A 130,461-nucleotide genomic window follows, 5' to 3' on the forward strand; every position below is an offset into this window, starting at 1 on the left:
TTGGAATCCTTCATGTAAACCTGAAATAGAACCTGTAAAAATGAATATGTTAACTGCAACAGGTGAAAAGTCACCGTTTCATGGAAAAGTAAAGTTAAATATACAAATTGGTAAATGCTCATACGAACATGAGTTTTTATTAGCAGAAATAAAGGATAACGGAATATTAGGGATGGATTTTCTAACTAAGAATAAATGTGATTTGATGTTAGGTAAAGGTTATATGATGTTACATAAAGAAAGAATACCATGTTTTTCGAATTATAGAGATACACAGAATACGTGTTGTAGAATTAGTTTGAATGACAATGTGATTATTCCCCCCGAATCCGAGATGATTTTGTCGGGGAAAACAATAGACGGAATACCAATGAATTTGTCAGGAATTGTGGAACCTGATAAAAATTTTATAGAAAAGACTGGGATATTAATAGCGAAGGCAGCTGTTAATCTGAACAATGCTCTGATACCTATGAGGTTAATAAATGTTAGTGAAAAGCCTTACAAACTGTATGAAAATACCGTTATAGCAAACTTTGAAGTCATAGACAAGATTGAAATACCAAGTAGAAATGTTCGAACTTCAAAAACTCAAAAAGTATTGGAAGGTGTTGATCAACTACCGGAATTATTAAAGAATTTATACGACGAAAGTAGTAAAGAATTGTCAAATGAACAGCAAGTAAAGCTTCGAGACTTGTTGATAAAACATAACAATGTATTTTCCAAGACATCACAGGATTTAGGAAATACCAGCATTGTTGAACACACGATAGATACAGGAGACGCAAAGCCTATAAAGCTGAGGCCATACCGCATTCCTTTGTCAAAGAAGCTTGATGCGGAAGAAGAAATCCGAAAAATGGCTGAGATAGGGATAATTGAACCATCTAGTAGTGCTTGGTGTGCGCCAATAGTAATGGTTACCAAGAAGGATGGTAGTATTCGCTTCTGTTGCGACTTCAGGAAAATTAACCACGTGACAATTAAAGATTGTCAACCATTGCCAAGAATAGACGATTCGTTAGCAGCTCTGAGTGGTTGTCGATGGCTGAGTACCTGTGATTTAAAAAGTGGTTACTGGCAAGTGAGTGTTGCAAAAGAAGATAAACATAAGACCGCATTCGCAATAGAGGGTGGAGGTTTTTGGCAGTTTAAAGTGATGCCGTTTGGATTATGCAATAGTGGGGCTACGTTCGAGAGATTAATGGAGAAAGTATTGGCAGGGTTGTCTTGGAAGATATGTTTACTATATTTAGACGACATTATTATCTTTAGCAAGACATTTGATGAACATATGGACCATATTGACCAAGTATTTAACAGATTGGGAGAAGCAAACTTAAAGTTGAGTCCAAAGAAGTGTCATCTTCTCAGAAAAGAAGTAACTTTTCTAGGACATACAGTTAGCGAAAATGGAATCGCGACAGACGAAGAAAAGATAAAGGCAGTAAAAGACTGGCCTATTCCTAAAAACGTGAAGCAGGTTAGAAGTTTTGTAGGACTCTGTTCGTATTATAGGAAATTTGTACCTAAGTTTGCGTCTATAGCTAAACTGCTACATAAATTGACGGAATTAAATACGAAATATATATGGGATGAAATATGTCAAATGTCCTTTGATACTTTAAAACAAGCTTTAATCAGTTCTCCAGTTTTAGCTTTTCCCCGAGAGGAAGGACTTTTTATTATTGACGCTGACGCTAGTCAGTACGGAATGGGATATGTCCTATCACAAATACAAGATAGGGTTGAAAAAGTCATTTCTTATTTTAGTAAGACGTTTTCGAAACCGGAGAGACAATACTGTGTCACGAGAAAAGAGCTGTTTGCAATGGTAGGTTCAATTAAAAATTTTCACCATTATCTGTATGGTAGACATTTTCTAGTACGCACTGACCACGGAGCTCTTAGATTGCTCATGAACTTTAAGAATCCGGAAGGTCAAATGGCACGGTGGCTAGAGGTACTAGGCACCTACGATTTTGAGATACAGCATAGAGCAGGAAGAATACACTCAAATGCTGATGCATTAAGCAGACGTCCGTGTCTGGCAACTAGTTGTAAATATTGTAACAGAATAGAGAGTAAATCTAAGTCTGTAGATCTTACAAATACTGCGAAAGACCATGCAGTCAGAATTTTAAAGAAAGAATCTATAACAAAAGTATCTTTAGAAAAAGTTATGTCAAATCAAGCTGAAACAGAATTACAAGATTTGTCCTTTGACAACGGAGTAATTCAGCAGAACCGGGTAAAAGAAAAAGAATGGTCCTCGCTTAGCGAAGGAAAAGGAATATTTCAGGTTGTCTCCCTTGAGAAACCAATATATCAAGAAAATGTCGACCCATTTAACAATGGGTTAGCTACAGATGCATGTCCAATAAAACTAGTGGTCCGTAATAAAGATACAAGTAAATTAAAAATCAAACGTAACATGCACATTGACATTCCCGTGAATGTAATAACAAGAAACATGACTAAGAACAGGACAGAAGAATTGCCCGAAGAGCTCAAGGGTGAAATTACACCCGAAAAGCTGATACAATCACAAAATGAGGATTCAGATATCAAGGTCATCAGTGACTATAAAAATATCAACGTAAAACCAGGATGGCAAGACATTTCAAGACATGGAAATAAAGTAAAGTCATATTGGAAGCAATGGGATTCTTTAGAGTTCAGAAATGGTATTTTATGCAGAAAATATGAAAATATTCCAGGAGACGAGGTAACATGGCAAATAGTACTGCCAAGAGCGCTTAAAAAGGTTGTTATGGAACAGCTTCATAACAATATCACATGTGGTCATCTTGGGATAAAGAAAACACTAGCAAGAGTAACAAACAGATTTTATTGGTATGGGTTAAGGTCCGACGTGGAGCACTGGTGTAAGACTTGTGACATTTGCGCAAGTAAAAAGGCACCACAACGAAAGACCAAAGCTCCTATGAAACAATATAATGTAGGCGCACCACTAGAGAGGGTGGCTATTGACATAATGGGACCCTTACCGCAAACCAAGAAGGCCAACAAATACATAATGGTCATAGGCGATTACTTTACAAAGTGGACCCAGGCGATAGCAATTAAGAAAATAGATGCCATAACAGTCACGCGTAAACTTATTGATCACTTCATAAGTGTTGTAGGAGTACCATTACAAATACACTCAGACCAGGGCTCATGTTTTGAATCTAAAGTTTTTCAACAGATGTGTAAAATAATAGGTATTGAGAAGACGAGAACCACATCTATGCATCCATCGTCAAATGGTATGATAGAAAAGGCCAACAAAACAATACAAAATATGCTATCTGCATTTGTATCGTCACACCAGAAAGACTGGGACGAATATTTACAACCGCTTATGATGGCATATAGATCCGCAGAACATGCAACAACAGGGGTATCACCATGCAAGATGATGATTGGCAGGGAGGTTACAATGCCCCTGGACTTATTAATAGGTAGACCTAAAGAAGAGAACAATGATGGCATAAATTACTCTACTTACGCAAAAAGATTACAAGAAAAAGTAGAGAGCATACACAGCTTTGCTAGACGACGGATTTATAAATCAAGTGATTTAATGAAAAAATGTCATGACAGAAATGTCAATCACATTTCTTATGAGGTAGGTGACGCCGTGTGGTTGTATGAACCTAGACGCAAAGTAGGTTTTTGTCAAAAGTTATATAGACCATGGAATGGTCCGTTTATTATAACAAAGAAATTGAATGATGTAATATACAGGATTCAAAAAGGGCCAAAGAACAAGCCAAAAGTTATACACCATAATCGCTTAAAAAGGTATAACGGAAAGGAGAAACCAACATGGTTTAAAATTACATAAACGCTATATTTATGTTATTCCTAAAAGACAAACAAAATGTCTTTTTGTTAGCGCAAAACGCAGTTAGGTATCATATTTATGTTGTGGTTCACTATTGTACATAGTTATTATATATATATATAGATATATATATTTAGATTATTTTTTGTGTTAACGTATGATACAAATTATTCCTAATAGTTTTTAAATACGTGGTATGTGGAGTAGGTATAGAGATATATTTATAGTATGAAAATCGGGTAAATTCCGCAACATTGTAAGCACTGATTGTAAGTCGAGAAATTTTAAGATAAATTTCTAACAAAATTGTTTTACGATCTATTTATAGTAATACTCATATAGCCCAAAAATCAAAAGTTATTGGTGGTAATTTATTAAAAGTATAACAAAAACAGAAGGACGACAAACGTAAAATGCAAATCCGTATTTTTGGGATTATTTTGTACCCTTGTTGTGGCCTCAATTCCTCTTTCATCAATATCACTCATGATCAGCTACGTGACGAGGGCAAGTTCAAGGTAATTTACCGAGATGTGACGTCATACTTAGCGTGATCATAACGTCAAGTCAGTGCTGATTTGACGTCCATACTGTTAAGATGAGCGCCTCAAAAGAAAAACAAATGCTGGTCTGCAAGATTTGTGTTGACAGGGACTTTGCATTCTGTTGGCAGATAGAGAAACACATTATGGAGTTGCATAGCCCGTACGGGTTCAAATGTACGGTATGCAAGAAGATATTCGAGAAAAGAACACCAAAACATGGAGCTTGTGAGGCGGGTGATGCAAACCAGATTTTGATAAACAAGCAAACTGGAGAAACGGGATTGCAGATTAGAGACGAGTACAACAAATTCAAGGAAGAACACGTCCAACAGAACATTACAGTGGAAACCAGGCAAGGAAAGACTCCACCAAAAAGAAAGATCCGTCCATTTACGTTTGCAAGTAGGGGTCGCTCTCCTATTAGGAATACTGAGCGCAGAGGACATAGTAGATCCCCAATCAGAAGAAGGAGGGAGGAACCTGTCCATTCAGTAAAGTCGGTGGTAACAAGGTTAGTCAGTCCGGCCCATACAAATCAGACCAGTAACGACACCAGAATAGTACTCAGCAAGGCTTCCGGAGCCGATACTAATTCAGGACCGCCCGCAAAAGCTAGAGCTAGGACGGTTCCAGCTCGTCAAGCTCTTCATCAAGCAGCAGCTCGTCCGAGGACTCCGTAGTATCCATTCACGCTGAGGCAGGGGGCGTTTCCCCTCCAGCTAGTACAAGATCTGGCCCGTCAGACCAGATCTTGTCAGACATTGTAAAGGGAGCCGTAAAGAGAGTCCGACGATCACAGGAGAATAGGGTCATGTTGAATGTAGGCGGGACGAAATTCGAAACGTCTAAGGAGACCCTATCCGTCGTGTCAGGGTCGTTGTTTTGGGCCCTATGCCAGGAAACTCTCCCAGAGAGTCCGCTTTTCCTGGATAGGGACCCTACACATTTCAAAATGATTTGAACTATCCAAGAAACAAGGAGGAATTTTCCAGAAGTATCCTGCCCAAAGATAGAAGATATCTGGAAGAGATATTGTTAGAAGCCAGGTATTACCAATTAGAAGAGCTCAAAAAGCAGGTAGTCCAAAGGATCGAACAATTATAAAAAAGAAAACTTTAAATTTATATACAAACAATCATATTAGAGAAAATAAACATATGAATGTAGATAATTAATGCTATATAAATACATAAAAATTGTAAAGAAAAAGATTACTGAGTATTTGTCTTTTATATATTCAAACTAGAGTCTAAACCATAGTAAAAATAGAATTCCAATGAATCCCTCACCATGATAGTCGCATGTCACTTCAACTATGGTAAACTAACATATCTAATGTACGACCATTTGGGGCCAAATGCCAAAGGTTGACGGGGGTAATGTCACGGCCATGAACCATGTACCATACGCCGAATATCTATGAAAAATTATTGTTCGCACAAGAGCCTGTAGAGGTCTTAAAGAAAAACAAACAGCCAGGCTGTTTACAGTTTTTATATTTATTTTCCTTACACAAAGAGTCGTAATGCTCATAGTTGATAAAGAATATGTATTCTTATACATAAATATTGTTGTAGTTATAGAAATTCATAGTAACATCGGTTTTGTTACAAACGTTATAACGGTTAGAGATGTGTATTGTAATTTTATACACATCTATGACATTGTTATTCTTTGGAATGTGACGTAAACAAACACTGTCTAGAACAAGGTAGATAATCTGGATGCAATAATCGTCGTTCTCGGCGTACACAAGTCTTACCAGATTAAATGAATAATCCATAGAACACACATAATCCTAGGAATAACTTCATAACAATTTTAATAGAAGGTGACAGCTGAATATACAAATAGACGGTCTAGAGTTGATAACAAACTGACGTTGTTCCAATCGAAATCTAGACGGCACAATATTCATGGCTGTTTCATGCGGCTGATCACTTAGAAAACTCGTATCATAATAAACGAGACATGCTTAAATTCCTCTCCATGTCTAGAATATAATTATACAAATTTCCCGAATATGTTAATACGGAATAAAGAGATATTTACAAAAGTCTGTTCAGGTAGGAAACGGAAGTATGACGTTTCCCGTAGAAATCAGTTTCTAATTGGCTGATTGGTTGTTGAGGTAACCATAGGGGACCTCGTGAGAAGCACGAGGATATTGCACGTAAATATTATTATAAAACATCATGCACAGACTGTGTTAAGCAGTCTGGCTTCAAGACTCAAGGCGGAAGCTAAAAATAAAAAGAACTGCTAGGCGGAAGGCAAGAGCAGTTTTAATTATTTGTCTAAAAGAGAAACAAGGAAAGGTTTCTATAGACGGAATATTTCTGAAAGAGAAATTAATTTAATATACAAAGAGGGTGTCTTTTACTTACACTTAGTTACGTAATAAATTGTGAACGGTGTTCGTACATAACAATTCAGGTTCAGAAGTACAAAAGTTGAATTTAAATATAAATTCAGCTAAAAGCAAATAAAGTATTATTTAAGGAAAAATATATGTATATTTATTTCCTATAGAAAATTCCTGAATATAAAGGAATTTAGTTACTTGTCCGAATTAAGGCAACAGTATAAATTATTATCGTACAAATAAATAACGTATCGAGTTAGATACTTTATAAATTGTATAGAGTTATAATATAGAATATTACTACGTCATAGCAACCGTCAGTTAAAGAAAGAAGACTGTCCGTTATTTCCATATCTATATAAAGGTTCCGAGTATTTTTCCGCAGAAAAATACATTGTGCAAGAGGATCAGGCAGCTACCCAAAAATATAGTGACAATAATAAAACATTTTTTTTATTCATAATATATTATAAATATTTCATATACATAATTAATAAATTATATATTGTATATCCAACTTTCTCATTCATATTCACCAAAAGCCAGAGACTCAACGATCCCTTATAGATAATATAATGTTGTGGCTATATTAAAGGTTCTTCTTGTATTTAGTAGTCTTGTCTGGATAGTACAGTCCTTTCTTGTATATTGGTGCAACTTTGACCGGTAAAACTATAAACAGTCAAAGTCCCACTATTATACGAATCGTTTTATCACACGGTTTAAGGTACACAAGAAATAAGCATAGCCCTACGGCGTTACAATACGTTTGGTCATCAAGAGATTCTGGTTTCTCTTTTTGTGTGTCATAAACATTCAATTCGGATTTGAATTTAATTTACCGAAACATTTCCGTACATTAAATCTTAGGACGGTCAGAACATTTTAAGGACGCAACAGATCGAAGTACAATTTTAAGTAGTACATCTATGTGCAATAGTTCAGCTTCCTGTACATGTTCATGAAGTTCTAAATTTTGAATGTTGATTTCTTTAAAAAAAAACACCATTTTTTTACAATATAAATCTCAAAATGTCCGTTAACAATGAAAAAGTTTGACCAAGAAAAATCACATATCTTGTGATTTTACTTTTTACTATATCTAAGAAAAGCAGTCGTTTAATTGATTATAAGAAAGTTGCAGTATATCATGTCAAATTTCTTTAATTTGGGAGTTTTCCTATAGTTACAAATGTAGCTCCATGTCTGATGGTGAAATAAAAATGAATGTCCCAAAAAGTGGTGAATTAGTTTCCATAAATGACAGATGAATCGGTCCAAGCTTAGTAACTTACAGTAAACAGACTATTGTAACATTGACGCACTCGTCGAACTGTTTAAAAGATTTGTGTTTATGACCAAAAATTTATATACAACTTCATTTATAAATTAATCTGAATTTCATAGCGCGTCGTCACAATAATGAAAGTTATAAAAAAAAATCTATAACCAGCAGATCTATACTTCTATAAAGAAAGTATTCTTGTACAAAAGGGTATTTATTATAAAATGGTCCTAACTATAGAAGAGATAGTTTACCACAGAAATCTTAAACGAAAGTTTCGACAATTTTAAACAGAAGAGATTTAAAATAAATTTAACTTTAAATAAACACTGAAATAATTTTAATACCTCGAAGGTGTAAAGAATAAACCAACAATCTCAATCTTTAAAAGTGTCTTCATTGCACTAACCGACGAGTTCATGTTTACAGTAGAAACAGTGGATGTGACTCCAATAAATTCATTATCATTGTAGTCATGAATATTTATCGCTTATATTAAATTGACAAGCATTAGCCTTTCAAAAAGGGTTAGTCGACTCTTAGCTGATGAAAATGGAAAGTGCTCTCGCTTTGTAGATTTATTCATTTACTAGTAAGAATAGCCACGTGCATCAATCAACAAATTTTACCACACACGTGAGGTCCCACGTTATGAAGTAGTATATATTGTTTAACGTTGTTGTTTACGAAACTCCAGAACATTCGACTATTTATAGATAAAAGTTACCTGTGTACCAATATCATGAATATGTGTCATGAACAAAGACCTTTGTTCGATTGAATAATGATTTCCTCGTAACAAATGATAGAAATTTCGGAGATCCCGTATTTAATCCTTTACCGTTAAAATGAAAATGCCAATGGCAGAGGTTGATTATAAAAAATGTTTTACGGTGTTAAAAAAAAATTCGACTTAAACAATGAAAACTTACACGTTGCCAACTTGGACATGAAATATTTTGTCGATGAAGAAAATTAAATTATGTCACTTCTGAAATACGTTTGTCGATAACGTAACTTATTCTGACGGTAAAGAAACGCGAATTCGATCAATACTCTGTTACGGCTTTATCATCTCGCTCAAATAATTCGTGATGGTTACGTATTGGCTATAAAAAAAACCAATTAAAATCGACAATATACGTTTACTTTGTCATTGATATGGTTATATTTATAACTTACTGTTTACAAATTTTTGAATTGTTTGGAAATACTAAGGCTTTTCTTACTCAGGCATATATTACCTTAGCTGTATTTGGCTAAACTTTTAGGAATTTTGGTCCTCAATGCTCTTCAACTTCGTACTTTATTTGGCCTTTTTAACTTTTTTGTATTCGAGCGTCACTGATGAGTCTTTTGTAGAAGGATGTTTTGCAAAATTTTCAGAGAGCAAAAGGGGAATCGACGTGTTTCCTGACAGGACAACAGATTTTTCTAACATCCTTAGAAACATCTGCAAAGAAAGAAATGATGAATGGTCCGAAATCGTTTTGAGGAGGCTCAACATTGCACCATCAGATTTGCACGCGGCAGACGCAATATACCACCAAACATGTAGTGTTAATTTTAGAACTGGTAAGCAAATCCCCGTCTCGAAGCAAGCAAACAAAGAGGTCAAACGAACGACACCAGGACGACCAAAAGAAGATTCATCAGAGAAAGCTTTCCTGCAAATAGTTAGACAATTGGAAGAAACACAAGACGAACTTGCATCCGTGAGCGATCTTGTTCAGGCTATGGAAGACATTTGTGGAGATAAGGCGTATAGTGTGGTGCACATGAAAAAGAGACTGCAAACTTATTTTGGATCCGATATCATCATCACAGAAGTAAACGGAAAGCCGAATATAGTCACATTCAGGAGAACAGCATCATCTACACTGAACGATTTTTACAGAAGACCATCATCTAAGAGTCCAGAAGAGGAAAAACTATCGATGATAGAAACAGCAGCTAAGTTAATAAAGGCTGATATTATGAGTCTTAAAGATTCAAAAGCTGTGTATCCGTCTTCTGTTGATATAAACTCAGAGCAAAACATTACATTTGTCCCCGATTCGTTACAAACATTACTACGTGCATTATTTAGTCAACACGACTCTTCTGTTAAAGTTGCATCTGTTGGTCAAGCTTTTATTCAGGCTTCCCGACCAAGAACACTTATTGCACCGCTACAAATTGCCCTCAGTGTACAAATGCACCATCACTTTGGATCAAGATTTTTATTGGACACTTTGAACACTCTTGGTTTCGCTTCTTCCTACACAGAGGTTCAACGATTTGAACTTAATGCTGCTGCTGCTGCTCATGACAGAACCAACACACAGTTTGGGAATGGCACTTTCGTTCAGTACATAGCTGATAACGTAGACCATAATCTGAGAACTTTAGATGGTCATGGAACATTTCATGGTATGGGCATGATTGCAGTTGTCACTCCAGGATTCAGACTTGACAAAGCTGTCCCTAGGCTGTCTCCCACACTAAAGGACGTCTCTGACCTAGCAAAAATTAACATAGAATATTATAAAATGCAATCTAAACAATCATTACAGGCAGAGTTCGCAACCATGAATTATGAGCCAAATATGATCGATACAACGTGGAAGTTAGACCTTCTGTCAAAAGTATGCTGGCCTTTGACATGCAACCGACCCAGTTGGTCCGCAATTATGCACAAAGTGATGGACGGTGACTACCCAGGAAGATCATCTGTTGTTTTTTTTTGCCAATGATAGACATGAATCCTAGTGATCTCACATGTATAAATTCAACACTTAACTTCATAGGCAAGCACGCAAAGGCTCAACATTGTGTACCTATTTTGACATTTGATCAACCCCTCTATTGGAAGGCAATGAACATAATTAAAGATGAACCATTGAACAGTCCTTTAAAGTCAGTTATCTTGAAACTTGGAGGCTTTCATTTAGAAATGAGTTTTGTAGGCGGCATTGGTCACTTGATGGAAGGATCAGGAATCACTGAGCTACTTGAAACAGTGTATGCACCAAATGCAGTAACTCATATGACTAGTGGAAAGGCAATTGCACGAGCAGTAAGGGCACATTTTTTGATAGATACAGCTCTCACGTCAATAATCTTGTCACACATATACGGCATACCACTTCCAGATGAAATCGAAAATGAGACTGGTACCAATGATATTAATCCAGCAAATTACATAAATACCGACAGTACCGATATTAACGCTGATGATCTTTCGGATGAATTGCATGAAGCAGATGCGATGTTGGATGAACTACTGAAAGGAGACATATCTGTCGAAAAAGCTTGCGACAATGTTTTAATAGATCAAATTAAATCTAGGATAGATAACTTTTGGGAGTCACACAAAAGTTATCGTACTTCACAACTATGGTTCCAATATATGGATATGATAGATATTCTCCGTAGATTCATCAAAGCTGAAAGGACTGGTAACTGGGAACTACATTTACAAACAGTCAAGGACATGCTTCCGTATCTTGCAGCTTCGGGACACAATCTGTATGTCAAATCATCACGGGTATACTTACAACAAATGGAGAACTTGAAAACAACCCATCCCGAAGTATTAGCTTTTCTACAATCAGGCCATCATGTTATAAGGAGGAGTGATAAATTTGGGAAGGTCTTTCTGCTGATTTGGTCATAGAACAGGTTTTAATGAGAAGCTTAAAGACGACAGGCGGTATGACTCGAGGAAGAGGTATGTCAGAGGGTCAGCGAGCCCAATGGATTTTATCAATGCCAGACTGCGCGGAAATGAACAATGCTTTGCAAGAGTTTACTGGAGTCAATTATGGAACAAGTGACCAACATAAAGAAGGTGGGGAGTCAAGGAGATCTAGAGACTGTCAAGATTTGAAAACATTTTTATCGTTTCTTATTAGCAGAAGTCCTTTTGTAGAGGAAACGAGTTTGCGAAACATAGAAACAGGGGTCTCGGCGGACAAATTTGTCAATGTTGATAATTCGAAGGAATTAGGCATTAAAATACTGAAGTCCATGGACGGAAAAAAAATAGATGAATTTTCATTTAAAAGGAAAGAACAGGCTACTATCTTAAGTGCAAAATCTGCTATCAAAGTTGATGATGATGTCATTTTTGTTGATTCACAGCTTCTCTTCCAGCGCTTTCTTGCTGCATCAAATGGCATATATGAAGATCAGTCCGAAATATTCACCTATGAACTCTGTAGTCATCCCAGCTCAATGTTTGATCCAAATGGTCTCATGCGAACAGCGCAAAAGTCTAGTCTTGCAGATGCTATTTGGGGAAAGGGCGATTGTTGCGCATTTGAAATGAGCGAAAACGACGAAACTCAGTATGTTATTGATGGCGGCTCTCTTCTCCATCGTATACACTGGCAAAGCGGACTTTCTTTCGGTGAAATTTGTCAAAGGTACATTGACAGCGTAGAACGGAAATACAGTAAAGCTATAATAGTTGTATTTGATGGATATGCTTCGGGTCCAGATACTAAAGATGCCACTCATCAGCGGCGCACCAAAGGAATCATAGGCACAAAAGTTTCATTCACAGATAGAACTCCTTTCAAATCTAAAAAAGAAATATTCTTAGCAAACATTGAGAATAAGCAGAACTTTATTAATCTCTTGAGTGCAAAGATGGTAGAAAAGGGAATCAAAACTAAACACGCAGATGCCGATGCTTTGATTGCCCTTACTGCCATCGAATCAGCGAAAACAAAAGCAGCTGTTTTGCTTGGAGAGGACACTGATCTTTTGGTACTACTCCTTCATCATGCGGACGTTACATCAAATTCGCTGATATTCAAATCCGGCAATGTGTCAAAAGTTAACACACATATTAAAATATGGGATATTTTGAAGACCAAATTGCTGCTTGGTGAGGAACTATGTACATTTTTACCTTTGATTCATGCTATCAGTGGTTGTGACACAACTTCAAGAATGTTCGGTGTCAGTAAGGCAGCGACCCTAAAGAAATTTGGAGAACATGACTTTCTTAAGACTCAGGCACAGTTACTTTGCAATGCTAACGCAAATGATGATGTTATTTCTGCAGGTGAAAACATTATTTCCTCTTTATATAATGGTGCTCCATATGAAGGACTGAATGTTCTTCGCTACAGGAAGTTTGCTGCAAGAGTATTGACAAACAAAACATGCGTTCAAATTCATACTTTGCCGCCAACATCAAATGCGGCTTCATTTCATAGCCAGAGAGCTTATCTTCAAATGAAAATGTGGATGAACAAGGACAATCTAAATCCGTGTGAATGGGGTTGGAAAGTCGCTAAGCATAATTAAGGGGTTTCGGTAAAACAATTGCATGGTTTTGTTATCATATCAAGTAAATATTTTGGTTTTAAAAAAAAGTATAATACCGGTCAATCGTTTTTTATTGTTTTTATATGATCTCTTGATTTTACGAATTGATCATTATTTGATCAATCTAAACACTTCACATATATATAAAATTAATTTGAAGACTCGTGATATAATTTGATTTTTATTAAGAAAACATAAATTCCCAGTTTTTATCAAAAATACTAACATTTTTACCCAAAATTATCACTTCCTATACTTCGAAAATCATCATAGTTTATATTTCTTTATTATTGTTATAAGATCTATTGACTTGATTAAAAATTATGTACGTTGCTATTTTCGTTTTTTAGTCGCATCAAATTTTCAGTTTTCGGCGATTTTTCATCAAAATCAAAGGTTTTCACCCAAAATTTTCAATTTCCTGATCTTTGCAGTTCATCAACGTTTACATAAATCATAACTATAATAAGATCTAATGACTTTCTTAAAAATTGTGTCCGTTGCTATTTTTGTTTTTTTAGTCACGGCAAATTTCTAGTTTTCGGCGATTTTTCATCAAAATCCAAGGTTTTCACCCAAAATTTTCAATTTCCTGATATTTGCAGTTCATTAACGTTTAAATAAATTATTACTGTAATAAGATCTATTGACTTCATTAAAAATTATGCAAGTTGCTATTTTTGTTTTTGAGTCACGGCAAATTACCAGTTTTCAGCGATTATTCACAAAAAATCAAGGTTTTCACCCAAAATTAACAATTTCCCTTCATTCAAACATTCTCGATTTTTTTTATGTTCAACAGTACACCTAAACCAGCTTGGAAAACTAGAAGAACATTCTGTTGCAATTAGTTTGAGGTTTGGTCATATTTTGGCTAGAATGACTGGACTAATCGTGACACCAAATCGCCTGCACTGCAGCCGTCCCGCTAGACCACACGACCACCTGGGCTCTCAAAAAAAGAGCTTTCGCTGGCCGTGTGTTACCTTTCCACGTCAGTTTTAATCTAGCGGCTTACTGCAGTACATGATATATAAGGCATGAAGATGTTATATATATATATATATATATATAAGTCTGAAAATTACACCAAACAGTGTTAGAGTTAGATTTTATACTGACAAAATTTTTGTCCGTCCCTCAGCGGGATTCGAACTCACACCTTTGAAACACTACAGCACCAATCGCTTAGCCTCATGTCCAGCGCTCTAGACCACTCGACCACATCCGCTATATATATATATATTTAAATTATTGCTGTTTATTAATTTTCTTCTTGAAACTCTCAATCTGACCACTAAGCACTTTCATTTCCAATTTTCATTTTGTCTTGTCATATTTGCTGGGTTTTTACATTATTTGTTTCTTTTTACAACCTAAATAAAATAGTTGAAGTACTCAGCATTTATGTGAAAGATGCGCGAGAACTTTTAAGTATGAAACCTAGACACTTCGAAGTAAGTCTCAACTTCCTTTCTATCACTCACACCAATCCTAGCTACCTCCAAACCAATCTATCCTTCACTCACACCACACACATTCTCCTTATCAATTCCAACTTCCTCTCTTTCACTCACAACTCTCATTCTCATTCACCCTTACAACTACCGCACCGTTAAAAGCTTCGTCAGTCTCTACAGTGTTGCTAATAAAAGCTTCTGATGATGTCCTTAGAATATCTTATAGGACCAATCTAAGGACAGCTTCGATAAGCAGACCCCCACACCCCCAGTTCTCATAATGTTATTATGTAACAAATATTTTTATTTAAATGAATGTCTTAATTTTAAAAATAGGATTTATATTTTAGGTGCACACATTTTTCAGGATTTAAGGTTAAATCCTAGGATTTAAGACTAATGCTTAACATCATTTAGGCAATAGACTTACTGCCTAGGCCTTAGCTTTTTGCCTAGGATATAAGCTAAATGCCTAATTTCACTTAATGCCGCTTCGTCTAAACATCAACCCAACAATGTTAGATCTGTAAATTTGCTTTCGCAAATTTTTGGTTCTTCCCTCGCCGGGATTCGAACCCATGCTACTGTGATATCGTGACACCAAATCGCCTGCACTGCAGCCGTCCCGCTAGACCACACGACCACCTGGGCTCTCAAAAAAAGAGCTTTCGCTGGCCGTGTGTTACCTTTCCACGTCAGTTTTAATCTAGCGGCGTACTGCAGTACATGATATATAAGGCATGAAGACGTTATTGTTACAGATCAGCTAAATTATCTATAGTAAAGGATCCTACAAATTAATGTAAGATACAGTCACAGAAAATAATTATATTTATAAGTACGTCTGAGTCAGTGACATATATATATATATATATATATATATATTTAAATTATTGCTGTTTATTAATTTTCTTCTTGAAACTCTCAATCTGACCACTAAGCACTTTCATTTCCAATTTTCATTTTGTCTTGTCATATTTGCTGGGTTTTTTCATTATTTGTTTCTTCTTACAACCCTTTGTTTTTGTTAAGTAGCAAATTGTATTTTTTTCTTTTGCTTATATTCAAACGTATGTTAATTGCAGTAATAAAATAAAATAGTTGAAGTACTTAGCATTTATGTGAAAGATGCACGAGAACTTTTAAGTATGAAACCTAGACACTTCGAAGTCAGTCTCAACTTGCTTTTTATCACTCACACCACTCCTAGCTTTTCTCATCACTTAGCGTCCGTTTTCGTCGTTAACTTTTACAAAAAACTTCTCCTTTGAAACTACTGGACCAAATTTAACCAAACTTGGCCACAATCATCATTGGGGTATCTAGTTTTTTAAAAGTGTGCGGTGACCCGGCCAACCAACCAAGATGGCCGCCTTGGCTAAAAATAGAACAAAGGAGTAAAATGTAGATTTTGGCTTATAACTCTGAAACCAAAGCATTTACAGCAAATCTGACAGGGGAAAATGTTTATCAAGTCAAGATCTATCTGCCCTGAAATTTTCAGATGAATCAGACAAATTTTACCGATTTTGGTTATTATCTTGAATATTATTACAGATAGAAATAAACTGTAGACATCTAAGTGTTCAGCAAAGTAAGATCTACAAATAATTCCACATGACCAATATGGTCAGTTTAACCCTAAGGGAGTTATTGCACATTATAGTATAATTGAGGACCATGGTGTTGTCAGTTTACTCTTGACTTATGTTTGAATGACCCTCTGGTTTCTTTTCCCTCTCTTTAAATGAACATGGAAGACATGTCATTTTTTACATAATGTACATGACTAGTCTTTTACGTGTTTATATAAAAATTAATAACAGATTCTAAACAGACTATTTTCACTTCTGTTTTTTCTCGTCTAACTATTTAATAACAGATTCTAAACAGACTATTTTCACTTCTGTTTTTTCCCCGTCTAACAATGATGGTCTTAAATCTTTTTTCTCCGATGTATTAAATGATTTTGATTTTAATGATTCCATAAATTCTGACAATGATAAACAAACTGTGTAAAATGTATAGAATATATTATGATAATGACAAAATAAAAAATGTGAATTCAAATATTTACTTATCTGAATCAATTTTTTAAATACTTTATTGAAGAAAAAAGTTAAGGTTGAATTTATTTGTTATTTATATATTATTCTATAAGAACAACAATTAATTTACAAGTTGTGAACTTGAATTGTCTATACATATATCTTCATAGACGATTCAAGTAGTCTTTTATTTTTTTGTATACTATAAATGGGATTCGAATTTTATCAGAGACGATAATGACTTTTGTTGTGTCGAGACAGTCTTTTATATTAAATATAATTTCTCATCTGACTCCCGTCTTTTTCATTAAATAATTTTTATAGTGAAAATTAAAAATTTTATACTTTGACTTTGAGTCGATGATGATTTATTGATGGCCAGTTGACTTTATAAGCAGTCTGAGTTGTCTTTTTTGTATACAGCCCAATTTGTCTAGCATTTGTCTATTTTTGTCCCCCATTTTTTATGTACCTTGCAACCCAGTCGTCTATTGGACTTATCTGAAATCATTAGATGACTGAAAAAACTATTTATCATCAATACTATTACGATCTACTAATTTTCTGAATACTGTAAAATTGCTGTGGTGAAAAGATTGCTGTATTTTCTATGAGTCGGAAAACCGAAAGTGAAGAAATCATTAACAGATAACTGCAGTTTGCATTTTTACCATAGTCATTGAGGCCTTATCATAGAAATTGAATGGAAAATACCTTTGTTATTTATAGATCATTACCTCATTCTTGAAACAAAGTCATCTGAGTGTTTGAAACAAACGTGAGGTATGAGTACACAAGCGTCCTTTTGAAGCTGTGAACTGGGTACGTGTTTGAAATGTGGTAACTAATGAGCAGTGATTTGTTTCCCCTTTGCAAACATTGCTTCTATAGAAGCTTAGTATCAGAAAAGTTTATTATATTCCTTCAAAACAAATAAGTTTATTTGGATTTTTTCAAAGCTAATAAATTTTCGGACATGGCAGTCAACGATGCTGATACTCGAAGAACTGTAACAGAAGTCTATCGCATTAGTCTGCATTCTTATTTACTATATATATATATATTATGCTTGTACATAATAAAGGCAACACAAGTCAACCGCTGTCCCAAAAGTCTTAAAATCGATTAAAAGAAAACAAATCGGGGTTAAAAACCAAGATTGAGGGAAACGTGTCATTATTAGATGAAAATAAAAGAACCCCAGAAACAACAAAAACGTTCTAGTCGTGGGATAGTGCATATATGTTTCATGAAGGATTGTAGCCTTCATAATTGATTAGGCTTGAAGATTTTATATGAAAATGACAAAAACAAGTTACTGGCCCAGAGGTTGAAGTAAACTTTAATTTCATATTTCATATCCTGAATCGCTTATGAAATAGCGCTTAATTCAATAAATTCTTTAAATTAGCATTTTTACAGTTTATGAAACATGGCTTGATTACTATAATACATCAATCATCCACTAAATGCGTCACGATAAATTACATCTGCAATTATTTCTGTTGATTTATCAGAAGTATTGCAATTGTAACTGTGAGGTAATTAACTTTTTATTCATGTTGATCTTAATAAAATGATGATTTAATCTTTGGAAATTTTCCAATTAAACCAAATTAGTATTTTGAACATTCAAATAGTTATGAAATGCAAATTCAAATACAAAAGAATTGAGAGCTTTTCATCCTCAGTTTAATACATATGGAGCTGCACTTCTAAGACAAGGAGACAATAAAGAATACACACACATGTATATTCAACAGATAGTTAAATATTATATATAGTTTGTTCAACACGTACATCTATTAGATGTTAGTATTATAATAAACAAATAAACTCATCATAGATACCAGGCTTGAAATTTAACATGTGCGCCAGACTACAAAAGACTCATCAGTGACGCTCAAATAAAAAAAAATTAAAAAGGCCAAATAAATTTCGAAGTTGAAGAGCATTAAAGACTAAAAATTCCTAAAAATATTTAAATTCAAAAGAGATGCGAAAGATACCAGAGGAACAGTCAAACTCATAAATCGGCGATAAACTGACAACGCCATGGCTTAAAATAACTAAGACAAACAAAAGTACAAAAGAAACAACATAGAAAACTAAACATGCTGAAGACTGAGCAACACTAACCTCACCAAATACTGGGGGTTATCTAATTCTGAGGTAGAAAAGCCTTAGTATTTTAAAAATAACCGGAAGTCTTGTGTAGGACTTAAAAGTCGGTATGATGAAGGAAACAATATCCGGACGTCTTTTTTTCGTGTTTCTCCCAAAATAACCCAAACTGAATAATCATAAGAATGGATGAAAAATGCGACTATGCATGGTATCTATAAAACACAGAGGCATGATGATTAATTTATTGCGGAAGGAAGAGGGGCGACACACAAAATAAGGTCTCCTCGATTAATAGTATAGATAACAAATTCTAAAAGAAATCTAGATGTCAGGATTCTATTTACTTATTCTAAAACCATTTGTTGGCATGATACAGTTATTTTCTCCAGTAGTCAGCACTTCTGTGTTGACATAAATTACTGATATGGTTATACTTATACGGGTGTAAAGCAGTTGTCTAAAGCATATAATTATAAAATATATTAAAAGTAAAATCACAAATTACTGACCTCCGAGGAAAATGCAATCGGAAAGTCCCTAATCAAATGGCAAAACACATTTAACGAATGGACAACTGTCATATTCCTGACTTGGTACAGGCATTTTCAAATGTAGAAAATGATGGATTGAACCTGGTTTTTATAGCGCTAAAAGAGGGACGAAAGATACCCGAGGGACAGTCAAACTCATAAATCGAAAATAAACTGACAACGCCATGGCTGAAAATGAAAAGGACAGACAAACAATAGTACACATGACACAACATAGAACCTCTCACTTGTATGACAGTCGCATCGCATAAATAATAATAAAACATCTGCACGGCTTGAGACATCCGTGACAAGTTAACTCTATGACTATACCCCATCTTCTTTTTTATATTTAAACACAAAAGACTGAGCAAGAAGACCCAACCTAAAACTTGGTGATCATGTCCTTTATAGTTGTATACAAAACCTAACTATTGTTATGAGTGTTATTTTTTTCGAGTCTAGAATATGCATACATAAAGGCAACAGTAGTATACTGGTGTTTAATAGTCATACAATATATATAAAAAAGAAGATGTGGATCGAATGATTGCCAATGAGACCAAAATGACACTGAAATTAACAACCATAGGTCACCGTACGGCCTTTAACAATGAGCAAAGCGTTTACCGCATAGTCAGCTATAAAAGGTCCAGAAATGACAATGTAAAACAATTTAAGGTAGATAATAAGTATATATTTTTTGAGACAGAATTTTCTAATAATTTGCCAAAATGAAAATTTTACTATGCTTTTTTCAAAAATTTAATTGATTGATTGATTGTTGGTTGCTTAACGTCCAGTGGCAAATATTTCATGCATATTCAGGACGAGAACAAGTTCACAATAAATACAATAGGTAGGTTGATACAATAGAGGCCATCTGGGATGATGGTCGGGGAAATTTGGATTGCCACTGGAAAATGAGGGGATATTGGATAGGGACAGTAATTTTGCCTTGCAACAGGCCACCTACGGACCCCTCAAAGAGTTGTTGCAAGGGTTCTTAACGTGCAAAGAGCGTGGCACTCTCTTTACACGAGGCGTCGGATTTAACGTCCCCTTTCTGACCGGACGTGACTGCGAACTTGATACATCCAAACAGCCAAACGGACGCCCCACTTCGGCAAGCGTTTTACTGCCGGTCGGGAGAAGACCAAGTGACCATATTTCTATACCCCAGTCACCCTTGGGGTGTTCAAAAATTTAATAAAAATTGTTGGTCACCGTGCTATTTTTCAAGCTATGAGTCGTTGAAAATTGCCAAAATGTGGTTAGTTTGTTCATGAAATAACAAATTAGTGTGCATAAAAAAATATCCACTAGATAGAATTTTGAAATAAATTGTGAGAAGCTGTTTCATAATAAGTTTTAACAAAATAAAAAGGAAACATGGTGTCACCGAACTTGTTTTCTTGCTACAAGTAAAAATAAAAAAAATCCCTATTAGCCCAGTATAAATTTTGTACTAAAAGAGTTATCTCCCCTTATATGGCTCATTTGAAAAATAATGATGATTTTAAAACCAAAAAATAATGATATTTGTTAAAATATTTTGTATCATACAATTTATGAAAAAGTTTTCTTTATTTAAGAAACAGTCTAATCCTTGAATTGCAAATCTGTCTCCTAATTATCAGATTTATGCAAATAACGACCGATTTTGTACTGTGATTGTACAATCCAAGATGGCGGTAAACCATGAATCTACCTTAAACGAGAAAACTAACGGCCTTATTTAAGTATAAAAATGAACGTCACAGTCAGTTGAAAAAAGCTTAACTCATCAGATGGACAAAAATACAAGTCGACGTGGCCGGGTACTTGTACATCACGATAACAAAATGACACTAAGTATAGATCTGAAAGTACTCGCAGTCAACTGACCGCTATTTCAAAGCCACTAACAACTTATAAAAAATCATGCATCTCAGACTAATTATATCCATTGAGAGGAAACAAATCTGGGTTACAAAACACCTTGAGGAAAACACATGAACTGTAAGAGGAAACAAAAGAAAACAGGAACACAGAAGTGCAACAAAAACAAATAAAAAGAAATATTAACGAAACAACAATCTATAAATATAACTAAGCAAACCAAGAGAAAATTAAAAAAGTTCCATTTTAGTGTATTAGTAATATTAATAAAATCTCTAGTCGATAACAAAAATCTAAACTGTATGACAGGTAGTCGTGTAAAAAATATGCATGCTTTATATTAAATAAAGTATTGTCTAGTCACTAGTAAAATACAAGTAAGATGATTTTCTGGCCCAATAAACTGTCTTTTAACCCATGGAAATAGTAAACGGTATTTGTCTCGAAATAGAAAATTAAATTATTTTGAAACGGCAATGTAACAGTTAGGATTGGCAGAATAATAGTCTGACAATTGGTATTTAAAAAGGATATTGCACTTTAGAAATAAGACCAAATTGATCAGGTTATCTTTTATAGGAATGTGCTGAAGGACTTCTGATGCATTCTAAATAAAACAATTGTGCAGTTAAATGTATAAGGGACCGGGATTAGAGGAAACAAAAATATATCTGCCCCAATGAAGATAGATATAATTGATACAAGACGGAAGCACTTCAAGAGAAGTGAAATCAAACCATGTACTAAGAACTATAACCCAGACAGTAATTTTGAACATATTGAAAATAACATGAACAAATTGTTTTCTGGCACTGACTCTCCCATTATACAAATTCCTTAACTTCCGGTGAATCAAAGGCTGAAACTACAGCTGTATATAAACTCATGATAGATACCAGGACTAAATTTTGTATATACGCCAGACGCAATATTGAACCGCTGTTCTATCTTTTACATTGCGTAGATGATTAAATAGATTTACTAGCATTAACAATAAACATTTCAAATATCACTACAAAAGTTGAATAAACATATAGGGTCATCAAATACATCTAATGATGCAAGGCTTGGGTATAGGAGGGACAGAGTAGCAGGTTCCTCCATGTGCAATTCAGTTTAGCATTTTTGTTTACAGAAACATCAATATGAGGTCAAGACAGCACAACTTTAATTAACTATAGCAAGCACATAAGTTTTGTATTGGAAAGTATGGACTATAATTCAAAGTCATGATAGCCTGCCTCCCTTGATGATATTATTATGTAGCTTGTTTTTTGGAGAGGAATTCAAAAAATCGCATCAAAATTTTAAAACTACATGAAATTAAGAATGGAAATGGGGAATGTGCCAAAGAGAGCCCCGACCGACAAAAAAAACACAAATCAGCCGATGACCACCAGTGGGTCTTTATCAGGGCTCAGCTGACCCCTCAGCAAAAACTGATGCCGCACTAAACTCTTGAAAAAATGAACCAAAATAAAAAAGAAAATAATCTATTAAAGTGATATAATTGTCTTGTGCTGAGGGAATCACCATCCGAGTATGCTCAAATACAACAGATAGGAGAGGAGAGGATTTGTAAATAACAACGATGTGATTTTTTTAATTCAAATAAAAAGTCACTTCTTATATCGGGCAGGTACATTATAGTACTAGTGTAGTTATGCAAATTGTAGAAGATGATTGATACATTGTGTATAGAGTCGCTTTGAAATCATACCGCCTATGGGTCAATAAAGTATTTGCACTATTTCTCCTTTTTTTTTTTCACTTTTCAAATAATGAATATGTCATTCTCTATCGATTATTTGTATTATATCGATTTGGACTAGTGGAATAAAATAAAAATGACCCGCCATCGAAACGAGACGCTTGTTAAAAAAAACCACAATTTATTTAAAAACTTGTCAACATACTACAATACATATAGACATATTTACTGAATATTTCAATAAGATGCAAGCTAAACACAGAAAGAATTTTTTTTTTATATTAGAATAAATAATAGGTGTGAACTGAACTTATAAATATATTAGTCAATTTTGAAAATGTGTCTACAAATTTTTAGAGCAAGTATGTAGCCGTCTGCTTCCTCTTTTTAATTTTTTTCAAGTCATGTGACTGTGTTGTGACACGTTTTTACTTTTAAGCGGGAATCACTTTTTAAAAAACAAAAATCTTCCATTATATAATTTTTAATGTTTTATCGCTTGATTTTCATCCGAAGAATGAAGTATACAGTGATACATGTTTTATTGTCAACATTGTTTTTATTTTTCAAAACATATTAAAATTTATTATATCCCTTTCATAAAATTGAACAATTACATATTAAATTTGAATAAAAATATAGATTACAATTTAAATGAGTTTATTTTTCATTTTTTAATTTCAGAAATTTACTAAAGAGCACAGAAAATATTCACCAACACAATTCAATAATGCATATCAGCTAGTTTAAGAACAAGGCATTCCTATCCGGACAGCGGCTGTGTATGCAAACTTACTGGCCTACTCAAGAACTAAGGAACTGTTGTTTCAAAGTGTTTGTCAATTGGAGTAAGTGTACACTCGAAAATTGTGGTCATTAGGTACATCTGAAATATGGTTGTGACAAAACAGTGCTTAGGAGGCATTTCACTTTTATATGTCTCTGACACAGTATCTCAACAGAGAACAAGTGAACCTATAGTTATAACATTCTATTTAAATCAATAAAACGAAAACAATATATAATCAATAATGCTAAATTCACGTTGCATTTGTTTTACTATTAATAAAGTGAATCAAATGTTCATAAAACTGTTACCTTTAAAGAAATAAAGGCAGCAGTAAAACCGCTGATTATCAAAAGTAATAAAACGATTGAGGGAAACAACAGAACTTAGTGAATTTATCATTTCTGACTTGTTACAGACATTTTCCAATGTAGAAAATGGTGGATAGAACCTGTAAGTGGTTTTTGCTGGCTTGCTTACAGTGTGTTATTACTGGTACCCATCATTAGTTGACAGTCCATTCGTTATGTTAGCAAACATGCTTTTTTGGCTGTTTCCGATTCAAATATTAACTGTTTGATGATTTTTGCTCAAAATATGTTTTGCTTTAGAATTGCCAGTTTTTCTTTTATACAAAGAAAAACAATCACAAATCAAGGCAACTCTAGTTTACCGCTTACAAAAAGTCAATCGATTTTCTACTGAAAACAAATTCAGGTTACAAACTAGATCTGGGGAAACACATCAACTAAAAGTGGAAAACAACGGAACAACGGAAACAAGAAAAAACGTCAAAATACACAGAAACAGACTTTTTGATACGATCTGCCATTTTCCTCTCTTGAAAATATTGTAAATTTGGTCGGACCCTGGTTTTTCGGGTCACCAAACCTCCTGCATATATGTCGATGTTAAAAGCTATAGCTTAATGACAACACTACGTAACACGAATACAGAACAAACAAACGTAAGAGCAATCAGCACAGAGAAATGCATAGATACGTAATATAACACTCCATTATAACATGTAAACCGTAGAATAACAACGGACATCTTCCATTAACAATAGCACACGACACCACGCACTTATTAACGCCAAAAAAAAAAAAAAACAACCAAAAATACTGCAATCCGGGGGAAATTCACAATGGAAAGTCCATAATCAAATGTCAAAATCAAAAGCTCTCATTTCGCATCAAACGAATGAATAGTTGTCCTACTCCTGGTTTTCGTATAGGCAGTTTCTAATTTAGAAAATGCTAGATGAAACCTAGTTTTATAGCTAGCTTAACCTCTCACTTATATGACCGTGGCATACAATTTTATTATTTTGTTGATATGATAGTAAACTCATCATAGATACCAGGAATAAAATTTAATATTTACGCCAGACGCGCGTTTCGTCTGAAAAAGACTCATCAGTGACGAATCAAAAATGTTATAAAAGACAAAATAAAGTACGAAGTTGAAGAGCATAGAGGACCAAAAATTCATAAAAGTTTTGCCAAATACAGCTTAGGTAATCTATTCCTGAGGTAGAGAAGCCTTTTTTATTTCAAAAATTCAAAGTTTTGTTAACAGTGAATTTATAAATATGAACATATCAATGATAACTCCAGTCAACACAGTGTTGACTCCTGGGCTGGTGATACCCTCGGGGAAATAAATCTCCACCAGCAGTGGTATCGACCCAGTGGTTGCAAATAAACTCATCATAGGTAAAAATGTCAAAGATACACATGTAGGTGTTCAGCAGTCAACAGTGTGTTATAATCTTAATAACTGGAAAAGAAAAACACAATTACGTCAACAAAGAAACACAAAAAGCATATAGATAAAGCACATTAGCATAAATGAAAGACGAGAATACAAAATTAACTATAACACAATGACTGGATGTATAAGTACTGTGCAACGTCAAATGGATATCACCTAAAATAGAGTAAACAGTAAAAGTAATGCCTTATTAAGACGATACGCACACACCTAGAATCAATACTTCAACCCCATCGTATATTAAATTCTTTTATTGAATTTCGAGATGTTGGGATATAAATTTATATAAATCCTGGACCTCCCCCTTTCCTTTTCCCGTATGCACACCATAACAAAATCAACCATACCTCTACAGTGATAAAAGTACATGACCACACGTAACAAATATTTAGATGGCCATTGAATTCCCGATCTCAGGTAGTTCAAGATATGGCGAAAATGTGTCGGACTTCGGTCCAGGAAGTACATAGGTCTCCCGTACCCTTTCTAGAGGCCCTTTAGCAAAGCCATCTCCGCCAGCATATAGCTTGGTTCCATCCCGAGTAAAGTCTTGCTTGCCACAAATCTAGTGCCACCTTTATTTAACACAACTCTACCAGCTTGCACATCTTTCTAAGCTGCAACTTCACATCAGTCACTCTAGCTAGTCAGGCGATGCATACCAGACCACACGGCGGACAGGTTCAGTAGCCTTTGCTCAACCATGTGTTGTCCTGTAGATAGCATATATTAGCTGTGGTGCTGGTTCCTCAACCCTAATGAGACGCAGAGGAGTACTGGCTTTGTCAAGTGTCTCTTACGGGGGCCAAATCATATGTTGAGTTGGTCTCAAACCTCTAATTCATCAACATCAGATGCCAAGATGGATTTATTGATGGTACACGATATACACTGTTCGCTGGATCTTCTAGCTGCCTCTTTTAGTGTGGGTGAGGGCTCAATGTAGTGTCGATAACAGACATACAAAAACTCAACCGTTCAAGTCTACCATTTGATAACATGTAGATTTTATTTCCGCCGACGTCATTGATGTATTGACGTAAAATAAACAATCATATAATTATTAGGGAACTTAGTTTGCGCTTTTACGAAATTCTCCGGGCGCAGAAAATAAAATAAATATAATTAAATAGAAAGTTCATTCCAAGCTACCAAATAATTACTTTAAATCAAATATTTCTAATATTATTCATGGTTAGTTACTATAGAAAGTGAAATTTACTTTAAATTAAAACTGATTACTCAATATTATATTTATTGAATTTTACTTTAACTTTCACAAGTTATTGTCTAACGTATCACTTGGTAATATAGTTATCAAAGATACCAGGATTATAATAGTAATTTTTTCATTCGCTCGCACTGATGCTTCTCGTTTTGATAAAGTACGAGATATGTACTCGTCAGATTTAACGTGATCGATTTTTTCGTTAGTTCGTTCAAAAATAGGTTTTTTCATTCATTCTTACTACGGCAGATCTGAAGCGTCAATCGTTTTACGGTCACCAGTTGTTCGACGATAGCTTTTCCATTTCCTTCTTGGTAGCATGTCTTCATAAATATGTACGTTATCATCAGTGTTGTTTCCTGTAGTCCGATGGGATTCTCTTAATGACGTGATATATTTCCTTATCCAACGGCTCAAAAAATTGTCCAGTATGTTTCTCTGTAGCTGCATTTGGAAATATTTATATTGAAAGGGACCTCTAATTTTCCACTGCATTTAATTGTATCTTGAACGTTTGTTTGTGGAAACGAGGTAGGTGTTGTTTTCCTTTAGTACAGCAGTTATGAAGGTGTCAGGGGCTCTTCAAAACAAAAGGTCCTGCAATGGTGTAATTTTTAATCCAACACTATAAAGTTGATTTCTTTGATTTGTCGTGTTTGAGGCATGACGGCTTTAAACAAAACTCGTTATTTTAATTTTATAGATTTGGTATAAAGGTCTCCGCATGTCCAAAACCATTTTCAAGATTTAACACATTTACAATTCACAATTTACAATAAATTAATGGCCACATTTAGAGCCGAATGCTTTATCTATGAAGGCAGATACAATTGGAGGGCATCTAAGGCAAATGAGAGGTTGAGATTGAAAACTTGTACCGTACGTACAACTTGTATTTTTTCGTATTACCTCACTAGAAATGGAGTGTCACGTGATTTTCGCCAACGTAACAAGTTGATCAAAAAGTAAAATCACAAAAATACTGAACTCCGAGGAAAACACATCAAACGAATGGACAACAATTGTCATATTCCTGACTCGTACAGGCATTTTCAAATGTGTAAATTGGTGGATTGAACCTGACGTTTGCAGAAGCTGCTACAAGTATTGTGTTACTTGTTTTGGTTTACAATGACATCCGACTGTGCATAGGACCAAAACTATCAATCTTAAAATTTTAAGCATATATTGTATCACATTTCTTCAAAATCTTATTAATTCAGAAAAAATAGACTGCATGAATTACGTCTTTTTGGGGTCAATGAATTAGGCGGCGCCATTTGCATTTTAACATAAAATATCATTCAGATTTATTTTCACACCAATTTAACGGAGACTTGGATTTTAAAAACAGTCTTTTTAAACAAGTTCTTGATTTAAATGTTGTTGCCCTTTAAACTATTACATGTGGAAATGCCTCGATAATACTATTAAAGATTTACGGAAAGTCTGGGATCCGACTGTTGACTCCGACTCTTGACAGCAAAAATTACAGGGGTCGTCTCAAAACAGATTTACAAAAAGACAAACATATCCTGCAGTATGGTGTAAACATGTTCTTGTTTTACAGATACAAAAATAAATGGAACATCAAGTTTAGGGATTAATTTTTAGGATAGATATCGGTGTGTGTGTTGCTTTTTTTTGGGGGGGGGGGGGGGGGATCTACCAAGTTTTGTTCTAGACAACATATATGGATAAATATTATTATAATAACGGAATATTTTGATTCCCCCTTTTTTGTAAGAGCACTTAGCATGTTCTGTTCTGTTCAGGTAGTTTCCTTCGTTATAATAACACCTGAGATCACCCCTAGTTTTTGGTTGGGTACGTGCTGTTTATTCTTTAGTTTTCTATGTTGTGTCATGTGTACTATTGTTTTTCTGTTTGTCTTTTTCATTTTTAGCCATGGCGTTGTCAGTTTGTTTTAGATTTATGAGTTTGACTGTCCCTTCGGTATCTTTCGCCCCTCTTTTATAATACGGAGCACTCCCACTTGGGGATATATGGTTTAAAATATTTACAGATATTTACAGTGGTATGGTGCTCAAGTTTAAAAACCTTATATACAGGTAAAACTGTGATTCGACCTGAGACACAATATTGCGTTACAGATGGTTGACATATGTTTTACTGCGCAGTGGACAGATACCTGTTGAAAAGTAAAGCTAACAACCGTTATGTTTTCCAATCGCAAAAGATGACGGAAAAAAACTACAGATGACAAGTGATCAGGACTATAACTCACAGAAACCTTTGAGCTAAGAACCAGTGAATAAGATTTGTGAATGTTCTAACTATATAATATATAAATTTTAAAAAAATGAAGGAAATAACATTTTATTTGTTTTCTTAATCTACAATCAATCGGATTCGTTTTAAGAAGAACTATTAAACTCCGATAACGTTCATTATTTTTGGATTTATTTTTGTAATAAATCTGTTATATGCCATCTGGTTTTCGCGGATGATGTCCATCGACGCTCGAATTTGGCCTTTCGTTTGTGTTTCTCTGGTGTTTGTTAAGATCCAGCTTCATTTTCAGGTTCTTTGTCAACTTTGGCGACCGCATTAGGCTAGGCGCTTCTACTTCTGCTTCAACTCGGGCTACTTCTAACTCTTCCGCTGAATCGGACAGTCATGCATCACCGTTTCCCAGATGTCAGCAGTTTTTGTACTGAAAGCTTTTGCTATGTTGAAAGCGGGTTTTTAGGCCACCAAAATGATGCTCAGCAGTATAGGGTGATGAGACAAATTATAAGCCAATGCACCGCTAAATTTTCCAGAAGAATGTGTGCTGTTGGGAGATAAAATCTATCCTAATCGGCATCCCGTAATTAGGCCATTTACGCGACAACAAATTACTAGAAAACCAGATCTCCAGAAACGCAAGAATAGAAAATTTAACAGAGTTATAGCATATAGAATTCTTATTGAACATGCCATAGGTGAACTTAAAAATTATGAAGTGATGGGTGCTTTGTGAAGGCACCCAAGACAAAAACTCAGACTGATTGTGGAGACTTGGGCAGGATTTGTTAACAGGAGACAAACCTTATTTGAATAATTGTGTAAAATCTTGTTAAATTGTTACTTGCAAAATTAATCATTTAGTACTTTTTTTTCTATTTTCAGATGACCCCCTTTCATTTTACCTGTCAGAGTCGGTGTCAACAGTCATAAATCTCTAATAGTAAACAGGTGCTCGACGACGTACAACCACAAAATTTTGAAAACCGTGCAACCAATTTACTTTTAATCCGATGCCTCGTGAAAAGAGAGTACCACGCTCTCTGTTCGTAAGAGTTGTTACAACAACTGTTGGAGGGGTCCGTAGTCGATCTGTTGCGAGACAAAATGTCTGTCCCCATCCATTTTTTTTTTCTCATTTTACAGTGGCAGTCTAAATTTCCCCGAACGGCCTCTATTACACTTACAGGTCATTCCTATTGTATATATTGTAAATTTGTTCTCGTCCTGAACATGCATGAAATACTTGCCACTGGACGTTTAGCAACCAACAATCAATCATGTTTTTCCTCTATCAAACTTTAAAACACTGGTTGCTTTTATATATGGAATTGACCTTTTCAAGTATACTGAACATTTTAATAATAGTGCCTACATAACATGTTACTTTTTTGTAGGGTGTTGCAGGGCTCTTATAAATTGGCAAAAAAATTGTTAACCATCTTCATTTGATTGGTTTTTTTACCATTGACATTGTGCTTTACATCCACACCTTTCTGTACTGTTTATCACTTTTCTCCAAGTCCTTTTTCCGGACGTTGTTTTCCTTCATTATTTGCCATTTTCTATTGGATGTGCACGGATTGATAGTTTAGTCTTAGATGCATGATTTATTTTATTAGTTTTTAGTGGCTTTGAACTAGCTAGCAGTCAGATAACTGCGAGATCTCTCACATCTGTTCCAACTGTCTTTTTGTTTGTCGGGAAGTACAAGTACCCGGCCACGTCCACTTGTATTTTTGTCCATCTGATGAGTTGAGCCTTTTTCAACTGCTTTTTATAGTTCGTTCTTATGTTGTACTGTTATACCACTGTTCCAGGTTAGGGGGAGGGTTAGGATCCCGCTAACATGTTAAACCCCGCCACATTATTTAAGTTTGTGCCTGTCCCAAGTCAGGACCCTGTAATTCAGTGGTTGTCGTTTGTTTTTCGTTCATTTTTTTTTTTGTAAATAAGGCCGTTAGTTTACTCGTTTGAATTGTTTTACATTGTCTTATCGGGGCCTTTTATAGCTGACTATGCGGTATGGGCTCTGCTCATTGTTGAAGACCGTGCGGTGACCTATAGTTGTTAATGTCTGTGTCATTTTGGTCTCTTGTGGACAGTTGTCTCATTGGCAATCATACCACATCTTTTTTTTTATATTATATAATATTTCATGACATATAGGGCAATTTCAGGATAAGAAAATAAATTATTTCACAAAACAGGATTTTGTCTTGATGATTGTTAACTATGTGCTAAGTTTAAACTGAAATGTCAAAATGTAGTAAAAGTTCAAGTTGTGAACCTGTTTATTTTTTTTAATCGAATCTTAACATTATTAATTTTGCATACATGTTTTTATTGTAGCAAAGGCATGGCATTACTCAAATTTTTTCGGAAAACACAGGTGAGATGAACCTTCTAGAGGAGGTGTTGACTGAAATCCATACAAGGACGAAGGAAAATGAGAAGCTGTTGCCAAAAACGTGAAGGAAAGTATTGACAAGTCTTTAATATACCATCTATGAGAGTGAAAGAAAGAACACAGTTACTTGGGCAGCATATTTAAAGCACAGACAGTCATCAGTTTACGTCTGGTATAATTATTTTTAAAAAACCAAGATGGCCACAGTCGCTTAAAATATTTTTATTAAAATAATATGTTGCAGGATTGCCAATGAGAAAATTATCCACCAGAGGACGAGGATTCAAACAACTATATGGTAATACTCTGCCTTCAACAATAAAAAAAAAACACCAAAACATACCATATATCAAAGGCCCAGCCATGACAAAATATGAAACAATTCAAAAGAGAAAACTAACAGCCTGATTTAATTTAAAAACTACAACAGAAAAAAAACATATACAATCATGTAAGGCAGGCAGTCACATCTTGGAATAGGCACATAAAAGGTTTAATTTGCTTGTGAGAATTTAACCCGCCTCCTTATTTGACCACGAAACAACAAGGCACATAAAGGGTTTAATTTGCTTGTGAGAATTAAAACCTCCTCATAATTTTACCACGAAACAACAATTTCTAAATTCTCGTCGGAGGGTGGAAGGGGGTGATATTTATTTAAGTTTTTCTAATTTTTGGTCAAATATCAACAGAAACACGACTGCTGACATGAGTTTATTATTAGTTATCAAAGGTACCAGGATTATAATTTAGTACGCTAGACGCGCGTTTCGTCTGCATAAAACTCATCAGTGACGCTCATATCAAAATATTTCTAAAGCCAAACAAGTACAAAGTTGAAGAGCATTGAGGATACAAAATTTAAAAAAAAAAATGTACCAAATACGGCTACGGTAATCTATGCCTGGGATAAGAAAATCCTTATTTTTTGTGAAAAATTCAAAGTTTTGCAAACAGTATATTTATAAAAATGACCATATTATTGATATTCATGTCAACACTGACGTGTTAACTACTGGGCTAATGATACCCTCGGAGATGAAACATCGACCCAGTGGTTTAAATAGTTATCACAGGCACCAGGATTATAATTTAGTACGCCAGACGCGCGTTTCGTCTACATAAGACTCGATCAGTGACGCTCATATAGAAATATTTCTAAAGCCAAACAAGTACAAAGTTGAAAAGCATTGAAGATCCACAATTCCAAAAAGTTGTGCCAAATACGGCTAAGGTAATCTATGTCTGGGATAAGAAAATCCTTAGTTTTTCGGAAAATTCAAAGATATGCAAACAGTATATTTATAAAAATGACCACATTATTGATATTCATGTCAACACCGAAGTGTTAACTACTGGGCTGGTGATACCCTCGGGGACGAAACGTCTTCTTGTTCTTCGGCAATAAATACTGCCCCTCTGTATTGTGCAATAAAATGGGGCCTCAGAGGATAGATACGCTGGGTCACCATAAAGGGAATATGGCATTCCATCTACCCTGTTCATTGTGCCAATCAGCTGATTCATGAGACGCTCTCCGCAGCATAACCGAGTCATGTCTTCTGCATTCTAATGCCCCCCCCCCCCAAAAAAAAATGACCTCTGCAAATGTACGAAGGTACTCTTCAGACAGCCAATCTTGATCAATTGAAGTTAGTTTTTGACTGGTATTCTCATAAAGTATGTCTTGCGTCTTGTAAAGAATGTAAGATAATTCAGACAACGGCCTTTGAAAAATATATCTTCAAGTCTATTAGGATATGAAAAGTCTTCTCAAAACAATACAAAGCCCTTCTTTGCCACTTGCCACTGTTCCATTGTAACATACAACTTTTGGTGGGATTACCAAAGAAACACGCAGTCTATCTATGTCCTGTTTCTCAAATCAAAACATAAACCTGCATTGTTCTTTAGTGAGAACCTCAAAATTATTTTTTCCACCGTATACATTGCCGTGAGACTGGTTCATTTCAGTTGAAGTAAGGACCAACTCGTCGTCATCTTCAATAGCCGACAACAAGAGAATCTCGGCATAAAACATATTGAGCGAATTGGCCAGCCAATAAAATTGTTGTTTTCAAAACCGCAATTCAGTCATACAAGTATCCGTACACGTAAAAAATATTCAAGCAAGCACTAGAAATTTCTTCCGTGTACATCTAGGTACACGTACAAGTGCACGTGCGACAGCAAAATCTCAACTAAAAATCTAGACGTTTCTTGGTGTACGTGTAAAATGTGTGGCTACAAGTACCCGTACAAGTAAAAGTTTCCAATCTCAACCTCTCTACTGTATGCCAAACCTCTTGTAGGTAGTCTGTTTTGCTCTTGACTTCCAATAAACAGCACCAGTTTGCTCTTTAAAGGGGAAAATTTCAACCAACTTAGTGTTATAGTCTGTGAAATAAACTCATCAGGAGATATAGCTCAGTGAAATGAGAAATCGGTTATAAATCGTTTTAATGACGCATGCTAGCAGGCATTAATTCTAAAGGAGCTCTAGATGACTTATGAGATAGATTGCTGGCATCAAAAACATCACATTGGCTTTTACAAATATGGTCCTCATATCATGCATACTAGTAATATTTTCAGGTTTATTTTGCTTTATTTCCGTTTTGTATGGATGACTGGACATTGTCGAGTCGAGAACTATTTCTTAGAAACCTAGTATTTCAGTAGGAATGACACTTAAACTGACTATATCGCACCTCGAGTAAATAGTTACATTATGATTGGTTTTAATGCCGTAACGTGGTGACCCCCGATGGCGGCGATGTGAGTTGATTGATATACCGCTTGAAAAGTTTAGAACGGTATTGTAAACGCAATACCTCATCGATATGTCTCTCACAATATTATTATTTGGGAGTTGTTCCCTGTTGATCAGTATATAAATTCAGTCCATTAACCAATTACCTCCCTTTTCAAACATCCTGTGACGTCATATTTTCGTCTGCAACATAATTGAGAGATTCTGGACGTCAACACGTCAAGACATTTACTCAGGGGTCTACAAAACTGTTTATGGAATATCTAGCAAGTAAAAATCACGAAGCTAACCTATTATAATATTACATACAACGTTTTGACGAAGCGTTATTACATGTCATCTTGATGCTAGAGAAACAGATGATTCCATGAATGAAACCTCTTTCTTTGAATCAATTAAACACCTGGGTTGAAATGCCATCTTAAAGATTAACCTTCAAACAATAAGGACCTAAACATTATTAGAGATCCAGCATTTCGATATCCAAACATGATGTTGCAACGCCGAACTAAAACGATTTGGATAAGGAAACGTTGAACGCTATCGAGTTATCCAGGAATCTGACAGGGAGAAGCTGTACAGGACAGTTTACTTTTCAACACTAACCCTCACAGCACTATTTAACAATGTGCGGTCTAATATATAGACAATAACTGTTTAGTGTCTTTAAATATCAGCAATATGTGTACGAGGCTAAGAAACAGGTGTAATTGGTGATTAATGATGTTTAAAGACGCTAAACAGGTATTGTCTTTATCCTGTAAATAACTTTGTACATTTGTATGTTTTTAAAGACAAGAGAAACTTACATTTATTGCATTTATTTTACATTTAAAATGCATAAGTTGTTTTTTTTTTTCACCTGTTTATGGCCCCTCGTAGTAATATTAATTAAATCACACAATGGTACGCCGAAAATAATTTACATGAACAACAATAATACATCGCTCAAACTGAATTTTTTATTTATTACAATATATCGACTAATTTCAACAGTAAAATAAAGTAACATAACACTGTCCAGTATGAGACAAAAATGTATGGCTTGTCCTTTAAGTCACACACTGTGACATTCTCTAATCATTGATCGTTGATTTTTTTGTAACACATGTACACGCTTAAGTTTTGAGGTTGGAGATCTGCGGCCGGTGTGAGAGTGGGACATTTATAGACGGAACATGAAAATTAGGTAAGGTACAGAAGTAGGATGAACAGGGGCTCGGTCAGCTACATTTACATTTTCAGGTGGGTAACTTGAAATATTTCTGTGTTAATTTTAGTCCAAAGATTAAGTCATCGGAAAGCTATACTAGCCGTATTCACTACATACCACCCACCGTTAATGCAGATGTGTTACGAACAGATCTTACAGATCTTACGGAAATTGAAAGCGTTTTTAATTATTGCTCAATAACGTACATTTCGCGGAATATCTGATATCCAGAGCAATTGACAGCGTCACATTTATAACAAGGGAGGAGAATATCGATGGAGACTGTTATAAACACAGTGGACAATATGATATCATCATCAGAAGCGAATAAACTACAATGAAAACGAACATTTTTGTAAACTGTGGAGAATTGAATACCATACCGGAATGAGAGAGTATCATCATGTGACAGGAAAGAACATTGAGGAAATACGCTGTTTCTGAAGATGTGATGACAGGACTAGATGGACCTGTTCGTGTTGCAAAGATTCGTATATCAAATGGACTTTAATATTACTACACGACCGATTGTTAAACTAGTCCCTCTTGAAATATGAATAGTAAACTATTTTTGAGGCCCTAAACAATGTTGTAAATTTTTGTTTTATAAAAGACATTTTTTATAATTGGTAAATAAATGTCTTAGTGCGGTAATTACGTAACAGTATATTCGACGTCGCTATTTAGTGACGATATTTGCAATCTTATTAAATAAATCTCTCGCAGCGACCAAGCATAAACAATGAGCGAATGCGGAGATTGAATTTAAATTAGATTGCGATATTTGTGATCATATGTAATTTAGATAACGATTTCGTTATGTGAAGACGTTCTTCCGTATTCCGTTCCGTTTTCCGTTTCCAACGTTTAGCAACACCCGTAAAATTTGAATCGAAAAGAAACAGAATAATCTTATTCTTTAGAGTTTTCATTCGTATGTCTCAAGCTTTCACATGACAAGCTTATTCAAGAAATTTCGCGGAATTTCATTTTGTTATAAATTTATACATTTTCCAAACTTTAATGTATTTTTTTCTTTTTATTATTCATTAGAATAGAAATACTATGGATTTGTTTTTCAATTTCAATTTGCATGAACCCTTTATCATAATCCTTTGGATCTATATCGCCAATACAAAGATCATAATGATAATTAAGAAAATAGTTCCGGTATCAAGGAAAAAATGCAAACGGACCAATCCAATTCAAGTATTTGTAGATATGTAAATCGTATAAGAGTTATTGTTACATTAAGCTTTTATGTCTTTTTTTTTTTGGTTGATCACATTTTGTTATTATATAACAGAACTACATACAATAAGCAATCTAGTTAGAGGTAAAGCTAGCTATGAAACCAGGTAAAATTGACGCAAAGTTTTCTATGGAAATGCATGATCATATTTAGGAATATGTTAGATGTTTTTCATTCGTGCCTTAGGTTGATATAGTCGAGCTTTTAATGTTGTCAGTTTTATTAATTTATCCCTCCTTGTATATATATCTTGATGTTCAGTTTTTTTTATATACATTCATTCTGCAATCAGCAAAACATGTTTTTGTGGTGAATATCCAAGCAGCTCGAGTATCCGAGAAACACCATTTCAATTTAAGGTTTCATCTTATTATTTTCTTTTTTGTGACCAAAAATTAAAAAGTGACCGACTTTATATTTCCTCAATTAAGCAAGTGTTGTTGTTCATCACACAAAAATACATTTCCTGTAGAACGGCTTTTAGTTAATTGTTTCAGTCGGGAAAACCCAAATTAAATACAATGAAAAGTTCAAATTCGAATGATCTCACACTATAGTCTAAAGATAACAGTTTCTAAATATATCTACATTGTTTATTTATTTCAAGTTTGTAGGTACTAAAACATTCAGATATCACTCCCATTTTTTAGTCCTTGGCACGTTACTAAACGATGGCTGCTAATACTTTTATTTACGATGAACCATATGATCAAGGAAAACACAAGAAAGGAACGCAACATTGCCATATTACAAACACAAATGGAGATGGTCTGAATAATCATTATGAAGATCTTGACCAAGTCATGAGTAGAATTTCACTTGCAAACAAAGAGCATCATTATAACAATGATGTTATGAACACCAAACATGCTAATGATAATAATGGGGATGTACAACATACACGTTTGATTCATCGTAACAAAAGAATGGTTATTGGAGTTTTAGTTGGACTTTTTATTGGAAGTTTGATTTCTGGTGCTGTCGTTTTCTTGATTTCGAAGTATTACACCTCTATTTCCAATATAGAAGGGGGACTTAACCAAGACAATTTAGGTAAAGTGTTATTTTGAATATAACAGATGGAGAAATAATATTTATACTGTTGATTTCTTCACCACATGAACATTTAAACTATCGTAACGGTTGTAGTATGAAATTTAAAAAAAATCTGATTTGAAAAGGAAGATTAATTCTATGATTAACGTTTTTTAAAGATTGTTTACAAGTAAATTTATTTATGTTACTATGAAGTAAGAAACACATTTTCCAATATGGAAAAAAAAAAAACAAATTGCAAAGGGGGATTGTGTATTTGGTAACATTGTTAGTAAAAATTATTGACATCACATGGAATATTGTCATGGGCACTTTCTTAAAAAGTGTTCATCCATGGAAATCTGAAAGACGTTGCACGATATTGAAAAAAGAAAACTTCTTAAAAAAGAGGCTGATACTGGATTTTTGTTTTAATTGGGATCATAGTAACACAATGACATACAACAGCTGTTGTGTGCTGTGAAGTTGAGACCATTTGTGTATAAGATTGTGATGATTTTGGTGTACAAACTTTGTCTAACACAGTGGATTTCCAAAATCCTGTTTCGATCATGTTGAAAATGAATTGTCCTTTGTCAAAGATACATAAAGATGCACAAAATTACAGTTTTAATAGGAACAATCTTGAATGTGTATTATGTAGGTTAAAGTGACCTAATTATAGTTTTGCTCTTTTTATTAGTTACTTTCTTTTAAACATGTAATCATACAAAATGTATACAATAATTGCTATACATACATATAAGCATTGGCAGAAGATAAAAAGAAAAATATATATTCCCAAAATACAAATGAAATCCTGTAAAAAAAAATGTTACAACAGTTCCTAATTTTAAAAAAATGTTACAACAGTGCCTAATTGAAAAAATTAATTAAGGATTATGTGATTACATTGGCATTGCATTTGTAATTATGAGAATACTAAGACCACCACATGAGGGCCTCAGTAATTACTTTTTATATGGTATATGCAACCATTAATTATTGCTTAGGTGTATGACTTAGAGCTTTTTTAAAGTTTCTTCAAGACGATCGAAGTGTTGCTTCACTACAGTTAGATTTGCCATTCTCTGGCGCCCTCCATATATTATGTGTGGCTTCTTCATTGCCAGGTCTTGATGTCTTTTTAAAAAGCTCATATACCATTTATTGGATTGGATGTCCCTTTTTGGTTGGGTATCTCTCTTGTCATCTTTTTCATTATTTGTCGTACAAACAATTTATCATTTTCCTTGTTAAGGGAAAGTTTATGTGATAGCAGTATTCTATGTATGTGACTAGGCTTTGCTCTTTTTCATTATACAAGACTCGTGTTGGAAAATTGGTGTTTCCCTTCCTTAAATTTCTTCTTTAATAGAAGTGTGTATGTTAATTTTTTTGCAGCCTTATAGAAAGAATATCCATTTTTTACAGTAGTTATTGCCCTTTTCAATCTCTCTGGACTATACTGTTTTTAATTTTCTGAAATCAATCAATGGCATATTTTCTTTTTTTATAATTAAATAAAACATGTATATGCTATTTCATGGTATTCTTAGATTGTATTCTTTATTTAAGAACAACTATTTTATTTTGAAGATACATGTAGAAGAGAAATACATTTCATATTTGTTAAATTAAAAACACCAAACAAATTTTATGGAAACTTTTTAAAGAGACAAACAGACCATAAATTATAGTAGGTTGTCAGAAAAAAGGCAAATTGATTTAAATTATATTTGCATTCTATTGCATTTATTTATTTGTAATTTTCTTGATGCTGTAGGGCTTTTTATGGACTATTTTTTCATGTAATATTTAAGCAAAGTAATCCTCATAGCTCATGTTTGATTGCTATTTAATATTTATTTTCCAACTATTAATGAAATTTAATTTTCTTACTATTTTCTGGAATTAAAGTTCATTATTCCCAGCTTACTTGCATGGAATTTCCCAAGGGATTTTCTTTTCTTTAACAGTTTATATCTCATTTTTTTTGGTATGTTATTTCTGATTCTATGTGTCATGTCAAAAACAAAGTTTAATAGGAATACAAATTAAATCTGACAGTTTCTTTTAAGGGAGAAGGTCCGGTAAGGGCTGATTTTGGCCTCAAATTTTGGGTTCATCTGCCGAAAGATTTTAGACGCTTTTTAAACACGTGAGTGTCTATTTCAGTTGATTCAATTAGTTTATGGGAAAGATTTTAACTGATTTACTCATTAAATACGCTCCGATTAAAGCTTAAATATGATTTTTTTTTTTTAAATCCCAAAAATGTCACTTTTCCGTGTTCACCTTAACCTATAAATATGTTACATGTATGTACTATCATCACAAATGCGGCCACTTTCATTCAAGACCAAAACCAACTAAATGTAAAAATTGTGAAGATTTCAGTAATTTAGCATGACTTAATGATGCTAGTACCCGATATATGTGCATTGTATTGTAAAAAAAAACCAGCGCATATTTATGTAGCAGAAGCATTCTACTTTCCGATAAATAACTAAAAATTTACATTGTAACAATTTTGTAAAACTGCTATATTTTGGGTGCAAAAAGGGGTCTAACTGGACCTACTCCTTTTACAAATTTATTTATTGTAGTTTTAATTGTGTTCAGTATATAAAAATGGTTCCCGGTTGAAATTGCACTTTTTTCATGCTTCTCGTCCTAGGGCACCTGTTTGTTATCGTCGATAACGGCGGAACTGACGGGTTTGGGGACACGTCAAGGTGTTTTTTCTATACCTTAAGGGTTTATCAACTGACGATTTTTTTAGTGACGAAACATTTCATACTTTAAAATTGAGTAGGTTTAGACTAATATTAAAGCAATTTAATGAATAAAAGGTGTACTTTTACAATCGTCACACGAAGGGTTTATCAGTGCAGCATCATTTTCGTAAGGACTTACTCTTTGTATTTGTGTATATTTTGTCCGCTTCGTGGACGCTGAAACCGTCCTGACTACTTCCAGAGACGCAAAAATAGACGGAAATGACGAAAATTCAGTCGTTGCACGTTCTTTAGAGATAACACGATTTCCAGCACTTTTTTCACAGATAGGTGCACTTTAGGTACCTTTACGTTAGGGTGTATAAAAAAACAGCCTTTAATGTTTTATATGGTTTTAAAAGAAAGTAGCAAATGATGCAATAACATGAACAGTGCCATTTATTCTGCACAAGATGCGCATTTCGACAATCAATGTTTCTTTAGTAATTTTCTACAAGTGTATGATTAAGAAAATAATTGTCCGTTGAAGTACTTGTCTACTTATATAGGGTTTTTTAAACAGACTTATTAAGAAGGAATATAGTTACGAGACTGTTGTAAGGTCTTTAAAGATTGCATATTTTGGCTTTAATATTGATTAACTTATAGGATCTCCGCATCTCAATTAAACACATTTATTCTAAAACCCAGTTGTTGGCATGACACGGGTTATGTTCTTCTCATATCTTTTATGATGGTATAATACTAAACCCCAAACAGGAGGGGTTGTGCCTGATATTCATATGATAAAGATATAATCTTTCAATCAGTTTAATTGGGGTCTAGAGCTGGCATGTTAGGGACGACATCAAAAGTTCAATGAAGGATAAAAAAAACTTAATTCAAATAGTTTTTTTTCACTGACCCCCCTACCCCCTATTAACTTAGTTTGGGAAAAATTGATCGACCCATATGGATATATGTAAAAATCAATGTCGGATAACCAATCTTGCAGCAGTTCAACCCTCAAACTATTTGAATAAAGTTTTTTTTATCTTACATTGATCTTTTGATGTCGTCCCTTAGTAACTGATAGTAGGATGTTGTTATTTATGTAATATTGTCATTTTGTTTCCTATTCTGACATCAAACTCGGGCTTCTCTTAAACTGAGTTTTACTGCGAGTACTGTTGTGCGTTTGTTTTTTCTACATTGGCTAGATGTATACTGGGAGGGTTGAGATATCAAAAACATGTTTAACCCCGCCGCATTTTTGCGCCTGTCCAAAGTCAGGAGACTCTGGCCTTTGTTATATCATTTTTAATTTTAGTTTTGTGTGTATAATTCGGAGTTTAGTATGACTTCCATTATTACTGAACTAGTATACATATTTTTTAGAGGCCGGGTGCGGGGGTTCTTGCTGCATTGAAGACCCACTGGTTGCCTTCGGTTGTTGTCTGCTCTATGGTCGAGTTGTTGTCTCTTGACACATTCCCTATTTCCATTCTCAATTTTATTAGACAGAAAGTGGGTAAGTGTCTTTTAAAGGATTTAGACAGAAACTACTGGATATATGGTTTAGACGATAGTAGATGGTTATATAATGGTCTACTTTGATAGAATTTAGAAAGAAGCTAGCTAATGATATAGCTGTCTGGTACTTCATAGGTTAGAAAAAATAGTGTTTGATATAGTTGTTTTATAGTTTAATGTTGAGAAAGAAATTAAATTTTAGTATTTTGGTAATATTGTCTATTAGTATAAGATTCAGGAATAAAGGAACTTGTGGTATGGGTGCCAATGAGATAACCTTCTATCCACGTCACAATTTATAAAAAGTAAACCATTACAGGTCAAATTACGGTCTTCCACACGGAGCCTTGACCCACAGCAAGCTATAAAGGGCCCCAAAAATGACTTGTGTAAAACCATTCAAACTGGAAAACCAACATATAAAAAACGAATATGGAATTTGGAATAAAAGTAGCTTGTGATATAGCTGTCCACTAGTATAGGATTAAGAAAGAAGTAAGCTTGTACTGTACCTGTCTACTATTAAAGGTTTTAGAAAGGATGTAGCCTTTGATGACATTTTTGACTTGTATGTCCACAAAGCAAATAATGTTTTTGCAATTAAAAATATTATAGTCATTGATGTAATGCACTATAAATGTTGGATTCATTAAATAACATAGTATGTTACCATTGATGTAATGGTTTAAAATTAAGAGTGGTGTTCGAACACTGAATATACATTTTAGATACATACTGGACGACGGAAAAGTATTCTAATGATACAGATTCGGGAGTCAGCATGAAAATTGATCGAAGATATACTGAAATATATGTTTTAAATTTTTGGGGAAAATGAGTTAAAAATAATCAGTCAAACGCGAAGAATAATTCAGTGATCTAGGTCGCTCTCTGTGAGCTTTGTAGATCTTCTTTCACATCTTCACCTTCCGCTACATTACACAACACATATTCTTTTTTCACTACCTGTTAATTTTCTAGTTTTTTACTTTATGTTCCCTTATGTTCCCACCCTACACAATAATACTGTGCTATGTTTATAAAACAATGAAAGTGACGAAATATTTTCAAACTTACAACCAGTATTTAAATGTAAAGCATTAAGGTGTAGCTTCATTTTCTTTAAATGTAGACTAGTGTATTGATTTTGTGCGCATTACAAATTTAAGTATAACCAATATTTAAAAAAATATAATTATATTGTGTTTTTTACGAAGATTTTTTTTTGTAACAATTTTGTCAATATCCATAAAAAAAAAAACCACCTTGTTTTCAATTTCTATTAGTTGTTTTTGCATATTTAGTAATTATTCCAAGTTCATAATGCATTTTATACATATGTTTTAATTGAATTATTCTGATTTGTTGTGATTTTGAACGCATTCATCATTTTCCACCGCAAATACGGAGCTCATTTTCCTCGCAATCATTTTCGTTCCTATATATCGTAATGTTAAAATGTTTGCAGCAATATTATTTTGAACGATCAAGTTAATTTGACAGGATTCACAATGGAAATATAATTTTGCAAAAGTTGTTTGGATCAATTTCTTTTACTTACCATATTCATTAAATTAAATTAAAAAAAAATACAGTGTTTTATAGTGGTATTGCTTAAGTATTTGTTTAAAAAATTAAGGTCATCCAGAATGAGAAAAAACTTTACGGAAATAACCTAAGAATTTTTTCCGGAGAATGTGTAACTTGACGTGTAGTCCTGTCAAACTAACATCCCCTTTGTTGCTAAAAAGGACAGACTCAACATCGACTGGCAACGAAGTATTACGACAGAGCGAATTTTTTCCAGCTGCCAAGGGAGAAGCATTTTTTTTTTCTGCCGTGAATCAACGGAGGGATAACGTTTATAGAAGACCTATTGTGGAATAAAAAACAGTGAAGGAAGGATCAAATATCTAAAAGATGTTATAAAGCTTTTATAAGTACATAAATCCTTTTATAAATTAACTGTAAACAAAACTTTGAATTTTTGAAAAACTAAGGCTTTTCTACCTCAGGAATAGATTACCTTAGGAGATTTGACAAAACGTTTAGAAATTTTTGGTCCTGAATGCTCTACAACTTCTTACTTTATTTGGCCTTTTACACATTTTTTTATTCGAGCGTCACTGATGAGTCTTTTGTAGACGAAACGCGCGTCTGGTGTAAATAAGAAATTTTGATCCTGGTATCTATGATGAGTTTATTTAATTAAAGACAATGAACTGCCCATGGAAAAATTGCGAAATTGCTTGGCCAGTTTCAATTAATAGAAATTCATTCACGCCTTTCAATCTTGGCTTGGCATAACAAATGCATCATGTATATGATTTTAAATGTTTTCATGACATTGTCTACAAGTATATGGATTAGAAATATCATAGTCATTGATTTAATGCATTATAAAGGTAGGATGTATAAAACAGGTTGTCATTGTTGTTAGGAAATAACTTCGATATTTAAACTACATTGTAGTTACACCTGGAACAACTGAAAAATATTCTGATGGGGATGACAGAATTTCGGGAGAAAGGATGAAGACTGATCGTAAGATATACTGAAATTGAACCTTTTCTCGTTAGATTGTTTTCATGGAAATGGACGTCATACTTAACCCCTAAACATATAAATGAACTAAAATTAAAAATCATCCAAGATTCACAAAGGCCGGAGACTCTTGATATGTGACAGGGTTCAACATGTTTAGTAAGATCTCCATCGTCACCCTATACCTGTAGCCAATGTAGAAAAACAGACACATAGTAAAACTCGGTTTAAAAGATTCCGAGTCCGATGTCAGAATATAGGTATCAACAGAAACTAAGCAAAATAACAATGATACATAAATTAACAAATGGCTACTGACATACAAGTTCCAGACTTCCATTTTTACTGATTGAAAATTTATATTTTTATCTTATGAATATCAAGCACAATCCCTCTCATTGGGGTTTAGTATCATACCTTCATAAAATATATGAAGAACATTGCCCGTATCATGCCAACAACAGGTTTTAGAATAAATGTGTTTATTTCTGATGCAAAGATCTGAGGTCCGAGTACACAGTTATTTAGTAGTGCATTTCTTTTAGACAATTGAAAAATAAAAAAAACACCTGCGCTTTCTACATAATATATTTACAGTGCGTTGTACTACTTTTTGGACAAATTGTATCAAAACCATCAAAAACATTTTCGGCTCCAACTCAAAATACTAGTATGGACAATTCTATTTTTAGGGGGACTTGAAATCTTTTGACAGCTTCTGAAGGGCTATTTTTTTTTTTTTACCTTTTTCAGCTGGACCAAATCACTACTTTACTTTAAATAAAGGCAACAGTAGTATACTGCTGTTCAAAACTCATAAATCCATGGACAAAAACAAAATCGGGGTAACAAACTAAAACTGTGGGAAACGCATCAAATATAAGAGGAGAACAACGACACAACATTAAAATGTAACACACACAGAAACGGACTAAGCATTAGACAAAATCCTATGAGAATAACAAATATAGCATAAAAACGAAATACATGAATTTGGGATAGATAAGTACCGTGACACGTCTTATAGTAATGTGAATTCACACTCAAACATAAGAGAAAACAAACGACACAACGGAAACACAACGTTAAAATGTAACACACACACAGAAACGAACTATAATATAACAATGGCCATATTCCTGACTTGGTACAGGACATTTTTAAAGAAAAAAATGGTGGGTTAAACCTGGTTTTGTGGCATGCCAAATCTTCTTCTTTTGTGACCATGTGAAATATAATATTAAAATTACAACACAACATTACAGGACTACAATATAAATAAATAGAACATAATTGACAAAGAAACACACGAATAATAGCTAACAAAAGGCAACAAGTTTAAAATTAAATACGCCAGAAGTGCATTTTGTTCACACAAGACTTACTAGTGACGCCCAGATACAAAAGTTTGAAAGCCGAAACAAGTACAAAGTTGAACAGCTTCGAGGACTAAAAGTTCAAAAAAGTTGTGCCAAAAACGGCCAGGGTTTTCTGTACCAGAACATCCCTATTATTTAGAATAATTTATATACTTTTGGAAACAGTAAATTATATAAAATGACTATACAAAAGATATATGACTCATTTTTTTATCAGTGTAATTTCATCTCCCTACTTGCTATTTGAGGTATAAAAAACGAAGAAATACAATTGGAAAGGGGTATTAAAAAAATTGGCAAGCAACACACTGTCCACACTAGGGACTATATTCGTGGAAAACGAAAAGAAAATCATAGGACGAAAACTGTGTACTCGGACCCTATGATTGAATCAATATTAATATCAAAACATGTCATCTTTAATGACATGACAACAGTATCATGACTATATGGCGATTTGGGATATAAAAAGGCAAAGCCAAAATTTTCACTAGGCTAGATATCAATTCTGAAATCGTGTTTGTCAGACCAATTTAGCCGCCCATGTCCTCCTTTATACCAAACACTCTCCGATCTTAACAATGTTTTAACTATAATAAGCTATCTGTAACTGTTTCGGATTCAAAAGAAAACTATACGTTTATGTATTTCGTGCCAGTAATGGACATTCTATTGTATATAAAATATTCATATCAAGTTTATTCGTTGTGGGTTTCTTCATAGTATTACATAGTTTCTGTTTTATAAATATAAAATATTAATAGATGTCATCTTATTTTATATAAACAATCACGTCTTTATTGTGTTTATTTTATAGGTCCTGGTTTTCCAGGTTACTGGGATCGATTTCAAGGTGTTCATTACTGGATATCAAACCACTCTAGTAATTTTACAACCGCACAGGTAATATTTTATATTTATATATATTTATTTGAGTATGTTTGTGATATTCAAATCAAATTTTTCGCAAGTGTGTTTCAGGTCCGTATATTTTCATCAAAATAAACTGACAACGCCATGGCTAAAACAGAAAAAAGACAAACAGACAAATAAAAATACAGACACAACATAGAAAACGAAGTACTAATCAACACGAACACCACTAAAAACGGGGTGATCTCGTGTGCTCCGGAAGGGTAAGCATATCCTGCTCCACATGTCGCACCCGTTGGTTGATCATGTTTTTGCAAACCCGGTCAATAGTCTTACTTCGTTAGGTTAATTAGTGAAAAGGGAAGGGGATTGTAGTTACCACATATGAAGCATATCCGATATCATCTGTAAAACGGTTATCCCATCACTTTTACTCGACCGGTCTGAATAGTTCTTCAATCTATTTTATATATTTAATTGTGGACTGAACCATACTTACATATAACAATCTAATCTTGTTCTGGACGATTACTCGACCAGTACTTCACCATTGTATAAGTGTCTGAACCATTGTCAACCAATTCTGAATCATGGTCGATATATTCTGAACCACACTAAACCAAAACTTAACCAATCTACACTATTTCTGTATATCTTCTTCTTCTTCTTCTTCTTCTTCCGAATACGGGAGTAGACTCCTAGATAGGAGTGAAAAACTTCCCGGAACTTGTGTGCTATGTACATATGGACTTAATTTAAAAATAATATGACAGAGAAAAATCATTAACAATAACATATATACATTATATACAGTGGCTTTGTAGTTTAATAAGTTGTTGTGGATCCTTCAAGTGTTAGAGTGGATATGCCACTTTTGAAGGATTCCAGGGTGTCAGACATACCTATTGCTTCAGGTAGTGAGTTCCAGTCCGAAATAGTGCGAGGATAGAATGAAAATTTATAGAAATCTTTATTTGTAGATATTTGCCTAAATTTATGTTTCCCCCTAGTACGTCTATCAGATATTGTTAAGTTGTCCTTAGGAACTTCCACTAACCCCCAATTTATTTTATACAGCATAGTTAATCTAGCTTTTTTCCTTCTTATTTCTAAATTTTCCCATTCCAAAGATTTAATTAAGTTTGAAACTGCACCAGGTGATCTGTCTTTATAATCATTGAAGACAAACCTGGCTACCTTACGCTGTACTTGCTCAACCTGAGTGATGTGAAGTGATGTGATGTTATATATCTGTTTTATTTCATCAGTTTAGGAACTGTTTTTTAGTTATTTTTCTTGGCTATAAATTTTAACAATAGTTTGAAATCCACGATGTATTTAATAATGACTTCTATTTTACTTTCTAAACGTATTGTGTTTAATTAATACTAGTAATGTAATTAACTTTTTTTTGAATAATATATAAAAAAAATACACATAAATTTTGAAAGTTACACCCTTGTTTTGTAACACCAAGAATTTAATTTTTACATAATTTATTTATAGCAATATTCCATGATGACCTTTTAAAAAAGCATTTGTGTTCGAATGATTAATTAAGGATGTAAAATACTGTAAATATACCTTTACCTTATTGTGGCTGTTGTCATATCAGTTAAAAAGATAGTTATACAAACTGTTAAAATTAGAAAAAAATGTGGTTATTGGTCGAGTACGTTTCAGACGTAAAACAAACAGAAACTATAGATATAAAAAGTGATGTTTCGGGCAAGATCTTGAAATATGCAGTAAACACTAAATTATCAGTAACGTGGTAAATTTAAAAAACAATTGCCGTCGAATGAATTGTTTTTACACCTTTTTGGTTCGGGACAAAATTCAATTTGATTATAGAAGGATGCTGTAGATAAAGGCAACAGTAGTTTACCGCTGTTCGAAATTCAGAAATCGATCTAGAAAAAAACAAATACAGGTTACAAAATAACACTGTATAAGAGGAGAACTACGACACAAAAGAAACACAACACTAAATGTAATACACACAGAAACGAACTATAATTATATCACAATGGCCATTTTCCTGACTTGGTACAGGACATTTTAAGAAAAAATGGTAAACAATTCAAAACGATCGGCAATTCACTATCAACAAAAAGGAGATTGTATTCATCAATAATATTCTTGTCTTCAGCGGTACATTTGACAATCTATGAAGATGTGCATATATCGAGGGGTTTGGGCTCTGAAGATAACATTTTTTTTAGTATATTAAGTTGTTATGAATAAGTTATTTTATAACAGCTTTATTTTGTTCAAAGTTAAAGATATCTTTATTTCAGACATTTTGCAGCAATCGAAGTGGATATCTTGTAGAAATTAAAACAAGTGTTACTTGCAAATTTCTACAATTACTGGTCAGTACACGAGGTATAGCCATATTTCAAGTATGCTTTTACTTAAGGCATATTTTACAGTTTGTTATTGTCTTAACGAACGAAAGGATAAAATGTAGAACTGAATAATGTTTTATTTAGTCTGTAGAAATGCCAAACGAGTAAACAAAAGCTCGGTGATAACTACTAGGGGTGTTAGTGTGCTACATATGAGGGTTTCGCACGCAGGAAAGATAATAGTAATACAATTTTTTGAAGTAAATCATACCGTTTAATGTGAACCACTTGAATACGTTAACAAAACAACACGTTTTTATTAGCTATCCCTGGTTAATTTTTCCCATTAGTATTCCTTGGTTATTTCTTGGATATTTGTGTGCGAATAAAGATAAAAGATTATTTGGTGAACAACTTTGAGTGTTGTGATATTGAAGGGGGGGAATCGGTATTTTTTTTCAATGCCATGTAAAGAACACTTACATTTCTAGTTTTATTCTATACGATGTGCTTTGTTTTAAAATTAATGTCTCTTAAATTTTGCCTTTTAACCTTTTTTGGATTCGAGCGTCACTGACGAGGCTTTTGTAGACGGAACGCGCGTCTGTCGTAAGTATAAAATTAAGTCCTCGTATCTTTGATGCGTTTATTTACGTGATGCCCGAGTCCTAAATGTTGAATACCAAAAATCTTCTACAAACGCCGTAGAACAGATGAACCAAAGTGAAACTTAATATAAAAATAAGGAGATTTGGTATATAATTACCATTATAATATGACGTGCTTCTTTCGCTTTGTGAATAAACCCATGCTCTAAATTCAATAATATGTGTTTGCACATGCATATATTAACTACTGCAGAATAGTGAATTTTATCAAATTGTCATGCATTTAATATATTTTATTAATTTAAAACACTTCCAAACTCATAAATGATGCACATGTTGTTACTAATTCATTTGTTATGACTGGAATGTGTTGCATTTGTAAATTGACATATTTGACCTTGATACGACAACCAATCATGCTGGTTGTTCAAACTTCTCCCTCAGAAAAATCACATTGCCAGTAATTTGCTGGTTTACAAACAAAAAAGGGAGTTTCATGGAATAGCCTACACAAACACTCTACAATTATAACAATCGGACATAGAAATTACCCTAATTGTCCTAATCAGAATCGGAATAATTGATGCAAGCTACTACTTTATTGTAGTTTCAACATGGGTCGGCATTATATTTCGTGTTATTTTAGCCCTCACTATCGCTCGGGCAAAAATAATCACGAATATAATCAAATATCCTAAATTAATTTGTTGGGTTTTGATGTTTTGTTTGTTGTTGGCATCGGATTTTGTCAAATATCTTAACGTTTGTAGTTGTAAATTGTATTTTTTTTTCTGTTGTATTCGTGTGTTGTGTTGGTGATAACTACTCATCCAGTTCATTTGGTAGATTTAATTTTGGATCAACGAAATTTACACGATATGTTTGGTTTGCAGTTCGATCAGAAGAAACACCCACAAAGCTAGACAATACAATTAATTATCTAATTACTACTACAATTAAATATCAATCAGTATTATAATTTTCACTGTGATTAATTTAAGTTAGATAAGTCATACAAATCTAATCTTGATTTCTTCCAAATTCTTTCTAATTTTTCGGAACAAGTTTTAGAAATTTAAATGTGACGTCACTTTGGGCATTGCATTGACTATAGCTAACAGGGCTGTGATTTTGTAATGTATTCGTTTTAATTCTATAGCTAGTCACTACTTTAGTTTAATCATGTATATCTATTATATAGTCATTTTATAAAATTTACTGTTTGCAAAACTATGTATTATTCTTGATAATAATGATGTTTTTGTCCCAGGCGGATAACCCTGGCCTCACAACTTTTTGGAACTTTTGGTCCTCGGCGATCTTCAACTTTGTAGTTGTTATAGCTTTTAAACGTTTTACAACTGAACATAGTTTTGTGTGGATGTAGCGCGCGTCTGGCGTATACAAATATGTTTTAACCTGTCACCTTATGATTTTTCGTTTGTTTCTCTGTCCTATATTTTTCCCAATTTTTCTGTTTATTTATTGTAACCCTGTCGTGTAATGTTGTCAATTCAATGTTATAATTAACACTGCCATTAAAGAGGGGGGTTTGGCTTGCCACAAAACCAGTTTCAACCCACCACTTTTTCATAAAATGCCCTGTACCAAGTCAGGAAAATGGCCATTGTTACATTATAGTTCATTTCTGTGTGTGTTACATTTCGGTGTTGTGTCGTAGTTTTCTTATATTTGATAAGTTTCCCTCAGTTTTAATTTGTAACGCGGATTTTTTTTCTATCGACTTATGAATTTCAAACAGTGGTATACAACTGTTGCCTTTAAATAATGCCTACCCATGTTAAAACTACAATAATAAAGTATAGTTTGCATCAATTATTTCTTAAATGAGACACCATCAACAACTGAAGTGGATGTGTATCAATTTAAGCATAGAAAACTCCGTAACGGGAGTCAGATCTTTTCTATATAACACTGTACCAAGTCAGGAATATGACTGTTTTTATCGGTTCGTTTGATGTGCTTGAGCTTTTGCCATTTGATAAGGGAAAAAAGTAAAATCACAAAAATAATGAACTCCGAAGAAAACTCAAAACGGAAAGTCCCTAATCTAATGGCAATATCAAATGATAACGGACTTTCCTTTTGGAATTTTCTTCGGATGTCAGTATTTTGTGATTTTACTTTTAGCCCGAGTGAGATATTTTTCTAAAAGTAAAATATTTTCCGGCATTAAGAAAAAGCAAACTTCCATTTACAGTATCGTATAAGCCCCAAAATGTTAATAGTAATCAAAGGTACCAGGATTATAATTTAGTACGCCATACGCGCGTTTCGTCTACATAATACTCATCAGTGACGCTCTTATCAAAATATTTGTAAAGCCAAACAAGTTGAAGTGTCCCATAAGTGCAGAAATTTCATTTATTTCTTAACATTTTACAACATTCGATATGACAGTTGTTATTCACCCGCTTGAAAGTTTGATTTTGCTATTGATAAGGGACTTTCTGTTTAAAATTTTCTTCGGAGATCGTTTTTTTTTTGTTTGTTATTTTACTTTTACAAATCATTGTTTTTATATAACACAGCATACATCTCACGAATGTTTCTATTTATGAAAGCATCTAAACAATTTATTTAAAAGTTACACCAAACACATGAACATTGACAAAAGAATGAAGCTTCACTTTTATAATGGACAAAACAAACTTGTTAGCTTTAGTAGCTTAAACAAGAAATTTGATTTATGTACACGATGTACACCAGATTAAAAGTAAAGAAAGTCTAAACTGCAAAAGCAAGTTTGATCAATTTGTAATACTATTGTTCTTGCTGGTGTCTATCTAAATGATATTTATATTATATAGTACCACATAATCGTTAAGGTGAAATTTAGGTCAAATAAAATACAGGAAATAACTACAAATATTATCTATTCACAACAGATACTGGACGTTATTGGATTGGCCTGACAAATTTACCAAATGGAGGGCCATGGAGATGGGACCAATCAAATACTTTATTAAACCCATCATTAGCAAATTGGGAAGAGGGACAGCCTGAAAAAAGAAATGAGCATTGTGTCACTTTACAAAAGACAAAAGCAAAGGGAGAATTCTATCAATGGCACGACTGGTTTTGTTCGTCCACACATCCTTTCATATGTACCTTTTAACTTTCGAGATGATTGCGACATGGATGACTATGTTTACGTGCTATCAAAAAAAATATTATCTGGTTTGTTTTTTAAACAAGATAGAAATTGTTTTATTTGTTGAACAGCGGTATACTACTGTTGCCATTATTTAGTCATTATTAACACTACAGCAGGCCTTATAAATAGCACATAAAACACATCAAACGAATGGGTAACAACTGTCATATTCCTGACTTGGGTACAGGCATATTCTTATGTAGAAAATGATGGATTGAACCTGATTTTACAGCTAGCTAAACCTCTCACTTGTATAACAGTCTCATCAAATTCCGTTATATTGACAACGATGCGTGAACAAAACAAACAAGACATTATTATATTTGGTTTGAAGTTTGGTTGTACCTGTAGAAAACTTATTTCAAACGGGATATCTAGTACATCCTCATTTTTACGGAAATGTTGTTTACCGCGCCCCAAAATTTATTAACGATCCTGGTAAACTTATCGATCCTTTAATAAACTTATTCTAAAAGTTTATCAATTCAACACTGTAATAAGATCATTGAATATTGTGTTTATTGGTATAAATTTGGTTTTGTTATCAGTAAACATTCATGGATCTAAAATATGTCGATTCCTGTATCTTGGCATTGCACAAGGTCTTGTGTTTCTCTTCACTTTTTATGACGTCTTTACACTAAATTCATTTGATGATGGATGAATACTGATTGATAATTTAGTCTTATATGCATGATTTGTGTTATTAGTTGATAGTGGCTTTGAAATAGTTGTCAGTAACTGCGGTTGCTCTCAGATCTGTACTGAGTGTCTTTTTGTTGTTGGGATGTACAAGTACCCGGCCTCGTCTATTTGTAATTTTATCCATCTGATTAGTTAAGTTTTTTTAACTGGTTTTTATCGTTCGTTCTTATGTTGTACTGTAACACCCTGTCCCAGATTATGAGGAGGATTGGGGTCTCGCTAACATACTCAACCCCGCCACATTCTGTATGCATGTGCCTGTTCAAAGTTAGGGGCCTGTAATTATGTGGTTATCGTTTCTGTATATGTTACAAACAAAAATTTCTTTCATTTTTTGTACATAAATTAGGTCATTAGTTTTCTCGTTTGAATTGTTTTAACACGCCTCTGGCGTACTAAATTATAAACCTGGTAGCTTTGATAAATATTTACACCATTGGGTGTAAATTGCCACTGCTAGTGGTCGTTTCGTCCCCGATGGTATCACCAGTCCAGTAGTCAGCACTTCGGTGTTGCAATGAATATCAATTATGTGGTCATTTTTATAAATTTCCTGTTTACAAATCTTCAATTTAAAAAAAAAACTATGGATTTTCTCATCCCAGGCCTAGATTACCTTAGCCGTATACGTATTTAGTACAACTTTTTGAAATTTTGGATTCCCAATGCTCTTCAACTGTTTACTTGTTTGGCTTTACAACTATTTTGATATGAGCGTCACTGATGAGTCTTATGTAGACGGAACGCGTGCCTGGTGTACTAAATTATAATCCTGGTACCTTTGATAACTATTTACACCACTAGGTCGATGCCACGGCTGGTGGACGTTTCGTCCCCGAGGGTATCACCAGTCCAGTAGTCACCCCTAGTGTGTTGACATGAATATCAATTATGTGGTCATTTTAATAAATTTCCTGTTTACAAATCTTCAAATGTTATGAAAAACTAAAGATCTTCTTATCCCAGGCCTAGATTACCTTATAAGCCGTATTTGGCACAACTTTTTGAAATTTTGGATCCTCAATGCTCTTCAACTTTGTACTTGTTTGGCTTTATAACTATTTTGGTATGAACGTCACTGATGAGGTTTATGTAGACGAAACGCGCGTCTGGCGTTCTAAATTATAATCCTGGTACCTTTGGTAACTATTTACATTGTCATTTCGGGGTTTTATAGCTGAATATGCGGTATGAGCTTTGCTCATTGTTGAAGGCTGTACGGTGACCTACAGTTTTTGACTGCTGTGTCATTTGGTCTCTTGTGGAGAGTTGCCTCATTTGCAATCATACCACATCTTCTTTTTTGTATATAATAGGTAAAAATGTCAAAAATATAGCAGTTAAAATTGTGTTATAATCTTAATCTCAAAAGCAAAAAAATGTAACAAATGTAGTTTTGCTTTTTCTATCAGTTCGCGTATGTATTGTGTCTGAGTGATCAAATAAAAGTTGTAAGTTTCAGAAGTTTGAATGTCTTTTTTTAGGATTTATTAACAAATAAACGTTTCTTTCTTCTCAGCAGATTCTCAATTTATACAACGGTTGAGTATTACACGGAAACAATTATTTAAGATGATTTGATCAATTTTGACCGAAACCAAAGATATGAATAATAGGTATTCGCCCTTCTGCGAATGAGCACAAAAAGTATCTTGGTAAGGCCAGGTATAACAAAACATGCGCCAATTTAAAAGAAGAAACCTTTGATTCCGCTTTGACATTAACTTAAACCTTAATCTAAAGTACAAATGGTACACACAAATACAGTAAAAAAGTAAAACATCAAAAATGCTGATATCCGACAGGAATTTAAAACGGAAAGTACTTTATAACATAGCAAAATCAAAACCCAAACCCAAACACATGTAACGAATGAAAAACAACTGTTTATCTTTTTGACATGGCACAGGAATTTCCCCCATGTTGAATAGAGTGGGTCATACCTGGTTCCAAAGCTAGCCAAACCTGTCACTTGTACGACAGTCGCATTGAATTTCACTATATTGACAACAAATGAGTAAAATAAACAGAACATTATAGGTCAAAACGTCAAAACATTAGTGTACAGCAGTCAACATTGTAATATAATATCAATCAATATGAAAACAAATAACTGGTTTAAGCAAAGAAACAGAAAGTGGCATATACTGTGGATTCATTATAATTCGTTGGATATCAATTTCTCTGGGTTTCGTACAGATGAATCCCGAATTTATCTGTTCAACGAATTACAAATGTATGATAGGCTTTGTTTTCAATGGATGGCAAACCACGAAATCAAAATCCAAAAAATGCAAGTTTTCCTCAATCCACGAAAATTGATACCCAAGAAAATAAATGAATCGACAATAATCAAAGTTGATAAAAAAAAATTAATAAAAAAAACCATAACTTTACTGCTTCTATTCAGCACAATGTATTAATTCTTGATATTTTAGTCGTCTTTAGAGTATAAAAAAAACAACTCTTAGGGTGTTTTTATATCTTTAAACAAACTACAACCTAAATTTCGCAATTCATAAGATGACCATTTATTAAATTTTTCACCATGTCAAGGTAAGGAATCTCAAATTAATTTAAAAACTGTCTTTCCACCAATAAAGATCTATTTTGATATTAAAATATTAAAAATCAGTCTAAAGTCAGTTCCTATGGCTTTATGATGTATATATATGAATTTAAAGCAAAGGTCAAAATCTAGAACGTCCTATTAACCTATGACCTTGGCCTCAATTTCCAGGTCACAAACGGAGGAACTCGAATCAAAATACCCTAGGTCTTTAATATGTATGGTTAATTAGTTATGTCACTTAACGCATAATTCTAAATATAAGATGGGCGAAAATTCTCTTAATTAAACTAACAATTTAGTAAAAATAATTTGTCAATATGTTATACGGTTTTTGAAAATAAGCCAAAATCAAAATATACTATGACCTTGACCTTTAACCTTGACCTAATTTTCATTTTTTTTTTTTTTTTTTTGGACCAAGGACCTTAAATCAAAAGACCTTAGGTGTCTATCACTTATGGTTTACCAGTTAGAAATGCATATTACTTGTATAAAATGCATTAGAAGAAATAACTCAAATACAGTCTCCGGAAAGCTGCGTTCCAAATAATATTCTAATCCTGAAGATGTAGCGAGCGATTTGGTAAGATAAATTTTTCATTATCTTTTACAGTTGCGAAGGAGTAGTGGTCACAAGAAAAAGTGTTTTGGGAGATAACTCTTACAACGTAAAGTGTTCGGTTTAGCGGTAGTCAATTTTTAAAGCGTATAAAAGAGGGACGAAAGATACCAGAGGGACAGTCAAACTCCAATCGAAAATAAAATGACAACGCCTGGCTAAAAATAAAAGAAGACAAACAATAGAACACATGACACAACATCGAACACTAAAGAATAAGCAACACGAACCCCACCAAAAACTAGGGGTGATCTCAGGTGCTACGGAATGGTAAGCAGATCCTGCTCCACATGTGGCACCCGTCGTGTTGCTTATGTTATAACAAATCCGGTAAATAGTCTAATTCGGTAGGTCACATTCATGAAAGGGAAGGGGATTGTAGTTACGACATACGGAACATATCCGATATCATTTGTGAAACGGTTATTCCATAACGGTCAACCAGTTCGTGATGTCGTTCGTAAAATTAACGAAGGGATGATTTCAACTTCACCATTTGGAACTCTTGGTTTAATAGCTTCCTTTTGAGCAGCAACCCTTTATTAAAAAATCCTGATAGGAAATTCAGGCATGTGAATATCGTATCAATTGGGAGATATATACCCCGTATGCAGTTGCTGCTTGAATGTTGCTACTTACAAATGGAAAGTTCACAATTGGAAAGCTGAAATCATCTCTTTTGTCGTAAAGTTTTGTTTTCAACCGACCCTCATTGTCAATTTCTAGATGTTAGTCAAGATTTGAGGCCGTTTTAACTGTATCTGGTGTATCCTTTATCTCTAGTTCGATGGGTAGATGCGTTCAACATAGTCACCAAATTTTGAATTATTTAGTGAAAGAACGTCATCTATATAGCGAGAAGTAGAGTTTGAGGATATTGCTAACTTCTAATCTTTCGTCCAAAGAAGTTCCTGTATGAATAAACTATACAATATCATATTCTAAATATCTAAGCGACATTTTATGAAACAACAATACTACGCAAGAAGAAAAATTAGGCTGAAGAAAAAAAAAATTACTAAAAAGAAATTGTGCAGAGAACAATTGAAGGTCTTTCAACCCTTATAGATCAATTTCAATATAGAACTATGAAAATTCAGTTTGAAATATCATATTCATCGTCAAATGATAGCTTATTGTACACTGATTCCAAAAATATATGGTTTCTATACATTTTACATTATAAATTGTTACATCCGGTGTGAAATATGTCACTTCCGGTTTTATTTGATAGTTTACTTGATACTGATTCCAAAAATATATAGTTTAATATACTTTTACATTAAATAAGTACAAACCATAGCTACTTCCGGTTTACACAAGGTCACTTCAGGTTGGCTTTTCCATGATGTCTTCCAACATAATGCAAGTGTCTTCCGACATAATGCAAAAAGTCCCATGGCTTTATCATATATACATATGTGGTAACAGCAAAGGTCAGAATCTAGAACATCAATTTAACCTGTGACCTTGAGTTCAAGTTCATAAACCAAGGACTTCAAATCAAAAGACCATAGGTCTTAATTATATATGGTTAATGAGTTATATCACTATATGTCTAATCTTTAATATAAGAGGGGAGAACACTCCAATTTAATGTTAGCGTATCCTTTAAACCAAAACTAATGTGTTGTGACATGTTGCAACTTACATTTTAACAAAAATATGTTGTCGATATATTATACCGTTTTAAAAAGAATTGAAAATAAGCCAAATTAAAAATAAATTTATATCACTCATGGTTTACAAGATAGAAATGCATATGACTTGTATTAAATGCATCAGTGGAAATAACTCTCATATGGAGGGTTCATATTGCCTCTGTAAACATCATGTGAAGGATGTAATGAGCAATTTTATGAAATAAATTTGTGGCCTTCTTTTACGGTTACGGAGGAGATACAGTCAAAAGGAAAACAGTGTTCATGGAGATAACTCATACAAAGAAAAGTATTTGGAAACGCAGGGTAAATTTCAAAGGGGCATCAACTGTTCGACATCATATACCAAATATCAAAGCAACATATTTCGAAACAAATATTTATCGCAAGACAAAAAAAGAATCAGAACAAATACAATAAAAAACCAATTGTTCAGAGAACAATTGAAGGTCTTTCCACCAAAAACCATGTATTTTAATATGAAAATAGTAAAATTGGGTTTAAAATGTCATTTCAATCGTCATATGATAGCTTATTGTGCGCTGATTCCAAAATTCTATGGTTTCTATACAATATTTTTTAAATAAGGGAGATAATTTGTTACCTCCGGTTTGAAAAATGTTACTTCCGGTAATATTTGAATATTTACTTGACACTGATTCCAAAACTATCTGGTTCTATATACTTTTATATTAATAGAGTACAAAACAAAAACTACTTCCGGTTTACACAAGGTCACTTCCGGTAGTTTTTATCAAAGGTTGAATGGTTTTAATACCTATTGCCAAAAGTCTCATGGCTTTATCATGTAAACATGAGGTAAAAGCAAAGGTCAAAATCTAGAACATTAAGCTATGACCTTGATATCGATTTCAAGGTCATAAACCAAGGACCTTAAATCAAAAGACCATAGGTCTTAATTATATTTAGTTAATGAGTTATATCAACATACGCGTATTTTCAACAGACTGTCGGCATCCCAATGGGAACAAACTGTGCCCCTCTACTTGCCGACTTGTTTCTTTATTATTATGAGGCTGACTTCATGCAGGAACTTCTGAGGAAGAAAGATAAGAAGTAAGCAATATCCTTTAACTCTACTTTCCGCTATATAGATGACGTTCTTTCACTAAACAATTCAAAATTTGGTGACTATGTGGAACGCATCTATCCCATCGAATTGGAGATAAAGGATACTACAGATACAGTTAAGTCGGCTTCATATCTTGACTTACATCTAGAAATTGACAATGAGGGTCGATTGAAAACAAAACTTTACGACAAAAGAGATGATTTCAGCTTTCCAATTGTGAACTTTCCATTGCTAAGTAGCAACATTCCAGTAGCACCTGCATACGGGGTATATATCTCCCAATTGATACGATATTCCCGTGCTTGCATTTCCTATCATGATTTTCTTGATAGAGGGTTACTGCTCACAAGGAAGCTATTAAACCAAGAGTTCCAAATGGTGAAGTTGAAATCATCCCTTCGTAAATTTTACGGACGCCATCACGAGTTGGTTGACCGTTATGGAATAACCGTTTCACAAATGATATCGGATATGTTCCTTACGTCGTAACTACCATCCCCTTCCCTTTCATGAATGTGACCTACCGAATTAGACTATTTACCGGATTTGTAATCACATAAGCAACACGACGGGTGTCACATGTGGAGCAGGATCTGCTTACCCTTCCGGAGCACCTGAGATCACCCCCAGTTTTTGGTGGGGTTCGTGTTGTTTATTCTTTAGTTTTCTATGTTGTGTCGTGTGTGCTATTGTTTTTCTGTTTGTCTTTTTTCATTTTTAGCCATGGCGTTGTCAGTTTGTTTTAGATTTATGAGTTTGACTGTCCCTTTGGTATCTTTCGTCCCTCTTTTTAAATACAATAAGGAAAAAAACTCCCTTTTACGTTCAACATACCATTGCAATCAAAATTTACGTGTTACAACATGTCGAAACTAACAATTTAGTAAAAATTATTTGTCGATATATTATATTGTTTTTGGAAATAAGTGAAAATAAGCCAAATTCATAATTTTTAATATGACCTTGACCTTCGACCTTGACCTAATTTTCATTTTTGAACCAAGGATTTCAATTCAAAAGATCTAGGTTTCTATCACTTATGGTTTACAAGATAGAAATTCATATCACTTATATCAAATGCATAAGGGGAAATAACTCTCATATGGAGAGTGAATATTGCTTCGATCAAAATACAACAAGTCATGTGAAAGATATAACGAGTAATTTCATAAAATAAATGATGCAAAGGAGTAGTGGACAAAAGGAAAACAGTGTTTGGAGAGATAAAAGAGGGACGAAAGATACCAAAGGGACAGTCAAACTCATAAATCTAAAACAAACTGACAACGCCATGGCTAAAAATAAAAAAAGAGACAAACAGAAAAACAATAGTACACACGACACAACATAGAAAACTAAAGAATAAACAATAAAATAACTCTTACGAAGAAAAGTATTCGGTTACGCAGGGTAAATTTCAAAGGCGCATAAAATGTTAGATATCATATACCAAATATCTAAGCGACATAGTTCAAAACAAATATTTATCGCAAGAACAAAATAAGGTGGAAGAAAAAAAAATGATTAGAAGAAAAACAATAGGTCTTTCCACAGAAAAGTGACCATTATAGTTGCAAACCTATAATAATTTGGTCTCGTGTCGAGAGTTGCATGGTCTCATTTGCAATTACAGCACTTCTTATTACTATATTAATTTATCAGATCAACAAAAACATAAAATGCAACTATACAACTAATATAAAGATATGTGCCTGATTTAAAGGAAAAGACCACTAGATCTCAATTTGAAACATAAACAGTTTCATAAGATTTCTAACGAAATATACTAACACAAGATGTACGTATTCATTTTCTATTTTATTAGGTACCTTACTAAACGATTAATATTAAAATAAAGCATCATTCGTAATACTACCCAGCAAGCATCGCTTAGGATCCTGCCAACTTCTGGTGGAACTTTTGTCACAAATTCCCATAATTCTTTCATAACATCCCATATTCCATACCATATTCCATAGAAAAGGTTAATCACTAGATTCTGGACTCCATCTGTTAGCACAGTTGCGATACGTAACAGAACAATGTAAAGTTCCCAAATAAGTTTTAAAATGGAAGAAAACAAACTTAATTCCGCATGACAAAATGTTTCAAAACCTTCCATAACTTTTTGAAAACCCTGATTTAGTTTATCCATAACATGTGTAATATTAATAAAAATTCCTGCAATTCCGTATGCTAAGTTTTTAACTGATTCAAACACATATCGACAACCGGTGGACATTGGTGGATACATATACCTGACGCCCATGTCGCCATAAACTAGGAAAAATGGAATTAAAGCGAACAAAATAACATTTGTGATGACCGAATCATTGCTCATTCTTGAATGGTGCTGATATTGATGCCTGTAGGCACTGTCTGAAAAGACAATAAAACAAATGAAAATATTTCTTAATTAGACAAATCAAAACAAACTTAGCAAAAAATGTATAAGGCTGTCGGGAATAAGAACATTGAAAAACTAATGGGTTTGAAGTTCATCCAAACAAACTTCAAACCTAAGGGAATATTTCAACATAATAAAAATTTATTTAAAAGTGAGAAAATAGGGGACCAAAACGGAGGCTTATCATACCATGTACAAAGTAGGTATACAGCGAATTGAAATAAGGATGATTACTTTATAAAAATTCAAATATGTTTTTTTAAGTTGTAATAAACATTTTACAAAATATGAATGATATCTGAAGATAACCATGGTCAACCTTAATGGTTAAAATTTTGACAAAGGTTACCAAACTCACATTTCATTTAATGGTTAGTAATGACGAATTTCATTTCTTTTTGTATTGTGAAATTAACATAGCATTGCATTTTCATTTCATTTTTGTTTTTTTGCTTATCTAAAAGACCATTATTTCAACATAAATCGCATTTATTAAACTAAAACACATTCTTAATCCACCCCTGAACTTGTTTCTTATATTGGAGTCTCTATTAAGCAGTCTTTGAAGCTGAGGGGTCAGACCCATGTCAGACAAGCTTATGATTGTGTATTTTACATAAATTTGATAATTGGACTCTTAAAATATGTTTTATTGTATTGTATTTTTATTGCATTGTACTGCATTGTATTCAATTATATAGTTGTTTAATTGTTTGCATTGCTTGACCCTTATGGGTGAAATTTTGCAAGAAAGATTATTTAATTAATACTTACTTAAATTTTGTGAATGTCTCAAATTAGTATTCACGCAATGTTCATTGATAGAAAGTACGGACGGGACTATTTGAACGTTAATCACATTTCTTCTACAAATTGGACATGTGTCGTTTTGTCGATTCCATTCTAGGATACATTTTTTACAATACTCATGACCACATGGTATACCGACTGCTTTATTAGTGATAATTTCGAGACATATTACACATGTTGCCATATATCGTCACTACTGAAGCCTGAAAAAGAGATAATTAGGAAACCTGTGACATCTTATGTTTATACACTAAGAAGTTATTAAAATTAAAATACTGATTTTTTAATGATAAACAAATAAAGTGTTGTTCATTACGCAGTTGAAACTTCTACTTCAAACATATTAAGTTCGTTTGTTAAAGTAAGTTGTTTAAAAGAGATACTATATTCAAATACCTTCTTATTATCATTTGTTTCCAAACGATCAATAAAAACTTATAAGACTTAGCTTATACATGTAACTTTAGATAGTCAACTAAGGATATGTTAACACAACGCACTGACCGCCGTGATGATTTAAGTTTTCATTAAAAACGTTCTCCTTTTTTAGTTACACAGTTAACGTGATAAATTGCATGCACTGGTGTAGATCATAATACAATTCTATAAAGATTCTGTGCACCACTGTGTCTTCAAATAACAATATCATTTACTGTCTTATAAATGTAAACTGTTCGCAGAGGGTTATATCAGCACAAACACACATCAATGATAACGTTTCTTGGTTGCTAGCACGAATGAGTTTTTTACGACACAACCAATTCAACTAAGTGTTCGGGTGATTAGACATAAGTTCATCAGTTCCCCCGAGTCCTTTTACCAAATTGATAGTAGGTGTTGTCGTCTGAATTCTATAAATTCGCAGTAAAAATGCCTTAAAAGCCATGTATTTAAACCAATTATTCTTTACTAGATGTATGTTAATATATAGCATATACCAACCCTGGCTATTAATATCATCATTTTTATCAAATAATTAAGTTACATTGTAAACAGCAGAAATCACAATTTGATGGTGAATAAAACAAAATGAGTTGCCCATGATGTTTCTATATTGATTTAATTATTTGAGGTATTATATACTTGATGGATTAGGAATAAAAAGTCTAACCCATCAAAACAAAAACAACATCTCTCTCCCATGCAGAGAGAGAAAGAACCGATAACTCTGCACAGAAGATTGAGACAACATATACGTGTTTTTGATTTTTACTGAACAGGAGAACTTGGGTCATAACAAGCAATTTCTGTCTTTACTTTTTTTTTCAATTCTGCAGAATGGAAGTTATGATAGGGAAATGAGGTCATTCAACTGACATTTAAAACTAACAAAATCCATTCCCTATTTGATTATTTTTCAAGACATATTGAACCCTTTAAAAAGACTACTGAACTCCGAGGAAAATTCAAACAAATGGACATCAACTATCCAATTCCTGACTTGGAACAGGCATTTTCTTATGTAGAAAATTGTGGATTAAACATGGTGTTATAGCTAGCTAAACCTTTCACCTAAGTTTAAAAAAAAAAACATAATAAAATGTGCTAATGTGAAAATTGTTAACATACTAATAATAATGCACAATGAAAATTAAAATTTAAACTTGAAATTGATCTAATGTTAAAATTTCTATTCTGTACATTTCATTATTTAAGTAGTTTTTAGCATACTTTTCCATTTATGATTTTACTAAAACAAAAATGAAATGCATGATTTATTGTCATGATAAACTTGAAGATATCAAAACAAGTTTTTTGTATTCTGTAGATTTATGTTTGTTCGAACAATACTACTTTAGACACTTTCGCCAAAAATTGAAGTTAACGTAAATATGAAACATTTTCATTTCAAATAGGGGGAAAGCAAAATGGTTGACAGCAATTGGTTAAAACATGTAGCCATACCTAAATATCTAACCACATCTCTTGATCTATATTATAAACATAATGGTTATCCCTGGATTAATCTCAACCGGATCTTTGATGTTGAAAAAGCCTTGCAATTATTCTCGGAGGACTTCGCATCAGGTCATTTGCCTAAAATAATTTCGAAGCCTATACAATATATTAAAGTTTCGTGCCCTTCATGAAGGTACACCAAATAGTCTGAATCTTACTATTGTATTGTTGAAATGTTGTCGTCTTGAATATGAATAAAAGTAATTCCACTGGACGTTCCGCAATTAACGACAGTCAGCCATGCTTTATGTCATGTTATAAAGTGTGTAGAGACAAATACTCGATATCTTATCAAAACTTTAGGAGTGCTTTTCATAACTTCTCTGCTTTTTAATTCTAGTGGTCATCATCTTAGAAGAAATAAAATACAAATTACCGAATTCAGAGGAAAATTCAAAACGGAAAGTCCGCAATCAAATAACAAAATCAAAAGCTCAAACACATCAAACGAATGGATAACAACTGAATATTATCTTAACTTGGTACAGACATTGTCTTCTGCAGAAAATGGTGGATTGAACCTTGTTTTAAAGCTAGCTAAACCTTTCACTTGGACGACAGTGGCATAAAATTCATTACAAAGATGTGTCAGCTAAACATATAATGGGTACAAACGTTAAAAATAGGGGTATAGCAGTCAACATTTTGCTATAATCTTTATCATTATAAAACAAACACATGTCTGCACTATGTACGTTTTTATAATGTATTATACTTTAACAAAATATGGTCTAGATACACAAAAGAAAAGTAAATGCATTATAATATGGACTTTTTTCCACCTTATTTCCTATACTAAAGTAAGCCAACATTGGCCATGCATGTCTTTTTCGCTGTTTTATTTGTGTTTCATTGTCTGAGAGGAGTCGGTGATTAGGTTTGTGTAACTGTCAAATGATTTGGAAAATCCTGTTATACTTTTGAATTATTTGTGTAGCTATGTTAACGTCTCGTTGACGTATACGCATATCTGTTCTTATTTGTACTTCTTCAAAGATTATCTATACATTTCGTTCTATTTCAGTCAAATCAAAATCTTTTCAAATTTCTGTACACATGAAACTTGGCTTATGTTAAATGTGGTATTAAATAAAAATTGTAAACAGTAATTACTCGTGAAAGTGTATTCAACTGTGCCAGTCCCATAAACATTAATAAGTGAGATCCTTACCTATGTATAAACTCAGAATTATTCCGTTCGATAGCTAACGACGGACGATTGATTTATGAAAATAGCAATGTTGCTTTGGATTTCAATCTTTCCTATATTTTCTGGAAATTGTTCTGTTTGTAAATATTTCTACATGTACACATGCAAACAGTAGCGTTTTTAAAAATGATAAATTACAAGCAAGGCAGATAATGAATGAACTTCGAAACTTTGTAAATAATTTCTGTGTTTACCCACAACGATTAGATATATATTCATTTCTGATATATATTATAATAATCCTGGTATCTATGATGATTTCATTTATATTCAATCAAAGTTTGATGCAAACAGATTACTTGATTCACACGGTAGAGAAAGTAAAATCACCGAACTCCTAAGAAAATTTCAAACGGAAAGTCCCTCATCAAATACCAAAATCGAGAGAGAGAAAGAACATGAGAAAATATTAATGTACCGTATACGTAAGAATTGCATTATAATATAACTTATACAAAAGGGATTTAGGAAATGTTTTCTCCCAATCTTGAAATTAAGTCATGAGTTGGACTGTTAAATAGAACACATGTAATCTACATGACGTATGTTATATATTATGAAAACAGTATTGAAAATACCGAACTTCGAGGTAAATTCAAAAAGGGGGAAGTCCATTTTAACTGACAAAACTAAATGTTCGGCTGTATCAACCTTCCACTTGTATGACAGTTGTTTATAGTTTCATTAGGTTGACAAAATTGTTTGAGAAACCCAAACAGAAATATTCTTGAAGTGACAATAATTGGGACTCAATAACAAAATGTTAGATACATACATCATATAGATATAGAACAAAACCAAATTTAAAAAACTAAAACAGACAAACTCACAAATACCCCAACAAAAACGTTCTTATAAAGAAAGTACTAACCAAAAAAACGTCTAATTTTATATTTCAATATTTTAATACTGTAATACATCGACGCTTAAGATCCTGTTCGTAAACACGTAACAAATTTAAACATGGCTAATTTCCTCTGATCTTTTTTCTCACTCTAGAGTCCTTTTAAATAGTATTTCAGCAATGCATGTTCTTTGATTAGTTCACAATATTTAAAATAATGAACATGTTAATAAGCCCCGTCCACAGTGGTGCTATCAGTTTAGACTACATTGTTTACATAAGTATATAGTGTGTTGTTCTCAAAATACATATTTTTTTAATTTATTCATTAATTATTATAAGTTAATTTACAGACATCATTAGATGCAATTTTATTTGTGTCAGTAGAGGCTGTCTATTTTGAAAACCATCTGAGGTATCTCTATACACTTTAACAAATGAGATTGGACTATTCTAAAATGCAACCAAACGTAAATATTGATAAAAGATAATACGACCCATTTGGTTTACTTAATCCGGTGACAATTAGTGCAAAAAAAAACAAACATGACTTATGTTAATCTAATTTTGAATGGACTAACCGATTCCCCATTTTAAAAAGTAAATTCACAATAATACTAAACTCGACGGAAAATTCCAAACGGAAAGTCTTTAATCAAATGGCAAAATCAAAAGCTCAAACAAATCAAGAGAACGGAAAAAGACTACAGGCATAGATTTACTCGTGGAAATGGAAAATGCAATGATTATCATCATTCCTCGATATAAATTCACTTAAGAGAACTACTATTATATCAACAGATGAAGATCTAATGACGGTACTCATCGGCACATGATGAGTTTGCCGGCTTCATTCACCGAGAATGGATATTTGTGTCGTATAACAGCATTGTAATACAATGGCTAAACTCTACCGAGACTTTCAAAAGTTTGATAGCAAATATGTTGAACTAATTTACCAACCTGACACGATTATAGTAATGACGGCATATTCCTACTGATGACAACCAAACAGGTTTTATATTAGAAAAAAAGCTAGCTCTAAATAAACAAAAAAATCTAGATAAAAACTACTTGTGAAAGGCTTTTGAAATAAGCCAGAATAAAAAACATTTTGAAAAGTTTTGAAACGTATTCGGATGAATACACCCTCAATAGTGCAGATAAGAAATTTCAAAACATGCATGGGCATTTGGCAGATGACCAATAGTGTCAATGTATCCCAAAAAAAGGAATCCTTATGCATGTTATGTACGGAAAGATCTTCATTGGAGAATTGAGTCATTGGAAAAGATTCCGGTCGTCCGTTGTTCATGAGGTTGATCTCAACTTGCTTCGATGTGAACTATGCCTTCTGGGTTTCAAACCATTTTGTGTCCTTATTGGAAAAAACAAGCTTAAGCCTGCTGAAAAAGAATAAAAACTAAGGAGAACTTGATATAGAGCATGAAATCATCCCTGAATCTGTCTTCACAAGTACGTCATTGTAGATTATGAGAGCAAAACATATTCAGGATATATGAAAGATTCCTCAGATTTATATGCAGTGTGCATGCATAGAATTGAAGGAGATGTAAAGAACAATAACTTTGATTGATTAAAATCACTAAAGAACAAATGCTAGTACAACCACTCCAGAATATTGGCTATCATTCCTAAGCAAAACAAAATCAAAGAATCTTCCGAGTAATTATGAAGTGGAAACGGACATATGGTCAAAAACCTTGGCAAGACTACAGTATTAATCATTGACAATTGAAAATATTCTTTTCGCTTTTTGTTCAAATGTATTGTTGTGTTCTTTTAAAATGTTTCACTAAGGGTTTAACAGATAAAATTGGTTTTGCTCTTCATTCCTACAATGTTAACCTTATCTAAAATGGTATGACGGAAGGTGGGATTGGTGATTGGTAATCGCCCAGTTGCAATTTAAATGCATATTTGGACGAGAATATGACAACGAGATAAAAACCAACATTCTTAGCACAATCGTAAAAGCACTAACTCACATAATGAAATGACATCTGACTTATACCCATTTTTATGACTTCGGGTCAACTAGATATTGCCCGTACTTCAGGGTAAGCGAGGAATCGGAAGATGATACATGAATGTATGGTCCATATACAATGTTACAATACATATATTCTGGTTTGTATCCCTATGAAATACTAAAACTTTTTTTTATAGATTTGTGAGACCAAGTATTTGAGTCTCAACTGTTACTTCCTTGGCTTACCTGTTACTGCCATTTCGCGTTCATGTTGCCCAAAAAATGTGTAAAATAATTTTGACTATGAACATAATTGATCATTTGGCTAAGTTTTCATTTCATATCACTGACAAGGGACATACTAGTAGATTTTTGCTGACAAACATTTTTTGAGAGTTTAGAAAATAAGAAATGTGATGGGTTTTTTTTAACATACAGACTATCTGCGGACTTTTAGATTATACTGTACTTTATTTTGAAATGACTGATTTATACTAGGAACTATAACCTCGAATATAGCACCCTAACAAAAACATTTTATTTGAAGCGTCTTATAACAACCTGTGATAAAGGGATGATTTCCAATGATGTTTTCAACGATAAGAGGGTCAAATGGGTAAATTCAGAGATACATTGAAAAATACATAACTGAAAAAATATTACAATATTCATAAACTGTAAATTCGTAACACTAGTTTTATGGACAGCCAATGCAAAGCTCAAAATAATATGGCAATGTTAAATGACAACACTATTTGACAGAAATACAAAACAAAAAACAAACAAAAGAACACTCAGCACAAAGAAATGCATAAATAAATAATATAAAGTACATAACAACATGTAAACCGCAGAACAAACAACTAATAAAAAGATATGTGCATGTTAAAAAAAAAAAAGACACTTATCTCAATTTTAAAAATAAACATTTTTATACTTTTGCGTACGGAACATACTTACACCAAATGTACATTTCTATTTTCTATTTACAGAGGTAAATTACTAAACGATTTATATTGAAATAAAACACCATTCGTAATACTACCCGGCAAGCATTGCTTACAAACCAGCCAACTTCTGGTAAAACTTTGTTCATGAATTCCCATACTTCTTTTAAGACATCCCATATTCCGTTTAGGAAATTAAACACTAGGTTCTGGACTCCATCTGTATACAAATTTGCGATTCGTAGCAGTAAAATGTAAATTTCTTGAACAAGTTTGAAAATGGAAGATAACACACAAAATTCCGCTTGAAAAAATGTTTCTACCCATTCTTCAACATTCTGAAAACCCTGATTTAGCTGATTCATAAAATTGGTCACATTGAAAAACAAATTTGCTGTTCCGTGTGTTTTAAAAGTTTTTCGTTGATTCAAACCCATAATGAAAACCGGTGGAAATAGGTTCATACATATATCTGACGCCCATGTTTCCATAAGTTAAGATAAATGGAATTAAAGCGAAAATAATAACATATTCGATGGCTGAATCATCGCTCATTCTTAAATGGTACTGATATTGATGAATGAAAGCTGTGTCTGAAAAGACCTAGTGTTTCTTTAAAGAAGGTGATTCGGTTTATCGAGAGCTATATCAATTGGTCTTAAGGGTGAAATAAAAAGGCAGACAAACATTTTTTTTATGTATTTGTTCCTTTTTTTCTATGTATATTTTCCTTTTTTTCATATCCTGTTTTGGAAAATCTAAACAAACTGTTTGAAGAATTATAAACTAATAAGTTCGACTTGAAAGAGTTAAAAGTAAAATCACAAAAATACTTAACTCCGAGGGAAATTCCCTAATCAAATGTCAAAATCACAAGCTCAAACTCATCAGACGAATGGACAACTGTTATATTCCTGACTAGGAAACCAGCATTTTCTAATGTAGAAAATGTTGTGTTAAACCTGGGTTTTTAGCTAGCGCAACATGTCACTTGTATGACAGTCGCTTAAAATTCCATCATATTAACAACGATGTGCGAACAAACAGACAGAATGGATAAAAATGTCAAAAATAAGGGTACTGCAATCCAACATTGTGTTATTATTTTAATCATTATAAAACAAACAAATATAACAATGCATTAAAAAAGGAAAACACCACAGTAGATTTTAAATGTTATGCGTTTTTATTATTTTCTTGGAAAAAATGCAAAATAGTATACATTCATGATACTATTAACCCGCACCGCAGTTCATTTTAAAGTTATTTTGTAGACTACAGATATTTTCATACTTTTGTTTAATGAATTTGAACTGCCTCAGAATTGGTTGCTGTTGAAATAATTGGCCGGTCAAACAAAAGACTGGCCTTTTACTTAAGGACACAGCTTTAAGTAGTTCAGGAAAAGACTGGTCGGGTTGGAATAAGATGTACGCGTCTTGGGTTTTTACATGTCTTTCTACCATGTGAACTTGCATGATAAAAATCAGGCTTGAGTTTTATTGATTATTTCAAAATGTTTGCTCCTCTTGAGGATCTAATTTCTTTAACATTTCATAATATCATCAAATGACAAAATATTGTAGACAACAATAAATTCAACAGGAACGGAATTAATGTTAAGACTGATAAGAGAAGCAATTACTACGTTGTCATAAAAATTTACGGAGCTGTAGAACTTATAAGTAGAACCAAAGCGCTTCATTAACTAGCTCAGATATTAGCTATCTTAATATGTCCCTTTAGTCAAAATACAATTACAAATATATTATTTGTCGGCATACTAAGACTACCGAACAATCTTTTCCATAATAGTCCATAATATATACTTACTAAAATTTCGTAAACGTCTCAATATATTATTTAAATATTGATTACTTTCAGAGAGTAAAGATGGAACTATTTGTACATTAACCACATTTGTACGACAAAGTGGGCAGGTGTTGTTTTGGAGATTCCATTCTAGGATACAACTGCTGCAAAACTCGTGATAACATGGAATACAGACTGTTTTATGTGTGATGGTCTCAGGACATATTACACATGTTGCCATAAATCCCAAATGCTGAAGCCTGGAAGAGAATATACTAAGTACATAGCCTCATATTTTAAAATACAAACAATTAAATTAAAAAAAAAAACCTGATCTACAATTTTTTTTAAAACTTATCCACAATTTAAATAATGATCTAGTAACATATATAGTGTTGATCATCAACTCAGTTGGTAAAGTTATCTTGTAGTATAGTTTCTAGTTCAAAAGTGTAAACTTGGTTGTTAAAGTCTGTTGCTTAAAAGAGGTTCAAAGATGATATATTCAAAGACCTTTATATTAGCACATATTTCGAAACGATTAATGAAATTTTTTATCTTCTAACCATGAATACGAAAAACCAGCAATAAAATACGCTTTCATTCTATGATTTATATATTCAGGGTTTCCGCTGGCGATAAAAATTCGTCATTTGCGAAAGAATTTGGCGAAAGAAATAAATAAACCGATTTATTTTCCTCCATCTTGTTTATTTACTTTTTTTCGAGTTTCTCGGACTTTACCCGATCAGACAATACTCGGAATTCACCTTGACCTCATTAAGATTAGACAGAAAATCAATAATCAGCTGATTGCATTTTATAGCTATCGACAACAAAGGACTAATTAATAAAGGTGTTGATTGAATTGTTTCACAAAATGATATGGTCAAATGGCTTCCGCTATAAATGTCACATACAGAATTTATTTACATCTTTGCGACGCACGTGTTTGAAGCAAACTTTTGACATCTCTCCCTTTAAAGATAGTTTTGAAAAGAAAGCTGTTGTTGTGACGAAAATTGTTCAAAAGCAAGAAAAATCTCCGATTTAAAACTTTAATTCTTTTATCCTTTGACTTTAATAAAGTCGTTTGAGTGACACATGCACGTGTTTCAAGCATAGTTGTACGTCTCAACTTTTTCATTTACGATGGTCAAGAAAAGAAAACTGTCGTTATGAAAAAATCTATCCAAAAGGCTGGGAACAACCCCTCGAATGAGAGTAACCCTTCAATGTAATGACTACACATGAAATGAGGGATCAATTTCATGTGATAAAAGCTTTTGTTTTGTTGTAAAAATTACTTCTTAGTACAAAAGGGCACAACAGGAAAAATATATTTATGTTACTTGGCGAAAAAAATAATAAAGTGGCGAAAATTATATTGTTTTGGCGAAAGAGGTGGCGAAAAAAATAATTGACCCAGGGGAAACCCTGTATATATTTCATTAGATAGCAAAATATATCCTTACAAGAAGTACTGACATCGGTAATGATTTAAGTTTATATGAATAAAATTTGAGTGACAAAGTACACATTCCTACCCGTGTTAGTGTAGATAATTATGCATGTCTAAAGAGATTATGTCCACTTCTGTGTCTTTCATGAAAGATAACATTTACTGTCACATAAAATGCTCATACAGAGTTAGATCTGCACCAACTAACATCAATCCAAACGATTATTATTTGTTAATTAATTTTTTTTTTCTATCTATTATAGGTTTTATGGGAAAAAGACCATTATCAGTAACCTTCATCACTTCTATAAAAAGTCGTCTGACAGTTTTGCAGAAAATAGACACTTGGTAGACCTCATCTTTTGAACAGTTCTGATTGCTTTCAGATTATCACTAATAATAGCCGTTTATGGACCAAACTTGCATGTTATCCCTTTGTTCTGTTTGAGCCATGTCGGCCGTGATAGTTGGCAGGTTTGGACATCGAACACAATTTGTTCAACTAGATACCCTATGATTGTGGCATAGTTTAGTGAAATATGTCCCAGTGGTTTCAGAGGGGGACATGTTGGTAAACCCAAATGTCGACGGACGACAAGTGATTAGAAAAGCTCACTCGGTCTTTACTGCTAGGTGAGCTAAATACACAATATATCATCAAAACTATAAATACTGTTTTTCATAACTATTTCAAAATTATGAGCCTTTTTATTTCCTTGTTTAAGTTCGTGGTAATTCTTTTGGTAAATGCACTCCACATTTCCTTTCTCATTTTTATTTTCACTATGCACGTTTTTGTTTTTTCTTATTGATTTACTATATTTACGATCTACATATGCAAAGGAGAAGTCAATGCAAATGGTAAACGTGGTTAATCCCGCTATGTGTTGCGAAGCTACCAAGTTAGACTAAATCGACCATGTGTTATTTACTGTTTTATTTTTCTTTGTCTCAGATATCATGGATATATTTGTAGAGTAGTCTATTTGACTGATGTGTTTACTGTTCAATATTTGAGTCGTTACTGTTATATTTTTGAGATATTATGAAAATAAACAAAGACCGTAACTGAGAAAGAATTTGCCTTTGTATAGATAGGTAGTTTGGCGTATACCTTTTTTATACTCGACAAAGATTTGTTTTGGCCCATACAGATAAGCATGTGCTTGTTCATACTTGACAAAGAACTACCCTTAGTGGAGGCAGTTAAACTTATGCTTTTTCATACTTAACAAAACATACCCTTGGTACATGATGTTAAGCATGTGCTTTTTCGTTTCTGTGTCATTTAGTCTCTTGAGGAGAGTTGTCTCATTGTAAATCATATTACATCTTCTTTTTTATGATATCAATACTTGACATAGATTAGCATTGGTTCAGACTGTTAAAAATGTAATTACTCATACTTGACAAAAAAGTAGATTCTGCACATGCAGTTAAACATGACCGTTTGTTCATATTGTGAAAAAAGCATTATCATTGGTACATGATTTTAAACGTGTGCTAAAACAATAAGCATTTGTACATGCATTTACACATTAGCTTAAAATACTTGCTTTTGAGTATACCAAATCTGCCTTATTCAAACCGGATGTTTTTAATAATGCAGATGTTAAATTTATTAACAAGGACACACTAATCAATCAAAATAAAAATTGCACATAACATTGGTTAGGAATCATATATTTTTTTTTTCCGTTGTGATCCTGTTATTCTCGTTTCTTTAAAAGGTGATACATAAGTATAATTAAGCTAAAAAAAAAAGAAGCGCAGCACACACATATATTTACGTTTTGAATACTCGTGAAAAACTATTCAACTTTCCAAGTCCAAAAAAGTTAAAACGGTGCAATCCTTACGTAATATATGAAAACACAGAATAATTCCGGTAGAATAGCTTACAGATGTGCGATTTATCAAATACCAGTGTTGCTTTGGACTTCGATCTTTCCTGTATTTTCCAGAAGTAGGTATTAAAGGTAAACGTAAACGTGAATACTGTTTTTAGTTTATTTAAATATCTACATGTAAACAGAAAGTACGAGAAAGGCAGATAATGAATGAACCTTGACCTTTCTGTTTGATATTGACATTGTGTTTACACACACTGTATTTTTACTGTATTATATTTTAAAAATATAATAACCATTCAAGGTGTAAAACACGTATATAACAGGATAGAGATAGAGACTCATGAAACAAAACAAATATCTACATCATACGTATGAAGTGAATTTGGATACAAATTATAGGTAGGATTAAGGGATTGCAAGATGATAATGTATATTGCAATTAAAACAGCAATCAGTTAAGACTTGAATCGGAGTGTTCGGAGTCTACACTTACAGATGAAATGTAATGTCTTCAAATAGCACTACACATTAACGTACAACGTTTTTCTAGTTTGACAATGAGAAATTTTCATAGACGCATTTGGTCATATCAAATGTAACGGAATGATTCACAACTCACGCATTGTAGACTCCAGAACATTGCTGTATCTACAACACGCAAATCATTCGTTAACTAAACTGATGGCTTTGACAAACAGGAGCAATTCCTTTGTATATGAGTTAATGGTACGGTCACTAACTTACATTACACAAAATATTTGGATACCAACAACACGATGATTTGTCAAGATATTCTTCACAACATGCGTTATTTGCTGCAAAGATATTGGAAAATCGTACTTTTCACGCAGCCGATCTTAACTGTATATCAGATTACAGGAAGCATTCCCTTAACAAATTCTGGAGTGGATTTTGCATCGGCTTTACCAAAGAGACCAACATCGAAATTTGACAAGGCGTATATGTACATTTTTATATTAGAGTAGTGCCTATAGACGCTAAAATTCGTTTATTCAAGCTTTTCCTCGTTATGTCTGTTGAGAGTCAAGACCTCAAAAACTTATATAAGAAATTGATTGTACGCTCATTGTATAATCAGGGAACTGAAACAATTACGAGTAACTATTATTTTAAAAGAGACTTGCGATAGTAGTAAGATAAGGGAAAAGACGGAAGTGAGTGTGCATTGTGACAATTTCATTAGCATTAGGGAAAGAACTAAACATTCCAGTTAGATTGGAGTTATTGTTCAATACATAATAAATCGCCTAGAGTGAAATGGAAATTATTAACAGAAATAATAAGTCAATAATGACTTTGTGCGTGTAGCATGCATGAATACAGACAGCAATGGTAGCAAGAACACATTTTAAGTGATTACAACTGCAAGAATATAACGTGAGCACGTACGGAATTACTCTCCCGAAACGACTATCGAGTAGTTAAAATATATCACATTCCCTATGACACATACTACATGTAGTAGGAAAAATAAAAAAGTACCAAGACAGATGCAATTTTATTAACCATATTTACACATCACTCAAAAAATCGAGAAATATCGAAAAAACAAAAACAGTATTCGGTTAATCTTAATGATTATAAAATTGAGAATGGAAATGGGGAATGTGTCAAAGAAACAACAACCCGACCATAGAAAAAAACAACAGCAGAAGGTCGCCATTATAAAAGAGCAAAGACTTGCGTCCAGAATATGAACCAGCATACAATAAATTAAGTTATGTAAAAATGGTAAATCTGTTCGGCTAAAAATGTCAAACACTATCCGTATTAATTACCCGAAAAGGATAGGGTGTATCAGGGTAGCGACTGACAGCTGACTAAACAGTAGAATGGGGCTGAATATGGAAATACTACTTTTTGATAAATATTCCTAAAGTAATGAACTAGAGAAGTTCTCGCTCGGACACACACTCCATAATCTAGTATATTATAAGAGCATGCCTTTATTACTACTATATATATAAATATGTTTATTATATTTATATACATGTATATGGCATATACATGGAACATGCATTCGGAATTTTTATTCGAACTCCCATCCTTGGTTATCACATGGTTTTACGAATTCCGATCACCGTTTGTGTAGACAGAACCTACGCGATCGTTGAAGTAGAAGAGGATCCTGGTTTAGGATTAACGGTGTCCGTTTTCTCGAAAATATACCCTACTTCATTGCTGCACAATAACCAGTTGTAAGGTCTTATTAATGAACAATTTCATAATAATGTACGAATTAACTAAAGTATCTAATCTATAAGTTTAATACCAAATGCGTTATGTTGTAATAAATCAGCATGCGTAATCCAACCATGCAAGCATGAACTATCAACCCGCCAAGTACTGGAGTAACATTTTTCACAAATTCCCATAGTACTTTTATAACATCCCATAATCCATAAACCCCGTCAACCACTAGGTAAACCACATAAGATATTATTACTTTTAAACAGTGATACATATCAGTTGCAATAAGAGATAGTAATTCATATAGTTGTAACAATTCATTGAAGACTCCATCTGTTATTAAATTAGCAATTTGTAAGAGCACGTGGTAGAGTTCTTGAATACATTTCAAAACGGAAAAAAACACACTTAACTCCTCGTGGAAATATATTTTAAAACATTCAACCGCATTTTGTAAAACCGGATATATTTGTTCCGAAACGTGTGTTACATTGAACAGCATTCCTGTTTTCTCAAATGTTACGTTTCTCGTCGTTTGAAGTGTATACTGAAATCCTTTGGATATTGGGGAATACATGTATCGGATGCCCATATCACCATATACTAAGATAAATGGAACGGCGCATGTTATAAAACATATGATGGCCGGATTACTAAGTACAGATTCATTGGCATGATGACGTCGATAAACCATGTCTGAAAAAGATAAAAACAAGTGTATGTGTGTGAACACTATATAAGGAAGTCTAATTCGATGCAGATTCGAGGATAAAAGGTTGTACAGAACGAAAACAGTTTTCGGATTCTCGCATAAGATTGTGTCAGATCTTTTTGAACGATAATAGAATGATTTAAATGAACGCTTTTGTCCATTAATGCTCCCATCCTTGATTGTAACGAAATTAATACCAATGGGTGATGAACGGAAAGAGAAGAAACCTTATGATTAAAGGATAAAGATCAAATTTTACATATCAAAGAATTTATTTTTGAAAGTGTTCCCTTAATACGGTAATTTGATTGAAGTGAATCTTTTTTCATTTCTTAATCAAAGGTCAAGATCATTATCATTATTATAAGTTAGATTTAGGATATCATTCCACCATAAATTATAACAGAATAATACAGGTAAAACAAGTTGCTTTCTTTAAAAAAAAGAAAAGCAATACATGAACCTAAGACCGCTGACAGCCGGGTCACCAAAAGATTGTTGCTGGATTTGTATTTGCTTTTGAATTGAAATAATTGACTGTGAATAGAATAAGCCAGTTGAAAGTATATATTTACAGCTTCTATTTGAATAGTTATTTTAAAGCTCGACTATTTTATTTATTACTTGGGAATGTACATAATGTTTCCGATTATAACTCTTTGGCAAATTCTAATTTCTACTAACCAGATGATTTATGAAAATTGCACAAACCTATCGCAATATTTTATGCACTCAGTTTGCTTTATAATCTAGAATTCTGGATGCATTTATTTTATCTATCATATCTTTATATTTTGTTCTCATGGTGGATGTTGTATGCGGTGAAACCTGTTGCATGCAATTGATTGGGACCTCTTATAAAACATCTCAAATGTTAAGGATTTCCTGATTTTACTTAAATCAATTCAAACATTATACAGGAAAACTTAGTTTTGCCGAAGAATTTCTTAATTCAGAAGTTTATGAATACCTTTACACACTTTCGAAATAACCAATTTATATAAAAAGGTATGTAGATATAAAAAGATACCAGAATTAAAATGATGTTCGCCAGACACGAGTTAAGTGTACAAGAAAAGCATCAGTGACGCTCGAATGAAAAAAGTTAAAAGGCTAAATACAAATTTAAGGAATCTATTCTTTGAGTAGACAATCCTCAGCTTTTCGAACAGGTTAAAGTTTATAATAGAACAGTGACTCAAAAAAGAAATAAAATAGAAACAACTCAAGGTCAGAATACCGTTAGTAATGATGACCGTGCTTGAAAGTCACATGTAAAGCTCTTTCTGCCGTGTCCTGTATTTAGATGACAAAAACGAACATAAGCTTTCACGAGTGAATTTAACAGTATTGCATGCAAGTAGTATTTTAGCGCACGAAATAGTAAATAGAAAGCATCTCACTGATACTCAGGAAAATCTAATAGTTGAATTCGAATGTCAAACGGTCTACATTAAATGATTTGACTCCGGATTCATTTACATTTTATCCACAAGTTTGAGAACGCAAACCGATAGTGTGCTTTTGAAATGTGATCTAAAATGTGAATGAATTAAGACGTGTAGGATAGTTGGTCAACACAATGAATACAATTTTCAAAACCGTACCACAGTACAAGTATGTAGATGCTATAAGGTTATAAAACTATTAAAACAAACAAACAAAATTTGAATTGAAATTTCATAATAAACTAACGTTCATGTTAGTATTTTGTTCAAATCCGTTGAATATATATAATATCAATAAACACGAACGTCCGGATAGACATTTTATTTATCGAATGAATTTATTTTCAAATTCAAACATTCCACTATGTGAATTTAGTACTATGCAAAATATAAACAAAGGCTTCTAAATCCATACTAAAAGTTTAAACAGTATAAAATAATCAACATTATGGTCGTAATTAAATTTTGTTGTGAAAATTGTAAATTATTTTTACGGTTGATGTGAGCTGCAAGGATTTAAAATCATGCTTTATGAATTGAAAACACACAAGTATTTTTATTCACGGCCCTTTAAAATTTGAATATTTAATAAATGTATCTTACTTTCCGTTTTATGGATATATAATAATACAAAAAAAAATAATAATTACTCATAAAACCAAAATAACAAAACGATATGAAATAAATAACGTAGAAATATAAGGATTATTGTTTATAAACATTTTTTTGTATGATGCAAGAATTTATAAAGATTTAATTTTTATGTTTCCTACATACAAATGAATATTTAAAAATGCCAAAGCAGAGTGTCTTGTCATATACAATGCTTATTTCTTAATTGCAACTCTGAAAACATTCTGATTTTAATCATTGTTAGTTTCTTCAGAAACATAAATACAGTATATATTAAATATATAGTTCTTTGATTCGAATTGAATAAAATAAATTTAAAGAATTTAATCTTTCTGTTTCCCGATCTAATATTAATATTTAAACCAGAATGTTCACTCTCGTAAGTCTATGATGAAATACACAGTATCCCGTGGTTCAATCTTCAAACATAATTAGTTTACATGTTATCGAGACATCAGACACTACCACGTTATAATTGACCTAGATATAGACAGTGTACAGTGGTCGTTTTAAAACATATAATTGCATCGTCAAGGGCCATCAAGGGACCACATCAAAGACTTGATAACGACCTGTTAAGACCTGTATAAATAACCGAAAACTTTCGAGACGTTCCGAGAAATTTATTCTGACTTCCGGCCGAGAGATATCGAGTGGCCCATAGACACATCCAAAACTCACCAATATATAAGCATGAACCCCTCAGGGGGTTCATGCAAAAAATAACAATTGTATTACGTATCATTTTGTTCCTCTAAGCAAATGTTTACAATTTATTTTGACCCCTTGAAATAAAAAGGGCGCTAATTTCAGTTTATTTTGGCTGTAAAATCCAGTTAATAACATTTTGCGATAAAAGTGAACCTGCAACTCCCTTATTTGACATTGAGTTTTGTTTTCCTGGTTTATGTACACTCCGGTCAACAAACCTAAGGAGGGTTATTCGGAAAAACTTCAATCATTTATAAAAAATATCCTGTACAAATTACTAGATGTGAAAATTTGAAGTATATTCAAAATGAATAAATAATTTCTTTCGCTCTACAGTAAGACTACAACATATCAATGAATCTCACAAAATACACAGGAAAAAAATTCTTAATGAATGAAATCCGAAAAGAGTTTGACATGTGTTTTGATAATAACATAGTCTACGTACTATAAGCGATGCTTTCTGTATTCATATATACTAGGGAGGACAATGAAATCCTCGAATCAGTTACAGCTGATTTTTTTCTAAGTGTTCCTTATAGCTTAAATAATATTCAAGTTCTTGGTCTTGGAATAAAGTATCCGAATTTGTAATCATACCACACATCATGTGGGTAAATATTGCACTCGATTTATCATACTCCTTCTATTATGTGTCACGGAATTGATTACTATGTCTTCCTAGACACATCTTCTTCCTAGACACATCTTTTTCTTTTAGAACTTAAACAACAAAGATCAGTGAGAAAAACATACTAAGATCATATTAGCCTTGACAGTCAGGGGCGGATCAAGCAATTTTAAGTGGGCGATTCCCAACCCAGGACAAAAAAGGGGGGTTCCAACTATATGTCCCCATTCAAATGCATTGATCGTCCAAAAAAAGGGGGTTTGAACCCTACTCCTGGATCCGCCACTGCAGTCTAAGCTATTTTATTACTTCGTAACTATATATACTCAGATATTCAAATAACAAACATATGTGCATATAGTTAACCATACTTGTCGTGGAAACTATTTTGCTAGATTAAAGTTTTTTATGTCATACGAATCTAATTGTTAAGGATCCAAGTTCAACTACAATTGCAGACGAAGAGGGATAACTCTAGCATGCCTAATCAAACTATCTCCTAATTTAATTAGCAAAATGAACAATGATTGATAATATACTTACTTAATGTACGTCTTAACCAGTTATATGTACTGACAGATAATAAGAGTGAGATCACACGAGTTCTACAATTTGGACATGTGTTGTTTTGTAGATTCCATTCTATAATACAACTATTACAAAACTTGTGACCACATGGTATACAGACTGTTTCATCGGTAATAACGTCTTGACATATTACACAAATTTCCATAAATGGCTTTTTATGAAGCCTGAAAGAAATATAATTTAGAGTTATAATAAAAACTTCGATTTGAATTTAATCTAATACAATGGATAACATAAGGAAATTATACATAGTCATCATTTTTTGTTTATTTCATGAATTACGTCATCTTCCGTTTATACTTAACCGTCCACTTTAAAATATTTACGTATGCCATTTTAGTCAGCTGTATACGTTCAGAAGAAGATATTACAAAATAAATTTATCAGAAGACCAGCAATATGTTCCATTAGTTTTGGAATGATAAAGGGGATAAAGAATCGTAAAAGACTACAACATGCACAGATTGCAAATTACATTTGAACACAAAGCACTGATACACGAAAGTTTATGTGTACTTGTAGTGCACGCTTAAAACATTTATTTGGCTATACCATGCCAAGCCATCTGAACATTACTTTTGTTGTGTATCTTTGTTTGTACATCTCGGAGTAAGCGGTGTTTGGCGGTCAGTGTACTATATCGCACTAAACAATTTCAGGGGTGATGTCTGGTATCTGTTTAAGTGGTCTTTAACATTAATTTAAGATGCAAATATACACCCGCTGACACACAATTCCGCTCTTAGGACCGGCATTTAACACTGCATCATTTACAAAATCCTTCCATTTTCTTATTTACCTGGAGTGTTTAATGTAACGCCTGATGAGTAACCAAGAATATATAAAAGTACACAAATAGCATTTTTAGTCTTAAAAGAGTGGCGAAAGATACCAGAGGGAAATTCTAACTCATAGATCCAAAATAAACTGACAAAGCCAAGACTAACAAAGATAACGACAAACATACAAATAATAGTAAACAAGACACAACATAGAAAACTAAAGACTAAGCAATAGTAAAACAGTCAAAGTAACGGGATTGTAGTAACGACATAAGGAAGACAATAACAATCAAAACCAAGGAGTAAACAACGACTCATAAAACCAAAAGACATTTGCATCAACAGTTACAAATAATAAATAAGAAACAACACGAACTCCACTAAAAACCGGGAGTGAAATCAGGTGCTCCGGAAGGGGTAAGCATTTCCTGCACCGTGTACGGCACTCGTCGTGTTATTTCTTTGTTCAGTTCGGTAATGATGGAAGGTTATTATGACTGAGGAAGAATATCAGATATGATTTCTGACACACTTTTGTCATAATGGCCAATCAGCTCATGATGGCGACCGTAAAATTTCTTGTTGATGACCTTAATTTGATTGATTCATAGCCCTGTTTTAGCAACTTTTGAGAAAGCAGTATTCCTCCTTCAACAAAATTAACAACTTTGAGGTAGCTCTAGAGTAGCGTATCAATTGAGAAACATATACTCCATATGCTGTTGCTGCTGGGATGTTGCTACACAGAAACGGAAAGTTGACTATAGGAAAATTAAAATCCTAACGTTTGTCATAAATTTTGGTATTTAACCAACTATCAGTAGTCATTTTGAGAAAAAGGTCTAAATATGAAGCAGATTTATCTGTGTCGGTAGTATCTTTAATTTCAAGTTCACGTAGATATATTAAATGTAGGTGATCACTGAGTCTATTATTATTAAGAGACAGTACATCATCAATATACCAAAAGGTGAAATTAAAAGAATGGACTAATTTCTTTTCTCCTTTCTGTACAAGCCCTTGGATAAATTCTGCTTCATAGGAATACAAAAACAAATCTGCATATCCATACCCTATGATTGTGGCAAAGATTAGTGAACTATGTCCCAGTGGTTTTAGAGGGGGTCATGTTGGTAAACCTAAATGTCGACGGACGGCAAGTGATTAGAAAAGCTCACTCGGTCTTTAATGCTCGGTGAGCTAAATACACAATATATCATCAAAACTATAAATACTGTTTTTCATAACTGTTTCAAAATTATGAGACTTTTTATTTCCTTGTTTAAGCTCGTGGTAATTCTTTTGGTAAATGCACCCCACATTTCCTTTCTCATTTTTATTTTTACTATGCACGTTTTTGTTTTTTTCTTATTGATTTACTATATATACGATCTACATATGCAAAGGAGAAGTCAATGCAAATGGTAAACGTGGTTAATCCCGCTATGTGTTGTGAAGCTACCAAGTTAGACTAAATCGACCATGTGTTATTTACTGTTTTATTTTTCTTTGTCTCAGATATCATGGATATATTTGTAGAGTAGTCTATTTGACTGATGTGTTTACTGTTCAATATTTGAGTCGTTACTGTTATATTTGTGAGATATTATGAAAATAAACAAAGACCGTAACTGAGAAAGAATTTGTCTTTGTATATATAGGTAGTTTGGCGTATAACTTTTTATACTCGACAAAGATTTTTTTTGGCCCACACAGATAAGCATGTGCTTGCTCATACTTGACAAAGAACTACCCTTAGTGGAGGCAGTTAAACCTATGCTTTTTCATACTTAACAAAAACATACCCTTGGTACATGATGTTAAACATGTGTTTTTTTTCGTTTCTGTGTCATTTAGTCTCTTGTAAATTATATTACATCTTCTTTTTTATGATATCAATACTTGACATAGATTAGCATTGGTTCAGACTGTTACAAATGTAATTACTCATACTTGACAAAAAAGTAGATTCTGCACATGCAGTTAAACATGACCGTTTGTTCATATTGTGAAAAAAGCATTATCATTGGTACATGATTTTACACGCGTGCTAAAACAATAAGCATTTGAACATGCATTTACACATTAGCTTAAAATACTTGCTTTTGAGTATACCAAATCCGCCTTATTCAAACCGGATGTTTTTAATAATGCAGATGTTAAATTTATTAACAAGGACACACTAATCAATCAAAATAAAAATTGCAGATAACATTGGTTAGGAATTATATATTTTTCCCGTTGTGATCCTGTTATTCTCGTTTCTTTAAAAGGTGATACATAAGTATAATTAAGCTAAAAAAAGAAGCGCAGCACACACATATATTTACGTTTTGATTAATCGTGGAAAACTATTCAACTTTCCAAGTCCATAAAAGTTAAAATGGTGCAATCCTTACGTAATATATGAAAACACAGAATAATTCCGGTAGAATAGCTTACAGATGTGCGATTTATCAAATACCAATGTTGCTTTGGACTTCGATCTTTCCTGTATTTTCCAGAAATAGGTATTAAAGGTAAACGTAAACGTGAACATTGATTTTAGTTTATTTAAATATCTACATGTAAACAGAAAGTACGAGAAAGGCAGATAATGAATGAACCTTAACCTCTGTGTTTGATATTGTATTTACTCACACTGTATTTTTACTGTATTTCATTTTAAAAATATAATAATCATTCAAGGTGTGAAACACGGATATAGCACGATAGAGATAGAGACTCACGAATCAAAACAAATATCTAAATCGTACGTATTTAGTAAATTTGGATACAAATTATAGGTAGGATGTAGGGAATGCAAGATGTCTCTTAATCTAGTACTTATGTGTTGAATTATACATAAATGTCTACATCACGTAGGCCAGATATTAAGTATTATAAACAAGCGTATATTTTGTCCAGAATACAAAAATATTTAGTAAGCATTAAATTCTGTGAGTAAAGTTCCAAATTCAGAAGAGACATCATGGCAAATATCATCTCATTATTTTCAACACTAGTGTCCTTTTGAGTATTTCATTCTTTTATTTTGTGAAGATTGTCCATTTTGAATAGAGGTATCTCAAGACATGCTGACGAATGAAATAGAACTTACTAGTATTCAAAACGCTACAATAGTTATCAACGATACCAGGCTTATAATTGTATACGCCAGATGCGCGTTTCGTCTACATAAGACTCATCAGTGACGCTCAGATCAAAATAGTTATAGAGCAAAACAATTACAAAGTTAAAGAGCATTGAGGACGCACAATTCCCAAAAATTGTGCGAAAAACGTTTAAGGTAGTATTGGCCTGGGATAAAAAAAAAATCTTAGTTTTTTGAAAAACTCATACTTTTGTAAACAGGAAATTTATAAAAAATTACCATATAATTGATATTCATGTCAACACCGAAGTGCTGACTGGTGATACCATCGAAGACGAAACATCCACAAGCTGTGGCATCGACCCAGTGGTGTAAATAGTTATCAAAGGTACCAGGCTTCTATACTATTAAACGAGAAGACCTCATTTTGGGTGTCGCTTCTCCTCCTTCCACAATAAATTGATCATTGTGACTATATGTCCTATAGGTACCATGGATAGTCGCATTTGTCATCCATTCTTATGATTATTCAGTTTCGGTTATTTTGGGAGAAAAACGGAAAAAAGAAGTCCGGATATGTGTCCGTCATCACTCCGGCTTTTATTCATAGACAACTTCCTCTTCCGTTTATATTTCCAGAAGTTTACATACCCTATAGATATTATCATGTTTTATTTAAGATTCATTGCCTGAATCGTTATATGTATAAGAATGTTGTCTGTAAGCAACGACCCAGGCTGTGTGAAAATAAACACAATCATTTTTGATATTATCATGTTTTATTTAAGATTCATTGCCTGAATCGTTATATAAGAATGTTGTCTGTAAGCAACGACCCAGGCTGTGTGAAAATAAACACAATCATTTTTGTTATTCATTGTCCCAAGTGTAAGCAACGACCCAGGCTGTGTGAAAATAAACACAATCATTTTTGTCATTCACTTATCGTCACGTAAATAACGACACAGGCATAGCCTAAATTATTATGTTTTATTTGTCACGTAAATAACGACACAGGCATAGTCTATATTATGTTTTATTTAAGATTCATGCAAGCCATTTTCACACTTATTGTCACGTAAATAATGACACAGGCATAGCCTAAATTATCATGTTTTATTTAAGATTCATGCAAGCCATTTTCACACTTATTGTCACGTAAATAACCAAACAGGCATAGTCTATATTATCATGTTTTATTTAAGATTCATGCAAGCCATTTTCACATTGCCTGAATAGTTATATGTTGTCCCAAGTGCAAGCCATTTTCACACTTATCGTCACATAAATAACGACACAGGCATAGCCTAAATTATCATGTTTTATTTGTCACGTAAATAACCACACAGGCATAGTCTATATTATCATGTTTTATTTAAGATTCATGCAAGCCATTTTCACATTGCCTGAATCGTTATATGTTGTCCCAAGTGTAAGCAACGACCCAGGCCGTGTGAAAATAAACCCAATCATTTTTGTCATTCACTTATCGTAACGTAAATAACGACACAGGCATAGCCTATATTATCATGTTTTATTGTCATTCAATCACTTATCGTCACGTAAATAACGACACAGGCATAGCCTATATTATCATGTTTTATATATTAAAATAAGTAAAACATGCTCAACTTCATCTAAAACTACCTCGACCAAAAACTTTGACCTGAAGTGGGACAGACGGACGAGACGGACGGACGGCCGAACAAACGAACGCACGGATGCACAGACTAGAAAACATAATGCCCATAATTGGGGCATAAAAATTTATTGTTAAAAGGGAAAATAGTGATTTGGCAAAAATGAGAGTAAGGTGGAGATTAGAGGGAGGCAGGACCTTTTTCGGGGCGTCGGGATCGGGTGTTTTTAAGCTCGGGATTTGGTGATTGATCCTTACGGGATCCGGGAATATATTTTTCGATTTCGGGATATGAATTTCTTTAAATTCTGCATCTCAGTTTCATGGTTTTAAGCCCGGGATTTCGGGATCAGGACCCCTCCGATCGACAACCCCTCAAATTAGCCTTAGTCGGTATCGGTCATTTATACATGATTCAAATCCTACAATTGGCATGTTAATAAGGCTCTCAAAAAAAAAAATCACTGATGAATTGTAATAGAAGCATATTTTTTAGACTAATAATGGTCTATATATAAGCAGTTACATTTATTTCATGTTTGAAACGGTGCAAATTTTTGATTTGATTTGACTTTTACCAAAAGAAGCATTGTAGCAAAGGAGAAGAATAATTGTGGTCGTAGGCCAGAAACACGAATATAATTGAATTTAACAGAAAGGAAACAAATATCGGACTTTGGAAAAAGGGAGGTATACCTTCTATGTAATTCTCCATACATAATATCTTTTGCAAAAAATTATCCTGCAACAGTTCACAAGCTGTATATGCCCGCGATTTCGCGGGTGTGTTCTAGTATAGTTTAATACGTGAGACACGCATTTCGCCTACGTAAGACTCATCAGTGACGCGCAGATAAAAATATTACAAAGTCAAACAAGTACAATGTTAAGGAGCATTGAGTTCCCAAAATTCCAAAGAATTTTGCCAATTACGGTTAAAGTAATCTATGCCTGGGATCAGACAATTCTTAGTATTTCAAAAAATTCTTACTTTTGTAAACAGGAAATTTATAAAAATGACCATATAATTGATATTCATGTCAACACCGAAGTGCTGACTATTGGGTTTATGATACCATCATGGACGAAACGTCCACCAGCAGTGGCATCGACCCAGTGGTGTATATAGTTATCAAAGGTACCAGGTTTATAATTGATACGCCAAATGGACGTTTCGTCTATATAAGACTTATCAGTGACGCTCAGATCTCACTTGATTACATTAATTCTGTAACAATTAGAGCGTAAATCTTAGTGAAAATTTAGTATTTTTAAAAGGAGACAAACTGATTATACTAATGATTGAACGTCAACACGAACATATATCGAAGTGAAATTCACAATTACTCGGTATTACTTTAATAAGATGACTTTATCAACGGAATTACTATTGGCAGCACTAATCGGCACATGCTACGTTTCTCATCTTCATTCAACGTTTGGTTATTCGAAAGTTGTACTTTGGTTACATATATTTAAGACAAAATTGTACTTTACGTGATAACATCTAGTTTTATAGCATAACGGGTAAAGGGGAAATAACAAGCCCGTCACATCGAAACAGATGACGATATAGTCATACTGATCACAACACGACAGATATCTCGACGAGCGCAAATATTTTACTTCGGGGAAAAAAGCAAAATTGATAAAATAGCAAGACATTCCCACCCAGAGAAACATCGTTTTGACATCACTGAAAGATGAAGGTTAAATTTAAGAGAAACCGACCAATTCGGATGTAAGGTAGAAAGAACAGAAATTGGTGTAACAACTGATTGGATATTTGAAATAAGGATTGTGTATGAGATAACAATTGTTTGCTGCATATGTACAACGGTCGACGTGATAGGATTTCAAGGAAAACTGAACAGTTGCAAGTTTATACAATTAAAACAGCTGTTAATACTTGAATCGGATTGTTCGGAGTCTAAAATACAGATGAAATGGTATGTCTTTTGTGAGAACGGACAGAAGGACTCGACCGAAACGAGTATCGAGTAGTTAAAATATATTACATTCCCTGTAACACATACAACATGTATTAGAAAGAGAACAAAAACAAGATTGATACATTTTAAGCAACTATATTCAAAACATCACTCAAAATATCGATCACAACTATATATATAAATATACTTATGATATTTATGTACATGTATATGGAATATATATGGAAATTGCATTGTATCATTCGGAATTTGCATACGAACGCCTATCCTTGGTTATAACATTGTCTGACGAATTCTAATCGCCGTAAGTGCATATAGTTCCTTAACGATCGTTGAAGTAGAAGAGAATCTTGGTTTAGGATAAACGGAGTCCTTTTCCTCGAAATTTTACCCTTCATCATTGCTGCAAAATAACCATTTATAAGGTCTTGCTAATGAACAATATTCATAATAGATGTACGAATCTTATATATAATCTAACAGTTTAATACAAAACGGGTTATGTTGTAATAAATCAGCATGCGTAATCTAACCATACAAGCATGAATTATTAACCAGCCAAGCACTGGAGTAACATTTTTCACAAATTCCCATAGTACTTTTATAACATCCCATAATCCATAAACCACGTCAACCACTAGGTAAACCACATAAGATATTATTACTTTTAAACAGCGATACATATCAGTTGCAATAAGAGATAATAATTCATATAGTTGTAACAATTCATTGAAGACTCCATCTGTTATTAAATTAGCCATTTGTAAGAGTACGTGGTAGAGTTCTTGAATAAATTTCAAAACGGAAAAAAACACACTTAACTCCTCGTGGAAATATATTTCAAAACATTCAACTGCATTTTGTAAAACCGGATATATTTGTACCGAAACGTGTGTTACATTGAACATCATTCCTGTTTTCTCAAATGTTACGTTTATCGTCGTTTGAAGTGTATACTGAAATCCTTTGGATATTGGGGAATACATGTATCGACTGCCCATATCACCATATACTAAAATAAATGGAACAGCGCATGTAATAAAACATATGATGGCCGGATTACTAATTACAGATTCATTGGAATACTGACGTCGGTAAACCATGTCTGAAAAAGATAAAAACAAGTGCATGTGTGTGTATAACACTATATAAAGAAGTCTAATTCTATGCAGATTCGAGGATAAAAGGTTGTAAAGAGCGAAAACAGTTTTCACATTCTCACACAAGATCGCGTCAGATCTTTTTAAACGATAATAAAATGATTTAAGGGGGTGACCAACACCAACATTTCGCCATTTTGACCCAGATATTGACCAACACATTTTAGTGTATATCTTAATAAACTTATGAAAAAAGTTAATGAATCTTTCCCCAAATGTTCAACACAATAGTTGACATACATATATATACTTACTAAGTTGTTTTTTGATAAAATAAAGAAATTATTAACATCCAAACATTGACTCTGGGCGGGTACATATGCTGCCCTATTGTACGAACGATTTTCCAGAAAACAAGTGAATATCACTTCTTTCACCATTTATCTAAAACAAAGGCGTCTTAGAATTTCCAATTTGTACTCCATTCATGAGATATCTTCATTGAAACACGGGTGGTGGTTGTTCAAATTTGAAACCATTTTGAACTGGAACTACTTTCTGAAAAATGTATGGAGCGCACTTCTGCTCAAATACAGAATGTCGGTAAGAATGGAAACTAAATTTTTTTTTCTGCTCAATTTTTGTTTCTGTTTATAAAATAAAGTAATGAGTATATAAATAGGGTAAAATATGTATTTATTGGTGTGCAGTTGTCTTAAATGTTTAATTTATTTGTTCCTGTCACACTAACATCTTTATAATGTCAACCAACGATAATAAGGCATATATGTGTTAAATTAAGCTCCAGAAAAGATCAGCAAATGAGTGTCTACAACAGCGTGGTTTGCTGTTGAATAGTGAAATGAATGTTTATCCTATAAATAAAAATACACATATATGACGTTTGTTTGATGTTCAACTGACGCAGAAGCAAACGCCAATGTGTAGGATGATCACTGACGGTAATTTGTAATGAAGTTTTTCTGATTTGACGAATAGTAAAACGATAGACAATACATATAGCGTTCAATATCGACCATTAAAAAAGGGTTCGCGGGTCAACTTTCGTCCTCCGGTAACAGAAGATTGCAAATTAGGCGATCATCGGATAACGGATAATTTTTTTCGGCAATGTGTTGCTGGGATACCATTACTAACACACCGATTGTTCTTTCAGGCCTATATTGCCTACCGTTTAATTTTAAATTACAAACCAGCTGTGTTCAATGAAATTGTACCGAATTTATTCTTACACAGACGATTTTCAACTTTATTTTGTAATCTCAAAATCAAAAATGTTTTGTATTGCTTAAAATGCAAATAAAAACAAATGAGCCTGAACTGTACACATAGTTATGCATTATAGTATTGGAACAGCGATTTCATTGCTGGCATTGTACAATTGCCGTGAAGCGTTTAATAATGAGCAAATCACATTGTCCACAAGACATATAGAACGCATGATTGTCAGTCGGATCCAGTGTTCGAAGCTATTTTAGCTTAATTTGTGAGAGCTGCATTTTTACTGTTAATTTATTGAACCTGCTACACAAGGATTTACAGGAAACGGATCTTTTTTAGTTACTTTGTATGGTGTTTAACGTAAAATTGGACCTATATTTCAACAATATCAAGACAAGAATAAGGTGTAATACATTGAACTTGTATATTTTTTAATAGTGGCAGTGCTGTTGAGAGTTTTTCGCAATTAGCACACATTACCCGGCCACAATTTATTACACTCGCAAGCCAGCTTTGACAATAACGTAAATATTATGATATCTCCGGAAACGGCTACGTGTGTCTGGTATGATATATAGTAAAGGCCACACCTGGAAGATCAAAACAAAATAAGCATCAATACAAAAAAAGAAAACAGGAAAGGACAACAATGATATACCCATCAATAATAGGCAAACGACAAACCAAGCCCTCTTCACGACAAATCTTTGCCAGATCGACCTGTTCCTATCAAATTATGGAAATTGATATAGTTTGGTTACATAGCGTGTTGTTCAATGATATTTAGACAAAATTATGAAAACGTCATGCAATTAGGGTAGTGGAAAATTCACAAACAACAATTTTCACTTTCGCTCACAGATGAAGTTCGTCATAATTATAATGCTGCAGGCACATATTAAGTGGCAAATGCTTACCTACTCGTACACTCATAACCAACATCTTCATTAAATATAGTGCATAATTACTCAGTTATATATTAGGTATCGTCCGTAAAGCAAATGATTTTTGTTGTCTTGTCCTTGGTGTGTGGGCGGATTTTTTTTCACTGTTGTCATTCGTCGTTATTCCGTTTAATAAAGAGATGTGGACGTGCAAAAAAATAAAACCTGCTTAATACCGTCATAATTTTTCGGACAGCTGCGTTAAGAACAAATGTATTTGCTTATTGTTGTCACCTTGTATAATGATAGTGGTCAACTGTGGACGTTGTGTTTATAAATTTCAGTTTCAGATGCTTTATAATGTTTGTGCTATTTGCTCTCTATTCTTTTGAGATGGGCGGATGCTGCAATATAAAAATCCTGGAGGTCCCCCTCTTAATTATTGTCTTGTATGTTTCATACTCTCATAAACAGCCAGACAATTATTGCAACAACATTTATCCATTATAAATAATCTACATGGACATTAAAAGTCTACCAGATATTGCAAAATCGTATGCAGAAATTAATAATAGACATGACCAAGACATAGCACTCTCTCAATATGTTAAAAATTAAAATAAACACGAGTCTCCTGGTATTCTGTAATGGTTCACCTAAGCATTTGGCAACCCCTTATCATGTAAGGGACATAACATTTTATGCAATTTACATTTATTTCTTTCGAGATGTTCTGGAGATGGAAGTTCAAAATGTCTTCACCAATCAGACAGGTAGCTTAATTCTCGGATAGAAACTAGGTATCGCACGTATGTAATACTGGCAATTTCAAACACAAGGTAATAGAGAGTTGTTTCAATAAATATGTGTACAAAATCTCTTTTCCACAACATTTCTATGCTTGTCTTCCACCAATTCTATGTTTGTAAAACAATTAGTTTAAGGGGGTTCAATTTATCTTCTTGTATTTGAGAACAACATTTGTATGTTTTTTTCCTTTCAACATTTTGAAATGGGGTCATGATAGAACTATTAATTTTCCGCAAATTTGGGTATGGATTGGCCATTTGGTTGCTAAAAAGATATTTGTTTGATTGGAAACATTGCTTATTTGCACATCAGCCATTTTCGCAATCTAGGATAGTAGACTGGATGATCACTCATAGACTTTTTGGTAAAAACAATTTTTGTTCCACTTACTGGTTCTGAAGAAGAATTTTTTTCTCACATTTCTTAATTTCAACAAATGAGAGGCCTTGGTGGAAATCTCAAATGGGGGGAAAGGTTACCCTACATTATTTTTTGAAGAACACCTAGATGAGTATTCAAGCAAAGTTTTGTGTAGCTCTCCACAAGTCATTTTTGAGAACAAGATGAAAATGTGAAAAAGTTAACAAAATTAAGACAACAGCGAACAAAAAGTGATGAAAAAACCTGAGCAGTTTGCACTGGTAAAAATTTATATGAAAACTGGACCATGAAATTGAGGTTTAGGTGAAACAACACATGTCCATGTAGCATGTTCTTATCAGGATGCATCAACTTAACAAATATTTTTGACCTACCAGTAGTCTGTGAACATGACAAGTGCATGCAAAGTTTGTGTGAATAATGCCTGTGTGACATACACCCATCAGGATGCATCAACACTCCAATCCACTTCTTGTTTACATGGATTTATACTCAAAGAGAAGCAGCAAAACATATTCTTTTTTCTTATTAAATTTGAAGGAAACTTTTTGCACCTTCAGCAAATATATACTTGATAGGTCCCGACATTTTAGGCATGACAAATTTTTCATGTCTACAGTGGGTGAAAATAACTTAGTTAGCACAATGTTTACCAAAACCAGATTTTAAAATATATATTTATATACAGATAGGGTGTCCGGTGGTTAATGATGATTTAAACAAGAGGCTGTCACAACGACAGCAAACCGGATTTATTAATATTTATTTGTGTCCTGGCAAAATCACAAGAACCATTACTGATGAATGGTGAAAGTGAAAATCATCAATATCAAATTTGACCTCCATTTTGTCATCAGTATCAACATCTTAAAATTTGAAAAGCTTAGATTGAATGGTTCATGAGTAAATGCAACAACGTGAATGGAAACGCCATTTCACAATCTTTCAAGAACCATAACTCCTGAACGGTAAAAGTCAAAATCGTCATTATTGAACTTGACCTCTAATTTGCCATCAGTAACAACATATAAAAATTTCAAAAGCTTTGGTTGAATGGTTCATGAGAAAATGCACGGACACGACTGGAAACACCATTTTTCAATCTTTCAAGAACCATAACTCCTGAACGGTAAAAGTCGCAATCGTCATTATTGAACTTGACCTTTATTTTGTCATCAGTAACAACATATTAAAAATTTGGAAGCTTTGGTAAAACAGTTCATGCGTAAATGCACAGACACGACTGGAAACACCATTTTTCAATCTTTCAAGAACCATAACTCCTGAACGGTAAAAGTCAAAATCGTCATTATTAAACTTGACCTCCATTTTGTCATCAGTAACAATATATTAAAATTTGGGAAGCTTAGGTAGAACAGTTCATGTGTAAATGCACGGACACGACTGGAAACTCCATTTTTCAATCTTTCAAGAACCATAACTCCTGAACGGTAAAAGTCAAAATCGTCATTATTGAACTTGACCTTCATTTAGTTGTCAGCAACAACATATTAAAATTTGGGAAGCTTAGGTAGAACAGTTCATGCGTAAATGCACGGACAAGACTGGAAACTCCATTTTTCAATCTTTCAAGAACCATAACTCCTGAACGGTAAAAGTCAAAATCGCCATTATTGGACTTGATCTCCATTTTGTCATCAGTAACAACATATTAAAATTTGGAAAGCTTAGGTAGAACAGTTCATGCGTAAATGCAGGGACACGACTGGAAACTCCATTTTTCAATCTTTCAAGAACCATAACTCCTGAACGGTAAAAGTCAAAATCGCCATTATTGAACTTGACCTTCATTTAGTTGTCAGTAACAACATATTAAAATTTTAAAAACTTTGGTTGAACGGTTCATGAGTTAATGCACGGACAACATTTGATTCCCGCCCGCCCGCCCGCCAGACCGACCGCCCGCCCGCCGTACATCCCCAAATCAATAACCGACATTTTTGTCACAAAAATCCGGTTAAAAATCACTGTCTCCGATGGATCCTAGTACCAGAGACTTTAATATAAACTGTAACCCAAGATTCCTGGTGTGTGCAAATCATAAAATTTTTGAAGTATGATATAGGAACATCATTTTAAATGATGTCATTGTAGCGTCATGCCTTAACCGGCATGCTTTGTGTGCAGGTCAAGGTCCTCCCAAGGGGTCATAAAAAATTTACCATATATATACAGATATATGCATGTTTGAACAGATATATACATGTTTGGGTATCAGAGTTTGATTATTTACTTGTTTCCTCTATTTCAAATAAGGTCAATATCAATTTCTGGTCAACATTTGTATAGGTTAATAAACATAAAAGACATGGTTTCACAAACATTTAGACATGGCATAAGTTTATCATTTTTACAGTGAATTAAATGTGCCTGTCCCTAACATAATAAATGCATTGTATTGGAAAGTTCAATATATTTTATCTTCAACAATAGGCTAGCATTAACAACTCGGATGTGCACTGGGGTGGTATAATTGTCATTAGCAACTTTGTCCAGACAGATTAAAAATGAACTACTCATGATTTGTTTGTTTGAATGGTGTTTTACGTCAAATGAGCAGTATTTCAGCTATATCATGACGAGAACAAGGTGTAGTGCATTGAAATTGTCTGCTGTGACTAGACCAGCACGCTGAGCTGGATTTGTTTCAACAGTGCTAGCACACTGGAGAACTGCCCGCAGTTAGACAGAAACCCCACTCAGACACATTATACTGATTCTGAGCCAACCAGCCGTTCCTCTCACAACTGAATGCCACATGCTTGGCGGAAAAGCAGCAACTACTTATTTTTAAGTCTTCTGGTTTGACCCGACCGGGGATCAAACCCTGGTCTCCCACTCTTGAAGGCGAGCACGCTACCAATTGCGCCACAGAGTGGTTATAACTAATTATGACAGAACATTTAGTAAATATTTAACAATTGTATTATAATTTATCAAGCATTTACCCTGTGTAAACAAATCCTAAATTATATCTTATTACATAGAATACTTACAAAAATACATCAGGAATTGGTTATGACTAATAAAAAATTAACTCTACAATACAACACAAGAACTACAATGTGATAACATATGTTCTATAAATAAGTTAATATTAAGCTTTAGTTTGAAAACATATCTAAAAAAGGAACATGGATGGCCATGTCCACATAAAGAGAAAAACTACAAGAAAACAATGCTAATTTCAGTGTTTTGTTTTATAATAACCCCAAAATACATAACCTTCATTTTCGTCCTTTTAAGCATTGTCCACAATTTAGCTCAGGATAATTTTAATATTAAATGAATAACATTTTTGTTTTTTAAATATTTTCTCACTAAAGTTTTAGAACTCTAAAACAAGAAAAGTCTTATCCCTTATGTTTTAGTTTCCCTGCTTACTTTTAATATAAGAATTAGTTGATCAATACTTAACAAGAATGTGTCCACAGTACACGGATGCCCCACTCACACTATCATTTTCTATGTTTAAAGGACTGTGAAATTGGAATAAATTCTCTAATTTGGCATTAAAATTAGAATGATCTTATCAAAGGGAACATGTATACTAAGTTTCAAGTTGATTGGACTTCTACTTTATCAAAAACTACCTTGACCAAAAACTTTAACCTGAAATTTGCACTATCATTTTCTATGTTCAGTGAACCGTAAAATTGGGGTCAAAACTCTAATTTGGCATTTAAATTAGAAAGATCATATCATAGGGCACATGTATACTAAGTTTCAAGTTGATTGGACTTCAACTTCATCAAAAACTACCTTGACCAAAAACTTTAACCTGAAGCCAAAAACTTTAACCTGAAATTTGCACTATCATTTTCTATGTTCAGTGAACCGTAAAATTGGGGTCAAAACTCTAATTTGGCATTTAAATTAGAAAGATCATATCATAGGGCACATGTATACTAAGTTTCAAGTTGATTGGACTTCAACTTCATCAAAAACTACCTTGACCAAAAACTTTAACCTGAAGCCAAAAACTTTAACCTGAAATTTGCACTATCATTTTCTATCAGTGAACCGTAAAATTGGGGTCAAAACTTTAATTTGGCATTTAAATTAGAAAGATCATATCATAAGGAACATGTGTACTAAGTTTCAAGTTGATTGGACTTCAACTTCATCAAAAACTACCTCGACCAAAAACTTTAACCTGAAGCGGGACAGACGGACGAACGGACGAACGAACAGATGGACGAACGGACGCACAGACCAGAAAACATAATGCCCCTACTACTATCGTAGACGGGGCATAAAAATTCTGTTACAGTAGTAAAACTTAATGCCCCTCACACCATAATACAAATAAGACCATGACAAAATAATCATAATCTATACCAAGATACTGGTTAAATGGGTCTCAATATCCTTTTTATTTTAAAATATTAAACTACAGCATTATATTGCACTATTAACACTATTGTACAATATAAAAGTTTGTATAACAAACTTTTGTTCAGGAACAATAGTTTTTATGTTATATTGTTTCCAATTTATGTATTATATATTGTAACATAGAGGACTAGCAAAACAATATTTGTGTTTGAATTGTCTCCCTTGATAATGCTTACACTACATGAAAACAGAGGTTCCAGATACATTTATGCACAATATGTGCAACAAGTTAACACCATTATGTGCTTATCAGATGGACTGTACTGATATAAAGTTAACCTTCCAACATTAAGCTGTCATCATTATTAAAAGACAAGAACAAAATTAACTTCCATTATTATTTGTCATGTTCAATATCTCTTAACATACATCATCTTCTCCATTATCTGAAATTATAAAAAAATATATATATATATACAATGTTTCAATGCATTGTCAATATTTGAAGTAATGTATTAAATAAAGGTAACAACTGTGTGACTGGTTAAGGTTTTTTAAAATCATAGTTGCCTATGATGTTTACTAAATTTTTTCTCAACAAAAATAATTTTTGCCTCAAAATAAGGTAGAAGTTCTGATTTTACATACAATTGTTATAAGCAACAGTTTTGTTAAATTGAAACAGAATATTTTATGATGCAATGTGTTAATGTGGTATAATGTTAACATGTTGATTTTCTCACCAGAGCCTTGGCTCAGGTGATGTTTGCCATCACTCAGGTGTCCATTATCAACACTTTAATTTTGGTGCTCCAGAACAACCGGGACAAATTATACAAAACCTAGCTTAGGTTCTCCTTGGACAGACCTCTTTCAAAATGTTGTCTGCTGACATTGTTTGTGTTACAAAATGACAACATAGGTCTTTGTTTGGTTAAAAATTTGACATCTCAATAATAGCCACTGTTTCAGATATGTTTGTTTGTTTGTTTGTTTGATTGATTGGTGGTTTACGCCACTTTCAGCAATATTTCAGCTATATCATGGTGACCAGCTTTACTGACGGAGGAAACCGGAGTACCCGGAGTAAACCCCCGACCTTGGGCAAGTAACCGGCCAACTTTTTCACATATGGGTGGAAGTCGAGTGCACCCTTTTTTGTAATATACAAAGCGGGGGTTTCAGATATGCAAATTACCACTGTTTTCATTTACGGTAATTTGAAAAAAAATTATTTTGTAATGTTATAAATCAATATTTTCAAAATGTTATAAATTTCGGTGGATAGTTGTTTATGTACATAAGAAAAAGAATACATCCTTGCACACTTCCCTGTGGAACTCCAGATATTACTGCTAAGTTGTCAGATGTTGTGTATTCAAATACTGCTGTTCCATATTCATATATTGATATTATACACTTAAAACAATATTAAGAATACTTCTATACTTACAATTTCAAATTTTGTATTATCATAATTATATGTTCATTGTGGTAGTAAAACTGTTTCACCAACATACACACTATGTCACTATGTGAACTATACAATAATCATACAGTGGTATCCTACAAAAACATTTGTAAAAATAAATAATGACACTTAATTAAAACATTACTTCAACAAGGATTTAGGTTTCATAAACTGTTGGCTACTTTCCGAAAATTTTATAACAAGTATGAACATCTTGTAATTAAATATAATGTAACCCGTAGACAACTTATCTCAGAAGGTGTTTCGCATCCTAAATTTTATGGCAATGTTGTAAATAAATGTAAAAAACTGAAAAATCAACTTTCAAGACTGGGTAAAACTTTAAAATCTTATGTTTGTAAAGGATATAAACATGATATTTTGGTTGTATCGGTTAATTTAACACTATGTTCCAATGACTTGAAGATTCTCAATAAATACAGGCCTCTCACTAAAACTGCCGATTTCAATTTATTTTGATGACTGAATGGCACCAAACCAATCCCAATTGGAGTGTAATTTGTGATAATTTTTCAATTGTGCGACAGTTTTTATACCAACAGATATATTAGTCTTAGCTAGCTTCCAGTAGTTGCGAGCACAATTTGACCCTGCTTTTGTTTGTGATTATTGTAATTATTGTCTTTTTATATTATTTGTGTATCAGTTTTACAGTACTGGCTATTTTAAATCTATTCTTATTTTTTGCATTCGATAAGTTTCAAGATCAATAAATGACGCGTCTAGCGTCAAGACTTAGTTCACCTTTAATCACCATCACAATAGGCAGTGATTTAGCACTGTTATAAATATATTTTATTAAACTTATTAAATTCCGGTTATGATTGCCTTATTTTATTTTATAATATGTTTAAACAGGTCCCGTGGACGCTTGGGATGGTTTATTACATACCCACACACAACGTGTTCAAATTGACAGTACACACTTGGCTTGTACTTGCCTACTTGTTTCTTTATAGGCATACTACGTGTGGTTATGAGTCAAACTCGTCTCTACTTAGTGTATTTGGGACCGGTTTAAATCTATTTTTGTGTTTTGGCATTTTGTAATGTAGGTGTTCTTCAGTTTTTTAATGCTTTTATTTGATTTGTTGGTTGTTATAGTATGAGGTCGATATTGTTGACTGTATACTGTGCAGGTATCTTATTGTGTGTCTTTCAGTGTGTGTGTTTGAATTTGGTCGGGAATATAATGGAGAGGTTTGAGTACTCACTAACCGGTTCAATGCAACTATTCCACTGGTGGAATACCTGTACCAAGTCAGGATTTCCCGGCTTCTTGTTGTCTTGTCTCTGTCTCTATATTTGTGCTTTGAGTGAGGTTGAGTGTTGGGGAGTTGTTTAGGTGTGTTTTGATGTTTTGTGTGGCATTGTAGTCATTTGCTGTTATCCCCTTTTTTATATCACAAGTATATGCCCCAAGTACAACAATATGTTGAACCAAGTTTTTTTTCCAGAAAATCTCATGAATAAGAATGGGTTAGAATCCAACATACTTGATCCTTTAGTATTATCTACATGTATAATCCATTATAATATTTGTAATCTACAAGTAGGTAATGCCTTTCAATAAATTATGCAAGTTATGAAAAGGTGTTAATTAAATGTCATTTGTTTAAATAATGTTGCTGTCAATAATTGGCTTGTGTCATATAGCTGAAATATTGCTAAGGTTAGCATAAAGCAACACTAAATCAATATTTTCTGTTGTTTTGGTGTAGATTTTGCAATCAGAAATAATTTTAAATACATCTCCACATAGTTCTTCATATATTTGTTTATACTATTTTGTACCTTGTTTAAAATTTAACTATTACATGTATATAGATGACGGTTCTAACCTTCTAGGGTGAATAAAACACATAATATCAAGCAATATATTAAACACATTTCCACTCAGATATTCTTACGTGATACAACATGGCAAAATCAAATCATCCACTATTCATTAATAGCACATGTGATATTGTCTAAAACATAAATATAAAATCTATATAATTAAAAGTAAAACTTATTTGTTTTTCAAATAATAAAAAATATACCACACACGTCAAACAGACTTAAACTAACTCATGCTAGGCACATTCTTGAGTTACTTTGCTGGTGATATATTCTTGATAATCAATAAGACAAATTAGTTATACTTTAAAAAATACAGATAATAACAACTTACTGTTCATTAATAATTATAAGGTAATACAGGTGTTCAATCTAACATGACCTTTGACAAACATCCATGTCCATTTAAATGTTCAGTGAATTCTCTGTGTTGATGTCTCTTGGGAGGACTTCCATCATAGATACATGTGCAGTGGCATATACATGTACTTGTATATAGGAGCAAACAATAACAATGTTAGCTGTATAAGAAAAAATAGAAAGTTTTGTAATTGTAATCTTACAATTATAAATTTTACTTGTAATTTTACTTGCAATTTTTTAATAATTGTAAAATTATTGTAAAAAAAAAGTATGATGTTTTTTTGTAATTGCTTTTTTTGTACAGTAAATGTAATTAAATTACCATTCAAATAAAAAAGAAAACATGCATGTGTCAATTCTCTGAAATGGAAGCAACACAAATTAATACTTCTGATGTGCTAAAAACAATAGCAAACAGCATCAAAATGATCATATACCTTAGATGAAAGTTGATGTCAATTAAGACAGACACATATCAGATGTTGAGTCAATCCCAACAATTGTCTTTTATGCAAACATACATTTTAAACATATACAATAATTACCTTGCTACATGTACTTCATCAAACCATGGATACACTTTTGATGTCCTGTTGCAAAACTTTATCAACTAGTAAACTTGAGGCTCATGGTTTACACACACAAATTTTGGTGAACATCATGAGGTTTGATGAAAGTGTAGTGGAAGCAATTTCACAATTCATGTTAATGATATCAAATCACACCATAAATATATTAGCCTAAAAAATAAAAACAGTAAAAAATATACATATTTGAAGGACTATTTGCAATACATGTATGTTTATCCACACAGTTTTTAGGCAGCTATAATTTATTATTTGATTGTTACCTTTTTAGTGTCACTGTGCTAGTTATTTATGCACTTATCATACATGTATGTAAAAAGTATAATTTATCAATGGAAAATTGAAATACTAACCTGCAAAAGGTTCTATAAATATACATATTAAATTCTTTCAATACATGTAGTATGATGTACATTGCACATATTTTTTAATGCATACTGTTTACATGTAAGTACAGTATATTATTTTATGCTTTCATGATACACTCATGTACATCAGTGAATTAGTGGTGGTCCAAGTCCGTCAGTAAGTTTTTAAGTCCTTGAAGTGTATATGAAAATAAAAATAGTTTAAGAATACATGTAGGTATTATTGTGTTAAATTATGCATAAATTTAATGCTTGATAACTAATTATTTTTTTATAACTTTAAATAGCACTGGTGCTGCAAAACTGGTGGTACCTTTCATCCTTGCATTATTTTAATTAATATTATGAATAGAGTGAAACCAGGACATACACATTCATGTTCATTGAAATACAAATCTATTGCCACATCTATAAACTCGTATCTGAATACAAAAATAACTAAACATGTATTGTACTAAACATGTCAAAATGCATATGATAATAATACTTTAAAGTTATTTATTCACGGTGAATTGGGAAACAAGTTATTACAACTTATATAAATCCCTCTCCATTTTGCAGTGTAAAGGATCAGTCCTTGTAGTGGCATCAGCCTACTGTTTTGTTTTTTAAATCTACAAGGTACTCTTTTAAGTGCTTGGGGAATTGCTATCCCCTTACACTGTCATTTTTCCTCCCCATCTGACAGTATATCCTTGTTTTTCGAGACCATCGTCACAAATGGTGTCAAGGAAGTCGAAAATTGAGTATCTAAAATTTTCACCCAGTTTAACATGATTTAAGTACTTGCTACATATGTACAATAAATTAAATGAGCATGTGTAAAGTCTATAAATAATGAGATCTTGACATCTGCTTTTGCTTATCAGTTTTTTATAATTTTACCAGTTGATTGCTATATAAATTATCTAAAATATTAAGAGTCCTGCATGTTTTGGTCATTTATAACTGACAGATTTCGAGAACACAGTTAATAAATTCAACATTATGACACAGTTGCATAACCGTATAAGAATTCAGACAAACAGTTAATTGAGCATATAATAAGAATAAATATACACTGAATCACACAGGCATTTACATGAATATGCAAAGTAAAATACAAAAAACTTTTTACTCATTTTGGTTAAAGCTCCTGTACTGCCACAAATGAAGGTCTAATAAGTTACTCTATATGAATGTTAAGAATGTGTATTGTAATAAAAGATTGTATACTTGCATCCCACTCATGGTATTTTAACGATAAAAAATACACCTTTCTTTATATTATATAGCCAATATGAAAAATATGCAGTGGCGGATACAGAAATTAAAAAAGGGAGTGATTTCCAATTTTTACTAAATAATCAACCAAACTTTTATAGCATAAGGGGGAGCCCATTGGATTCACCTATGATATGTACTGTAAGAGACCTTTTAGCATGGATACATTTTTAGTAAAAAAAAAAATTAACAATAACAATTACTAAAACAGATACCAACGCCGTAATGGACATGTCTAATATCTGTATGCTACATTCAGAATAAAGTAATTTAAAACAAATAAATGAAAACTTGATTCAACGTTGTTTAAATTGTAGTAAAATTAAGTTTAAACTTCTGATAAATATATGAGGTATTCCAAGACTATTATTTTTGTTTTGTTTATGGAAGATCATTCATTACAACCAAAATGAATTATGATGACACTTTTAATATGTCCTATCAGTTTAATGATCATGCAAGTGTTTACTGCATGTCCATGTATTTAGTCATTAGTATTTATATCTGAATTGATTAATGTTTTTCATATTCATAATCAATAACTATTTGAAATATCTTTACATTTCAAGTGCTGTCCCAAAAGTATTATTTAAATTTCACCTATTTTATTTTGACACATATAAAATGAACTGGATCTACTCAATAACAACATACCACACTACATGTATTGTAATCATCAAGATAGTGAACCACATAAGACTCAGGTTTCATTTTTAAATAACTCACATCATTTCCTATATTAATTTCTGTAACATATTGAATCAGTTTTTAACAATAAAGTATTATCAAAGCACAAGAATTAGAAAACATAGGTAATCACAGATTACTGAGTCCGCCTTAATAATGCAAGTTGTAACATTCAGCTATCTCACAAAATGCCATGTTGTTCTGGCAAAAAATGATGCTTCATTACTTTATTTATTCAATATTAACCATGGTTTTTGGATATGAATCTTGTGGAAACTATGATGTAAATCTGCATCAATCAAAGTTGAATGATCATTGACCAATCACCTTGAAATAAAGCCTATCTTATTTTGGCCTTGGATCGTGTATACTTTTAATCTGAAACTCTTGGTGAAGTTTTTTAACCCAAGTCAAGGTTGTAAAACTATCCTAAAAAAAAGTTCCAATGTTCAATGAATCATTACATCAAGGTCAAGGTCTTCTAATTTTTATATGAGTCTGTGTATAATTATATTCTGAACATACATATGAAGTTGCATGACCTAGCTATTATAGTCTGTTAAAATAGAAACTAAAACGTAAAACTGCATCCAAAAAAAAAAATCAATGTTCAATGAACAATGACCTTGAGGTCAATGTCATCTAATTATGGTTTGGGTAGGTACATAATTTTATTCTGAACATTGTGACAAAGTTTCACATCTGTAGCTATTATATTATTTGTAAAAATACAAACTAGGATGTAAACTGTATCTTGGGAATATCAATGTTCAATGAACCATGACCTTAAGGTCAAGGTCATCTAATATTGGCATGGGTAGTTGCGTTATTTTATTCTGAAAACTGTGATTTAAAGTTTAATGCCATTAGCTATTGTAGTCTTTGTAAAAACAGAAAGTAGGACTTAAAACTGCATTTGAGAAAAAAAATCAATGTTCAATGAACCATGACCTTGAAGGCAAGGTCATCTAATTTGTCCATGGGTAGGTGTGTAATTTTGTTTTGAACATATTGGTGAAGTTTCATGCCCCTACCTATTATAGTCTTTATAAAAACGGAAACTAGGACGTAAACCTGCATCTTGAGAAAAAAATCAATGTTCAATGAACCATGACCTTGAAAGCAAGGTCATCTAATTTTTCCATGGGTAGGTGTGTAATTTTGTTTTGAACATATTGGTGAAGTTTCATGTCCCTACCTATTATAGTCTTTGTAAAAATAGAAACTAGGACGTAAAACTGCATCTTGAAAAAATCAATGTTCAATGAACAATGACCTTGGGGTCAAGGTCATCTAGTTTTGATATGGGTCTGTGAGGAATTTTATTCTGAACATATGTGTAAAGTTTCATGACCCTAGCCTTTAAAGTCTTTGCTTAAACAGAAACTCGGACGTAAAACGGCATTTTGAGAAATTATGTTAAATGAACCATGACTTTTGGGTCAAGGTCATCTTATTTTGTCATGGGTATGTGCGTAATTTTATTTTGCACCTACTGGTAATGTTTCATGACCCTAGCCATAAAAGTCTTTGAAAAAAACAGAAACTAAGACGTAAACTTGGAAAATTTCAATGTTCAATGAACCATGAAGCTGAGGTCAAGGTCATCAAATTTTAATATGGGCAAGTTCCAATTTTGTTTCTGAAACAATAAGCTAGGTTTCATGGTTCTAGCTATCATGGTCTCTGAGAAAACACCTCGGACGCGGACATGGACGCCGGGGGTAGTACAATAGTCCTTCACAACTTCGTTGAGGCGGACTAAAAAGGCAATAGTTTGTAATTAGGGAAATTAATTTAAAGTTATGAAAAATATCACAAACATATAAATCAGGTCTTGTAAAAGCATTGGCATAAAAATATGATTTTTTAAAAAGTTAGTGATAAAATCAAAACCCTGGTCTTCGGCTACATGTACATGTACTTGTGAATGTACTTTTTTATTAATACTTTGAGCACATTGTGTAAAGGTTAAACTTTAGTGTATAACATTTTCATTTTATTATAACAGATACATTTATATGTATCTCGCTGTGAAATGTTTTTAAAAGTTTTGTTGCATATACAAAAATGTACATGTATCTATATGAGTTATGGTTGCAAAGGGTCAGATGTCACAAGCTAAAAACAACTAAATACTGTAGCTACACAACTATAAATGTCCTGTAGTATCACATATACTTCTTATCTATCATTCTAAGGTTATCAAATGTACAGTCGGGTAATGACGTACAGGTATAGTATACACCCCATTTAAAAAGTATAACAAAATGTGTAATTCAATCCAATGTGAGCACGACATCAACCATACACAACTATATTGTTGTCCAAGTATTTCATTTATATGACAGATATCGATATAGACTTTATTAAACAAATGTTCATTATATACAATACAAATCATCATAATGAACATGATGATAGCCACTAGAGCAGTCAAAGCTGCATGCATTTTTTTGCACAGATTTAATTATTATTATTATCATATATAGACCATTCTGATATCAATATATTTACTGTTAAATAGACTGTTATAAATTTTGTATGCAGTTAAATTTATATTACTAAAACAGAGACAGATAACAGCTTAGTACTGGTATAATGTTTCATTTGAGGGTGTTAATATTGCATTGGGTTGTTATAACCTAGTTTTAAAAAATTATGTAGTTATAAAAAATCAATGTATATTTGAATACTGTTTAATTTCATATTACATGTATTGTTTAGTTCTCAAAGATTTAAAGTATCAATTTCTCAAAATACTTTAACACAAGTTGTGTGTTTCTACACTGAAAAAAAAAGACAGTGTAACTGCAGGTATTGAGATTTAATCAAACTACTGTAAAAATGAAAAAATATATAAAATAATAAACACTTTTAAGGTTTCAAACCGCCAAAGAATTTTACTGTATAACTCTTTGTAAATTTTGATTTTTCTACCCTCTTTCCTTTATTTACCTTAAGTTTAACTAGACTGGCATTATGATTTCCTCAAATGTATTTATGCCTTCTAACAGCTCTCAAAAAATCACCATAGGTTAACAAGCATATAAGAAAAGTCTGACATCCAGAAGTGACGGTTGTCAAAAATAAACAAACAATAGTATCCCAAAATTCTTAATATACACATTTTGCAAATGGCTTTCATATTTTTTAAAACTTTAAATAATCTTTTATATTTGGATGTGAGTATTCCAGAATTAATTATCTTTCAAATAATACCAACTTTGTGGAAATACAGCTTGTGATACATTTTATACAGCAAATCACAGTAACTATTTTTTCTTAGTACAGTTTACTTTATGCCATCAAACTTCTGAGGGAAAGCGTTTTAGTGGTTTGAAACCTTAAGTGTGGCCTATATTATGAAAAGGTTGTGTCAGATATGAACAAAAATTTATTTCATGAATCTAATTAACATATGAGTACATTTTATGTATTTGTTTAAATCAAGATCACCATGACTTTGATAAACATAAAATTTATGTTGTTATACAAGTACATTGCACTTTTCCTTTCCAAGCACCCTTTTAAAACCTGATATTAAAAAATTCTGCATTACTTCTTGTTAACTGCAAGACTTGACCAAAAAATGCAACGTTGCATTAGATATGTACATTGTACATACATTGCTTACATTTATGTAAAATATTTCATATCTCAATTTTAAATGTAAGAAATGAATGAATTGAAAATAAGAAATGTTAAAACAAAAAATTTAAAAGTGAATAGGGGCACCATGTAGAACTTTTAATTCAGGTGAGCATGAGGCCAGGCCCATAATTTGGTTAAATTATTCCTGTTTTTTAAAATGGCTTTACAACCTTGTGAAATAATGAAAAAAACTACATTGTATGACTGCTACATACTGTATGTACATTACAAGTACCTGTTATGTAGATAATATTAATCAATAAGCAGAAACTCAAATGAACTAAAGGTTCTGCGTACAATGTATATATATAGAGCATACATGTACCTGTGCTAATTGTTTTAATAATCTCAAACTAACGTTGCAGACTGTAACCAAACAAATTTTTATCAAGATTTTTGTTTTAATAATGAAAACTTATTTGATTTTTTTATTTATAATATAATATTAAGAAATCAATTCAAAATGATAATTACTGAAGAAGTTTAACTTTTTCAAACTCTATATGCAAAAATGAACAAAGATAAAATGTATAGTTTGAAATATTCATATACATGTACATGTATGCACTCCCAAAATTTTGTATTTATGTCAATGTCGTCTATCTGTCTGAATACACAATGGTGTCCATGTCGTCAACATGCAGTATCAAGGATAATTAAAGATGTTGAGAATAAATAAATTAGCAAAATGTATACACACCCTTATATTATGAAAATTGAATTAGTCATTGAAAATATATATAAAATGGATTTTTTATTTTTTTGCCTTAATATGAGTATAAAAGCACCCTTTTTTCTTATCAATGTTGATTGAGATATTTTTTACAATGTCATATGCGAAGAAAATGATGGCATTGTGGTTTATACAAAACAACAATTGTGTATATATTGTATGTTAAATATTGAAGGAATACAGTATTAAGAGTTAGCGCTACCTACTTTTATCAGACACAATGGTTCCACAGCTAAAGGCATACATGTTATATTTAATTAATGCTTATATTGTCATTTTCGCACCGTTGTCCTAAAAGGTATCATGCAAGTTGCACTTTATTAATTAAAGGGATAAAAATATAATCATAAATATGATTGTGAAAAGAAATTGCAGATCAAATTTAAAATTTAAAAGCCCAGTTAAGTGTAATGTTAAACATTATAGTTTGCTTAAAATTATCGAATATTTCTAAAAATTTGATGTCATGTACAAGTTTGTGTTAATTAAATATAAAACCAGTTTTCAACAATATTGAATAGCAAAAAATTGATATGTGCAGATTAGGGGTACATGTAATATTGATCAAAAGGTGTTTTAGATAAGGCCTGTATAGCAAACATTGAATGTGAAATTACTTTAAATTAAAATTAATACTGATTAAAAAATAAACTGCAAATTCTCAATACAATATTATATCTATATGTATTTATATTAAATCAACAGAAAGCAGTATGTAGAATAAATGTTATACAAGATATTGCTATACAGGCCTTACAAAAATTTCAAAGATCCTGTGCTCAAATCTTCCTGTAAATGGTCAACCTCAAAAGCTTCTGACTCGTTGTCATATTGCACATCATAAATTGTATCTGGGGCACCATCAACACCAGAAACTATGCTAGTAACAGTACCAGCATACCATTCTGATGTCCCTGAAGCCTCATCTATAATCCATTTGTGTGATATGCGGCGATTCAGAAATTTTGTCTTAGATTGACATTTACGAGAAGATTTGGCCACAGGAGCAGAAATTAAGGGCAACGGACTGTCAGGGCAACTTGCATGCCTTTTTCTGGGTTTTGCTTTGGGGCGTTGTTCAAACCAAACTCCAGGTTCGCGAATACCGGGCTGTTTTCGGTGACGCGGATGGACAAGTTCTGGTAAAAGAGCCTTAAAATAAAATGCCTTCAGTTTTGGAACCATTGTATTTACCCATAAATCAACATCTTTAATTATTCTAAGCACTACCATGTCAAAGGGATTGGTACGTCTTACAACAAAGTCACACCAGGAGCAATTCAATATATTCAGTTGCCCTTGTATCTGGTGGTAATGAGAATGGGATTTTTTAATGAAAAAATTCCCATTCTTCCGTTCAAGGGGGAAATTACTTACCTTCTGTGTGGCTTCAACAATAGACATAGTATTGTTATGCAAGACATTTTTTATTTCAATTAAGCCACACTCTCCCCCTTGAACAAAGACTTTGCCGTCAGTACTGGCACCAAGAAAGGGATGTTCCCTTGAAACGACCAATCCCATGTCCTCTATCCTAACCACGTTAATACAATTGACTGCCCTATTAAGGATATAATCCTTTTTTGAATTAGCTTCCTCTTGTAAACCCTTTCTAGTAAAACAATTACCACGAAAGGTTGAATACAAGAATCGTCTGACAAGAGGTTCAACCTTGATCCCAGGATTACGTCGCACAACATCACCGAAAGCAGATGCAGTGATCCGCTTACGCCTTTCCTCATGCCAGACTCCACTATGAGACTGTTCTTTGGTCTGGGTCTCTAGGGCAGTCAATACGGCCTCATCAACATTGATGTGCTTACCAAGGTATTCCTGAATATCAGCCTGCAGAGTGTCAGAACTAACATCAGGAATACATTCAAGGGCGTCTTTGCCATACTCAAGAGTAGACTTACTCTTGGCAGATACAGCAGCAGATTTAATTTTTCTTTGGTAAGCTCTGGCCTTGTATTCAGGGCGACTTTTGTACAACCTGTTCAAAAGAAGCTTCTTCGACCTACGGTTATAATGGATATCAAACCATTGACCAGCCTTAGTGCCAGTAACCTTCTCCCATACCGTTGGTGACCACTTAGGACCGAAATTTTTCCTAAGCCCACCACCATAGCATCGTGCATGCCATGAACCACGGTTGACCCTGTTGTAAAACTTGCCTCCGTCAAACTTTGCTCGGATCGACATCCAATTTTCGGCAAGATTGGTTGTCTGACAAGTTATCAAACTGCTGGCTTTATTTTCTAACCTTACAAGCAAACGCGAAATGTCTTGTCTTAAAACAGGGTCAACATGGGAGACAGGGTTTAAACTATCGCCTCGCGACTCCTCCTGGGCGGTCAAAGATGAGATTTCGGACCAAAGTGTACTTTGCTCATCTAAAACTGAAGCAATAACATCCTCATTGTCAGTGGGATTTGTGCTAATTTCATCCTCGACAACTGACTGTGATGACATACATAATAAAGTTTGATTTTGAGTGCATACATGTAAAGTTTCATTTGTGCTAGCTGATTCCTTCCTTTGCTTTGCTACCTTACAGAAATCGTCACTACAGTTTTCATGTATACCAAATACATGATTCACTGTATTAAGGATGTCATGCTTCAGTTTCCTTATAGCCAGCGGTCGATTTTCCTCTTGTGCTCGTCGACGGATAGCGCAGCGAATGGAACTGGTAATGCGTAATCGATTAGCTTTTGTCAACTTATTCTTTCCCTTATAGCTAGGCTTATCCATTACCAGTTGCTCAAGGAGTGAACGAAGACATTTACATGCGTGATTAGCACACTCTATTTTCTCGACACGTTGTCCCCAGACTGGAACATGCTGCCTTATTCGAGCTTCAACAGAGCTGTCACCATCGGCAACAAGACGCATATACCTTACACCATGTTTTCGTTCAGCCTCGAGAAAACCCTCGACAATGATGTCAGCCTCCATTGCCTGACTGCTGCCAGTCCAATTCATAAAGCACTCATGAGCTTTTGGAGGTACACCTTTTGTCTGGGCAGTTTTGCAGATGTAACAAAACTTGTTTCTCACACCTACGTGGAGAATTTTACCTGTTGCTGCGCCGATGATGATGGCCACGCCCCCTAAAGCATTGTAAGTATGCTTGTGCGCCCTTTTTGACCAGCCACCATCACAAATAACTGTTATTGCAGGGACACCCTGAAAAAAATCATTTCTATCAATAGCTAGATTTCTCTCTTCAATACCTGCAGCTAAAATGTCTTCTTGGAGGGTATCTAACCACCACTTGCTTATTTCTGTCTCTATTTTAGTAAATGAATTTGACGAAATACTTGGACAGCTAAAAGTTGCCATGGTTTCACCCAACTGGGCACCACCATCACCTGTTACCATGGAACCCCATACCCCTCGTACATTGACATCAAACATGTCATTGCTCAACATTGGGCTTGATGTGAACTTGAACTGCTTGTGACAACCTTGACACTCTGCAAACATAACACTAGCAAGACCAAGATTTCTTTCATCAAAAAAGAGCTTTAGTGGTTCAATAACTTAAGACCTTCATTTGGTGGCAAAACAGTGTATGTAGGTGGACAAACAGACGGAAAGGAAGCATGCTTTGGTCTCAATATCATACGTAACCCCCCTTCCCTGGCTTCACTCTGTACAGTGTACTTGTTAGACGATAGGGTTTACCACCAGCTTTACATGACCTTCTTGCTCTGGTCATATTGAAAAATGACCTTATAAAGACTAAATAATAAAAATAAATTCTTCAAAATATCAATGTCAGTCTGTGGACCACCATACAAAATTGTAAATGTAAACAACACACATGGTTTGCTATTAAAATACATTTTTATTTGTTGGTTATATGCAAAACTGTTTTGAAATGCATAATAAGTACACACAATTATAGGGGAAAAAATATATAATAAAGGGAAAAAGTTTAATAGCAACGAGAGTTCTAAAAAAAGAAAATATGTCATCACGTGAACGTTGCCCAGTATGCACATTTCATTTTGATTATAGTGAAATAAAAAAGATCGGATAGGCCGATCAATATAATTTTTAGCTAAATAGACGAAGAATATGTTGTGTGTGTCTATTACCTATACCTTTTATATGAAAAGACTATTGATTTCATGCTAAAGACACAAATCCTTATCTTGTTTACAGTATCTCATTCTGTGTTTGCCTAATTGCAAGTACAGGATATTACTACACAAAATATAATCCCTACATACACAAGCAAAAATAGATTGAATTACTTTAGTTCGTATAAAATAAACCAAGCTCCGCATTAATATTTTTAAAAGAAGTATTATGCATGTTTTGTATAAAGAAATAATTACAATGTTATTGCATTGCACCAATAATTTTCAAGCGTAGGAATCTAATGCAATTTTTGATATAAATTTTGCGCTATTTTCACGTAAACACTCCAAAACCTTTTCACGGATTAATCAGGTTTTATATTGTACATATCTTAATAACGTGATAGATTTTAACTTAGAAAAATGTTAAAAATCAGGTTAAGTTTATATATTAAATTATAGCATATTTAAGAATTGTCGTAAAACCGGAAGTCAACTTGCGATAACAGATGCTTTGAAGAAGTGCAAAATGTGCAGAGCAGAAAACGAAAATCAAAATTCCGGCTCGCCTTTGCCCTGACGAAGATGTTAAACTTTATAAATACAGTAAGAACACAATCCCAGTTTCCACACTCAATTCAGCATATGTACCCGCGCAGACCCAATTTTTAGCTGCACAGAAAACACATTCAAATATATTTTTTTTATCAAACTTTAATGTTATCTTCAAGATACATGTACAGAGCGTCTACGGGGATATTTTCGGGAACGACGGTTCTCAGAATAAAAAGAAATAGCCAAAAACAAAATTGCGATTTTATTTTCTTGAAAAAATGGCGTCAAAATTCAGGTGTTGGTCACCCCCTTAAATGAACGCTATTGTCCATTAATGCTCCTTCATGGAAACGAAACTTATAACAATGGATGATGTACGGAAAGAGAAGAAGCCTTATGGGTAAAGGATGCAGATCAAATTTTACATATCAAAGAATTTAGTTTTAAAAGTGTTCCCTTAATACGGTAATTTGATTGAAGAGAATCTTTTTCAGTTCCTAATCAAAGGTCAAGATCATTATCATTAATATAAGTTAGATTTAGGATATCATCCCATCATAAATTATAACAGAATAATACAGGTAAAAAATTAACAATCGTATTACGTATTACTTATTCCTCTAAGCATATGTTTACAATTATTTTGACCCCTTGAAATAAAAAGGGCGCTAATTTCAGTTTATTTTGGCTGTAAAATTCAGTTAACAATCTTTTTTGCGATAAAAGTGAACCTGCAACTCCCTCGGCCTTATTTGACATTGAGTTTTGTTTTCCTGGTTTATGTACACTCCGATCATTGTTTCAACAAACCTAAGGAATGTTATTGGGAAAAAATTCAATCATTAAAAAAAAAATATCCTGTACATGATTCGAAGAAGCAAATTACTAGATGTGAAAATTATATTCAAAATGAATAAATAATTTCTCTCGCTCTACAGTAAGACTACAACATATCAATGAATATCACAAAATACTCAGGAATAAAAACTTCAATGAATGAAATCCGAAGAGAGTTTAACATGTGTTTTGATAATAACATAGTCAATTACTACGAACGATGCTTTTTGTATTCATATATACTCGGGAGGACAATGCAATCCTTGAATCAGTTACAGCTGGTGTTTCCTAAGTGTTGTTTATAGCTAAAATAATATTCAAGTTCTTGGTCTTGGAATAAAGTATCCAAATTTGTAATCATAGCACGCATCATGTTGGGTAAATATTGCACTCGATTTATCATACTCCTTCTATTACGTGTCACTGAATTGATTACTATAAAATTGAGAATGGAAATGGGGAATGTGTCAAAGAGACAACAACCCGACCAAATAAAAAACAACAGCAGAGGGTCAACAACAGGTCTTCAATGTAGCGAGAAATTCCCGCACCCGGAGGCGTCCTTCAGCTGGCCCCTAAACAAATATATACTAGTCCAGAGATAATGAACGCCATACCTATTTCCAAATTGTACACAAGAAACTAAAATTAAAATAATACAAGACTAACAAAGGCCAGAGGCTCCTGACTTGGGACAGGCGCAAAAATGCGGCGGGGTTAAACATGTTTGTGAGATCTCAACCCCCCCTAATACCTCTAACCAATGTAGAAAAGTAAACGCATAGCAATACGCACATTAAAATTCAGTTCAAGAGAAGTCCGAGTCTGATGTCAGAAGATGTAACAAAAGAAAATAAACAAAATGACAATAATACATTAATAACAACAGACTACTAGCAGTTAACTGACATGCCAGCTCCAGACTTCAATTAAACTGACTAAAAGATTATGATTTCATCATATGAACATCAGACACAATCCTTCCCGTTAGGGGTTTAGTATCATACCATCATAACATATATGAGAAGAACATAACCCGTGTCATGCCAACAACTGTTATTAGAATAAATGTGTTTAGTTCCGATGCAAAGACCTTATCAGTGACTCAATATTAACGCCAAAATATGCAATCTTTAATGACTTGACAACAGTATCGTAATTATATCCCTTATTAATAAGTCTATTCAAAGGTTTTGTAAGTTTCTGAGGTGAATACTGACACCTTTGTGCTTTATAAAGAATATTGCCATAAAAAATTGGATGTGAAATACCTGAACGTATTAGAAGTCTGCATGTTGAGCTATATTTACGAATGATGTCTTTATACCGAAGATAAAATTTAGTAAATGTTTTGACTAGTTTGTGATATCGAAAACCCTGGTGTGATAATTTTTCAGTGATACATAAAGGATTAGGTCCGGTAAGACCCCTTTTTGGCCCCAAAATATAACAGTTTTACAAAATTGTTAAAATGTAAACTTTTAGTTATTTATTGGACAGTTGAATGCTTCTGCTACATAAATATGGGCTGTTTTTGACAATACAATGCACATATATCGGGTTGTAGCACCATTAAGTCATGCTAAATTACTGAAATCTTCAAAATTCTATCATTTTAATTAAATTTTAGACGGTTTCCTTGTAAAACGAAAGTGGCCGCATTCGTGTTCATCCTTAATATTGAAATGTAAGTTGTATTTTATGATAATACATAACATATATAAAGGTTGTGGATGAACACGGATGCGGCCACTTTCATTTTTGACAAAAACCATCTCAAAAATGACGTTTTTTGGCATATTTGAGAGATTTTTCATATTTGAGCTTGAATCGGATCGTTTTTAATGACTAAATCAGTTAAAATCTTTCACTTATACTAATTAAATCAAGTGAAATAGACAATTAAGTCTTTAAAAAGTGGGCAAAATCTTTCGTCAGATGAAACTGAAATTTGAGGCCAAAATGAGTCCTTACCGGACCTACTCCTTTCTCTCGTTAAAATCTAAAACATTATTACATACACGAGCGAATCGTACAAGTTGAGATATATAAACACCGTAAGATGGTGACAAGGGAACGTCACCATCTAAAAACGGATAATTAACGATAGGAAATGAAAAATCATCCCTTTTATCATAAATTTTAGTATTCAGCTTTCCATTAGTGATATAGATATCAAGATCGAGAAAAGGGCAGTGGTCATTGTTAGTATTAGCTTTATTCAAAGTAAGTTCAACAGGATAAATTTCATTAATATACATACTGAAGTCGTCATTATTGTGAGCCAAAATATCATCCAAATATCTAAAAGTATTATTAAATTTGTTTATCAGATGTTGTTTCGATGGATTTTTGCTTATTTTTGTCATAAATTGTAACTCATAACAATACAAAAACAGGTCCGCAATAAGTGGTGCACAGTTAGTCCCCATTGGAATTCCGATAATCTGACGATATACGGAATCCCCAAAGCGAACAAAAATGTTATCTAGTAAAAATTCAAGGGCATATATAGTATCAAAGCATGTCCAATTAACATAGTTTTTTTGTTTATTGCTACTAAAAAATGACCTAAAAGAGTTTGAACATATATATTCACATTCTGATTTTTTGAATGCCCATTTAATTAGGTGTGTGAATTTTTTCTTAATGAGAATGTGAGGCAATGTGGTATACAGGGTAGAAAAATCAAAACTTTGAACAGATTCAAAATCACCAATATAAGCATGCAATTTATCAAGTACTTCCAACGAGTTCTTGACACTCCAAAAGTAATTTATTCCACTATTTTCGAAGGCCTTATTTGAACAATTTATTATCAGGTTTTTAATTGTACCAAGTGTGCTAGTGAGAAGAATAGACAATTTAGTAGTTGAACAATGGTTTGAAGACGAAATAAATCTATATTTGTAAGGGGTTTTGTGTAGCTTCGGAAGCCAATACATAGTTGGGACTTTCATTGTATTTGGCTCTGCTTGTAAAGCGGTGGCTAAAAGTTTATGTTTGTTACAGATTTCGTTTTCTGAAAATGGAGTCAGTTGGAATGTTGGTGAATTGGTGATTTCCTTTTTCAGAACCTCAATGTAAAATTTACGTCAAACAATAATAATATTATTAGCAGCTTTATCGGCCGGGACAAAAACAAATTCCTTGGCTAGTTCTTTTAGTTTATGTTTGATACGAGAAATAGGTTTATTGTGGTTATTGTTTATAGTAAAATGTTCTTTAAAATGTTGAATACGTATATCAACTATCTTCATTACTGAATTAAAAAAAGAGTCCAAAGATTTTTTGTCAGCTTTTTCCCGTTTTATCCATTTCATACAGTAAGTATGGAGTGAGTCGTGGATGATATTACGACACTCATTCCAATTAATAATTGACGGGGGACGATATTTAGGTCCTTTACTGAGGAATGATTTTAACTCTCGGTCTTGAACGATGTCTTCCTAGACACATTTCTTTCTTTGAGAATTTAAACAACAAAGATCAGTGAGAAAAACATACTAAGATCATATTAGCCTTGACGGTCCAGGGGCGGATCCAGCCATTTTAAAAGGGGGGTTCCCAACCCAGGACAAGAAAAGTGGGGGGTTCCAACTATATGTCCCCATTCAAATGCATTGATCGTCCAAAAAGGGGGGTTTGAACCCTACCCCTGGATCCGCCACTGCAGTCTAAGCTATTTTATTACTTTGTAACTATATATACTCAGATATTCAAATAACAAACATATGTGCATATAGTTAACCATACTTGTCTTGGAAACTATTTTGCCAGTTTAAAGTTTTTCATGTCATACATATCTAATTGTTCAGGGTCCAAGTTCAACTACATTTACAGACGAAGAGAGATAACCCTAGCATCCATAATCATACTATCTCCTAAATGTGCGAGGTTGCAATTTAATTGCATAGAAACATGAAAGCAATGATTGATAAAATACTTACTTAATGTACGTCTTAGCCAATTACATATACTGACAGATAATAAGAGTGAGATCACACGAGTTCTACAATGTGGACATGTGTTGGTTTGTAGATTCCATTCTATGATACAACTATTACAAAACTTGTGACCACATGGTATACAGACTGTTTCATCGGTGATAACGTCTTGACATATTACACAAATTTCCATAAATGGCTTTTGATGAAGCCTGGAAGAAATATATTCTTATAATGTCGAGTTATAATAAAAACTTCGATTTGAATTTAATCTAATACAATGGATAACATAATGAAATTACACCAAGTGATCATTTTTTTTATTTCATGAATTACGTCATCTTCTGTTTTATACTTAACCGTCCATTTTAAAATATTTACGTATGCCATTTTATTAAGCTGAATACGTTCAGAAAAAGATATTACAAAATATATTTACCAGAAGACCAGCAATGTTCCATTAGTTTCGGAATGATAAAGGGGATAAATAATCGTAAAAGACTACAACATGCACAGATTGCAAAATACATTTGAACACAAAGCACGGATACACTAAAGTTTATGTGTACTTGTATTATGCACGCCTAAAACATTTATTTGGCTATACCATGCCAAGCCATCTGAACATTAACTTTGTTGTACATCTCGGAGTAAGCGGTGTTTGACGGACAGTGATGTTTGGTTTCTGTTTAAGTGGACTTTAAAATAAATTTAAGAGCAAATATACACCAGCTGATACAGTTCCGCTCTTAGGACAGGCATTTAACATCTGTGCATTATTTACAAAATCCTTCCATTTTCTTATTTACCTGGAGTGTTTAATGCAACGCCTGATGAGTAACCAAGAATATATTAAAGTACACAAATAGCAGTTTTAGTCTTACAAGAGTGGCGAAAGATACCATAGGGACATTCTAACTCATTGATCCAAACTAACCTGACAAAGCCAAGGCTAACAAAGATAAAGACAAACATACAAATAATAGTACACAAGACACAAAATAGAAAACTAAAGACTAAGCAATAGTAAATAAGTAAAAATATTGGGATTGTAGTAACGAAATAAGGAAGACAATAACAATCAAAACCAAGGAGTAAACAAAGACTCATAAAACCAAGACATTTACATCAACAGTTACAAATAATAAATAAGAAACAACACGAACTCCACTAAAAACCGGGAGTGAAATCAGGTGCTCCGGAAGGGTAAGCATTTCCTGCACCGTATACGGCACCCGTCGTGTTATTCCTTGTTCAGTTTGGTAATGTTGAAAGGTTTTTATGACTGAAGAAGAATATCAGATATGATTTTCGGACACACTTTTGTCATAATGGTCAATCAGCTCATGATGGCGACCGTAAAATTTCTTGAGTGATGACCTTAATTTGATTGATTCATAGCCCTGTCTTACCAACTTTTGAGAACGCAGTATTCCTCGTTCAACAAAACCAACGTACATTGAGCTAGCTCTAGTTTAACGTATCAATTGAGACACATATACTCCATATGCTGTTGCTGCTGGGATGTTGCTACACAGAAACGGAAAGTTGACTATAGAAAAATTAAAATCATCACGTTTGTCATATATTTTGGTATTTAACCTACCATCAGTAGTCATTTCGAGAAAAAGGTCTAAATATGAAGCAGATTTATCTGTGTCGGTAGTATCTTTAATTTCAAGTTCACTTGGATATATTAAATGTAAGTGATCACTGAACCTATTATTATTTAGAGACAGTAAATCATCAATATACCGAAAGGTGAAATTAAAAGACTGGGGTAATTTCTCTTCTCCTTTCTGTATAAGCCCTTGGATAAATTCTGCTTCATATGAATACAAAAACAAATCTGCATATCCGATATCATCTGTGAAAGGCTATTTTATAGCGGTCAACCAACTCGTGATGGCGTCCGAAATATTTACCATGGGATGATTTAAACTTAATCACTTGGAACGGTTGGTTTAATAGCAACCCTCTATCAAGGAAATACAAGCCCGGGAATATCGTATCAAATGGAAGATATGTATTCCGTATGCAGCCGCTGCTGGAATGTTGCTACATAGAAATGGCAAGTTCACAATTGTGAAGCTGAATTCATCTCTTTTGTCGAAAAGTTTTGTTTTCAACCGACCCTCATTGTCCATTTCTAGATGTATGTCAAGATATGAGGCAAACTTAATAGTTATCAAAGGTACCAGGACTGTATCTGTTGTATCCTTTATCTCTAGTTCGATGGGATAGATGAGTTCAATGTAGTCACCAATTTTTTAATTATTTAAGAGAGTTCATCATCTAAATAGCGGAATGTAATTTTAAAAGATATTGCTAACTTCTTTTGTTTCTTCCCAAGAAGTTACTGTATGAAGTTAGCCTCCTAATTCTTAAGAATTTGTTTTGTTCTGTGTCATTGACACACACCCACACCTCCTCGCATTCATATATTCAAAATGTCCCGAAGTAAAAATGTATCCCTTACCTGTTTAATTCAAACTTAATCACTCCGATGAAATAGCTTACCGATATGGGTGTCTTGAAGTCACGACCGTTCCTACTGACTTTGATCTTTTGCTATATTTTCTGAAAATGCCATGGTATGACACTACGAGGATAAATTTAAAAGGAAATATAATGTGTAGTTTATTAAGGTGCATACCTGTTTATATAAACCTTTAAACTTACATGTGTATTAAACACAGTACTTATCCAATTTATATAGCTAATCAACTCGTGTGACGTATATATTACATAAATGATATATTATCAATTGACTTGACAATTAATAGTATGTGGGGAAAGTAAACTAGTATACAATTTAAACGCTAGAAAATGACAGTTGTCTCTCTTGATACAGAAATCGGGTAAAACAGTCCTGAAATAACATTAATATTGAATGCAATTTTGTTTTGAACTTATTTCGCTCAAAGGCCACATTCAATTAGTCTTTCAAACTTTTAAAATACGATTTATCTTCCAGAGAAAGAATGTGTTCAATAGGACTCGTTCAGAGAACAATTAGAAAACTGGAAATATTTGTGCCCGAATGTTCACACTCTAAACTCAATCTATAATGACAATGACTGTATGAGGCTGACTTCATACAGGAACTTCTTAGGATTAAACAAAAGAAGTTAGCAATATCCTTTAACTATACTTTCTGCTATATAGATGATGTTCTCTAACTAAATCTTTACCCTGTAAGAACAAAACAAAGTCGAATAAACTAAAAATGTCTAATCTGTCACTGTCGTCAAAAAGACTATGCATTATGTTGCGGTTTATCTGCCATCATAACCGCAATGACTAAGACATAACATAAGGGTATGATGCCTTCGTGTTTTTTACTGGAAAATATCGTAATTTTTGCACGCCTTTATGACGTCTTTTACCAGATACATGTTCCGCCTGTATCCCTGCATGCTCTGTTAAAGTTTCAAGCACTTTCGGAATCGTCATTCTGCAGGGTAGTACTTGTATAAAATAATTGATGTTCCGCAATGACGTCAATTCCTGTACGACTAAAAAGGGTAACTAGCTTATGAGATTTTAAATATCAAATATTCCATGCAGTTAAAGATCCAAATTTTCCTTTCGTTTGCTCAACATTTGTAGGAGGTGAGGATCCACATTTTTGTCACGTGTTGATGAAAGTCACATGACTGATTTAACTAACTACCGTAACCTGGAACCTGGAACTGGCCTATTGAAAACTACATTAAAAGCTGACTTGGATAAAGTGCAATGAAAGAAAGCATTTGACATAAGAATTGTCAGATGAATAAATATTCATTTTTGGAGTTGTTTTAATCCATTAATTTAATAGTTTTCGGATATTGACTTCATATTTGCTTATGTGCTTTGTCTTATTCCTTTTTTGGTTTCTCTCAAACATACGACTTGGCTCTGTATTTATACATCCCTCATTGTGTTGTTGTTCAAGGATAACTTTTGTATTCTTTGCTTTCATTTTTGTTCATGTGCTTTGTCTACATACCTTTATGTGTTTCTTGCAAACATATGATGTAGCTCTTTATTATACATCTCACATTGTGTTATTGTTATATGATATTTTTGTGTATTCTTGTCTTTATTTTTGCTTATGTACTTTGTCTATACGCCTTTTTGTGTTTTGATGATACACATGACGTGGATCAGTACTTTTACATCCCGTTATTGTGCTATAATTGTAAATTTTGTATTCTTGTCTTTCATTCTTGTTAATGGGATTTGTCTACATGCTTTATTGTGCTTCTTTTGTACAAATTTGTTTGTGTTGGTAGTGATTAAGATTATAACACAATGTTGACTGCTGTACTCTATTTGTGACATTTATCCATATCATATCTGTTTGTTTCGATCACACATCGTTGTTAATTTAGCTAGCTTTAAAACTAGGTTTAATCCATCATTTTTTACATAAAAAAATGCCGGTACTAAGTCAGGAATATGACAGTTGTTAAACATTCGTTAGATGTGTTTGAGCTTTTAATATTGCCATCTGATTAGGGACTTTCCGTTTTGTTATTTTACTTTTGACTAGTGAGTTAAGTTAAACACTCTTAAACAAGTAAAATCTTTAATTGTGTGATGCCTGCTAAGTTTTGCTTTTTTGATTCAAGTCACTGATGAGTAATTTGAAGATTAAACGCGCGTCTTGTCTAAACTATTTTAAACTTGGTATATGTGGTGAGTTTATTTTTTACAGGGTTTGAAACAATTTGGATATTTTTCTCTTATTTTAATGAACAAATGTATTCCTTTAAAGATTTTTTTTAATTCATAAAATCGAAAAATAAATATTAAAATTACATTTGATCTGGTTGGCGACTTGAGTAAATATCCTTGTAATTGGAATCATTCTGAGATAACAGTTTATGATAGTTGTTTGACCATTCTTATAGGTACACTAAACATTTATCTCAATATATTTTTTGACAATGAAATTATCATAATAGCTTGGACACACAATGTGAATTGTTGCCAAGAAATGTAGACTATTCATTTAAATTTTATTTCAAATCGTGAAATCTCATTGTTTGTAAAAATGATAAAACATTATAAAGCATTCAAAATGATAGAACATAACAAACGGAACCCAGAAATGCTTAAATTTCAGCCAAGTATTACTGTTAAAAACTGGTTGATTATTGTAAGCATGGTAAGGTACAGAAATAAATGTATACGAAAACCAAGTGTTGAAATTTACAAAACACATTACAAGAAAAATGTTTCTGATGGATAATACAGAATTAGAACTGCTGAACTTCCGATATTGTTTCATCTGTAGGATAAAAGTTGTCTGTAAAATCGTGACAATTACTCTAACAACGGTATTCAGATGGATTCTGATGTCGTGAAACTGTGGGCGATTACGACTTCCAAGACTTTCCAGAATATAATAACCACAAGTAGCAAGAGATGTTGAAAGGATTATAAAATGTTGAATGTTGATTATTTTCCGCGGCCTTTCCTTCGGTTGTAGTTCTCCAGCTAATGCATGAAAACACTTGATTGTGAGTGGTACTCGTAAAATGTTCCCGACAAGATAGTATGTATTCGGACCACCAGCTTGGTTATACTTTGGGATGTACATTAAAATACACTGGATTATGATGAAGGATAAACAAAATAATATACCTAGTCCGACTATACACTTCGATTTCCTATTCATATGTCTGTTACAAGCTGTTATATGTCCCGATAAAAGTGAGAAATGTTCTCCATTTTCCTGAGAAAACGAGGCAGAATCTAATAAATGCATTGTATCAAGTGGCACTTTCTGCTTTGGCCACATGTGAGAAATGAATATCAAACTTAACAGACAATATTCAAGCAACACTGGATCCAGGAATGGTTTAAGTATCTTTTCTGCTTTGTATAGAGTTGTTGCGTTGTTGCATAGGTGTTCAGATTTATTTAGAATGTCATTTTTCTCCTCAAAGTACAAGTCTACATTTTTATGTGTCCACAAAGAAATATTTGCAACAAACAAAAACATCAGTATATAATAGAAACACTTAATATTTGCAAATCTGAATCGTGAGAAATAAACAATGAATATGGTTTGTCCAAGATCGAAAAGCCAAGTAATTATATAATATACTGCTTTCTGTGATAACGACTCACGTATATTACATTGAATATTACATTGAATATGAAGAGATAATTTCATTGCCTGTGATACGATATTTCCGAAGCAAAAGAGCCACAGAAACGCTAATTTCAGTTTGTGTGTAACTTGTCGTCTATGAAAAACCTTCCAATCGCTTTTTATGTGAGCTAGTAAGCTGCAAGCGATTAACAAACATATGGCGAGAGCTAGTATTCCAACCATCAACCATCTAGAATGTTTGGTTGGAAATATCAACATCACTTCAAGAACTGCTATAACTAGGGTCGTTAAGAGAACAAGTCCGGATATACTTGCATCATGAACCGAAAATCCGCCATTTTCCCTCTTCGTTACTAATCCTGCTGTAAAAGGCATTACCAATGCAGCATGTAAAACCCTTCGTAGCATATCTGGTATCGTGGTTTATCTGTAGAAAACAAACCATTCAATTCACTATAATTTGCTTCTTGAACTTTAAAGAAAATCCTTAGACATATTTGATAAATTGTTTCGGGTTTTTTTTTCGTCAGTTATGTTGTTGTGCAACTTTACATTGCATATAGTTGCGCAGTTAATTAAAATTGTCCCCCGCAGTATGTTTAATCTATAAAAGCTTTCATTAGTTCGAGTGCGAGTCTGTTTATCGAAACCGAGAATAACTTGGGTCGCCAGAGAAAAAAATAGATGGGGATATGGATAGGCATAAGTACTTCCTTGGTTCGGAAATTATAGTATTTGAACAACAACAAAACCAATTATATTGAAAGAAATTATTTATTTTCATTTCCTTATTTTTCAAATGCAAATTGTTTTTATACTCACTTTCTGTAAAATGAAACTAGTTTTTATGTTATATTTCGAACTGATATCATAAACAACAAAGTTTTAAAGAATTATTTCCTCGTCACGTTTCTCATACAACCTACTTATAATGCGAAGTTTATGAGTTCACCGCTTATATAAATACGCTAAAGTAATCTATAGGATTTAAACTCAAAAGAGTCTTTACTAGATAATGTTTATAGCGAAAACCCGCAGGATTTGCTTCAAAATGTATTCTCTAAATACCCTTTAAAACACGATCACTGTCTGTTTTTAAAAAAAGAAGCTAGATGAAAATTTAAATTCATTCAGGAATGATGGTCTTTTTTTTTTTTATTTTTTTTTTTAATAATGAAAATTCGTTATCTAAAATAATTTAGAAACATATAGAAAACTTTGTGGAAAGTTCAAACTTAAACTATTTTAAAAACTATACTATAATAGAAATAAGTAGCAGCACGCTAGCTCTTAAACGTGGTAGATAAGATAAAACACCTTCAGAAAATACAGTGTGCCCATATGTCATTAAGAGGTGGAAGATGAATTCCATTTCGTAATAATATGAGCACAACACACTAACTCTGGAATTCTGATATTGTTCCTAGTTAATGACAAAATTGAACTTTATAGTGATAGAAACACATTGATATGTATATTCATTAACTGTGTTTTTACATGTATGATTTTATATGGAAAACATGTTTCTTTCGAAACAAACATATGAATGCACATCGTAGAGGTAAGCATTTACTCTATTTCTTCTGCTTTTTATTACTGGTCTCAATATAATAATTGTTATATTGTTTTAAATGAACGATTTGAAATATAAAAATAACAAGCATTCTGATGTTATTACATATACATTATAATGCCACTACCTGCTATAACGTTAATATTTGGTGAGCGTTTCCTAATATTGAACAAACAGTAAGTTGTCACTGGTAAAGAAGGGGATCTATGACAAGCAACCTACAAATATTTGTGATTTCTCGGTGTTTTGCATTTGCACTGATCTGCTGTTTTAACCATATAACCATATTAATAATATTATTATATATATAATAATATTTCACAAGATCAGTTTTTAAAGTTATTTCATTTTGATCAAATTGGACCCTTAACCAACTCACATTATTGGGATCTACATGAAAAATACAATCATTCTCTAAGGAAATATAATATTTAAAAAAAAAAATAAAAAGAAAGTTCTTCACCATTTAGTTATTTAATACCCTTAATAGGTTAAGTATCAAAACGTATAACATTATGGTAAAAATTACAAGAATGACTTTAAAACCATGTTAGATTTAGGTATGTATTTCGCTCTTGCATATATCTGATTTGGTATTTTTGTTTGACTTAACTGATTATTTGCTCTTTAACGTTGCATAAGGCTTTTGGTTTTTCAAAACGTTCAGTCTTGAGCAAAACTGAAGAGACACTAGTTGTCGAAATGCGCATCTGGTGCAGTAAAATTGGTACCGTTAATGTAATTTCAATCTTGAGTAGGTTCTTTTCCTTTTTGTACAAAAGTATTCAGGTCTTACATCTCAATTGGAATTGCTGTATGTGCTGTCTGTTGATTTCCTTTGCCTCCAATAATTAACGAAAGCAAAACTTACCGAAATTTCAGTATGCTCATAAGAACTAGACGTGCTTTCCTCTCTTTCCTATGATTAAATAAAAGTTGTTTGAACAAAGCAATAAAAACAATAAAACATTTCCCTATTTTCGCATTAGTGTTCTTAATTTTCATTTTAACAATGTACATGTTTCCTCATTATAGCATTAATTACTTTATCATATTAATAAAACTTTGGAAATAGGTTTGTACTCATGTCTTAATTTCTATCACGAGGAAATTCAGAAAGTATTATTTTTCTTAAATCTTTTATTGTCCTTATATAAATGATTTAACATTTTTAATTAATTTTATAGTTATCAAAAGTACCAGGATTATAATTTAGTACGCCAGACGCGCGTTTCGTCTACATAAGACTCTTCAGTGACGCTCATATCAAAATAGTTATAAAGCCAAACAATACAAAGTTATGCCAGACAAGACGAGACACATACATTATTAAAGTCTCACCTTTTGTTACATACATTTAGAAAGATGTTGTATGAGTGCCAATGAGACAACTCTCCACCCAAGTCACAATTTATAAAAGTAAACCATTATAGGTCAAGGTACGGTTTCAACACGGAACCTAGGCTCACACCGAAACGCAAGCAATTTATGGCCCCAAATTACTATTGTAAAACCATTCAAACGGGAAAACCAACGGTGATACTATGATCTATCATATCAAAAGCAAAAAGGGCCACTCTTTAAAGAGTTATGAGAGTAAACAATTTTGCTTAAATTAAAAAACAAATACAAGTCACGAGCATGAGTATAAAATACATTTTTGCTTTCTTAAAACGCACAAAAATTCGTCTTACTTGGTAGATAAACAATATTTCGCGTCTGAAAATCAAATTTTAAAAATATAATAAAAAAATAAGAACAATTCGTTCCTTCATGCGGCGGTAGAATATTAAATAAGGAGATGCGGTATGATTGTCAATGAGACAACTACCCACCAAAGTTTAAATAAGGGTAATGAAAGCAATTATAGACACTATATTACCTTCAAATATGAGAAAAACCTATACCGTATACTCTGCTATAAAAGACCCAGACATGAATAAGATAAAACAATTCAATTGAGAAAACTAATGGCCTGAGAAAACAATATACGAAAAACAAATACGTAAGACGTAAATCAACGACAACCAATGAATTACAGACACCTAACTAGGAACAACCACATAAAGAATGTGGCGGAATAAACATGTTTGTAAGCTCTCAACCCTCCTCCTAACATGGGACTACAGTGTAATAGCACAACATAAGAACATACTATCAGAATCAGTTGAAAAGGCTTAACTTATCAGATCGGTAAAAAGAAAAACATCCAACAAAACACAGACAGGACGTGGCAGGGTATAGATGCATTCCATTTTCTACATTTGAAAATGCCTGTACCAAGTCAGGAATATGACAGTTCTTGCCCATTCGTTTTTGATGCGTTTTGTTATTTGATTTTCCTCTGAGTTCAGTATTTTTGTGATTTTACTTTTTCCTCGTCTCTAATAACAAAAAGACACTAAGTACAGATTTTATAATACTCGCAGTTACGGACAGCTAATTGAAAGGTAATAAAATCTAATAAATAAAATCATAAATATAAGACTAAAATATGAATCAGTACGCATTCAAGTTCGATAACCTTGAGAAATAATTTGTAGGGGCTTTGTAATGTTTGGTTTTACGGGCGAGGCTTGCGTATTACCTATTTTCTATTTTTTAAAAGATTCAATAAATTGTCTTCGGTTAATTGAACAAGAAAAATATAAACAAAATTCTTCGAGTTTTAATATAAATAGTAATCAGAATTTTCGTCCAAATAGGGCGTTTTTATTTTGTTTTATTTTCATATCTAACCAAAATATTATCATTTATTGGCCCAAATTTTCATTTGGAACACATTCTGGTTGCTCACCTGACATTGTACATTGTATATACCTGGTATTTCTATCAATAATAGTGTTGATTATCCTTTATTTTAAGAAATTATATGATGGACAAAAAAAGGCATAAAGACCAGGCACATAAGCAAACATGAAACAAGAATACAAACGGCCTTATTAATTCACGTATCAACTTATCAAGGCCATCTAATTTACATATATATGTTTGGATGGTTAATACATTTGGAAATGTTAAAGGTAAGAAATGACACCTGTACCAATTATGTATAATTGTGTATTAACTAGTCACTGACTATCTTTTTGTAAAGATTGAATCAGAAATAACACGACCAGAGGTATTATTTGAGAAGAAAATGCTGACAATTTTCAGCTCCTGGTTATTTTGTTTCGTGTTTAGCACGTATTAGCGATCTGCTTTGTGTTTTGTTAACTGGTGTTTGTCAGTTCGTCCCTTTTTTATTTGGCCATAGAATTTTCTGTCTTTCTTAATACTTTGTTCTCTTAAATTATCTTTTGTAAATTTTTACTTTGCAAGGATATTACATGTAAGATATGTTTTCACCTTAAAACAAATCAATACTCTTTTTTATTCACAACATAGGACAAAGTAGTAATGTAAATACAAAAAAGAAGATGTGGTATGATTGCCAATGAGACAACTGTCCACAAGAGACCAAAATGACACAGACATTAACAACTATAGGTCACCGTACGGCCTTCAACAATGAGCAAAGCCCATAACGCATAGTCAGTTATAAAAGGCCCGATATGACAATGTAAAACAATTCAAACGAGAAAACTAAGTATGCTATTATGAATGACAAATCTTCTTTTTTTTTTTTTTTTTTTTTTTATTAAAAATGACTTCTGTTCGGAAAAACCTCTAGCTAATCTTATGGAATTGAAAATTATAAATGCTTCTACAAAAGAATGTTAGAAGTCCGCACAGGGTATTCAACAACGGACAAGTGTTGATACAGTGTACAATGTGTCGGTATTTAACAACGGATAAGTGTTGATACAGTGTACAATGTGTCGGTATTTAACAACGGACAAGTGTTGATACAGTGTACAATGTGTCATGCACTTAGTGAATCGAGTGTAAAACTCTTTTTTCTATCAACTTATATTCATATAAGAGTACCATATAGTTAAAGTCACATGAAACGAACCAATGCATGTATATACCATAAACTAAGTCTTCTGTGCACGATTTTATCATTTTTTACGCAAGGTTTTTTTTATCTCTGTCTGTTACACAATGTATGAAATTAAAATATGGCCGCTCATTAATTGCCGTCTTTTGAATCCGTACTTTACCGATTGTCACCTTTTAGTAAACAATCAACAAAGAAGCATGGAAATTTTGCACGTGTATAACATGTAAAATCAGATAATACTTTATTCAGC

The 130,461-nt window shown here is 33.0% G+C and overlaps 2 protein-coding genes and 3 long non-coding RNA genes across 10 annotated transcripts; 1 reads left to right on the forward strand and 4 right to left on the reverse strand.

Moving 5' to 3' along the window:
* Nucleotides 1-37,434: 37,434 nt before the first annotated feature.
* On the forward strand, nt 37,435-53,129 carry LOC143045715 (uncharacterized). The gene is made up of 5 exons (XM_076218429.1): nt 37,435-37,872; nt 44,580-44,651; nt 46,848-46,933; nt 49,204-49,291; nt 52,772-53,129. Exons 1-5 carry the CDS (start codon nt 37,491-37,493, stop codon nt 52,999-53,001), a joined length of 858 nt encoding a protein of 285 aa, XP_076074544.1. The 5' UTR covers nt 37,435-37,490; the 3' UTR covers nt 53,002-53,129.
* Nucleotides 53,130-61,489: 8,360 nt separating this feature from the next.
* On the reverse strand, nt 61,490-85,261 carry LOC143045717 (uncharacterized). Of its 4 annotated transcripts, none has more exons than XR_012969010.1 (6): nt 85,146-85,261; nt 81,877-82,085; nt 75,037-77,894; nt 71,694-71,932; nt 62,872-63,110; nt 61,490-62,069 (listed from the first exon to the last, which is right to left on the reverse strand). It is a non-coding gene; the product is annotated as an uncharacterized LOC143045717 (long non-coding RNA). The 4 variants fall into 4 exon arrangements; XR_012969009.1 differs by having other exon boundaries at nt 74,994-77,894; XR_012969007.1 differs by having other exon boundaries at nt 74,925-77,894.
* A 4,246-nt stretch (nt 85,262-89,507) lies between these two features.
* LOC143045718 (uncharacterized) lies at nt 89,508-121,225 on the reverse strand. The gene is made up of 3 exons (XR_012969011.1): nt 121,101-121,225; nt 118,584-118,792; nt 89,508-90,493 (listed from the first exon to the last, which is right to left on the reverse strand). It is a non-coding gene; the product is annotated as an uncharacterized LOC143045718 (long non-coding RNA).
* LOC143045716 (uncharacterized) lies at nt 98,204-113,376 on the reverse strand. Of its 3 annotated transcripts, XR_012969006.1 has the most exons (6): nt 113,263-113,376; nt 102,404-102,598; nt 101,830-102,016; nt 101,567-101,626; nt 99,618-99,730; nt 98,204-98,610 (listed from the first exon to the last, which is right to left on the reverse strand). It is a non-coding gene; the product is annotated as an uncharacterized LOC143045716 (long non-coding RNA). The 3 variants fall into 3 exon arrangements; XR_012969005.1 differs by lacking the exon at nt 101,567-101,626 and having other exon boundaries at nt 98,388-98,610; nt 113,257-113,333; XR_012969004.1 differs by lacking the exon at nt 101,567-101,626 and having other exon boundaries at nt 98,390-98,610.
* Nucleotides 121,226-123,461: 2,236 nt separating the features above from the next.
* On the reverse strand, nt 123,462-125,302 carry LOC143047029 (uncharacterized). The gene has a single exon (XM_076220019.1). The coding sequence runs from the start codon at nt 125,098-125,100 to the stop codon at nt 123,610-123,612; it is 1,491 nt and encodes a 496-aa protein (XP_076076134.1). The 5' UTR covers nt 125,101-125,302; the 3' UTR covers nt 123,462-123,609.
* Nucleotides 125,303-130,461: the final 5,159 nt, after the last annotated feature.

The sequence above is a fragment of the Mytilus galloprovincialis genome, chromosome 9 (genome assembly GCF_965363235.1).
Source record: "Mytilus galloprovincialis chromosome 9, xbMytGall1.hap1.1, whole genome shotgun sequence".
Lineage (NCBI taxonomy): Eukaryota > Metazoa > Mollusca > Bivalvia > Mytilida > Mytilidae > Mytilus > Mytilus galloprovincialis.

Bases quoted from the DNA above. Each gene is read 5' to 3' on its own strand.
- LOC143045715 (XM_076218429.1), top strand. From the start codon at position 37,491: ATGGCTGCTAATACTTTTATTTACGATGAACCATATGATCAAGGAAAA. The intron at 44,652-46,847 runs GTAAGATATACT...TTTATTTTATAG, and splicing joins AGAAAGGATGAAGACTGATC to GTCCTGGTTTTCCAGGTTAC. The intron at 49,292-52,771 runs GTATAGCCATAT...TATTCACAACAG, and splicing joins ATTACTGGTCAGTACACGAG to ATACTGGACGTTATTGGATT.
- LOC143047029 (XM_076220019.1), bottom strand. From the start codon at position 125,100: ATGCTACGAAGGGTTTTACATGCTGCATTGGTAATGCCTTTTACAGCA.